Source organism: Gallinula chloropus, assembly GCF_964237585.1.
Source record: "Gallinula chloropus genome assembly, chromosome: 5".
In the NCBI taxonomy this organism is placed as follows: Eukaryota; Metazoa; Chordata; class Aves; order Gruiformes; family Rallidae; genus Gallinula; species Gallinula chloropus.
In genome coordinates, this window is record NC_140090.1 from 60,718,777 (window position 1) to 60,841,456 (window position 122,680).

At 44.2% G+C, this 122,680-nt stretch overlaps 2 protein-coding genes across 2 annotated transcripts; both read left to right on the top strand.

Annotated features, from left to right (window-relative positions):
- The first annotated feature begins 3,498 nt into the window (after positions 1-3,498).
- GBF1 (golgi brefeldin A resistant guanine nucleotide exchange factor 1) lies at positions 3,499-108,325 on the top strand. Its single transcript, XM_084264755.1, has 40 exons — positions 3,499-3,732; positions 9,633-9,738; positions 11,037-11,103; positions 63,686-63,817; positions 67,987-68,105; positions 68,719-68,827; positions 69,188-69,248; positions 70,954-71,008; positions 77,480-77,615; positions 80,353-80,579; positions 81,498-81,666; positions 81,793-82,004; positions 82,683-82,781; positions 83,174-83,368; positions 83,745-83,931; positions 84,368-84,508; positions 85,041-85,129; positions 87,375-87,577; positions 88,048-88,171; positions 88,472-88,597; positions 89,039-89,121; positions 91,360-91,596; positions 92,406-92,499; positions 95,922-96,098; positions 96,988-97,052; positions 97,152-97,275; positions 97,865-97,936; positions 99,303-99,397; positions 99,843-99,996; positions 100,196-100,418; positions 102,074-102,237; positions 102,525-102,771; positions 103,158-103,357; positions 103,803-103,953; positions 104,331-104,461; positions 104,815-104,916; positions 105,504-105,617; positions 105,841-106,018; positions 106,225-106,362; positions 106,714-108,325. The coding sequence occupies exons 1-40, from the start codon at positions 3,725-3,727 to the stop codon at positions 106,998-107,000; spliced, it is 5,601 nt and encodes a 1,866-aa protein (XP_084120881.1). The 5' UTR covers positions 3,499-3,724; the 3' UTR covers positions 107,001-108,325.
- Positions 108,326-112,107: 3,782 nt separating this feature from the next.
- Positions 112,108-120,163, top strand: TMEM150A (transmembrane protein 150A). Its single transcript, XM_084265712.1, has 7 exons — positions 112,108-112,215; positions 114,312-114,359; positions 116,406-116,477; positions 116,638-116,705; positions 116,838-116,965; positions 117,947-118,124; positions 119,895-120,163. The coding sequence occupies exons 1-7, from the start codon at positions 112,136-112,138 to the stop codon at positions 120,137-120,139; spliced, it is 819 nt and encodes a 272-aa protein (XP_084121838.1). The 5' UTR covers positions 112,108-112,135; the 3' UTR covers positions 120,140-120,163.
- Positions 120,164-122,680: the final 2,517 nt, after the last annotated feature.

Genomic DNA, 122,680 nt, shown 5'->3' on the forward strand with positions numbered 1-122,680 from the left:
AGATGCAGCACATCAGTTTTCCTTTGGAAAGCCTTCAGCTGGCTTTGGGCTAACCCCTACCCGAGCTTGCTCTGGAACTGTGCAGCTGCTTACAACCACTGTGTCCAGCATGCAGTAGCTTTTGGGAGATGCTCAGCTCTGGGGAAGAGGATCCTCAAGTAGTTTTTTAACCCTGACAACTGCTTGTATCTCCTGAGTCAACTCTGTTGTTTTGCCCTTTTTCTGGAGACCTTACTAAGCCTCTAAGAAATACAAAAAGCCTCCGAGAGGAGGGGATGGAAGTTCAACCTCTCCCAGAGTATTTAACCTGCTTGAAAAATTCTGCATTGCATGCACCCCGTGGGTCTGATATCTGTGCTGTGCAGATGACTGTGAACTGGTGGGGGCTGTGCAAAGTCAGTCTTGTCCACTGGTGCAGACTGAAGAGGCAGAGGTGGCTGGGATTGTAGGTTTGTGACAGTCTCATCAAAGGCTTGTGGTGAGCATGCTATGACATTGGCAGTCTAGACTGAAACAAAGGCAGTTGGCATGCCCCATGGAGACACTGCTCTTTGAAAGGAGCTGGCTGCTCAGGTGTCTTAGGTGAAGGCAGGTGACCTCACCAGGTAACCGGGCAAGGCCAGAGGGGATGACTGTGGATGAGTTTGTAGCCCCTCCACACGCTCCCTGTGGGCTGAGGAGGAATACTCAAAATGGGAGCCACTGAAAAGCTGTGTCTTCGCAGTGGCGATAAAGCCCAGTTTTCCTGAACAGACTGCCAGGACCTGAGGGCTTTGCACAGACTGTGCTAGTTTGATCTTTGGTCTCACTGCACTGTGTGTAAGAGCTGGTGCGTTATCTCAGGAATACAGAGACCGTCCTGCGTCCCTGCGTCCCAGTCCTACACCTGGATCCTTCGGTGCAAACAGAGTCTTCCAACTTGCCCATACGTGACCTGCACACAGCTGCACGCTGCTCTGGCAAAGTACTGCTGGCTCAGGCAGTGCAGGCAGCCCAGGCTTCCCTGCTGCTGCCGAGCTGGGGGCCTTGGTGCCGCACTGTCACATCAGCAGGATTCTCTGTGCGGCCAGGGCAGTGCTGGGCTGAGGGCTGGCTAACGCAGTGCTGTAGTGCGGGCGAGGGAACTCTCTTCTCCACAGGCAGCGTGGGGCCGTGCCGGATTGTTTTTCTCTCCAGACAATGCAGTGCTGGATTGTAAGTAAAAATGCAAAGCACATTGCAATGTTTGCTCTTTATTAATGCACTAAGATGCATGCGGGTTGAAGCAGAAGGCTCCTAGCTGGCTCGGTTTCAAGCTCCGTGAGAGGCTTCCATAAATAACACCTTAGCAGGGACCAGTTCACCAGATTGGACTGGATGGGAGCCTGAGCTACACAACTGGCATGGGAAGGGGCAAGAAGGAATGGAGAGGGCTCCAGCCCCTTCCCTAGGAGGGCAGGCAGACTGGGCTGATCCGAACTGAGCTGCGGGGCGTGCAATGGCCAAACCAGCACCTGAACTCCCTTTCCTGAGCAGGGAGCAGATGGATAGAGTGAAAATCACAAAACTTCTGAATTTCAAAGTGGCTGGTAGATACCACAGTGTCTGCTGGAACAGAGCAAAAGGGAAGAAGGAAGCACTAGCAACCAATTTATTCCTTCTGCACGCCTTCACTCATTGCTTAGGGGGCTTTTGCAGTCTCTCTGCACTAGGTATTTGACTGCCTGTTTTATAGCTGAGGACCTGAAGCTAAAACCTGCCCATATCATGGCTGCAGCGGAGGCCAGGGTGATGTATTTTAGTTTCGATGCCCATGGTTAGGCCACTGGAACATACAGTTTCTTGTTCCACTTCCGGGGAACAAATGTGGATGCTAAATGCAATTACAGCTTAAATTTCCAATGCAAAAGACTTCCTCCATGTTATCAGGTTAAGTTTAGATGAGAAAGGATCCCAGCCCCCAGCTGTCAGAGCTGGGAGAGACAGTGCTTTCAGTCTCAGATTGACTGATGCTTCATCAGCAGTATTCAGGCAGATATTCGTGTGGAGAGGGAAGGATATGGTGACAACCATTTGCAGAGCGTTCCCATCCCACAACACCCTCTCTGCAGGTTGTTCCCTCCGGAAGGCAACATGATGGTATCTGGCCTGCTTTTAGGGTGGCACTGGAGTTAGCCTCAGATTTGGCTTTGACCAGCCATGGAAGAGTCCTAGTGCGTGTTCCCTTGGGCCTTGGTTTGAGAAGTTCTCTCCTTCAGATACCCTGCAGCATGTGGAAGTTGTGACTATGTCAGTGAATTAGTACTTCTCAACCCTTTCACCCTTCCTTCACCTTCAGTGTGATTTATGTTTTCCATATAGACAGGGCATAAGATCCTGGGGTAGCTGCTGCTTTGCCCACTCTCACACCTGTCACAACAGGTCCCCAGGCTGACCTGGCTGCAGACACTAGTGCTATAAAACTGTTCGCTAACTGCAAGGACCTTCTGTCCTCTGCCCCAGGTTCAACGGGCAGCAGCTTAAACAAGCAGAACAACCTCGGCAAATTGCTGCTCGTAACGCACACTGCACTGACACCGGGGCAACGGCACAAAGAGGCTGAGCAAGCCAGGGCAGCATCAAGAACGCCACAACGCTGTGATTCCTGTGAAGAGCTGCCCGATAAATCGACTTCAAAGCCCGCTCAAACCGCTCCGTGGTCCCTGGCTGCCAGGTGAGCCAGGCTGGACGAACCGAGGCCGAGGCACACGGCCCATAGCCTGGCGGGAGCGCCCGTTGTGCCCGTGTTTGAGGAGAGCTCCCAGGTGAGCGGCAGGGCCGCAGGGGAAGGGAAAGCGGAGCACGCCCCTCCGCAACAGCCGCTCGGCCGGGTCCCGGGGAGCGGTAAGAGCCGCGGCCCGGAGGAGCTGGGAGAAGCTGGAGGAGCGAGGTGGGAAACCCCTCCAAAGCGCGGAGGAGAGGCACCGCCGCAGCCTCACAGCCCCGCGCCCCCCGCATCCCTCGCTCGCCGTCTCTGCCCCAGGGCGGCCGCGGTCCCGCGCCCTGCCCCGATGTCCCGGCAGGCCGCCCGAAAGCCGCGCCGCCCGGCCCGACACACAGACACACGAACAGCCAGGCCCAGGGGCGGTGCGGAGGACCAGCCCGGGCCCGCCCAGCCCCGGGGGCGGCGGCCGGGAGGCTCCACACGCCCCGGGGCGCGGCGCGGACAGCCGGCTCGGCCCACAATGCCTCGCGCGATCAGCCCTTCCTCCGGCTTTCGCTCAACCACCCTTGCTACGCCCGCACAGCGCAGGCCGCGCCCCGTGACTGCCAGACTCCTTCGCGATTGGCCAACGGCTCTGCTAGTTCTACCCTCTCTCCTGCCGTTGGCTCTGTGGCGCTTGTCACCGGAGAATCGGCCTCCTCCGGTTCCAGACCGCGGCCCCATTGGGTAGTGTAGGCGGCTGCCGGTCGCATCGTACGCGGGTTGGCTTTCCGGGCTGTCCGTCGACGCAGTAACCGGGCAGCGGGTTCGGGTGCGCCTGTTTCCACGTCAGTGAGAGTGGTGCGGAGCCGGTTTCGCTTGCCCGTGCCCAGGAGGACCCCGCACTCGGCGGCCTCGCCGGGACCGCCGCCGCCCCCCGCCGCCGGGAGGGAGGAAGGGCGGGCAGAGAGAGGGCTGAGCCCTCCCGGTCGCGGTGACGCCTGCCTGACCGATGTGTGAAGCGGCCGCCGCCGCCGCGGGGAGCAGGCGCCGCCATTTTGGATGCGGGGGTCAGTGCCGGGCGGCGAGTGCCTGTCGCGATACTGTCGCGACGCGGGGGCGGGCGGGAGGGAGCCAGCGGCGGGGGAGCCCCGCGGTGTCGGCGGGGGGCGTGGACGGAGCCGAGGCAGCCCCGGGGGCGGGCAGGGCCCCACGAGCAGGCGGCCCGGGGGGGGGTGCAGCGGCCCTCGGGGGTGCGGGCGCCGCGGCGGGGGTCGGCAGTCGCCCCCTCCGCCCCCTGGCAGTGACGTGACGCGTGTGACGTCCTACCCGGCGTGTCCCACAGAGTGGGGGGCGGCCGGGCCGCGCGGGCCGCCCGGCCCTGGGCAGCGACCGGCCACGGGCTGGAGGCGTAAGAGAAGAGCAGGGTCAGGCCTCGGAGCGGGACTCGTGGCCGCACCGAGCCCCCGGGGGGTAGCCGGCCGGGGATGGAAGTGTCCGGCGTGCGCCGCACCGGCACCCGCTTAACTCCGCGCGGAGTGGGGTTGCTCGGGAACCGGTGGAATGGGCGAGTTTCCCCCGCACACAGCCAGCTGCTTGGCTGCGGGAGAGGGAAGGCTCAGAGCTAACTTAGGGTGTCCGTTGTGAGTTCAGCAGGTACCGTGGTTCTCCATTCCAGTGGTATGAAGCAGTTGGGAAAGAAAATCCCCCGCCCCACGTTTACCTTAGGTTTGATTTTTACTCAGCAGTTCAGACAGGTGAAGGTGAGTTGCCTTCTCTTCGTGAATCCCAGGCGCTATCTCACTGGTGCAGCTGAACGCGGAGAGATGCAGGGAAGCCTGTCCCACCTTCCCTTCTGATGTGCCACCACTGCCATGCTGCTGCTGTTTATCTTTCAAAGGGCGTTCGTAGTTGCCTAGAATTTTGGCATCACTGGACTGCACAGTTCATTGTCATACTTACAAATGAATACTCATCTGCTGTGTTTGTCCAGGTGTTAGGAGCTAGCCTTTGAGAACCTGACTTCTCTGAGCTTTCACTGCCTGTGGTGTTTATTGCAGAGTAGTTATTACATGAAAAGCCTGAGCGAGTTAAATTTCCTGATGGAGATTCAGGTACCTTACACGTGAGGTTTAGAAGGAAGAAAGGAGTTTTTTCATTTTCATCTGGGCTTCTGCGTTGCCTAGCTATCTCTGAGTTAGGCAGGAATTGTTTGTGATTCATGGACCAAAGGGTATTGTGTGTTCTGTTTTGGTAGCCGTGTGTTGTATCAGGACTCAAGTGACCAAATCTAGGTCACAGACTATATGGATTATTAATGCATTATCATAAAAAGTGCAAATTTAGGTCAACAGAGGCTTACTTGGAAATACTACCTTTCTTGCATATGTTGTGATTATGTTGGATTTTGTTATTGCTATTTATTGGAGCAGTTTCACCGGGTTTGAGTCAGTTACCATAGCTGAAGGCTGAAGTTAGTGATAGGAAGAAGTGACTTGATGGAAGTGTGCCAGACTTTTGTCACTTCTGATGCTAATCCTTAGTTGTTTCCAGAAGAGTTGCAGATATTTCCCTGCAGGGGAGGGAGTGTTTCCTAAAAGTGTACCTGAGACTCTCTATAGTAATACCCAGGAAAAATTTGGGTTCCTATGCACCGGGATCTTTTGGAGTGGTGCATTCCAAGGTTGAGCAGCGGAGTGTTCAATGCACGTGTGAAACAAGATTTGCAGATGTAAATCTTCTTGGTGATTTTGTATGAAGATTTCACATTTGATACTATTTCAAAAGTCTCAGAATAATGATCATTTCCATAGAACATTGCTGAAGGCTTTGAGAAGCATATGAATGTTAGATTTTGTTCTTTTATGACATGCTCAGGCATCTACATTTTTTCACTCATAGCATTCCTAACCTTGTTAGCAGCAGGGCTGTGAGTGCTAACAGCTTCCCTATTTCTCCTAGTGGGCTGGTGTGTTGCCTTGGTTTGGAGCTGTCATTTTCACTGTGCTGCCTGACAGATTTCTGTGCAGGAGCAAATCTGAGGACTGATTTGCAGACTTAAGCATGTGCATGAACCCATCGTGAGAAAGAAACAGGAATTTATGCAAGACTAACTGAACAGGAAAAGGTGCTAAAAAGCATTTGAAACTTATTAAGTACCCTTCTTGTTTTTCCTGCCTAACTCAAGACCACAGAACTTAATCCATTTATTTCTGTACTGAGTCCGTTGTCTTGTGTTTGATTAAAGATTGCTTTCAAGAAAGGCATCCAGCTTTGATCTGAAGACATCAAGAGATGTTGGAACTACGTCTTTACTAGGGATGTTGTTTCAACATTTTAGTTATCTTCAGCATTAGTGGATTTGTTAACTTGTCCAGCCAACTGTTACATGCTATCCTGTTCTTCACATCATACCTTTGTAACATTAAGTTTGAACTCCTGTTAGTAACTTTTTTGTACACCTTGAACAAACATTTTGTGGTTTTGCTGGACTGTCACCATGCTCACTGATCATTCAGTGGTGCTCTGGTAAATCTGTGGAACAGGCTGCCCAGGGAGATGGTTAAGTCACCATCCCTGGATGTATTTAAAAGACAGACAGATGAGGTACTTAGAGATATGGTTTAGGACAGGTACAGTTGGACTCAGTGACCTTAAAGGTCTTTTCTAACCTTGTGATTCTGTGATCTTCTAACTTTCTCGCTGCAGTTTCAGAACACTGTTTTCAATCTTAAAACTTACTTCAATATAGTACATCTATATTGAGCTCTAAAGCATAGGCAGTTGGTGCTTGTGATGAAGATACAGTTGAAGCAATGCATTCTGAAATGATGTGCTGGCTTCTGTAAACTCTGCAATTCCCAAAGCCTCCCCCTTTTAAATGATTTCCATTGCTTGAAACAGGCTTCTAAACTTTTACAGGGATGGATGCTGCGTTTAGTGGGTTTATCTTACAGGACACATCTCTGTGAAAACAGTTACCTGTCTCTCCCCCAACCCTGTCATTATTTTCTATTACCTTTTCCAGCGCACTGTTGTAAAAGCCCTTTTCATGAATGTAGTTGGCTGTGGTTTGCTTTGGAGTGTATGTGTGTTGTATTGTGTGGTTAACTGCAAGCTTAAATGTAAAAGTACAGCAGGATTTTCTCATCTTTACCCAGTGTTTGAGGTGAAGTGGGCTGTAAGTGTGATGCTCGGAGATCTGAGAGTGAATTTGTATCTCTAGAGAGAGAGATTATTTCAGTTGTGTTGGACTAGGAAGTTTTGGCACGTGTGGAGTCAGTTTTTGTACTTCTGAATCTAACTATATTCTGTGGAATCTGTACAGGACAGGAGTGCATTCTTAACAAGCCGTCTCAGATAATTAGCAATGAGAGGATGTAACTGGAGAGGGGAATCCCTTAATTTTTATGGGATTTTAATGTGCCAGGAAAGTCCTGCCAAGCAACATGGATTTTTTTGCACTCTTGCTTGGAGAGGTCAGCACGTGAAGTTTCTCAGAGGTTAAAAGGAAGAGGTGTGTGTTGGGTGGTTGTGTCTATCTTTGTATTTTGCTGCTTGGAGATAGCACGAGGTTTGGGAGCAGCTGAGCATTATAAGTCTCCTACATTCAGGAAGGGCTGAATTTAACAACCTGTTCCATCTTGATGCTTTTAGGTTAGAAGTAGAGGAGTTCTACAGGCAGATTCAGTAGCATGCAGAATAGCATTTAGGCTTTGGCATTGTTTTAAATCTTGAGTATCTGTGTATGTGCAAGGCATGTGACACGTGTGTCTGGTATTTCTTTCCATGCTTTTCCAAATTAGGTTGGGGGAGTCTTTGTTTCCGTGTCAGTTAGTTAAATGCCTGGAATGGCATTGCAATGTTTATGTGCTAAACATTGGTTTGTAACAATAAAGACAGAAAAAAATTTAGTTTAGTCAAATTTCAATAGATAAACTATTTTTCCTCAAAAGTACCTCTGTGTACCAGGGTTTTGATCCCGCAAACTGTCTATGTAGAAATACAGAAAATATTTGAATTACTGGAAGAAGAAATAAGTGATGAGTTTTACATGAAGGAGAAAATATGCCATTATTGCCTTGTATTAAAACAAAAAAAGCCATACTGAAGAAGAAAAAGAAATTGTGGTCAAAGTATTTTTACGCAGTGTTTTAATGCAGTCACATAAATAATATGGAATAAGTTACTATTGAGGAAAGGAACATCTCTCAAGCATTAGACACACAAGTAGGAGTAATGTCTATGGCTTTGTTGAGGTCAAATATAAACCTTTGTTCTTCAGGGCACAAGCAAACTACTTGGTAGAATTATTTGTTTATTTTTCTGAATCATCCAGTGGTGAATGAGATAAACTATTGATATGGTCTGTCATGGCAGCTCCTACATTATAAAATGCTCTTGTCTTTGCCCCTAGTTTATTGTGTAACACTGAGGAATACCATTAAGTATAAATTATCTATGAAATAAGAAACAGTTTTTCCATAGGATTATTCATCCTATTACAAACATAAAAAATGTGAAACAACAAATCTGATGCTCTCCCTTGATAAGATATATTTTTATAATGTTTTGCTTTCTTTCCATTATTTACAGAGTCCTAAAACAAATTAGTCTCTTTCACTCAGAGAATATTTGTATATTTGAAGTGTTGCTGATAATTCAGACATGTTAATTAATGTGAAACCTGACAGATCCAGCATGTACGTTCCGAAATTTCTGTCGTGGTGTTTCTGAGGTCTGGAGTAATACACCAAAACTGTTTCCTTCCAGCTTTGCTTTTGCTACACGGGCAAGAATCCTGCTCGTATTCCCTGTATTTTATTACCCTCTGTCCTCCCTCCCCAGTTGAGTCCTTTAAACAATCTTGTCTGATTTGAAGTGTCAGGATCAGTGTTTCATCTGTTTTCAGTCTTTTGCTTCCCTATGGATGGCCTGTTGTGATTTCAAGCTGGATTCCTCATTTTCCTTTCGTACCTTCTGAAGAAGTTTAATTATCTGTCTACCATTTCACTAATTCCTCCTTATTTGTGGACGTGGTATCATCTGACTGGTCTCTTTACACCTGTTTATTCTTTATGAACAGTTTTGTCTGTTCATTCCCCTCCATTCTTATTTCTTTATGATTGACTATACCTGGTCTACAGCTAGTAGTTAGTATAGGTAGAACAGTCCTTTATCGATCCACTCTGTTTCTTTTTCTCAGCCCATTAAAATACTACTTTCTTGTAAATTCCTCCCAGGGTCCCGCTTCCGTGTCTCTCCTTGGGTACATCAGTTTTAAGTTCTGCCCTGTAAAACCTCAGGCTACGTAGGAGTGAAAAAAGCCTTTAGCTTTATCACTTTTTCTCCCTATGTTCCATTTGCTTCAATCTCTAGTTTTGCTCATTTCTTTGTGGGGGTCTTACCCATGACTTTTTTACTGGCTTTCTGGAAAGCTTTTTTCATGAAGCAAGTGTGAAATCAACATCTGTTATAAATTATTTTGTCGAAGTTTAACATCCCAAAGAGTTTTGCTCTGTCCAGCTCATTCAAGTCACCAATGCTTATTTAACAGAGTACAAGATTGGCTTTATGTTCTGTGTAGAGCTGGGGGTCTTTGCGTAAGTGCTGGAGACGTGTGTTACTGCATTGTCATGGATGCGTGTCCTGGTACCCTAACACTTTACCTTTCTGTGAACTTACATAGACTGGGAAAAAAACCTGAATAATATGCCTTGGCAAAGTTGTCTTTTGCTTCACAGATGCCCTGTTAGAACTGTCTGCTCTCATGTCCTTGAAAGTGCACTCTCTGGATAAGCGTCTTCGTTTTGGCAAAATAGCTGTATTTGTCTGCATGCACAAAACAAACATCTGAGAGAGTTTCTTGCATCTCTGCAGGCCTCTTATTTGGGGCTGACTTGGTGTTTCATCTGAGGAAGGGAATCATTCTGAGGTGCTGGAAATTAACTTGGGCCACCTTTATTTTCAGAATTGTCAGGATGGTGGATAAGAACATTTACATTGTACAAGGCGAAATCAATGCAGTGGTGGGAGCCATAAAGCGTAATGCCCGATGGAGCACTCACACACATCTGGTAAGTTACCTTGAATTGTTACTGCCTCTGTGCACTGTGACTACAGTTTTGGAAAAACTCCTCAATTTTTTGGTTTTTTAACACTCATTACTCCAACTTTACTCACAACATTATTTCGCACGGAGCAGTTTTGACTTCTTCTGTGCCAGCAACAGAAGCAAAAGAGATGCAAAGCTGCAGATATTCTACCTGCATGCCCTAGAAACAAATGAAAAGCCCCATGTTGTATTCCACATGGGAATCATCTCATTTAGATTTCTGTTGCCTGGTATGTCAGGGATTTTTAGCATAGGGTGCTATTTTGTTTAGCACAATGTTTTTATATATTTGTGCCCTCTTAAAGAAGACAGTCTTCATCATGAGCCGTGAAATAAAAATGGGGAAAGTAATTGTATCTAGGGTGTGTATATATAGATTTATTTTTTTTTTTAATTTTTCATATGGCATAGTATCATTTTTTTAGGTCCCTTTTGTGACTGCTAACTATGTTCCTGACTGAAACTTTGTCAATAGCTTAAGCCCTGTTTTGGTAAAAGTTATTCATGCAGTGTTTCCAGGTCTAATGACGCATGGTCAGTTTATGGCTTCAGCAGTGTAGATGTCTGTGCCTGGCATTTGGCGTCTGTGATGCACTTCAGAATGTCACATGGATAGCAGATGGCTGTCATCCAGCACAAGTGGTTTCAGTTTGTCAAAGGGCACAGCCCTCTCTCTAACAGGCGTTTCTTCGTTAGAGCTCACCGCCACCCGGTAGGTGTGGCTGTGGATGGACACAGTTTGGAGAAACTGCTGCTCCTCCTTATTTTAAAATCATAAAGATAGACTAAGGCTAACGGATGCAGCTATTCATATAAATTTTGCACTGTGATTCTTTCTTCAAGTTATTTTAATGGCACCAAATGTCATTGTATTTCTGTTCCCATTACAATCTGCATAGATTAACATTATAACAAATCCAGATGAGCCACTTCAATATGGTATGAGGTAGATTTGCTCTGAAATTTATTGAACAGCAGAAGGCTAATCAGCAATACTACTAAGGACAATAAAACCAAACCAGGACGCTCAGTCTTGAACCTATGTGTTGACATTTGAGCTATATGACATTGGGGAGTCCTAGCAAGAAAATAAAATCGATTCTCTTGATTTTGAGGGAATAAATGCACTGACAGTGATAAACTCCACTTGTAGTAGTTCTGTGAATATGAAGTTGAGGTCTTCACAGACCCATTATTAAGGTTTGTCTTTGGGATTATGTTTGCCTCATTAATGACTTCCTTCCTATATATAACATATAGGATGAAGAAAGAGATCCCCTGCTACATAGCTTTAGCGTCTTAAAAGAAGTGCTGAATAATATAACAGGTAAGCTTATACAGAAATCAGCAGGTATGTGTACCTCCTAGGGTGTATGCAAATTAATGTACAGGTGTACTTGTTTGTCTTTCTTAGTATCCAGAGGTCATATATTGAATAACAAGAAAAGAACAAATATGTATATGCTTTTATACAAATAATACCAATGTAAGCTAGTACACAAATACTATCGCTGCCACTATCTGGATATATATATATATATATATGTGTGTGTGTGAATATATATTTGTTTTTACACATTACACAGTTTTAATATAAATATGCATGCTTCTTCAATGTACTGAACCATGTAGTAATGTATGAAATCCGCTGTATTAGTATGCATACCCTTTCTGTGCTTTGTTTATGCTTTCTGATATGTGCATGATGGGAAAAATCTGCTTAGAAACTAGCTTCCTCCTATCTGTTTTCTCCTTGCATTCTTTGGTTTGTTGGTTTTCAGTATTTGTTATTGGTAGTGAGTGAAGCACAGATTTCACTTTCCCTTTGGGTCTCTTGAATCTTGAGGTGAAAGGCTTACTTTGTGACCAGTTGCACTGAAATGAATTGGAAATCTGTATTGATTACAGAAGAAGAACACAAGGCTGTGATGTGTGGTTTGATCAGTTTTGTGTTGTTTTTTTTTTTCTCCCAACCCGTCCCTGTCTTTCTCCCCCTTCTCCCCACATTTTCTGTTTTTGTAGTTTCAGGAGTGATGATTTAAGTGTAGTTTAAGTACATGTTGAGAGTCTGGAAGTGAGTCAGACCCTGAGCTGCATGTGTCATTTTGCTGGTTCTTCCCAGGATTTGTCTTACCGATAGTACTATTTGAGCTTTATTTCTGATCCTTTTGCTACAGTGAGTGTTCACTGCACTCAACCTAAGTTAGACAGGGACTTTTTGCGTTTTTAATTGAAAAGTGCACCCATTCATGTGTCAGCTGAGCCTGGGATCCCCTAAAAACATGTACCCTAAAAGTACAGTAGTGCTGCTTCCGTGAGATGTGCTGAGGACACATGACAATTCTAAGACTTAATTTCTTCCTTTTTTGTGGCGAGTGTAATACTTTATTTTTGCCAGATGAACTTCCCTTGGTGAAGAGTATGACTCTTCTGTCAGGTCATGACATCTCAGGGAACTCCAACACAGCTTGCATTTCTCAATAGTATTTTTGTTCTGGATGTTATGCTTGTACCCAGACTACATGACAGTCTAGATGAATGAGTTTTTGGTAAGCTCATTTGTCTTCTGCAGGATATACATAGTTACCAGAAGTGTTTTGGGAGGAAATTTTCCTTCTCTCCCTTCTATGAGATAAAATTTTCTTTAAAATGAGACTCCTGAAGTTCTTTGTCATTATTGCAAATACCTCTTCTCATCAACAAGAGCAGGGAATGTCAGGATGCTCAAATAAATGCAGTATGAGTAAATGTCAGGGACTGGCCATTTATCTAGAGTAGCTAGATACAACGTGTTTTTGACTACTTGGGGGAAAGAATGCAAGCCTGCTAGCTGCTTGTGCTAGAGAAAGCAAAGTTTAATGTACTGAGAGACTCGGAGACTCCCTGTGAATATTAGTCATCATGTAAGTGTGATTCACACTGAGATAATAATTGGTTATATATGGTGATGATAGCATGTTGGTTTGACTACATGGGGTTCTTTTAAACAGGTAATTTCAGCTTCAGTGACTTGTATTTGCAGGCTAGTGTGTTGAGATAGGACATCATTGCTATGCTCTGTTTTTTCAGTTTTAGACAAGGACTCATTCTCAAGCACTATTTTGGCCAATATAGTCTCCTGTCTCATCTTCAAGGCAATGAAAAGTCCAAGCTTGGGGTTTTTGTGGGTGGCTTTTTTTTCTTTTCTTTTTTTTTTCCCCTAGACCTTCCTTTCATGTCTCTTTCATTAGCTCATGGAAACGCATTGCTTTTATATTTAAATTTATTCAAGCTGTAATCTTTGACATTTGAGTTAGCTTTTAGTACAATTTTGCATTTATAGTAATATATATTATGTATTTTCTCAATCCCCCAAGAACCCATTTTAATCTGTTCCGGATGCAAATTTCAGGCTGCCTTGTCCCATCTCCCCTCTTGCTCTCGCCCTCCCTTCCCCTCCCCCATGGAGCATGTTTGATCAGGTGTGGCAGGAATATCCACTGTCAAGCTGCGCCCTTTATATTAGTCAATATTATCCTTCCTTCCCTCCCACTCCCTTCATTCTCCTCTGGGCTTTACCAGTTGATTTATAATTTTGGAATTCTCATCGGAGTCTGTAATACAGTTTGTTCATTATTTAACCAAAACCTGTTTAATGAGCAAAGAGAGGCAATGTAAATGTTAGGCATGTTGCAGTGGAGTACCTTTTGTTCTCCTCTGAGCTAGTGGGTATTAACTCTGTCATGACTGTGAAAGCTGAAATACCCTGGTCAAGGGTATAAAGATGCACTGTATGCCTCCAGCAGCTAAAGATTCCCACTTCAAAGTACTGCTTCTCAAGAGTAGCTAAATTACATAATGTGTTTTATTTGATTACCAAAATAGTAAATACTTGCCTGCAACTAAATGGTGGTGTCCCATCCCAGTGTAATGTCTAAATGGGCTCTTGAAGGAAGTATCTAGAGAAGATGCTCCTGCTCCACAGAAACAATCCCACGATTCTGGTAAGGGCAACTTGACTTTGACACACCTAGATAAGGGCCTGGGACCTGATTTACGTGGAATGATATTGGCCTCTCAAGTTCTGACAGGGAAACATCATTTCACTGGCAATTTTATGTAGATTTATAAAAGCAGTTTAATAATTTGAAAATTATTAAATTTGAACAGCATGTCTGCTCTAATCCACTGCCATGTGGACTATTGTATGCCATTTTATACTTTTATGGGCTGCATATATTTTGATTACTCTTGATAGTAGTTGCCTGAAAAACAGAAAGGAAAAATAGAGGCTATATCATCTTTGGTGATGCTAAGTTATTCCAAGTTGAATTTAATAACTGAATGCTTGTTGTACTCAGATAAGCATTGTAAGCTGAAGTTTGATGTGGTGTCTAGTATTTCCAGTGCTTAGAAAAAGCAAAAATCTGTGTCTTGAGTTATGACCCTGTGGAAGCAGTGACTATGAAGCTTTGCCCATGCACGCAAAATCGAAATGCAACTACATTTTCAAAGGTTATTTTAACAATGATGGAAGCCTTACTATGGATACGTGTTTTGATCTACAGCCACTGTCATCACAACTTCCGTTTTGCTGCTTTTTAAAGTAAGCTGACTATCTGGAAAATGTTTCTGGATATTGAAATGTGTGCTCATGTCATCATTTTTTGTTAGGTATTTGGGTCAACAGAAGGAAGCTTCTTTTTGATATCTAGTGATAACTGATCATCTTCTTTTTCATGAGTGTTTCAAACATGAAATTGTCTTGAGCTCACTAGGAAGAGGTTTTATAACCACAAATGTCTGGAAATAGGAATCAATTATAAACCTTTTCACAATGTGATGAGGACTGGATTTCCTTAAATCTTGCTGTGGCTGTTGAAGTCTTCAGACCATTTCAGTGTAATGTAGAGGTAAGAGCAGATACTTCTGTGGTCATTCTCATTGCAGAATTTGTGCTTTGCTCTGACTGGGGAGGTGAGTCAGTAACGGGAATTTTTGTGGCTGAAGTACTGCTTACTGGTGTGTAGGATGGCTCTAGGACAGAAAATGACAGAAGACAACTGCCTTGTACAAGTCAGCACTGCAGTGGGAGAAGCAGGTGTTTGTGGAAAGTGTGTGCATCAAGAGTCTATTTAAGTAAGGTTTAAACTAGGTAAACACACCTGTGAAGAGGTGCTTGTGTATATTTTAGGTCCATGAGTGCCAGACTGGATGGTTTGAGTCCTTTTATCCTCTGGTGGTTCAGAGTTAGTGCATTTAAACAGAAGCTGCAAAGTAAGCTGTTAGAAGCACTCTGATTTCATGCACATTCATGACATTTTAAATGAATGCTTGTACAGTGGGTTCAGAAGAATCTTTTCATGGCTTATTTCAGACAAGAAGCTGCTGCAAATCTCCATCTTTAGAGGGTTGGCTGGGGCATTAAGAGCTGGCTAAAGGTCAAATGACTGTAACCATAAGAGAACCTTTGCCCAGTGTACTGACTTAATATACTTGTTACTGTAGCCTTCAGTTTTCTGGTATGTAGATTTGATTGCACACTCATTTTCTCATATCTGAGCCCTGGAAACTCAGTTTTTAGGAAAAATCTGACATTCATATAAAACTGTAACAATACAGGAGTTTCATCCTAATTTTATCCTGATTTGGGATTAATGTCTGGAAAAAAAATCTAGTTTTTTTAAAAAGTGGTAAACTGGAAGCAAAATACAAATGTGTGGCCTGTTCTCAATGCTGTTGTAGTGCTATTAAAGATAATCTGAGTTATTCATTGTGGCCTATTCAAGTTAAGAAATTGAGATTGTCTAAGAAGTGTAGGAATTAGGTTATATGGATGTCTGACGTGTAGTGCTGCAGTACTTGTTCCTTGGCACATACGAGCAGTGCCATGTTCTGCTTATTATTTATATCTTGATTTTCTGCAAGGAGTGCCTGGACTTACTAGTAAATAACAAATAGTGATGAACTGCAAGCTGTGACCCTTCTCTCTCTGTTTGTGTTGAAGAATTGCAATGTTATCTGGAGCAAACATTTACAAACCCCACAAAGCCCGAAGCTTTTTTCTGTTGCATATCACTTTCATATAAAATATCTGGAAGATTCACTGGTCTTCTAGAAGATGTCTATTCCTGTGATAACTAAAAAATACTTTATTGATTTTTTTAGCTAACAGGTATCCATACACGTTAACTTGGTGTTTTGGAAGACCAAGCAACTCGGGCTAATACTTAGTTTTTGTTGCATATTCTATAAAATTGTTAAGAAGAATGGAAAGGATGTAAGAATGGTTAGGAAATTGAGTAGGTTTCCTAACATAACTTTAACTCAGCCTCGCTCTAATTAGCAGATGGCAATGCTATTTTTGTCCATATTGGATGACCTGACACTGTGTATGGAAGTGGTAAATAATTTCTCTTAATATTTTCTGTCACCTTCTTTGTCTAAGAAATAGAGGATTAGGGTGACAACCTGAATTTGATGCTTTACTTTCTGGCTGAATCCCAACTTGATTTTTTTGCAATTTGTGTTCAGGCAATGCAGTAAAAGTTGTCATCTTAAAAGGAACTTCCTAGTCTTTATGAATGCAGGCATCCTTCAAAGGGTGCAGAGAATGTAAACCAATGTCATATTTTTGCTTTGAAGCTGCAGGTAGTTCCAAATACTCTCAGAGAGATTAATCTTTTAAGTCTTATTGTAGCATCAAATTAATCAAATTACAGTCTTATGACTGAGGTCTTTGAATTTCCGTCAGATAATAGGCTTCTATTGGTATTTTTGGCATAGATTATATTACTGGAGAAATAATAAACCAGACTTTTCCCAGGTGGATGCTAATTTTGTGCTTTTCTTTCTAAATTATTTCCTTGGAATTACACTTATGTTCCCTAAGAATGGTATCTGCACTGGAAGATCCAGGATGTGAACTTCTTTAGTCCAAAACCAACAAAAAATTGTCATTATTTCCCTTAAGATTTAGTTTTGCTTTCTTCCATTATAAAGGAAGAAGGAGGAGGAATGTGCTTGCTGAGGAACTCTTATTGTTTGTGACGCTTAGAGATACAGAGACAAGTGCCACAGCCTTTTTCAAGGCTTTGCTGTAGTGTGCAGGACGGCGTTTGTGCAGAGTGTGTGAGGTGTCGGTTATGGGTGGGATCACTCTGAACTCTTACTCTGCTCAATTGTTCACTGAGTCCTTCAACACAGTGTACTGAATGAAACTGGGACTCTTGAGAAGTGGAAGCCTACAATTGAGAGGTGGCGTGTCTAAGATAGAAAGGGCTGAACTATGGTTTTTGTAGCATCCTTCATTTGATAAATTTTTACCTCTTGTGTTAATATTTTTTTTCTTTTTTCTGAGTAGTAAGAAACTTACTGAACAAATTCAAAAGAAGTGGAGTGACTCTGGGAATATCCAGAGCAAAAAAACCCCAACAAAACCAGAAAGAGAGTCTTCACACAAGGTATTTCTGTGTTTCCCCTCAAGTCAGGACACCTGAACTGTCCCTTCGGCAGTCCAGCACCAACTCCCCTGCATCTAAGCATCCTTTTAATACAGCTCTTTGGGTGCAATTTAAGACTAGAGCTTGGAGCTTAACAGTCTTGCATCTGTGCATGGCTAATGACTGGCAGGTACAGGCAGGAGGTGGTGCTGTTGGAAGGAATTGTTTCCTGACCCTTAATCCTTAAGGACCCAAGGATTTAGATGGACAAGCGCTCCTGGCTGTTGCTTGGCAGAGTTCCCACAGTGGGGCTTGTTCTGTAACACCAGCCTTCTGTTACCGCTGCAGGGCTGGGCTCTGAAGAGCTGCCACATGTGCACGGTGTGCAACTGACCCTCTCTTGTTCCACGCTTGTTGAGCAATTACTTTCCCACTTGTTGGGCACTCCATTATTTCCTTCAGTTACTGCTTCTGTGTGAAGTGGAGCCATAAAGGAAATGGCCTAATGTACATACATTAGAGGGCTATAAATTGCAGTTTGATTTGGTAGAAAGGCAGTACCAGATGCTCTGCTGCAGTTAAGGTTCATCTTAAATCATCCATGGAGGCTTTATTCCAGGGTTTTGGGGTGTGGGTTTTTTTTTTTTTTTGGATGATGTCTTTGTTTTGGTCAAGAGTAGTTAAAAGGAATATTGGCCGGTGAAGAGACAGTAAGGCTATTTGCATTATAGTAAAAACCCTATGGAAGTAGGACTGTACATGGAATTGCTGAGTTCCAGTAGAAGTTTATTAAACATCTAGCTCTTCATCTTTTAACTATCTTCTCTGCTTGCTAAACTGCTGCCATCTAACCTGTTGAAAGCAGTATTTCAAAGGTGATTTACTTCAAAGAAGCAATAATTTGTGTCAGAAAGTGCAGGTGCATATTTATATGGTTGCATAATTTGTAATAGGACTGACAAGAAGCATTGGGCATAAATACACCATAATCATACTGAAGCATTCTTCACCTCAAAGACTTCATAGCTCAAGAGGGTGGAAGTAGAGTGGTCGTTAAGTATACAAAGTTGTTAAACACTTGAGGGTTTTTCTTAATGACTGCCTCCATTTGTCCTTCAAATATGCTGGTTGATCCACCGTATGGTTCTTAGCAAGGTGTGAGTTTGAAGGGAAGGTTAGAAAGAAGATTCAATTGGGCAGCGTCCTTTTTTTCAGAAGTAGTGCAGGGATGTGTGGTAAAGTGCCTCTTCTCTTGATAACTTGGTATGGAAGAAAAAAGCCAACAAGAAGAGAGGTGGAACAGGAAGGATTTAAAGGTAAGTGTAAAAGTAGCAGAGTAATGGAGAACATTGTTATTAAAAAACCAAGGAGATTGGTTAGGGACCATTAATAGTGAGGGACATACAGTTGGTGGCTTGCCCTTTTGAGGTAAACTTGCAAGAGCTTTTTCTTTTAAGGGAACGTTTTGGAATAGATAATTCTGAAGATTGGGTTGTTGGGCTGTTTTCTTTTTGCAATCAGGAAACATTCTTCAAGTTTTACAAAAAAATTCAGGTAGATAGTCAAGATCTTGCTTTTGTAATCTTCCTTGAGAAAACGATGCAGAACAGCACATTTGTCCAGAAAGAGCTATAAAACTCACAGCTGCGTGCAGTCCTATGTAAACTCCTGTCATCTTTTACACGACGTGACTTTTAACTCGCTTTACAGCACATCTAAAAGCTACGAAGAAAAAGTAGGATATATATTGCCTGTAATACAGTGGCTTAAAGGTCGGGCCTGAGGTCTTTTGAGATGATGGATTCTGAAGTGAAAGAGATGGAAACGTGCTGAAGTGGATGAGTTTGAACTGTATTCATCCCAGTGTTGGAGGTATCAACAGATACTTTCTGTGGATTTGTTAATAGAGTGAGGAGGGCTACATCGTGAGTTAGATATATGTAAATCTTCTAGGGACAGTACGAGTCATCACAAAATTGTAGGAAATAGATGCTCCTTCTCAAGATAGGTTTTATTTTTGTAGTTATTGTAGAAAACTCTTAGGTCTACATTAGTGTTGTGTGATGTAGAAATGCCATTGGAAGTGTTAAAGCAGCCTGCTCTTGCTTTGAACTCCTAGTTACATTTGGACAATTCTTGTTTAGTTTAAGGGCATGGATAGACACAGACTCCCCATCTCTTGAATTTCTTTAAATGAATGTGTCTGTGCTCTTTGGGTAGTGCAGTTATGAACTTAAAACTTGTCAGTTCAAACTACTTCTGTATTCAAGCATTCTGCAAAAGAAGGTGTATGGTTCCATGATGGTTGAGGAACAGGCCAAGACATCATGACCAAAAAAAAAAAAATCCCCAACCCCCCCCCCCAATGAGAGATGGATAGAAATATAAAAGTAAAACATGTTACATGAGACCTGGCACATAATAATTAAATTAATAAAATAAAATTAAAGTTTGGGGTGATAATTGGCTTTAACTAGCCTGTTAAAATAAATGGATTGATAATATGTTTCCATCGTGGCTTATGCTAATGTGTTTTGCACTGCAATCACGATTACAGAGTTGTAACACTCAAGGGGAGCACTTGATTATGCTTGTTAGTTGCATATGTTAAATTCTTAAGTAATGGTGGTCTTTGATTGCTTGATGCTATATCTATACCCTAATATAAGCACTTCAGAAGTTCTAATTTCCACTTCTGTGCCTGTAGCACTAAGCTGAAACTTATTCCTAACCATAATGAAACAGTACGTTATAAAAGGAGCAGCCTTTCCTAAAGTATCTGCTGCCTTTTCTTGGTTGGAATGCTTTCATGACTGTAAATATTTTTTGACATGTACTCTGTAAATGAGATGAGAGACTTCAAAACAATTCTGTTCACTTTTCATTGTGTTTAACTTAATTTTGGAAGGAATTTTGGTTTTATTAAAATGTGTCTTTGTACCCTGTTACTTTGAAGAAAAATTACAATTTCTTGAATACAGTGATGAAGTCTGTCAAGCAGCTGTTGAATTAGATTCCATTTATCTCTTGATTAACTGCTAAAATAATTTAGGTGGCAAATTCTAATTATGAAGTATTGTTGAAATAAGTCAAGATGTGTTTGTTATCTTAATTGTTGTGTATTGAAGGAGAATGGTCTATTAGATCTGGGTATAGCATAGAGGAGGGGCTTTATTCTAGAAATAAAATGAGTGGCAGTGGTAAAATGTGGTTGCTTATGTAAGCATCCTTAGTAACTGTGCTTAGGAACTTGGATGTTCTTCAAAGCAGGATTAGACAGTTTATAGTGGCCCGTAATAGTTCTGTAATAACTAAGATGGCTGTCATGGCAGCATGGGAGGAGACTTCAGTCTGAGGTTTTCATGTTTGTCATCAGAAATACTGTTTTTCTTTGTATATTCAGCTCTTAGTTAAAGCATTTGAGTTTTCAGTGTCTGAAGTGCAAATATATTGTCACTTATATAGGCACTTATAGGCAATATTGTCACAAATATATAGGCACTTAAAATCTAACAGTTCCTATCAAATTTTACTTTTGTGCTCTCCCCCCACCCCTCAAACACATTCTGCCTCAGCATGAAGGTAGCACTTCAGATGTGATCAGGCTGGTATGGGGAGTGGGGAGAACAGAGTCCTGATATTTGCTTTGGTGGTGGTGTTGATGATGAACGCAAAGATGCCAGAAATGTGTTTGCTCAAATATTTACGGGTCTGTTAAAATATGGTTGGTAGGCAGAGACTCCTTCATATTGTAGGATAATTGGATTTTGGTTTGGCAAGGAGGGAAATTGTAAACAGCAAGTTTTTCTGAAAGCATATGACTTCTTTGTGTGATACAAGAGTCTGAACACTTTATTCATGAGGGGTTCTGCTTCATTAAGAACATAAAGGAAGAAATATCCATGTTTGGGAAATAAAAATGTATTTTTTTTATTGGGGAAAAGGCTTTGCCCAGAACGTTGGAAACATAGGAGAGGAAGAAATGAGAAGACTCAGGCGTTGTAGAAAGCAGCAGAGCAGCTCTAACAAAGTAGGTGAATTCAATAATCCAGTTTGTATTAGTTCAGTAACTGAAAAATATTTTTTTCCTTCAGAGTAAAATAAATTGCGTAGGAAATATTAAATAAGGGGGGACAGATGGATGGACATCATACACATCCAGGATGCTGAATTTAACCGTTACTTGGTAACTGACTTAAAGCTTTGTGTCAGAGACAACATCAACTTAAATTTTGCAGACTTTTCTCCCTTCCACTTTTATTGATAGCCCATTAAAAGTTTGAAAGTGAAGTTCATTCTCATTCAGCTGCCTTTAAAGCTGCCTTCAGTCGCCTTTCTTTGTCGATGGCAGTCCCTAATGCTATTGAGTTTCACAACCCATACTGGTACTTGTTCACATGCACAAGACCCATGTGGAGTAGCGGAAGGTCACACACTCCCTTTCACTCTGCAGGAACAGCAGGTGATGGTACCAGCTGTTCACATCCCCGTATTAGATGCCTGAATTTGAGCAGCTGTATGAGGCTGCTAATAAACTCTAACATGTAATGCAGTTCATATTTTGCCCACATTTCACTTGATCCTACTCAGCACTGGCCAGTATTTTTTTGACGTCTTTCAGTGCTATCCATAAGAGTAATTTTCTTTCTTCTTGTGCTGGTCTTCACTTGTCTCATGTGATGTGCTGGTCAGATGCTTGAAAAGTCTTCCAGTGTTACAGATTTGAAAAGGAAAGGGTGCCAGAAAACATGCAAATGGATGTGGTTTAAGGAAGCAGGAATACTCTTGCTAGCAAAAATGTTTTAAAAATTTTAATTTAATTTACAGTTTTAGTGCTGTACCAAAAATAATCTAGATTGTTCTAAAAGGTGTACTTGTTCTTAATCAAAACTAGTTTTGGTTTTTAATTTGTTTTAGAATGGGTCAAAGGTGCTTTAATTTTGAGGAACCTCTACCTTCTTTCAGGTAGCTGAAGAGGTCTTGTTATGTGAAGTCTGCTATTAAAAGAAGGCTGCAGCGATTTTAATTCCACCTTGAGTAATAAAATTGGCCTGGCCATGAGTTTTGATATATCCACAGTTGATTTCAACTTGTGCTTTTTATTTAAAAAGCTTATTTGTGACCTGTTAGGACCCTCTGTTAAGCCAGTTAAATAAACGGTGGAAAGGTTGAAACTGCCTGTCTGCGCTTTCCAGAAAAGGGGAGGAGGGAGCCAAAGGGAAGATATTTACAATTCTAAACCCTTTCAGCTCTTCTGTTCACGTCTTCCTCTTGCATCACTGATTTAGCTCCCATCTCCTCCTCTGGAAGACTCATAGTACCTAGAACTGAGAAAATACCTTGGTTCCACTGACTTGCCACTGATACAATGACCAAGTGTTCTTGCTAGTAAGATCCTGAGAGGTGACTGATGTTTTGGGTTTGTTTTGGGTTTTGTTTGTAGTTTGTTTCTTTTTTTTCTTTTTTTCTTCACTCATTGCTGTAGTCTCCAAAAATGCACTTTGGAATTGAAGCCATATAGGAGCTGTGAAGAGCACCTTTTAAAAATACGGAGATGGGGAAGAAAGTCTATTTGGTCCTTTGCTCAAAGAATCTCGGGGAACTTAGAAATTCAGCAAGGACCAAGATAATTACTGGAAGTCAGGTGTCAAGTATTTTATGAAACTATGAAAATAAAAGAACCTAGCTGTGCTGTTAGGGTTGGAAGAGAAGATCAGAAGTATGTGGTAAAATATAGGAGGAATATAGCTGTAGTAAAGTGGCTCAGGTCAGAAGAAATAAAGCTAGCTTTTCATCAGATCCTATTCTTACTGCTCCACAACTTAACTTGTTTTAGCTGGTCAGCATTCTTAAATTAAACTATCTGAAGTTTAGAACTGATTTTCCTTGCTTGATCTGTGTTGCTTTTCTCCAGCAAAGATGGCACAATTTATTATTTTCTTTTCTGGGTAAGGAATGGGCTCTCCCATGGCAGATTAGAGCTGTGAGTTCCTTACTTAGCATCTAGCCTTTTTTCAGACTGCCTTAGAATTTCTTTCTAGACACCCAGTATTAATTGGTTGAAACAGAGTTATTTTTAACTGCATGCTTCAGATTTTTATGGGGTGGTTTGTGGGTTTTTTACTGTTCAGGTGTCTGAGACGTAAAGAAAGCAGTTGAAATAAATAGCTGTATCAAGTGAAGTACCTATTGTCCCCAGAACTGCTTCCAAAATAAACTGGGAATAATGCTTTACACATTTTGTCTCTTTTAACTGTAAAGGCAAGCAAGAGAGGAAGCATGGATTAACATCTAGTGTTTTCTAGGAGCTGTTCTCTGCTCAGATTCCTCTGTGCTTGGGCTGACTGACAGGAACATGTGGTTCAAGTGCATCTGGAAATATATCACTGGCAAAATTCAGTTGGGTAAATATAGCAGGAACGGGCTGTCAGGGCAGGAGACAGATTGTTCTGGGAAAGGAAGTGCTGTCTGTCTGTCGTCTGAATAACAATTTCCTCTATTTCTCAGACCTACCTTTTTCTTGCAGTGTATCTAAGGTACCAGCAGTGTTGGGCATGTTTTCTGTGTTCTGTTGTCATATGTTCTTATGGTGGGACTATTACTAGAAATGGTAAAATAATAACAGTAGCTACAGGGAATAGAAACTAAAATATTCCGTGGTGGTTAAATAGTTGTGACACACACTTTGTTCTAGTTTAAGCCCTTTTTGTAAATAGGCAGGGACATTGGATGTGAGAAGTTAACTCCCAGGGTTTCAGGACGTGAAAGTACAGAAGAATCCTGTCTTGTGCAAAATTGCTTGTAGTCTGCATGGTTGCAGAGGCAAAAAAATAAGAGCCCAAACAAAAACACAAACCCGAAACCAACCCAACAACATCAAATCCCCCTTGAAAATGGGCTGAAAGCCCATATGCTAAAATTCTGTTGGGGTTTTTTGTTGTTGGTAGTTGGTATGTAGAAGATGAGCTGGGGTAGAAAAAGCTGGTTTCAAGGCTTTCTTCTAGCAAAAGCTGATGGGGACAGGGATAAAGTTTCTTGAACTATTGTGGTGTTGATTCAGTCTCCAATTGTATTTGTTTGTGGAGGAAATTTGAAACAACAGAGTTAGAGTGGCCTAAGTGTGTAAGCATAGGAGAGTGTAGAAAGGCATAATCATGGGCAGTGACAATTACAATCTTAACAGATGGAAGCAGTTGAAAATGGAATAGTAAATTACAGACTTTTTGAAGTTTATTAAGCGAAGTTGGACATGACTACAGATTGGAGGAAAATACCCACTGTGAACCCTACTTAAACATTAGAGTTAGCTGACTATGCTTCCTCCCTCTCCATCAGGCATTGAATAGTTTCATTTATACCATTTTTGATTCACTAGGGTGGTTTTTCATCTGTTTGCTCAAAAATTTATGGAAGATGGAACCCCTGACAATTTTGTGCATGGTAGCTGCCTGTGGTTAGTTACTGATTCTTCAGCTTGTCCTGAGAGGATGCACACTGCTTCTCACCCTAGTGAGGTCTGTCTGCTGCGCTGTGATGTGGCTGTGTCTGGGGTGGGGTTGGCAACCAACAGGTGCACAGCATTCCACAGGAGTGTGGAGGCAGAGAATTTGTGTCCAAGGGCATTGGGGGTGGTTGTGGTTTAGCCACAGCTGGCAGCTAAACACCCTGTGGCTGCTTGCTCACTCCTCCATCCCTCTCCAGTGGGACAGGGAAGAGATCTGGAAGGAAAAGGTAAAACTTGTGGGTTGGGATAAGGACAGTGTACTGGGACAGCAAAGGAAGATGAAAATAATGACAGTAATATCAATAAAATAACATACAAAGCAGGTGTGCAATTTGCTCACCAGCCAGAACCTGATGCTCAGCCTGTCCTTGAGCAAGGATCCCTCCTCCTCAGCCAGTTCCTCCCTTACAGCATGATGTCATACAGTATGGAATATCCCTCTGGCTGGTTTGGGTCAGCTACACTGGCTGTGTCCCCTCCTAGCTTCTTGTGAAAATTAACTATATCCCAGCTGAAAACTGGGACAGGGTAAAGAGCTGCAGAAAGTTACACAAATACTAACAGTTTCACTGAGCAGTGAGGCTGTTCTAAAATAAGCTTCAATTTTTATCCTCAGAAGTCTGCAGAACTAAACTGATGTTTGTATTTTTCTTCATGTGTAGGTAAACAACAAGTAGTTTGCAGGAGGCTGCAATTAATTCAGACTAGAGGCTATCCAAAAATTTCCTGTAGGCACAAGCAGTAGGTAAGATATGGGATCCTGTGCTTTTTGAGTAAAAGCTGCATGACTAAGTAGAATAAACTGTTTTTTCAGTGTACAGTGTTCTTGAAAAATACTGTAAGCCCTCTGGATTACTTAATGATTTCTTCTGATTGCACCGGGTCCAAATAGTGTGCTGCTTGTCATTACTTACTCAGGGATAAAACCTTGCAGTTTCTCATTCGCAGAGCAGACTCAAGACTTGTTCATCCATTTACTAGCTGTGTTACGTAGCACACTTGACTTGCCTAGGCCTTTTGCATTGTAAACCTCAGCAGAAGGAGTAGTACATTAAATAAAAAAAGTCTCTGCTCATCTTACTGTTGGTCTGTTACCTGCATGCATGCCTCTTATCCCAGGTGTTCCAGCAACTGAGATTTGAAGTTTACCCCTTAGAAGTCTCTGTTTCTCTTCAGACTGTGTAGATGCTGTTCCTCAAAGCCTTTTTAATCTAGTTCTTTAACCCATTTTATTTTTCCTTTGCCTGGCTCATCCTGGAATAAAATTCAAAGGACTGAACTTGATGTTGCAGGTGAAATTTCACATCAAAGGACACCTGTGTTGTCTGATCATTTGGTATAGGTAAACTGTTGGGGTTTTTTTTTGCATCGGCTGTCAGATACCTACTTTTTAATTAGGTTTCTAGCAACAGAAATTAAATCAGGCATAATGTATATTCAGAATATATTATCTTTGCTTATGGGTCTACCGGCATTTCAAGTATTATGTATAGTGAAATATGGAGTAGTATTGGGAGGCATGCAAGAGGCGTGTTAGTTTGCATAAGCTTAAGAAATGAGGTATCGGTGTATTAGTGTTTAAATTTCCCACAAACACTGTTTCTGACCATGAAGAGATGTGAACAGAAAGACAAAGTATTTGTAGTCTATGAAAAGTGATGGGTTTCTTTTACTTGTTAATGGCTGTCTTTAAAGCAGAAGAAAATGTACAGATTTCTGTTGCTTCTTTGTAGTCGTTACACACCTGTTGCATGAAGTGTTCTGCCACATTGTAAGGCAACCGAATGTGGATTAGAAATCAAGGCAGGAAGAATAATAGCAGATAATTTGTGCTAGATGAAGTCGGGAGGAAGAGAGAGGGAGAGGAAGATTCAGTAGTGAGCAGAAAACCAGAAAGAACACGGAGGCTGTAATTCTGTAACAATTATAGAAGATTTTGGATCTGGTACTGTGAGGAAAGTGACTAGAATGATTAGAACTATTAAACAGGAGCTTTTTTCTGCAGGGATTTTTTTTCTGGGACTGATGTTCCATGGTAAGAATGGCTTTGCTCTGGATATGTATGCATGATGATTTATTTAGGATGGCTGTAGAATTACATGTAACTCTGATCTAATTGTATTGATAGGTGTTGTCATGTAAATAGAGAACATTCAGTCTTTCGAAGTATAATGATTTTTGCATTCTACAACAGTTAGTTGCAATTGGCTAGGTAATCCTGAAGGGTTTATGGGTACTGAAGCCTTATTTGCCAGCAGGAAATACAGAATTGGTAATGTGTTCTGATAATCTGCTGTTTAACTGCACGCAGAAGAAACTTGTTTAATTTGAAACCTTTAAACTGTTTTACTGTTTCAGCTAGTTATTCTGTGATAAGAATGGACGTATGATGATGAAAGGAGCAAACAGGGACATGTAGGTATATAGAATAAGTGGGAGCATAATTACTTTGTTCTTGACCTCCTTTGGAACGCCTTCTAGGTGATAAGATGTATGGAAATGGAGGTGCCCATTGCCTTTATGATATACCTTAGTGTCTGGTATTTTCTGAACTGAAATTCCACTTTATGAAAGTCACCTGAAATATTAGCTTAATTTAATCTTATGAGCCCACAAACTCAAACTGCACAGAACTTTTAGCTACAACTGGTTGTTGTAAAATATTTATGCTGCAACCTTGTATTTGGTTTTGGGAGAGGAATCACGTATGGGTAGAGATAGAAACAGCAAAGAAAGCAAATCAAAACTTGGGACGAGGACATAGACTTCTCAAACATACCCCATGCACATATAGCTGAAGTTTTAACTCGGGCAGCTTCTGCAGGTTTTCTTGTGGCACAGAAACAGCACTTATGGCCAATTGTAAATGCCACAGAAGCTACTTTGCAAAAAGAGCATGCTTTTTTAAAACTTCTTTTAGCTTTGTCTTCCATGACTCATGTTCTTTTCTTCTTTTGCTGTTGCTTTCAGTTCATGGGTTGTTTTTTTTTTTCCCCTCTACCCCTCTAAGCCCACTAAGACTAACCTTTCTGTGTCGAACTTACACCTAATGTAACGTTTCAATAGGAAAACCCCAGTATTTGTCTGACACAGTTCTTCTCAATTCACGTTCTTTATGTCCCTTTGCACAGTCAGCATTGAGTTTTTGTTGGGCTTAATATAAAGGGGCTTAGAAAGGCAGGTGCTTCTGGATTTGAATTTATGAGACATGCAGACATGGAGTGTCATATGTGCTTCCCTCCCTCTGGTCTGCTGTAATGCTCTGTAGTCTGTAATAGGTTGAGTTGTAACATTCATTAAACCATTCCTCACATTCCCTGCTTTGAAAGCTTATCAGGACTGCTTTGATTTAGTTATCTGGAACAAAAAAAAAAAAAAAAAAGCTGTTTCTGAAGGTTGGAATGGAGCTCTGGAGCAATAATATAGCAGAGATCAGATTCGGGTCCCAGTTGTATTATTCCTAGGGATTTATTTGCCTGTGTACACACAGGAGCAGAGTTGTGTGTATGGAAGGCTTGCAGGAATGCAAATTGGACACATTTTGTTGGGACCTGTAGGGGATTTTCACTGCTTCATAATTTTTCAAAGGTTTGTTATACATCAGGCAGCCACTGCTTCTTCCTTAAACCTTTAAATCCCCCCTCTTTTTCCTGTTCTAAAGGTCAGATTTTTTGACAACTGTGTGCAGGAACAAGATTTGTTAAATCCCTTCATTTTTATTCATACAAATGTCGGTGTTTAGTGAGCAAGAGTCACCCCAGGATTCAGAAGCACATCAAGCCTGGTAAAAGCCTCCTGAACCTAAATTCAGTTCAGAGATGCATCTCTTCAGCACTGGACCCACCATCTGAATATTAACCCTTTGCACTGCACAGGGAGTGCAGGGTAGAACGTGCATCTCTGTCATTGAGTGTGCTGGGTTTGCAGGTTGGCTGGTGTCCTCGTAGCTGCGGAGCCGTATCTTGAACCTTGTCTGCTTGTACTTCCTGCTTCCTGGGCATAGGGCTCAAGGCTGAAGAGCTGTCACACCTGGACAGACTAAATTTACTCATCTAGCACTAGTTCTCTCTGGTGAGACAGCAAAATACTTCATTCTGAGCTTTTCCTGTTCTGACTGAGTCAATGAAGTAACAGAGTCCCAAGTGTTAAATCCTCTGGAAGCTATTTTTATTTTGCCTTTATACAGTTATATGCAACTCAGCTTTGAAAAAGCTAGGTGATGCACTGCTGATCTTTGGGTTGTGAATGAAGACTAGGTACCCCCTTTCTTTAGGGATGACTGGCAGTGATTTGTTCCCTGGAGGGCTAGTTGTAGACATTGTTCAGTACTGAGCTGACTGTGAAGTCATCATGCTTGCCTTTTGCAGTCTGTGTGAAGGGAAAAGGTTTAGGAGAAGGAAGTTTCTTACCCAGAATAGCTTCCGTTGACTAAGGCAGTTGACAGATGAGATCTGGCAAGTCATGCTGTGGTGTTTTGTACAATGTTGTAAACCATGCTGTTGAACAAAATGCTATGCTGGCAGGGTGGAGTTTTTGTTGTGTAATTACCCATAACAAAGATTTGTGTCAACATAGGGATAATAGTCAGGGGTTGTGCCTTTTTATCATCATCTGGACCTCTTACTGAGGGGGCTGTGGAGTGACCGTATGTTTTCTTTGTTTAAGTCTGCTGTAGGGCTTGATGGTTTTGGAGGGAGGTGGAGCAGACATCTGCAAAGGCTGGGCAGAATCTTGAGTGCTAACTTCATCACAGCAGGATTCTCCAGAGATAATCTGTCTGCTCCTCAAGCTTACCTGTGCTGTTTATGTCTGTCAGCACATCTGTGTTAGTTACGAACAAGAACTGTGTTCCCTCACCACTGTCATTGTGTTTACATAAATTTGATATGGATTGTTAGATGTTCAGGAGTTATTCTGCTTATACAGCATGTTTTGTATAGAGCTCTGTACAAAGCAGTTTTGTTAACTCGCATTATGCTGAATTTTGCCAGTATAACATAGATCTTCAGACAGTGCAAATGTGCAATATATTCAGAACCTGGATCTTACAGTTCCTTTCCATTGCAGCTACCAACACTGTGTAGATAAATCCCACAGGAAAAGCATCCTTGAAGTTCAAAGTAAAGGGCAGGGAGGAGGGTTCTCAGAGCTGTTTTCTTGACGTTGCATGTTTACTGGATTTAACACACATGAGATTCTGGAAATGGTTAGACTGTGATCTGGTGTTAGGAAAAAATAAAGAAAAAATATTAAATGTTATAGCACAGATCACTGTCAGGTTGCTTTAATATTAATGTATTTCTTTGCAGTTGCTAAAAAGAACCCATTTCTCTGGAGATGTTCTGCAGCTAGCCAAGATTTTCTGCACTGGCTTAGATGTAAATTGGCTAAGTAGGTACTTAGCTGCTTGCTTCTTGCAAGGTTCTCAGCCTCATGAAAAGAGTGGCAGATAGTTGTTCTGGAGCCCTAGGGACTGACCTCTGAGGCTGTGCCTGCTTGCTTCCGTTTAGAAAAAGGGCTTGACTGGTCTGAATGCTAGAATACTATTTCGTTCTTAAGCTTAGTGTTTTGAAGCAGAAGGGTAATGGTGCACAGTATTGTAGCATGCTGTCTGCTAGCCAAGTGAGGTCCACTTAGAGGTTGGCTATTGAAGAACTATTCTGGCAGCCACTTACAGTGATGTTTTAACTCATCACCTCTTCTGTGCAAATGGAGTTTGGCTGCAAAGTGAAAAATTGTGGTGGGCAAGGATGACTTCAATTTGACACCAGCAAAAGGATCCATGCTTAGTGACTGTACCACTGTGTTTATACTTGTCAGTCTTGGAGTGGGTAAAGTCTTTGCTGGGTCTAACACAAGACAAGAATGGTTGGGTATGGGGACTGAAGAAAAGACAGTCTGCCTTCTCAAATTAACAAGGCAACTAATACCACCTTGGAAAAAGACCTCCTCTGTGGAGGAAGCGTGTTCAAACAGCATTGCTGGAATAGCTGAATGGACTGTAATGAAATCTGCTGAAGATTAACCTTTGTGCATTATAGATGAGCCAGACCTTCTGAAGGGTTTGACCCAAATAGCAGTTTTGAACACACGGTCGTGGTTAACCAGTCAGAACAAGAGAAAAGGCAAGTGAAGTGCATAACGCTTGTCCTTTGTGGTAACTGCATGAAGAGATTTTGGTATTTCAGAGGCTTATCTTTCTTCTTTTCAATGGTCAACCAATTTCTAGAGCCTCAGAAAACTGGTGGGGAAGGGCATTCAGTGTGTGTTAAGGTAACCGCTAACTAAAAAGGCATGAGTAAAATTAAAGCAAAACAAGAGGTAATTGCCTTTTGTGTAGATAACCTGGCCTGCAGAGTCTTGATTGTGCTAATAATATAGGCCAGATGTGACTTGAAATAAGCCATGAGAGGGATTTCTACACGGATAATAACCTGTCTGAAAGCATGGAGGATTCATCTGTTAATTTGTTAGAAAGTGGGATGCAATTTATTTCAATGAGATGTGTGCTTAATTTATCTCTTTTGAGTAACTTTTTCCTGTTGTCTATGTTGGAAAATATCTGGGATGATACCCCCACCCATTGCCCCTTGAAAGACCAATGGGAAAATTTCCTTTGTGTTTAAATAGTGATAGAGGCTGATGACAGCTGCCTAACCATGCTCATCTCCAGCTTCATCCTGGTTACTCCTCTTACCTGTTTGAAGATGACTTACATCTATTGAAGGAGTTTGAAGGATATCTTGTTATTTTCTCTTCCTTTTTTGGAATTAGTTTCACATTAATGGATCCCTTCTATTGTTAGTAATACATATATGTAAAGAAGAATGTAGTGTTCAGTCACTGTGTAAACTGCTGCTTAAAGGATGTTGTTCCAGGATTCAGAGACTGGTAAATGACCAGGTCTAGAAAGATAGTGGATTTTCTTTTAAAGCCACTTGTGCGATGCTGAAGGCAGCATTTTTAAAGGCTTGGGGTTTGGTTTTGGTGTGTGGGGGTTTTGTTGTTGGTTGTTGATGGGCTTTTTGTTTGGTTTTCTTTTTAGTTTAAGCTTTTTAATATGTGAAAATTTTATTTCTGTGCATAAGTCAAATGATTGGAACGATAGCAAAATTCCTGCTGCTGCTCATATTACCAGAGACAGAGACAAATAGACAATTCTGGTGCCTGTGTGGGCTTTGAAGTGACTTGTGTCTGGGAGCAGAGAAGGTAACCTTTTGGGATGAAATGTTATTATCTGTGTAACCTGGACTGGAAGGAGCAAAAACCTGCAAGTTTCCATGTGACTTGAGGCAAATTGCAGTGATTAATACAAGTCATTCCAGTGGGCTGCCTTGTAGCGGCTGGTTAGGAGCTGTAAATCTGGCCAGCTAATGGCACTTTAAACAGGGAATGACAAGTTTGGCTTATGCCTGTTGTGAAGGAGGGTGCAACTGTTGTCCTGCTTCAGCAGCTTTCAACAATACGCTGGGTGGATGGAGGGTCCCAGACAAATGTAATTAATCAGGTTTGGGGTCTCTGAAGTGTTGACAGAAGCATTGTGTAGGATTCAGAACCAGCCTCTGAATTGCAGCCGCTGTATTGGTGGATTAACTTTGACCAGTAGGGTTTGTGACAGGCTGCTTGGCAACTGGTCCACTGCTTGGGCTTTTGGTGGTAGAATAAATCTGAGTGGAAGCAATTCTGATTGTGGCTGATGATCAGTGGTGAAGCAGGGACTCTGTTCTTCTGTAGCACACTTTAACCTTAGCATGTATACTGTTGGCTACTTCCCTGTATTAGATAGGACGTGTGGCTGTTTGCAGTGTTGTACCCTGGTTATGAGTGGCACCAGTATTACATCTGCAGTTATAGTAAAAATATAGTCCAGCATTTGTAGAAGCCAGTTATTTCTTGGGTAGCTAAATCTGGCTTCATCATTCTTTGTCTTTGGTCACGTTGAGAGTCTTCTCTCAAAATGTTTAGTTTCGTCCCTTGGTTTTAGAAAGGTTGGTGGTATCTGCACAAATGAGTATTTGGAACAGCAAGTATGTATCTGTTGGGCAGATTACTCGGTGGTGGGATTTGGGTTTTTACCTTGATATGGTGATGTTAGACTTGGTGATAAGGAGAAGTGCTCAACCAGCTACCTAGAGAATTATCTTTTTTTACAGAACAGATAATTATAATTCAAAATTTGGCATTTATATTTTTGAAGATTGTGTATGAGCCAACTTGAGGTGAGGGACTTTCATTTCCTCATAGGAGAATCCAATTTAAAGACTAAAATAAGTACTTTTCTAACACAAACTGGTCCTTATTTTATTACCACACCATTGCAAATAAAAATAGATGAAGACTGGTCCGCTAGTGCTGCATTCCCCTTCTATGCTAAATACGTTAGTATGTTATCTTTTTCTGGACAAATACTAGCTTTTGCTTCCAACTTTAGTTTTAAAACAGAAGGGTAGGGTTTAGTTTTTCTTCTGTGCCAAGAAATTCATTAACTCCTCTGTGAATGTGTAGGGTATCAAGTATAGAATGGATTTCTGAGAATTTGTCAATAAGCTGCTTTACATCGAAATTGAAAATGGAGATGTAGGGGTTTTGTCTTGAGCTGAGTTGGGTTTTAATGAACATGACTTTTCCAGACTTGGAATAGAGAATCTAGCTAGCCTAGGCACAAATGGCAAAAGTAAGCTTTAATAAAGAAGCTGTCCTTTAATGACCTGGAATTTCTGCAGCCCAGGGTATGGACAGCGGCAACAGTGGAGGTAGCTGTCACACTTCCTGTGCAAGTGACTTAGATACAGAATTTCAAATTGGTGCAAAGGATTTTGGATACACCTACCAACAAGATGTTTAGGTGAATTGATATTTAGATGAATGGCAAGTGGAAAAATCAGCTTGCTGCTCTGTGTCTTAAATTTCACACTTGAGAAAATTAGGCTAGGGACATCAGATTCAAGGCTGAAAAGTACAGTAATACTGTGTAACTGGTTGTACTTAGTTCTGGGATTTTTGTGAACAGTAAAAATTTCAGAATGTTGCGATATAGTAAATTGTTCTGCTCTTAGCTCTGCCTCTAATTAACCTTTTCTAACCCAGGAAATTATCATAGTATACAGAAGTTGGTTAAACTAACCTTCAGGAACTGCCAATAGCGCAGTCATGTGATGTGGTGAATGGAATGTGGCAAATAGCTGATGGGTTGCTGTGAGGGGCATTGGATATGGGCCCTGTGCCTCCAAAAATTAGACAGCCCTATTAAAACAGTCATGCGTTAAATAACACATCACCAGGGCCCTTTGTGTTTCTTTATTCTCATCAGGTGTCGGAAACCATTAGAATCAAAGTTTTCCTTTTTCAGTTAGATAATAGGCATTATGAGGTGGAGGAGAGAGAGGAGAGGCTGAGGCCAGCAGTCCTGGTACTGAATAAGGGTACCTTCATAATTTTTTAATTTTTTTTTTCCTGTAGGCAGAATCACTGGTTTCTGTCTATGTGCAGCCCAAAGGCAACAGAATTCAGTTTTTGTTCTAGTCTTGTAGTGTCAGTAAGTTGTTTTCTAGCACTGAACATGTATTGGTAGGCAGATTGAGTAAATGGAGGGTAAAGTGTGAGTTGAAGGACAATATGTAAAAGTAAAGATGAGTATGTACTTTTGCCCCCAAATTAGAATTCTACAGGTGTTGCTTTTTCCACTCTTCCTTGAGTTTTTAAAGATTATTGGTAAATTAGATGTTCAAATGCAAGTCATGCAGAGGGTACTACAATAATGTGTTTATTTATGCATGAAAATACCCGGTTTTCTGTTATCTTTGCACTATTGTTGTATTGTGTGCAAGTAATTCCCCCCACCCAAACCCCTTCTGTAAGCAATCACTTTACTGCCTGGTTAAATTTTATCCATACTTTAAATGTTAATTTGTTTTAAAGGAGAAGGTGAATTTAAAGCACAGCAGCTTTTCTGCATAATACCATGTATAGATTACCTTTCTCCTGTTTATCATAGTCCATTTTGAAAGTTAGTATTGAATAATAATGTGTAAACAAAACCCTAATGAATGTCTCATATTTATTCATTAGGTTGTATTCCTTCCTTTCCCTTAGAGAAGAGGTGATGGAGTAGGTATTGGTGGGTCATCAAATTGTATATTAATAGATTCCTCTGATGTCCACTTTGTGAAGAGGACTGAATGCCCTCTGTTCTTGAATATATAGAGGTATTTACCTAGAACTGTGAAACAGATATTCTTCTACTTCTTCCCCGTACATTCAAGCAGTTCTGCTTCTGAATCCTGTAGTAGTATTGCTCTGACATTTAGGAGTAGTTATTACTCAACCATGGTTCAACTGTGTGTTTTCCTAGGCTAATGGGAGCAGACTAATTGGGGACCAGTCTGACGGTTCCTTGTGACTGTTATTGGGGGATATACTACAAAAGTAGTTCCCGTGGAGAGGGTAGGGGATTATTTTTTTCCAAGGTTTTTTTTGCTTCAGTAATTGTGTAAACTGTGAGGCAGTTGTTTTCCTTATGCAAACAGTTATTCCTCCAGAAATAGAACTCCACTGCTTTCACACTGCAAGTTGTCCAGGTCTTTTCCAGGGCTCTGTGAAATCTCATGGATGCTCTTGGAGGGAGGGACTATACAGTAAAGGAGTCCATCTCCTTGGAAGAAGTCTTTACAGGCTGCTCGAGTTATGGAGTTGTGATCAGTCTCCAACATAATGGAGTCCATTTGTTCTCAAACTGTTGATTATAGCACATTGGGAGTCTGCAAAGCTGCAGTTACTGGTTTGCAATGGATGCAGAAAGGTATTCAACATTGATTTCAATTAAAACAATTCACAGGAATTTGGTGACTAACAACTATTGGTTAAATCAATGTGTGAGCTACTGCTTTAAGGTGCTTATTTCTATAATTATTTATACTTTGGTAGTTCTCAGAAACTTTTAAGTATGGTTAAGCTAGTTTTTTTAGGTGTTGAGCATGCATAAATATTTCAGTTAAAAGTGGTACAGAGCAGGAGAGAGGAAGCATTGCTGACACTTTACAGATGGAGAATTGAAGCACAGAATTAACATTCCTGGGTTCCTTAGGAACTCTATTGTATGCTCCCTGAGGAATTGTGTCTGTATTTCTTGTGGATCTAATCTGGTGTCAAACTGCAAAACTTATCTTTTTCAAGTGGCATGTTGAAGTAAACTGAAATGAGAAGGGATTTCTTTATTGGCAGGTTTTGCTTTTCACTGCTTTCCCTGAGATTATAATCTGCTGCTTCTAGAGCAAGGATCTAGAAGACAGTTGTAGGCAGAGGAATTCTCCCAGTGGCGTCAACTCTTGGTGACAGTATGGATTTGCAGTCAGATTTTCCACTTTGATGCTAAAGTATTTCCATTGTACAGAACAGTTATTACTCTGCATGATAACGCGGCAGGCTGCACTGATATTTTTTTTTTTTTTCTGAGCCTTTTGGAACATTAAACATGACTTGGTACAGCTCTGAGAACATGTGCTTTTAGAGAAGCAAGTCTCTAAGGAGTTGTTCTCCTCGGCAGATAAACGGAGGAGTAGCAGTTAGTTCATAAACTTTCTCTGCCTTTGAAATGGAGATGTGAATGGTAGAAATGTGTTTATTATTAACAGGTTTGTGGCACCATTGTTTTTTAGTTATTGGGCATGTTGATCAAAGAAGGAAATGAAGTAGTTCTTGTGGCTGGAAGACGAAGACTGGACTTGGCAACAGCCGTGGCTTCTGGAGCCATTTCCTGCTGTCGGGCTCGTGCTCTGTATTAGAAGATGACAGCACTGGGCAAACTTGACTCATGAGCTAAAAAAATCTAAGGTCATCCTGGTATAGGCTTTTTGCACTTGTGGTGGGAAGAAAAGTTTTGTGGAGGTTTGACATTATTACTGATAAACTTAGTACTGGAATGGCTGGACCCATTTTATTGGGGCCATGTTGCTTGTTTTGCAGTGATGGGTGAGAGCTAGAAATAGCACGGTGCAGTACATCCACACCTGCGTTTGCTCAGTGCTGCCTTGCGGCTGCAGGCTCACCATGTCTTGACAACACTGTTGTGTCTTCTTCCCGCTAGATGAGCATGCTTTATGACTTGTATGGAGCTCTACCTGGCAAAGACAAAAATATCATGCAGCACAAGATGCTGGAATAACCTGAAATTCTGAATATAAATTCTAAATTCCTTTTCATTCATTGACTCGTCTATGGCTGAGGTCAGGGAAGAAGTGGCTAAAAAAAAAAAGATGCACATAAAAGACTTAAATTTCAGGACTACCTTCTGAATCTCCAAAACCACAGGTATAAGTTAAAATTCTTTCTCAGCTGTTCAATCTCTATAAGATGAATGGTATAATTTTGTTTCTGCTGTTGTTTTTCAGTTGATATCTTGCACTTGGGGTAGAAATTAAAATGTGTTTGGAGGGAGACCAGTCTTTTTTCAAGAATGTCTCCTTTCATCATCTCTGGATTTAGTCTTTGTAGTTGGAATTCAAACTCCAAGATGGTCATTCTTTTTCCTTGACTTTTTAAAATTCTTTTGTGAGTCTGCAGAGGACTTTGGATCCTTGGACTGGTCCTTTAGGATTTTTTACCTTCATCGCTTAGACACATGAAAGGAGGAAGGGGTTGGGGTTTTGCAACTATTGCTGCTCGCTCTTGCCAAGAGTCTGCAAAGGTGATGGCAGAAAGCAACCTTACTGTTTATGACAAAGCCGCTAATGTGGGCATGCATTTGTTAGGCTTCAGAGACTGATGCGTAGCTTGGACTCTAATCAAATCTGGTTGTCAAGAGAAAGCTCTATCTGATTTCCACGCCTGATCAGTCACTGACTGATATGACAGCCCATGTGTCCAAAGTGTTGAGCAGCAGGTAAGTGCTGACACTTTGAATGGACGAGCCACAGTTTGGGGATTGACAGCAATGTCTGCAATGACGTTGGAAGAGGAGCCAAGAATTTACTTTCAGTGGACAAATGGAATTAGTTACTATGTTTAGCTGACATTAAGCTATAAATTATCTGAAAGGTGGAAAGAGATTCTGCTCAGAGTTCATGTAGAATTTCCATTTACCAATCTGGTTCCACCGAGTCTGAATGTTTACAAGGATCTTCCTGTACCTTGTTGTATATGTTTTTGATATTAGGGTGTTTTATTTAATTTGTTACACCATTCAAAGAACCCAGCTAGAAATTAGGCCTGGTCATCTCAGGTGCTGTGTAAAGCCATAAATTACAGCCCTGAAGAGCTTACATTATATTCCCTGTGTTCTGAAAGCATTTGGGCATTTGCATGAAATTAGGCTTACAAGTATTTGTATTGAGGGTGATGGAGTTTCCATTTACCAATATTTTAATGTTTAATGGCAGTTTAATTCTTCTGTCTTTGAGGTATTTGCAGCCACACGTTTATTACATTTATTCTTAGGCTCTTTTCAGAAGTGGAAAACAGTCTGCCTTGTTCCACCCTCTATTGAGAAGATGGGTGGCCATTGGCACTGTGTAGGCATCTCTGTGGTTAGAAACCTGCACGTAAGACATTTTCAGCACTATGTCTCTTTATCTGTTAATAGAATTACTCAGCTTGAGGTTTACGGTTGGGTTTTTTTTTTTTTTATTCCTAATATCCAGGTGCCTTCCTCAGTAAAAGTAAGACATTATCTGTTGTTTCAAGATCAAGTATGTAAAGCAAGTATAGCAAAGCTAATATTTTGTAGAAGTCACAAGAGTTGCACTTCAGGGAGATGTTTATCATAATCCTTAGGTGACAAGAACTTACTTTTTCAGATCATAAGTAGACTTCTGTTTCTTAATTCACCTTTATGCAATTCACAAGTGTAGTTTGGTTTTTTAATTGGCTTGGGTTTTTTCCCCCCTTATCTAATAGTTTATATTTTAGTTATTTAAGTGACCTCAGTCAATAAAGTTAGTTGGTATTGCTTTTTAAATTTTAGTGATTTGTCCATAAGTAGGTCTGACAGAAAATACAGAGAAGATATTCCAGTCTCTGACGAATAAGAAGAAAAATATAAAGTAACTGTTATCTTTAATAAAAGAAACTAACTTTTTGTTACTATTTGTCAAACATTTAATTTTATGTGTACATAATGAAGGATGCCCCTTGGTTTGAGTGAGGACTCCTGAGGAGAAAGTTTATGAAAATTTATTTCGGGAAGAGTCTGTTAATGACTTTTATTTTTAAAATTGGCATGTTTCATGGTGCAACAACTGTTATTTCTGGTGTTGGTTACCAGATTTTGTAGACTTTTGTTTAACTGCAGTGTTTAACATTGTTAAACTAATGTGATATGCACAGTACTTCCAGTTGTTGAGAAAGTTGGAATTTTGCATTCAGCTATTTTCAGTTACTGGTTACCTAAACTTTTAGTTATTCTGACAAACGTGATATTAGAAATGACCAGAATGTGTATTCCCTTCCACCTACAGAGAGGTAAAATCTCAGATCCCAGAGCTTGACTTTAAGCATCCCCACAAGTTGAAAGCAGTATTTGCTTTCAAGCCCCAAGTGAAGATTGCCATAAGTAGAGGAGTGGGAGATGTAGTCAGATGTTGACATTATCAGGGAGTTTCAGTACTGTGACCTGGTGACTTTCTGGTTTCTTGAAGCAGACATCATTTTCCACATGAAATGCTGTGAATTACTCTGATTTTTCTTGGCTCCACGTGCAACCTGCTGTCTATCATAATGTGTGCTAACAGTATACTGCAGGCCACTAGCTCTGTGAGTGTTGTAGCTACGTTCCTCTTGCAGTTTGTGGTGTTTGCCTCCTTGATATTGCTATATTTATTTTGCAAAACCAGGAGTGAGGACCCTTCTCTGAGGTAACGTTTCAGCAGGGAGGTGAACCAGACTTTATGTATTTTTTTTTTTTTAAGTTCTAGTGTTTGAGCAATACTGTGCCAGAATAATAATTTATGCAAATGGTCATTTCATGCATGACCACTTAAAAGGACTCTGAAATTCAGACAGTTACAGCTGTAAGGGGCAAATATTTCCACTGGGTCAGCTTTTCTCTGCAAATATTTTTCACTTAGTCTAAGAGTCTTGTGGACTTCAAGGTTGAGGCAGTAGGTGAGACTTAACATGTAAGTGGTAAATTAATGTTCCCTTTTGTCCCACTTTGTGGGGATTGCTTGATTTTTTTCTTTTTTAATTTTTTTTTTTTTTTTAATTGATGTCTTCCTTGTGTGCTTCCAGTTTTGCCCACTACCCTGCACTGGCAGTATATAGCCTGCAAAAAATGTCATTTGCTGGGGGATTGTTTTTCTGTTTATTGGAGGTGACATGAGCAGTGGGGCAGTGGCAAAGAGGCCGTGTTGCCATTGCTAAATATACATCCCTGACAGTCTGATAATAGGTTCCAGGAAGTTCAGTGGAAAATTAAAACAAAGCAACATTTATAGCTGATTGAACTTGAAAAGCAGTTTTCATGTTGAATGGCAAATATGTGGACTTCAGCATTCCAGGAGACTGATGCAGCTCCACTGGATGGGCCTGACCTTGTGTGCAGAATGGACTGTGGACACAGCAGCAGGCAGAATGGCTTCATCTATAGAGGACTTCATGGGGAGGAAAAATTTGCTATCGTGCACAGAAATAGTTCTCACATATGCCTATATTTATACAGTGTCCACAGGTCTGAATAGCATCTTTCGTATGAGGGTTTTGCAGCCGGTTAGCACTACAAGAATGTCTGGTACTGGGACTGTCTTTGTCCCTGCCAAAGTGCTAAAAATACCCTGCCATCTATCCCCCTTTGGAAGCCATAAGCAGAGTTTGCTTTTATTTGCTTTGTAAAATAAGGTGCAAGATACAGATGGTTTCTGGTAGGGGAGTTGGAGTACAGGGGCCTCTATTATCAGTGTCTTGCTTTCTGCGTTTGAAATAATCCACACACACACCCCCACACCCCCAACACTAAAAACCAAGAAACAATTTACCAGGTGATTAATGTGTATTTTGTTATTTCTATTTTTCACTAAAACTCATCTTCTCAAAGTAGATTTGATGAAGACTGCCTTGTTTAAGAGAACCCAGAAATAGAACTTTTAAGTGAGCTACTACATGCAGTTTGAGTGTGTACTTCAGATTGGACTAGAGTAAATGTGAAAAGAAAACTAGTGACTAATGACTCCCATTTGGTCACAAGGGTATAAGGTTTACTACTTTGTTTCTTTTGGCTGGTGCTCTGCTTTGGAGTCTGCACATTCAGTATTAAGGGTGTGCGTCAAGTGCCTGATTCTCTTGGGGCTGTAGAAGTTTGGCGGATGTTACTTTGCTGTTGCACTAACCATGATGGTGTTTGAGGAGAGCTTAGTATGAACCTAAACCCTTCAAACCTGGGGATAGACATTTCATGTTTCTCACACTGTGGGTTTTGTTTGGTTTTGTGTTGTTTTTTTTTTTTTTAAATAATTAATTTTGAATTGTGATACTTAAGGTTTGTGGGGTTTTATCAAACTGAACATATGTCTGTTTTTAAATCAGCCATCCTGGAGTTAAAAGTATTAAACAACAATGTGGCCATACTGTCTGTCTAGTTACTTATCCTGAAAAATACATTAAAGAGTCTGCCTATATCTGAATGTGCGTTTGGACTAAAAAAATGTTCCCTCCATTCCTGAATAGCATGGCCCACTACCTGCAACAAAGTTCTTCCTCAAGCATCTGAAATGGTTTTAACTGCAGGGCCCAGAACATGCCTTCCAGAAGGGACATTGGGAATTCAGCTCTTTGATTGCTAAGAGCTATTGGAGTATGAAACCTGTGTGCATTGCATCCTGCTGAATCTTGACTTTTCCTCATTTGTTTGTTTGTTTTTAAGAAAAGCACAGATGAAAACCCCCAAAACCCCAAACAAAACAAACAACTGTAAGAGTGTGTGCTGTGCCCTTCCTTGCTGCCAGATATTTCTCATGTGAAAGAACAGCAGATTGTTTACAAATACAGAAAATGTCAACTCCGTCTCTGCTCCGTTCTGCCTCTTGAAGGGTTGGACAGTGCGCTTAATGGATCCCTTCCCATCTGCTCAGCTGCATGTGATGCAGTTCCACTTCTGTTTGCTGGGGTTCAGATTAGAAACTTGGATAAACTGGCACCATTCCCTCGCTTCTCTTCCTTGTGTAAAACAGGTTCAGGACATTTTCTCAGTCATACTTAATCCTGGTCCTTTCCTGATCTGTCGGTACCAGCCACTCGCTTCCAAGCGGATGTACAGTATTCAGATCTGCACTGAGTTTTTGAGGCTGCTGTTGTGCCTGGAGTACCTGATGAGCTGTAGTAGCTTGTGACAGGTGTATTCTCCAGTTTAACCTGATCTCTGACTTTTTTTTTGTGAGGGTCTAGAGTTTTTCAGTGAAGGCAGAGAATATTGCTGACTCAACTCCCATTTTTCCATCTAATCTTTTCCCCAGCTAGTCTCCAGGATGCAGCTGTCTGACTTGTGTGGCTTCTGTGGTGCTCTAAATTAACTGTGAGCTGTAAAAGCCTACTCCTTTTTCAGCACTCAACTATGTCTAAATTTGCAGCAGACTGGGATTGACTTCTGGAATTTGTGTGCCGATGATTATGGTCGATACTCTTGTGTATCACTGGAAGCAGTTCCAGGACACTTACTTTTGGGATCTTTGCTGGTGCTGTGATGAAATGCAGGAGACTCTCAGAAAATCAGTTTGTTTAGTTGTATCAGTCCTTTTTTTGGTTTAGTTTAACACGAACTCTGTAGAAAGGTCATTCTCCCCGTTTCTAAGAACTCTTTGCTCATAATGGTCATTCTTGCCAAGAATAAAGCAGGTTAAATCTGTTGAAGTCTGACATCCTTTTTAACCTCAGTGCAATGAGTTACCCTTTCAGATTCCCCTGCTGCTCTCATCCTCTCTGAACACAGCTCATTTTAGCTGTTAGTTCCACAAACGCATTTAAAACGTGTAATTTGTTATGAGTAATGAGGTGTGTGCTTTTATGTGAAAGAAAACAAATGAGCCGCTGTGCAAGCCTTTCAAATTCCTGAGTGTGCTTGGAGGTGTGGGTTACAGGAGAAGCAGATAGTGAGTGAAAACAACTCTGTGCTGGGCTCAGCTGCTCAAAGTATTTGTGGTGTTGTGTGTTTATTTATGAGCTTGTCTTTTCTAGGGATTCGCTGCGCTGTATCCTGGTAGAGGAGACTCATAGGCAGAATGAGGAAACCCTCATTAATCTTCATGCTCTTGTTTAGAATTTCTTGCACTGCCTGCTGTGGCTCCTGTTGGAGCAGGGACTGGCCTCTCGCAGTGAATTGAAATGGCTAAGATTAATATTAATCCCTTTAATACTGCAGCTCATGATATAGTCATTAGGTGACTTGGAACTAATCCTGCCCACCTAACTAGTGTGATTTATTAAATACACATGGAGGATTTAGTGTGAATACAGCTTGGTGGAATAGGCATCAAATAAATACCGCTGTGTATCTGTGTTAATGCTGGCAGATTGGGACACAATTGCAGGACAGGCCAGGAAGAAACAGGAGTGCAAGGGATACTTATCATACGGTTCAATGGAGTTTACCTTTTTTGGATTAGTAGTAATGACTTTTCTAGCTGGACACAGCATGTGCCAAGAGATAACCACAACCTAAATGAGGCTTAAAAAATAGAATTAAGAGATTGGGCAAAGAATGGATACATTTGTACGCTGTGCTCAACAGCAGCAATTGCTCAGCTTCCTTCTTGTACTGTGAGGAGAGAGCAGATCCTCTTAGTTGTCTGTTCTGAACCTCCCCATTCCGTGTGCCAATTAACATCCTGTCTGCAAACATTCAGGCTTTAGAATAGGAAGGCAGTTAATTAGTACTAAGCTAATGAGCATTAACCTACCATTTCAAAATAACAGAGGCTCCTGTTACAACAATAGCTGGCTTTTTTCCTTATGTGCACGATAGAGGTCTCTGTGGAATTGTTTTTGATGGATTATTTACTGCTTTCGATTAAGAAAGGGTTGTTTAAAGAAACTGAGCAGAAAGGAGAGCTCTGGGCAAGGAGTGTCTGTATATGTAGCCCTGAAGAGATGATTCTTTGACCTCAGCCCTGGGACATGCCCATCTTGATGTGTTGGGGAAGAGAGATCAAAGGCAAAGTTGGCCAGTTTTTAGATGCTGGAAGTAGAGGATTGTGAGGGTTTAGGAAATGATCTATGTTCAAGCTGATCAGTGCCTCTTAAAGCTGACAGACTGCAAGATGCTGCATTGTGAGCAGTACAGTTTTCCTTGCTTATCCTGGAAGAAACCTTAGCATGAACTGAAGAGGCCATGCAAAAGCCAGCAAGGGAAGATTAACATCTGTATGCAAAGATCTTAAGCTCTTCACGGCCTGTCGTTTGCATTTTGCACTTAAATCCTTTTAGTAAAAAAGAAAAAGTTTTTCTATAGAGTACTTTTTTTGAGTTTTCAGTAGCCCACTCATGGAGAAAGGATGAAAGTATAGACCCAGCATGGCTGAAACAGTAGCATTTAACAGGGTGTGAAGTAAAATGGGTTGTGGCCAGACTACTTCTTCCCAGAAAATGGTGAAAAGGGTCAGATTTGTTAAACCAGAGCTGGAGGCTGTAGCAGCAGAGCTGTGTGTGAGGTACAGAGCTTGCTGAGCTGTACCTGACGTGAATTCAGAAATTACTTATTAGTAGTTTTATTTTTTACATAACTTCTCAGAAAAAGAAGTGGAGTCCTGTATCTAAAGAGTACTTGAACTGAAAAGGGATTATCTTTGTGGAAGGGGGGCTTGCAGTTTGTCCTACTGATGTCTTTAACATTCATTAATAACAACAGAAAGTTGCAGTTCAAGTTTAAATGCTTACCTGGGCAGAGTTTTAGATGATGTCCATTTAGTATCACAATAGTGTTTAACAGACTAGTCAGCAACTGGAAATATTTTAGTGACCACTTGCTAACTCTGGGCCAGCCTGTTTCTCAAAGCATCAGTTTGATACTTTGGTCATGTTAACCACAGGTTCTTCCAGCAAGACCTTTTTTTTTTTTTTACCCCCTGCCTACTCCTCCCAAGCTTTGTTAACCATACTTCTAACCAGCTACTCTGATTCCACAGCTCCTGTATCTTACTACTGTTTTTTTCTCTGTACTTGGCATTTCTTCTTCAATGACTTGGTTTTGGACTGAATCTTCTGTGAGACCTAATCCAATTCTGACCATACTAAGATCTGTGTTGCTAGGACATCAGGGTTTAAAAGGGAGTGTATGAGACCTCATGGCATTTTTCTTAGATTTTGTCACTTGGGATCAGAGTATGAAGTTGTCTGGCACTTTAAGTGTGATCTGTTTTGTTTTTAACCGTGTAATAGAAAGCCAGAAATCCTTAATTATGATGGCAGCAAATCATTTTTCAGTGAGATGAGTTAAAATGTCTGGCTTGTTTCAAAGAGGGGATGGGACTCTGCTTCCCTGTTCAGTTGTCTTTATCAGTCAATGTGGGAATACAGCTGTGACTTCTCATAAGAGATGCAAGGTCATGCACTAGTTCTTCAGAGACCATATACAATTTCTGATAGAATAAATCTGGTTGTAGTTAAGGAAATTCAAAGTATGCTAAATATGAAGCTTGCTGAAATGTATGGTTTTGTCTTGTACGTTTGGGGTTTTTTTTTTTTTGGTCATTAGTTCTGAAATAACATTGTCTGCTTTAAAATCATAAGATTGTCAAAATATCGCACTGTTAATGACTTATCAAATCAATTTATGTTGGTTTACTTTATGTAAATTCTGGGGGTTACTGTGTAATAGCAATAGGTCCTTGACATTCCTGCTTTTTCCTCTCTGACTCTGAGGTACCTTCTCCCCAGCCTCGCCCCAAGCCCCGTCCCTAGCACTGCTGCTGTCCTTCAGTGGCTAACAGGACAGTGCAAAAGATTTCTTTGGAAGACAGTGAAGTTCCAGTATGTATAGGAGGAACCATGTATCCTCTGAAGTCTTGTGTCTTCTGCATTGCTGAGTTGTTTGAAAACACACTAAAAAGCTTAGAAACTGCTAGGACTTATTCCAGGAAATTAAAGTTTTAATGTGGAGCAGAGAAATATATATATTTGTGGCTTCTAAAAAGCCTAATGACGGGGAAGTTATTTGGTGGGTTTTTTGCTAGCTTACCTGGTGGCTTTCATAGGTTAGTCAAATAATCTCTCACATAGTTGCTTAATTCAGGAAAAAAATACTTTAAATAGGCTGTAGTTGTGATTTCTGTTACTATGTGAAAAGTGGGGTTTTTTTTGGTCCTTGTTGCTTGCTGTCTAGATAGTGCACACTTGGGTATGCCGATGTTTGCTCAGTGGTTACAGGAGCTATTTAGAATATAGAGAAGCAGCAGAATTGACTGTACAATGAGTAACAGCATTGTTTAGTAATTGGTGATCACCAATTAGTACACAGGGTATATGTAACTGCTGAATTCTGTTAGTGTCATCATACATTAATTTATATAGTAACAAGTACAATGTTAGGGTCTGGTATTTCCTAAATGCTCGCCACCATTGAATTCTAAATTTAATAAAAGACTGTAAATTCAGCTAATAAACATTGTATAGCTTTTTGTATAAAAGGACTTAGAATTGAGTCTAAAAATGCAGATTTTGTTTAGTTTTGTTTTAATAGTTTGAAGAATTTTACTTCTTTGTAACCAAGGCAGCTGCTTACACTTCCAAGAGAAGGGGAAAATACCTCATGGGAAGCAGTCCCTCATAGTTATTGAAAAAGGAAATGTTAAGGTGACACAAAAACTAATTTCAAAGTTAACTTTCATCTTCTCCTTTCTGGGAGTTACCTTTAGTGCCTGAAATTCCTGAAATTTCAAAGAACTCCACCTCAATTCAAATGTGCTTTAAGATCTTCCAAGATGGCACAGCTAATAATAAATACCAACATCTTGAATTTTAGGTCAGTTTCTGACCTCTCCTCAAGTCTGTCTTGCTGGGCAGCCATACCAGTCATCATTTGTGCATGTAAGTGCAAGAATAAAGACTGCAGAGTGTGATATGCTGTGAAGTAATTTGCTCCCCCCTCCTTGCACATCATATGAAGTACTTTAAAAAGAACAGCTGAATAAGCTTTCCAGCCTGTTTCTGGTTTTGATGGCCTCAAGCACTGGAAGCCATGAGTGAAACCTTTAAGTCATGAGATCTTTGATAATTCATTTTAGAGTTATTTGAAATAGTTTCAGCTTTGCATCACTGAGGTTTCATTTTTTTCAAATGCCCCTCTGTAAATCTAAAGGATGGAGATCCTTAGCAGAAAACTAAGCCCCTGGTAATGGCAGGGTTCTCTTGGAGCTGAGCCTTTATGAAACATTTTCAGCAGCATAGCTGTCAAGGTAGAATGGTAAGAATTGCAGAATGTCTGAGGTTGAAGAAATTTCCTTGATTGGCACTTAGAGGTCTTTTAAGGGCTTTGTTTTTCACTCTGTGTGAAAACTTTTTTTTTTAAATAAATCCTTTTCTTGGTTTTTTAACTAGTGTGTAGCAACATCCATTACAGAACAATGACAGATTCTAGGTGGTCCTTCTCTCTGAGACAGAGAAAAATGTCTCATTAGGGTCTGTAACTAATTACAGTTCTGCAGTCTTTGAAATTCAAAGATTAGGTGCAAGTCTATCCTGCTTCTGTGAGCACTGTGGTACATATTTGGGACAAGAAATACAAGTCACTGTCAGTATATGTAAAATAATATAAATGAACACCTGATGGCAATTCACTGGATGAAAATAAACTTATAAAGTACTTTCACTTTGGTGTGAAACGACTTGGGGATGAGTCATGTCTGTTTTACCTGGAGTCTTGCGTAGCTTCATTGGAAGAGGATGCTGGGGAAGGAGGAATGTTGTGTTTGGTTTCAGTTTTGTTTTTAAAGTTGGTGTGTCCATTAATGAAGAGAATTTGAAGTGTGAAAGTAGGTACTTAAGGTCAGCTGGGAGGTCTGTGAGGTAGCTATAAGGAGAGCAAGTGATTAATACCTTGTTTGAGGCCCTTTTGTAGCCTTTCAAGTTAGTTTATGTAGTGAAATGGGTAGTGAAAACTGAAGCAGTGATTTACACTAATCTGTTCACCCTGCACCTCCTAGTTCCTGTTAAGGAGGCATGGATAGAAAATGGCCCTTATGTGCATGAACAGAACTTTGTGGGCATTTGGGAAATACAGGCAATAAAACAGATTGCCTGAAACTGTAAGAATTAATGAGGGTCTTCCCCACCTACCTTCTTTTAAAATATGGACACATAATAATCCCCCTTTAAAAAGGGCAGAGCAGAAGTTCTCCATCCCTACCTGGCACAGTGTTGGGCATCCTGGAGATGACAGTCATTGCATGCCTGCTTTTACTTAGGTATTCAGTCTATGAGCTTTTCTCTTCTCCCTGTGTAGTTTGGTGAAAGATGCTCTGAGAAGTGTTACAGTATCTTTCATCTACTGTTATTTACTGATTGTCTAGGAAAGATAACTATAAATTCTAGCCTCTCTGCTGGTCCTTTGGCATTGACAACCCCTCTTGATCTCTCCTTTCAGTGAAGTTGTATCTTCTTATCTTTTTTCTTTTTCCCTTTTCTAAATGGTTTCCTGCCATCCTGTAGCAGAACAGTGTTTGGTTAGAGTAAAAATCCCTGTTACAAGTACAAATATTGTTGACTTTGTCTATGCAGTCTCACAGACTTTCTCCAGACATGGAAGTATTCCCTAAAACTGATCTGGCTCTCCAGTAGAGTAGTTCTCAGTTTCCTAGTCTTGATACCGATGTGGATGAAAACCGTATGCCATTTCCTCCCCCATCTTTCTTTATGAAGAAGCAGACTAGATCATGGCCTGTCACTTCTGAAGCTTAAGGAGTGGCTTTCTAACCGTTCTGTGCTCAACCAGTTAAAATGTTTGTGAGTGTCATTCATGTCATGAAATACCATATTCTTTCAACTGTTGGCTCCACAGGATCGCAGTGTGTTTTGCTTGTTCCTTTGCAGTTCACTACTTTCAAACACTTTGTTGCACAGCCCCATAGCAGTAGTCTTCTCAAAATACGTAGGTTTATTAAGCCTGGGAAAGGCTGAGGGAGCCTAACTGCACTCTTCCACTACATAAAGGAGGATGGCTGAAAAGATGGAGCCGCTTCTCAGAGGGTTCAAGACCTCCATAGTCACAAATTTTTAACAGGAAAAATTCCATTTGGGCAAACAAGGAAATTCTTTCTAGAGACAATTAAACACTGGGACATGGGAAGAGAGAATGGAATCTCTATCTATGGAGATTGTTTGACTGAACAAGGTTTTGAGTAAATTGATAAGACTCCAGAGCAGTCCCTTGCATGAGCAGGAGGTTGGAGTAAGTGACCTCCAGAGACCGTTTCCAATCCAGACCTTTCTGTGGTTCTTTGCTGGTTGATCTTGGTAATTCTTAGTCTCTACTGTGTAGATATCTCTGACCAGCTAGGTGCTGCCTGTTTGAGTCATAATCACTTTATCATTACAATCCACATGTGTGAGCATGCACATGCTCTTCCCTGTTAACTCTTCCTGTGTACTGAGGTGTTGCAGATATCTTCATTGTCAGGTGACTTCTGTGCTGACACATCTAGTCTTAAACAGTGGAATCAGCCTTGCCAGACCATAGGCTTGGCTTTCCAGTATGTTGCAAAAAAATATTGGGAGTTGGGAAGGGAAGGACTACTTCCATTCCACACACATGCCCCTTGGCACCTCATCTCTGCTTGAAACGTGAAGTGAATCTGAAGGATTCTGCTGTTCCCTAGAGCATGTCATTATCCATTTGAAGGAACCTAGCAGGTGAAGATAGTATATAAGGAACACTTCTTTTTCTCTGACTCTCTCAAATGCGCACAGTTGTGGATGTTTGTACTCAACAGAACCAGTGTGAAATTTAGTCACAGCCACAGCATGTGTTCCAATTTTCCAGGGAAACTTTCTCCCAGCTGTGGCTTAACCCTTTCTCCACTCTTCTTTCTGCTTCTCCAGCATTTTGGGAAATTTTAGTGAGCTGTTTCTGTGGCCAAGGAAGCCTTGAGACCTGGAAAGAGAATTAGATTTCAGTGGTCATGTTGGTGAAAGGAATAGGATTAAGTAAGGTAGGGTGTTGATGGGATGTATGTATGAGATTTATTCTTTTGTTTGTTTCTCAAGAACAATTGAGGTACTTGCATTTTGGCAAACTTGTTACACAACCCCTGTTCCCCTCCATTTTTGCCTTATGCTAAGTGACAAATCTAAACAGAAGTTAAACTGCTGCCAGAAGACTGTAGGTGCAGTATACCCACCGTGAGCACTGCCATACTGCTGCAAAGGTTCTCACCCCAGTGAAGCTGCGTTCATCTTAGGAGTTTGCCATTCAAAGCCCTAGGCTTAAATTACATTCTTAAGGGAGATAGTGCTGATTTCTGTAGTACTGGCTAGGACTAAAGTGTGTGTGGGGGGGAGGTGTTTGTGTTTGTTTAGGATGGTTTCTGTTTGTTTAAAATCAAACACACTGTTGTGGTAAGAGTTTCTTTCCTGGTTGTGGAAGCAGTCTGCTTGTAGGTATATTCTTGTTTCAATTTTTCAGTCACTTGGTAAAAGACCTATTATAATGAGGAATAAATGTGTTTGACTTAATTTCTCTGTGGGTCTCGAATTACATTTTTGAGTTATCAGTGTGTCTTCATGTAAAAGCAGGAAAACTCCAGTCAGTGTGCTGGTATAAAATGAACCTGGTGACCTTTCTCTCAAGAGGGAATGTATTTTGAATTTCTAGGTTTAGAATCCTGATGTTATGTGGTAAACAACCCTAGTCTATATAATGTGTAGTAATAAAGTGATTCCAAATCACACAACTGTGATGAGTCATACTTTACACCATTCTTTGAAAGAGCATTGCCACAAATGTGGACAATAACGCATACTCAGCACTGCCCATAATCATCATCATCAGACAAAGAATGAGTAAGATACACAATTGTAGAGGGAACTTGGTACTTTGTAGCACCCGGTCTTCAACTGCTCTTTCTCTTTGTCCGTATGAAGTTATGTAGTGGCTTCCTTTTGCCTGCTGCTGCTCTTTTCACTCATTACTCTATTTAGAATCTTCTTGTACTGTGATTCAGTTCTCTGCAGAGCAGGAAAATGACATCTTCAGACTGTCTGCTGCCAGATCATACATAGCTGTTTCAATTGGAAACTTTAAAGCTGAAGCAGGTGCTGGAAACCCTATTCTCCCTTTGGTCTGATTCATTGAGTGCCAGCCTTCAGCTGAGGAATGGGGAGGGGAAGAGAAGTGATTTTTGTGACTAAAATCTTGAACTGATTAATATTTGTAGTGCATCAAACAGTAGTGTGAAGGCTCCATAAAGTCACTTTGAACTTAGTGGAATCTGAGGCAGTTGCAATGTGACTGAGGGAATTGTTCTAGTTCTGAAGTTGTGACTTGAGACCAAGGTGCTTTTTGTTTGGTGACCTTAATATCTACAGCAGATCCCATATCTGCAGCAGCTGGTTCAATGGCTGATGTAAAAATCTCGAATGTTTTCTAGGGGTAGCTCTGGAATGAACTCCTGCTTTGTATTTAATTATTGCTGCTACTAGGCAGTAGGTCTGGGAAGATCCGGAAGAGGAACTCTTCACTGGGTGAAAGTTAGAGTGGCTACATTTGTCATGTAGAGTGTCAGAGGGGGTTTTTTTGTTTGTTTCTGGTAAGCACAAGTCAGAATTGGAATAATCTAGGTAGGGAGAGCTCTGGAGGTCATCTTCTCTGATCCCCTGCTGAGAGCAGGACCAGCTTGGAACTGAGATTGTTTTCGGGGTTAGAGCCAGATATTCAGAACTTCCCTGGGCAAACTGTCTGGTGTTTGACCACCCTTGTTTAGAAAATGTCTTTCACAATATCTAATTGGCATTTCCTTCGTTGCAGTTTATGTCCACTGCATCTTGTACTCTTCTGCTTTCTTCCATCGCTTTATTCCTATTCAAAGAGACTCTTTTATCCACAAAGTGTATGGTAATATGAAAATGAAGAGATGTTTGGACTAGAGTAGAGACTTTTTCATGTGCTGTTTGGGAGAAAAGGCACAACGAATGCTTCTGCTGTGAGCTTTTTCAAGGGCTAGCGTAATGGCCCTGTAAGCTCTGGGGTTTCATGACAACGGTAACAGTTGTGGTTTAACTGCAAGCACTGAGTCTTGAATAAGATTATCAGTTGAATTTGGATGTTTGGTTCTAAACATTGGTGTAGAAATCGCAGTAGTCTTTGAGTGTAGGGCATTTACTTCTCTGGTTTATCACTCAGCACTGGCAGATGGAAGCAGTGCTAGGAGGAGAAAACCCCACAGCTGATTAAGGGGTGTCAGAGGAATGATTTTTGTAATGCTGAATGGGCATGAGAGATTAAAGTGTTTTAAAAGGTTTATCTTCAGACAGCAGACAGTGTGTAGTTGTTATCCTTAGCTTTTTAGAAATGTAATTGAGACTTTATGGACCAAAACATTTTTGTAGAAGCCTTATATTGTCATGTCTCAATAGTCTGGACCAGGACTTGTGTAGTGTGTTCAGAGCAACTACTAGCTTACGCATAATTTATACCTATTATTGGAGAGCAGAGAAAGAGTTAATGTGAAACATCAGATTTTTTTTAACCACTCTTAACAGAAATAACTTTTGCTTCACTGATCCTCTTGTCTATTACTTTTTCTTTCTTTTTTTTTTGTTAAAAACATTCTTTTTAATTTAGTGTGATAAAACATCCGTTATTTGTAAGTTGATTGAGCATAAAGTATTTCATTATAAAATGGTCATCCATCACTGGAGGCTGGGGGCTGCAAAAAACATTAACTGTGCACTTTTGGCTGGAATGCAGCTTCTCCAGAATAATGCAGCTTCTGTGTAAAGTATGCAGCATAAAAAAAAAAAAATCTACTGTTCAGGAAAACAGGTGCTTGCCTTGCTCTCCCAGAGCTTTGGGATTTCATCCCAAGTTTTTGGAAGCGCCCTCGAAGTCCTTCTGTTACCTAGAGTCACTTTCCGGTTTTGAGCACTGCCCTCAAAGCTGCACAAAATGCTGCTCTGTGTCAAGTTGTTTCATTCTGGCAAGAGTGTGAGAATTTACTAGCTGTTTAACTGTTGATTTTTAGAAAATGCTATTTTCTTCCCCTCGTTCGTTAGATACTCAGAAAATCAGGTTGCTTTTCTTAAAAGTAAAGTTCATTAACAGTGACACCCCAAAAGTAAGTGGCCAAGCAGTTGGACTGCCAATTTGTTACTAGATGTGACTCCAGTATGTCCCTCTTAATTTCCTTGATGCAAACGGAATTACTGGTTTTCTGTGTAATAATAAAGATGACTTTGATTTTAATTTGTGTTGTGCAGTGCTTGTCATATTTCCCTAACTTAAATATGAACTTGAAAAATTAACAGCCTTTACCAAGAGACTCTGTTAACTTTTGGTTTTGGGGAAACATGGGATGATAGGGCTGGAAACTGTGTTTGGCTGCTGCTAACTGTGAGCTACTTTTTTGAGATTATTTCTAGCTAAGACAATGGCACAGCACTTTAAAAGGGGGCACATTTGGCTTTTCTTACGTGAGGAATTGGAGCAGAGATTAAGTGACTCGCCCAGGAGCATGAAGGGGAGACAAGTGGCAGAGGCTGAGAGCAGACTGATTTACCTACCTGTGATCAAGGAGATTGCTACCATCTGATGCTCAGTTTATTTACATATGTGCTTATATCCTGTCAGAGCCAATTCTATAGGTCAAAGCTTGAAAATCAAAAGGAAATTCTTCTGGGTTTTGCCTTTTTACCAAGTCTTGGGAAGAAATGCTGTTGAAATATAATGGCTCCATCCCAGAGGTCATGGTAGAAGAAAAGGCCAGGGGCAAGAGGTTAAAGCAAAGTTGTGTCCACTGACCTGTTCAGTGTGTGTTGTGTGTATCAGTTGGAGAGCTGGGCTGCATTATGCCCTAAGGGAAGGAGAGAGGGATTGAAAAAGCCTACATAAGTGTGTGAACTGGGGGCTGGCTTGAACAAACAGTCCTGTTTGTGTGAGTTGAAGTTCTGTGCTGTGCTGTCACTTTTAGATCGCTCTTGCTGGACACGATGTAGTTCATTATACCTTCATGAAGTTAGCACAGGATCGCTCCATTGAACTTGTGAAGCACTCTAGGGGTTTCTTCTGTCATGGGCATGTGCTAGGTAAAAAACATTAGCAATAGGCAGAAATAGATCTGTTTGGCACTTTCTTAGTCATTTGTTCTCAAAGGTATAGTGCTGGTGGCCTGTATACCAAGGTGTTAATCATACTCCTTATCAATCCTGCAGCTCAGGATACTGGTTATTTGTGAAATAATCATTCCAAACTGCCTGTACTTCTTTTTTTTTTTTCTGCTGAAGGCATATAATTTAACTAAGGTTATAGATTTTCTGAGTCTGGAGGACCAGGCAGAATAGGAATCAAAAAGTACTTTCCACATCTCACCTGTTACTAAACTTTGTTCTGTCCTATGAGATGGTATTTTGACCTAGTAATTAATAAGGTTAATGGAGGTTGAATTACTGTCTTCATGTTCAGATATGGTGAAGTGCTTAGTGCTTAGGCTCCCAACTGGTAGAGAAAGTAACAGCTTTTATATTCCTCTGTCCAGGCTGCAGTAAGGGCAACTAACTTTTTATGAATGTGTGGAGTCCCTTCATTTGTTCACATAGATTTTTAGGTAATTCTGTTCCTTCACAGAATTCACAGACATTGTTTTACATCTGATGCATGATTCCAAGACATGCAAAAAATTATTTAATGGAGTTGTGGACTGATGTAATATTGTTTCCATGATGCCTGCCTTCAGTGACCACCAAATACGCTGTATCTTAGGTCAAATTGTGTTTTCAGATCTCTTCAGTTCCAGAAACTGTAAATGAATGTTAAATCTCAGACATCTGCTTCATTTCATGTATCATCAGCACCTTGTGATCACTCTAGCACACAGCAGTATGCAGAAATTAATTTTGTTCCCCGCTCCATTCTCAAGAACATAATATTCACTTGTTTTCACCATTCTAGGAATCAAGATGACTTTCAATGGATGCACTCCGAATTTCTGCTTGTGTACATGTACATGGATTACTGATTGCTTCAGTTATTGCTGGGGGGGGGGGGAAAGTTGCTTAATGTTTTTATTGTTGCAGTGTCTTAAGGCAATAGTTGGATTGACTGCTACCAGGCCAGCTTCTTCTCCCGTTTGCTTCTGTTCTCTTTCCACTCCTGTAAGTTTGAAACTAATATTCCCGTGATATTTCACATCCTGCTCTCCCTGAGGCTCCCATTTTGCATCTGTGGTAACTTAGTGTGTTGGTTCTTGAGCTCTGGGCAGTTGTGTTTTGCCATTAGTGCTTGGGGATTTTTGCTTTCTGGTAATAACATGGCAAAGCACAATGTCTCTTAGATTAGTTCAGGTTGGATGTAAGAATTTGTGTAAATCATAACAGCAAGGTACATTAAAACCTTTGAGAGATTTTTGTCATTAAAAGATTCTCTTTCCTCTTGGGCCATCAGGCTTTTCTTCATTTCATTCTTCAGATTTTGACTGTCTCACTGATGCTTTTTAGTTTCTCTGGCAACACAAGGTATGTCTTGGATTGTTTGGGATTTGTTGTTCTTCAATTTCCTTTTAATTTTTCCCCTTGGCACTCATGAGGTTCCCTTGAGGAAAGGCTAAACAGAAAGGGGTAACATCCAGCCAGCTAATTGATGATAAAACTGTAATCTTTTTCTCCAGCTTCTTAGAAAAAAGTGAAGCTTTCCTTTTCACAACATGGTGAATTTGCAATGAGAGCTGTTTGTAGTGTGGAGAATTACTGTGCTTTAAAATAGTGGGAAAGAAGTTTTAATTTCTCCAGGGCTTTTAAATAGTCTGCTTAGTTTGGACCTGGTACCACGCCAGACGTGTAAAATATCATAGCAGAGCAAGCCCAGTGACTGAATAGGGTTCTGTAGAGTGTCACAACCTAATTGCTCTTTCTTCGACATGTGCCAATTTCTTTCAGAGCAGAAAAACAGTGCTTAAACTTGACACACATCAAACTTGTGCTGTCAGTAAGACGAACGGATCAGTCCATCCTCTGGACTCGGCTGTGTGCAATGCAATTCCCTATAGGTTTCATTTAGCACAGTCGACCTTGTTAGAGTGGCCATGCTCTTTTTCTTGTATTAGGAGGGAACCTTGGGAAACCTGACCCTAATTCACAACAGCAGCAAGATCAATAACTATCAACGTTTGGTCAAGGGCAGATGAATTTGTCATGGGATGACTGCTTTTTGGTTTGGTTTAGTTTGGTTTAGTAATTTCATTTAGAGGTGAATGTTATTGGATCAGAGGAGTGCCCGTGGGTTCTGAAGTTCAGAGCTGGTGCAGGTCCATCACAAAAACTGGTTTTTGAATCAATTTCATCTGGTTCTAAACAGAGACAAAAGGTGAAGCTTATGTGCATTTCACCCACCCCGGTGTTATGATATGGGGGTGAGGGGTGGTTTTAAAGAATAGATGTTAAATGTCTAGTCACCTGTGAAACTCATTGTGATTTAGTTTATTGAAGGACTTTTTACCTTGTAGGTGTATGGGATGGGAAGGTTTATTTCTCTTCCCTGGAAGTTGTTCAAAGTTTCATGTTGAGTAACTGCCACCTATGGGAGAAAAATAACCCAACTGTCAGAGAGGGTTAGGACCATAGTTCAGTTTTTGTAGAGCTATTGAGGAGTTCGGTTTTCTGGAATAGAATTAAGTGGCATTACAATTGGCACCAATAATTTAGAGCTTCAATCTGTCTGAATAATCCACAAAGGTAGACATATATTCCAGAACCTGTTGGATGCTCAGGGCAGCTGTATCCCTTCATGTCCTTTCCCTGAGAGCAATCAGCTTCTCTGTGACAAAGATCAAGATTTATTTAAGTAATTCTGAATTTGCATATGCATGGACCTAGATCTAATCCTTCTCTGGAATTTGCTAGTGTAATCAGGTGTTGTGCTAGTTTTCATCCTCTAGTATGACATAGGAGGAAGGGTTTCTGGAAAGCAGGGATGGATTAGCATTGGAATTATACTTAAAAGTAGGTGTATGTGACTGTTCACACTGGCAAAAAATGAACTTGTGGGAGACCAATTTGGGAACAGTAGTCTTTTACTGTGTAAAGGTAATTGATTTGTTGCCTTTCATCAGACTAGTCATGGTCCTTTTAGAGGTATTCAGGTCACAGGGTGGGAGGAAATACCTTACAATTCGTAGCAAGGTCTTCCTCTTGTGACCTTCAACCTTGCTATGCCAAATTACTCCTCAGTTCACTTAAAGAGCTAGTCTTGTTTTGAGGCAGAGCCTTTTGAATATAACCTGTGACTAATATGTATCAACCGTAGCTCAGAAAACAGTTTGTCAAGATGCATTTATTTCAATCTCTGCTGTCTCCTCAGTGCCAAAAAGGCAGAATTAAACAACTTTAACTTCTGAAATAGGCTGCTATCCCAACAACTTCAGTTTTTTTTTCTGCACTCAGCAATCTGTATGGCATTAAAAACGGAAGAAGTGAGTAGTGTGTCTGTTTTTTGAGTCCATCTGTATAGAAACCATGAAAGCTTGCACTTTGTGTAGCTCCAGACTTTCTGTTGATGGAGTTTTTCCTTCCTTGTGAATGAAGTGAGTATCTGCTCATAGTATCTCCCCCTCTGGAACTGAACACCACGGCTGGGTAAAAGCATTTGGAGTAACAGTGGAGACACAGTTGGAATTCTCAGCATAATTTTGGCTGAAGATACTCTAGCAAGTACCTGTTTAGGAAAAAATGTCCAGGGATTTTTAATGGGCAGAATTTGAGGCATGACATCAGATGGCAACCTGTGATAACTAATGTGTAACACTGGTGGGACAGTCAGGGCTCTTGCTTTGCTGGTAAATGTAAACAATTCCTGTAGGAGACAATATGTCAGTTGAGTTTAAGCTACTCTGATCAGACAATCTCAAGAGTCAAATGCGCAGTGTTGCATTCTGTCATCCTTCCCCAAAATGAAAATCTCAATTCTGAGGGATGCTTGAGTTCCTGGCACTGTGGAACAATCGTTTGTTAAAGTCATGTTTAATGAAAGAGAGATAAACACATGAAGCTGGAGTGTGACAAATGAAAGCATTTGTGCCATTGTAATGAAATTAGGCAAACAGAACAGGCTTGACAGCTCTGGGTTCCCCCTGTCAAACTGCATTTGTAATTCTAGCCTTGCATTCATGTGCGGCTGTGAATGGCACACTTTCCCTCTTGATATGGTGGGCCTGGCACCCTGAATAACCACTTCAATTCACAGGGAATTAGCTTTGAAGAGTATATTTTACAGGCATACTGGAAAGGATTTCAGTTAATTCTCACTTCTTCATTGGCTTGGATACCCTTAATTTTGGTCCTGTGTTTATTTAAAGTTTTTGGTAACACTATAGTGAAGTACTGATTTCAGAAATGCACAGTTTACTTCTGCACAGCCTGTGGTGAGCCTGTATTGTGCAATTCCTGTCCTGGAATCTAGGATGTAGGCTCCTGGCTCCTTAGCTTCTCCCTGGCTGTCAGAATCTTTATCTGTTAAGAGCTTAGTTTGGGATAAGACAACAGTATTTGGGGGAACCTGTAGGAGATGTCAGGTGGCTACTCTGTTTTTTGGCTTCTTACTTATCAAGTGAAGCACATTGCCATCATTGTTCTTTAGAAAGCAAGACTGTTTCTCTGATCACATTAGCCTCTAGGTCATTCTGTGTAAGTGGCAGTCTGTTCTCATTTGAGATAAGAATTGCACCGTGATGCAATTGCACCATGAGGCTGGTCTAGACCTTGCAAGAAAAACAAGACCAAAAAAAGAACACATGAACCCTAGTGGGATGAGGTGGCAGGGATTCTCTTCACTTGAAACCTTGACTATGCCAGGACTCTGCAGAGAGGAACATACATTCAGGAACAGATGAATGCAGATCATCTACCTTAGCTGTTTTATACTTGTTACCCTACATTAATTGGCTGTTAGTGATCTGAAGTTAATGTTGGACTAAACTTCCTAGCTAGAAGTCAGGACATGTCTTTCATTGCAGGTGCAGGGTGGCATGTGTTCCAGTCAGTCTGGAGAATTTGTTTTTGGAGTGGTGAAACATGTGCTGCCTCTGCTCATCAGCTGTAGAGCTGCTGAAATTGTAATTCTGCCAAGGGGCCTAGAACCAATTCGCATATACTCTTCTGTAGCTGTTACCTCACTGATTCTGTGCAAAGCAAATTCAAGTTCTGCAGATGTTTAGGGGAACTAAAACCTGGTACTGTAGTTCTGTTTGTTAGATTTGTTAATCTCTAAGTTAACCAACAAATAATCACTGGACTAACTCAAAGGAATTTCCCTTTTCCCTGTGATGCAGCATTTTGATCCGAGTGATATTAAGCCTGTGCTTAGCCCAGCAGCTGTAAGACTTCAGAAATATTTTCTGAAAGTCTGAAGAGTATGGCTACTCACAAGTACAATTTTGACCTTTTTCCTTGCAGCTTTTCTTCTCTCTAACTTGGTGAGAGTTACAGAGAGGGTCTTCTCACCCTTGGGTGAAAATACAAACTGTTTGGTGGGTGAACCGAGTGTGAAGCGCATATGAAGTCACATAGGTGAGAAAGGCAGTGATTGCAGAAAGTATTTTGGAGGGTTGAGCCAAGGACCACTTGATGGTACCTGGGTTTTCTGTTGCATAAACTCATTAAGCTCAGAGGCAGGAGTCCTGCAGAGCTAGAGTACTGCTCTGTTGTGATGTTACCTTTTGTCTTTTCTCACCTTCAGAAGAAAAGAGAATCCGGCAGGGAACGTAATAGCACATGCTGAAGCATTGCTCTTGTCTGAGCTCCTCTGCCTCCGAGGTGCGTGGGATACAACTGAGACAGCCTTTCTGAAGGCTGGGCGTCAAAGGCCAACAGCTGCTGCATAAGAGGAGTCCAGGTCATGTGGTTTGGGTTGCAGTTGCCTGTCCTGGGGACAAATGATGTTGAAATAACTTGTCATAAACAATTTTTTCTCGTTCATTTACTCTGATTCGGAACGCATAGCCGATCCTGATAAGAGTCATTCAGGAGTGAAGAGTTGAACTGCCAGAGAAAGCAGCTTATGTGAGCGTTTTAGATCAGGAATGTGCCAACAGTGTGCTAACAATAAGAAACCTCTTCCGAGGGGGACCTGCTTCTGTACTTCAGGAGAAAGGGAACGCCAGAGGTCTGATGCAGCTTGTTTGCTGAAGTGCCAGAACGGCTGGATGGGATTGCTGAAATGGGAGTTAGGTGCTTAAACATGAATTAGTTGTTTAAATATCTTTATAGACATGTGTGTCTAAGCGCAAATAATCCATAGGATGAATGAAGGAAAGCACTGTGGTCTCAAAGGAATTCCATCCTCATATTAAAATTGCCAGCCTGAAGAGTTGGCATTCTGATACGCTATTTAAGATATTCTTTCCTTTCTTCTCAATCTCCATGCACTGCTTTGGGCTAGCTGAGGATTTTTGGGTGTCTCTGCTTCTCTGAAGTTTTGATGAAGGGACCTGGTCCCCAAAGCAACCCAGGCTCTTCACATATGATTATATCATGTTTTAATATAATTTTCCCTATCTTTGAGTAGATTGAAAAGGAAGGCTCTTTGTAGGAGCCCCTGGTGATATTTTTGTCCCCTTCTGGACGCCTTTTCAGTTTTTCCTTTTGTAACACCTGATGCTGAGGTCATGCTTGCAGAGATGGTGGGTTTTGAGGTGGGGTGGGTTGGTTGTTTTTTTCCCCAGAGCTGAAAGTAGTTACCTAAGCAAAGAATCATCCAGTGTTTTCTGGTTCAAACACAGAGAAAAATGTCTACTGCTAGGAAAAATGTGTCTGAGCTATTCTCAAGTCTCTCTCTGGTTATGGTTTCCTTGTCGTGCCTGAATCTGGCAAAGCAAGAACCAGAGAGTTGAAAAATGAGAGCTGCTTTTTTTGGAAAGCTTTTTCTAAAAGTTCAAGTATGTACTTCCATTCAATATTTGCTTTATATAGCCTTTGTTTTGGCAAAGGAGTTGTTAAAGGTATAATTGATTTTACTGCCCTTTCTGAGGTTCTTCAGTCTATTTTAGGGCAGCATAGCATTGCTTTTACAGTTGGGATGCCAAGAAAGATCAAGACCTTATGTAGTGTCCCTTTGAGTTTTAACTTGCTAGGCTGAACAATTCCCTTTAAAGACAATGGTCCTATGTTACAAAAGCATTGTGAAAATAACCTTATTTTCACAGTTCCTACTGTTCTGTGCTCTGGAATAAACTTGAGCTGTGGTAGTAAAAGCTAGAACAGAGCGCACCTTGCAGTTACAGTAAGTGATCTGAAGGGGTGGTTCTGGACACTGCCATGTTCACTGTAGAAGGCTATGAAAACCTTTCAAGGAGAGAGCCTCCACATTAACTTCACTGAACTCAACAGGATTGAGTTAAAAGAATTGATCTTTGACTTATTGACTTGTTTGCAAAATTTTTACTTGGTTAAAAACTTCCAAGTAGCTTTAGTGCCACTTTCAGATGCTGAACTGATACTTCAGCCAATGAGAATAATCAGTCTCACGATGGGGTATAGCAAGAATAGCTACAGTGTGAGTGGGTTTCTGTGCTCCCCAGCTTCCTACTGAAGTAAGAGCCATTACCACGAGTGAGTTCCCCTTTCAAAAGAGAGCTGGTGACCCCTGTTAGTCCTTAATGCCTGCAAATGTGTCTGGTAAGAAGAGCTCATTGTAGTAATCAAGTGAATACTCCTCATATGCAAACAATTAGCAGTGTGACTGGTGTTTCACTGAAATTTAGGTCTTTCAGACAGTAGTCCTTTAGTGGGTAAATCCTGCACTAAAAATACTTTCTTTAGTATATTTTCAATATCTTTTCCAATAACAGCACCGTCTAGTCTGAAACATTTTTTTTACAGTGTACACAATCAGTTTCATGAAGTGTACTGTAAAATGCTGTGTTACCATAAAAGCTAGAGTCTCTGAATGTCTGGGTAGCTGGCCATAGCTGCTGTGTAATCAACAGTAGGTGCATAAGTTACATCCTAATTACGACAAGCCATTCTGCCATCTTCATGTAAATTAGGAATTTCAGTTAGACTGCAGGGAAATCCAGTCAGGATTTGCAACTTTAATTGAATGGAAAAAAAAAAAGTAAAAAAAAAAAAAAGTCCCCCCCACTCTTGTATCTATTTGTTGTCCCAAAAATGAATTAATGGAGAGTGTGATATCCTGTGTGTCTTCTTCTAGCAAGCTCGTCATCTTCATCTCATTCCACTAGTGCAACTGCCAAGGTCCTGTTTTTCTTACTACTCAAGGTGCAGGTCTTCCATCCCCTGGAAGGAGGCTGGAGGAATTGACAGGATTATGATGGATTTATTAGGTGCTGACTGTTCTACAGAAAGGATCAGTTTGGGGGAAGAAGAGTGTGAGTGTTGATCGCTAGTAGTCTTACTATATTTAATGTTCTCCAAGTGCTTGTAACTAGACGATTGCTCTATGAAGTATGCTTAAATAAACATTGATGAAAGCATGTCTTACGATCCTCTGCATTTCCATGAGCTATTGAGAGGTGACACAATTGTAATGTCACACCAGGATATTATCTGACAAGTTGGGGGAGTTGTTCTTAAGCCAAAAAGATTGAATGATCACGTTCCTTTTAACCTCTCACAAGTTAGTGGTCTTAGCCTGATTTGAACTGGTGGCTGAAAGGTAAGAGGCTGCACAATGATTTCCAAAGTTCCTTCTTTTACATCGCAAGTTTTGTTTTAATTAACAGCAAAATTATTGCACTTGTTCTCTGTGGCCCTAACTATTTAAAACAAACCCCCCTGCATTATTTTTCCTTCTTTGATTCCTTACTATAGTTTGTCACAGTTATGTCAACATGCTTACTGAAAGGCTTTTTATTTTGATGCTTAAGACTTTGCAGTAAGAACTGTGATAAGATGGAATTTCACTTATCTTAGAATCAAGAGAGTTTGGATTTTTTTTTTAAAAGTAAAATAATTGAGTTATGTTGGTAGAAAGCAGAAGCTTGTCTAAGGATTCAGGTATTACAGGCTTTTAGTTTTCCTCCGCTGCCTTAAAGAAGCTCATCTGACAGATAAGTGCAGTATTGAATCCTCAAGAATATAAATGCCAGTGTTCCTGTGACACTATTAAATTTTATTAACTTTTATTAAGAATAAAATACAGGTTCCAGCAAGTTGAGCCAAGTGTTTCACTTAAATATTTCTGATCTCAGGATTATCTAAGCTATTTTTAATGTACTCTTCCTTACTTGGGTACTGGCTGTATTGTGGTTGCTTTCACCCACTTTTTAATGCTTTTTCTCCTAAATCCTCCTCAGAACTCCTCACCTTGATTCCTCGTGTTGAGTGTTTTTATCATTGTTTTGTTTGGCACTTTCCTTAGTTCTGGCTACTTTTTTCAGTATTTATTTTTCATTCCTAAAGATTGATCATCCTGAAAGTTTAGGAAGCTTGTTACTTGTTCTTTCTCCAGCTCAACAGCTCAGTGCATCTGCCGCCTTGCCAGCTTTAGAGAGAATCCTTGTTCTCCAAAGCAGCAAGTAGAGAAGACTGCTCTTTTTACTTCTTTGGTTGAGAGGTTTATATAAGTATTCTGAGAACAAGACAGAAGAGTTTTTAAATATGTTTTTCTTGTGGGTTTTTTCCTGTCTTTGCCAAGTGAATTTCACAAACCATTGCTTTAAAAAAATGCATGTGTGTACATATATATATATATTTACAAAGCAACCCTGACTTTCTTACCAATCTCCTGAAACTAAGCTATTGCAGGCTTCTTTCCTCTGAGATTAAACTTGCTGTAGATGATTAAAGAGAAAATCAATTAATCCTAATAATCAAGTCTAATTTAATGTCTCACATCATTTTTATTTTAACAGAGCTATCTGAAATTGAACCCAACGTCTTTCTTCGGCCTTTCCTGGAAGTAATCCGTTCTGAAGACACTACAGGCCCCATAACTGGATTGGCCCTCACCTCTGTGAATAAGTTCCTCTCATATGCACTGATAGGTATGTTATGTGGCTTTCTGGGATTTACCACAATGCCAGCCAAACACATCTCGTCAATACGTGTCTGTGGCCAGGATATGTGCTCTGGAGTTAGCACAAGAGGAGTTAGGAAAAAGAAGGGGCTTGAAGATCTATGTAGATGCAGACCACTTCTGTGGGAAAGACACAAAATTAAAATGAGGAAGAATGGAGATGTGCAGAAAACACTTTTTTTAAGAGTTTGATGGAAACTTAATGTGTCCAGCCATCAGTTAGTGGCTACTGTGTAATTAAGTGGCATAAAATGACTAAAACAATGCAGTGTTAATAAGTAAGCCTGTCCCTCCAAAGGAGTAAACAATAATGCAAATATGTTAGTTTCATCATAGAAGAATGTGTATCCCTCATCCTGGGCTATTGAGTGTGGGATCAGAACATCAGGCTGGTATCACATATGCAGGCAAATGTCTGCACAGGCAGCTGTCTACAGATGCTTGATTTGGGGCACAAACAGGGAGAAATAAGTGGTTAAGAACTTGTAGCCTATCTCTTGCTACTCCTTTAAAATATTAATTAGGTCACTCCAGCAAAGGTACATCCCTGTAACTGTTGGCAAATACATGTTTTTGAGGTAGACAGTGGGAAAGACCCTCTGCCTGGCTTTGTTATGGAGCAGAACCTGTAATCCAAGACCTCTGTTGCTGCTTCAGGTGACATTCACAGCGGCCTTGTCCTTTGTGCTGCTCCAGATACCAGTGAGGCTGGGATTAGTGGTGCTGACTGAACATCTGGCTATGGTCATGTTGTTAAATTAAAGCTTTTTGGTCTTATGTTTCTCTTTGTAATATAAGACTAAAGATAGTCCAGAGATTGTTTGCCTAAGGAAAAGCTTAAAACCGTCCTTAATATATGAACCTGTTTCAAACTGTACGAAACAAGGAAGGACGGACTCCAGCATAACCTCAGTGGGCAAAATGCAGTGTGGCTGATTAGTTGTGGTGTGTTTTGGGGCTGCATAGCTGCCAGGTGAAACCAGGGTTTTTTCAGAAGCATAAGCTGTGTCTGTTCTGTGAGTGGGTAGCTTTTGCTGTACATACTGGGTTGAAAACCAGTGGTCAGTGAAAGGGACAAACGCCTCTGATAATTATCTTTGTTTAGAACTGCTTTCTTTTCCTAGTTCCAAAGCATTTCATTGCTAATCCTCGTGCTGTCTCACTGTTTTTCTTATTCTGTCACACGTCAGCAGGTAGTTATCAGTCCGCTGTTTGGGCCAGTATTGCTGAGGGGTGTGTTTTAAAGCCAGCTAGAAAAGAATAATTCTTGAGTAGCCTTTGGGAGTTGTGATCTGAATTGGAAAGACCTGTTGTGAGATTGTTGGATGCAGCAGTTCAATGATGGTATAGCATACAATCACAGCTCAGTTATTTTATCTAAATTGATATCCATTATGTGTGGTAGGAATAGTTAACCTTACAGAGATTATCCTCTGCTCTGAGGTACTACTATTTCAAGATTTGCAGTTGATAAATTACATAGTAATTTTTAAAGCACAGGAAAACTCTGTAATAGTACTAAACTGCCATTGATTTTTATCCCTCAGATTAGTTATTTCCTTACTCAGCAGTTTTGCCCTCACTAGCTAGCTGTCAGCCTTTTTGATGAGCTCAGAACTTAGCTATAGGAAGACTAGTGGCTCAATTTCAGCATTATTTGTTTTATTTTCTTCAGAAAAGGTACGTGCTCTTTTTGGTATCATAGTCTGTCCACAGCAGCTTCTGGCTCCATTTCTAAAATTAACTTTCCTAAGTGTACCTGCAAACTGCCTATCTGTGAGTGAGCAGCCATTGCTCAGCTTCCAGCAAGAGGACTTGCTGTTTAAAGTTTATTCTTCCCCTCTACCTCCTCCGTCTCCTTGGTGATTTTAGTTCCATCTAAGGTGTTGCTGAGCAGGCTTCTGGCTTTCTTGAATTTCCCTGATGGTTGAGAGCCTGGATTTTCTGCTTTTTGCTTGTTCTTTTGCCTGCCTGTTGTGAGGTCTCTGAGGTGAGGTCTCTGGATCTTTGCATTGTAGGTGGCAATCTTCAAATTGATATTTTGCTTCATACAATCTTATTTAAGTCAGTGATTCTGAGCAGGCTTTGACACATCTTTACATCCTGTGTTCTCACAAGGGAATAAAAAGTGGGCTGATCTTCACTGTGTCTTGTTTCTGCAAAGTAGAAGTATCTCTGCTTTTAATTGAACTCAAGAGGCTTTATAAATTGACCTGAATTTTTAGATCCATTCAATGGAGCCAGGACTGAAGTAGTCAGGCATGATGTGTGTTGGAAGAGAGGTGTGTTTGTTAGTGTTGAAGGTAGGGGCTAGAACAGTGAAGCAATAGTCACGATCTATTGAAGAAGCATATGTGCAACTTGTTTGCATTTCTATTTGTCCATAACTATGACTAAATGTGTCCCTAATCGTACAGCAGCTCACATCTACTGGAAGAGGTGAGAGAGAAGTTAATCTGCAAGGTCTGCCTGTGGGAGCCTTTTCTGCAGAAAGTGCTTTTTTCCTTTTGATGCCTGCTTAGCTGCTTTCTGCTGTAGTTGTTGACGTTGGTTGAAAGTAGTGCTAACATAGGTGCTGGCATTGTTACACCACCAGTCTACCTGACCTAATTGAGGCAATTCAGAGTGATTGTACATCACTGCTGATGGTTTAAGCTGTTCTTGTGAATAAGAGTGCACAGGGTCCCAACATGAGGTGATTTTACTACCTCTGGCAGAAGCGTGGTAACTTCTAACTGGATTTTAAGCCATTATTGGAGGTACACAGAGAACTGCCTTTGACAGCCAGGCCTTTTATCTAATGCTTCCCAGTATCCGTTTGGCATCCTGTTGAGTGCTGCTGCTGAAACAAGTAAAAACATGACTGATTGATCTGAAAAAGACTCCTTGATAGCTCAGTGAGGTTGGACCAGCAAACCATGAGATGAACTCACTCAAAACTCAGATTTCTTCTGTGTGTGTATGTCTGTATCAGAAGTAGGCAAGCTCTGCTCTCAATAGGGCTGTGTAAGAAGTGGCAAAGGAGAAGTGCTGTTCCTGTGCAGATTTGTGGGATTCTAAGGTATATTGACACCATTTCAGTTTCGTGCAGCTATGAGAAGCTTCTTATCCTGTGGCCCCTCAGTACTCCCACAGCCTGGTGGAGGCTGCTGTCTTTGGAGTACAGTAAGGGTGGCTGTCTTTAATGCCTAGGACTTAGCCCCTCCTAGGTGTGAACACAACTGGAGTCAGACTCCTACGCAAGTGTAGGAGGTCTTAGTTGGTCAGCTTATTGCTGGAGTTGGAGGGCTCATTGCCAATTAATGAGGTATTAACTAGTGTTTAGGTTGTCTTACTTCTTTCCTAATGACTGTTTAGGTAGGGAGGTAACAAGATTCTTGTCCAGTGCCACATTGTTTAAATGAGAATGAAATCAAAGCCGGAGGCAGCTTTTCTGAAGCCACTGTAATGTGGCACAAGATACGGTTACTAGCAACAATCTCATCCTAAACATTCTCTCAGCTGCACCATTGTTTGTAGCTACAGAAGAGTGAAACACAGAGAAGGAGCCTTGATGAATGATTGAAGCGGGAGGCCTGCAACTCTGATATCTAAACTGTGATCGTGTCTGTCTGCTGTTGTCTCTGGGGGAAGCTACTGGTCCATTCCTTCCCCAGCTCTTATTCCTTGGGAGGGATGTAGAACAAGAGACAATTTTTCCTTCTCAATCTAGTGGAACCTCTTTGGTATTTTCTCCTCTTGGGAATAAATTTGAGGTTCCCTACACTTAAGAGCTGTTTTCCCTTCATTCCCAAGAAGGAACTGAATGCATTTACCAGCTGATTGCTCTCCAGGACGTAGTTGTACAGATTAACATCTAAAAATATATGGAGCCAGTAATAACTGAATGGTAATTATTCTTTAAGTTACATGTTTTCGCAAATGTAAATAGCCTCTTAATAAAGTCTTCCTGAAAGTTCCCAGTTTTAAACACTGTTACTGGGAGGCTAGTTTTGCTCTTGTAGGGTCCACTCGCTCCCAGGCAGGCAAATTAGGGAAGCAGATGGCAATGGAGTATCTCTGTGTAGATGTCTCCCCGCAGAGGTGGTAGCCTGTAGGTGGCGATTCCCCATCACGTATTTTTATTCTGTTACTCAGATCCCAGCCATGAGGGCACAGCAGAGGGGATGGAGAACATGGCAGATGCTGTCACTCATGCCAGATTTGTGGGCACAGATCATGCGAGCGATGAGGTTGTCTTGATGAAAATCCTACAGGTAAGTGGAGAGAAATGGTAATTACCATAATGGTTGCTGCCCGTTGTGGAACATATCCTGTTACATGGAGATGGAGAGGAGGGAGCAATGTTTTGACTCTGTAGGAGCTTAGTGACAGACTTTATTTTTAAACAGATGGCTCATATACCTGTGGTAAAAGCTTTTCCAAATGAAAATAATTAAAAGCTTAAATGAAATGATTTTTAAATTAAGGGCTTGATAATGTGGCAGTGTTGATAATCCTGCCTTGTGCACAGTCTATTTAGTGAGGGGTAAATTAAACATATGGAGCTCTTAAACTTATTTTTGTGAAAAAGTCTTTGTAGAATCAAACCTATAAAGCTATACACCTCTCTCTACTTTTAAGCAGACAGGCAGTTACTGAATTGAAATATTGAGTAGTATGCAGCATATCAGGCCTCTTTTAGAAGTGGGTTGGGAGATCATTTTTGTCTCCTAATCTTCTGTTTCTTCAGCACAGCAATCGTTCCGTTTGAAACGACTCCCAGAAAACCTGCAGGCTTTCTGCTTGTGGCAGAGGAAGCCAACCTTCTCTTGGAAACACGTGCAGTTGGCGTTGGCCGATGGGACATGTGTGTGCTGTTCTTTACAGGTTTTGAGGACCTTGCTGCTCACTCCAGTGGGAGCCCACCTCACCAACGAATCCGTGTGTGAGATCATGCAGTCCTGTTTCCGCATATGCTTTGAAATGAGGCTTAGTGGTAGGTTTGTTCATACTTCTGCAGGTCAGAAACGATCGGGTTTCCTCAGCATTAACTAATTCTGTCATAGGCCATGCAGCTGTGGAAAGCTGCTGAGCTTTATATTACTGTATCTTTCTGTAACTTCATGGGAAATTTGTTGGAGTTCACGGTGCAACTTTTGAGTGTGCTTTTTCCCCAGCTTTGTGGCGCCACCTTGTGATTTCGTGCCCATTTGCAGTAATGCGGCCTTGGAGCTGGTTTTAATAAATTTGCCGTAATCTCTGTAAACAAGGCTCGGAGGGGAGTCTGCTTGAAGAAGCCTCCTGATAATATCACACTGAGTAATGACACCTGTGTTATTTGTTTTTGTCTTCACAGAGTTATTGAGAAAATCTGCAGAGCACACTCTGGTCGACATGGTGCAGCTGCTCTTCACAAGGTAAACCTGCTTGTGTTTGCCTCAGCATTGCTGAGATGGCCCTCTAAGGACAGTAAGATTCCACACTTCCACTTAAGGGCCCTCAGAAAAATCATCCAAAATGGTCATTATTTAGAGGTGGAAGGGGATGAAGGATTTGGCACTTTTCTCTTGGGCTGACCCTGTCAGACTGCAGGGACACAAAGGTAGGGAAGGTTGCCTGGTTTAAGGTGTCCTTTGAGGAGAGATGGACAGCCAAGTAATGAAGAGCTTTAGGATAGGGAACCAGTTTGAGGACAGAGAACGCAAACTTCGCTCCAAAAAAAAAGACAAAGGAAGAAAAAAGTGCTCTTAAAAATACAGCTCTCTTCTGGAGACAGAATAGAAATGGTGAGTTGAATAGTCGCACGTTGATTTCATGCTGAGAGCTTTGACCTTGCTTATGAAAGAGAATTTTAAACTCTTGAGATCATGTGTCTTGTGCAAATATTCTGCCCCTTTCAGCACCATTCAGGTAAATAAGATTACTTTTAAACTCAAGTTATTTAACGTAAAAGTTATTTCTTTAGATAGTAAAGCAATCATAGACTTTCTGTGGGTATTGTAAAAAGGAAATGTGGAGATAAATACTTCTAGTAGGAAAGCACTGTAGTAAAACTGACAGCTTGTGAAACAGCTCATAATTACTTCCCCTCCACCCACTGTCACATTTAGTTACAGTGGGTCTATGTTTTCTTCCCTCTGTGCACCCTGTGTTGTGTGGTACACTGGATGCATGGGGGGCAGAGTTAGAATCAATCTCTACAAAGAGGAGAGACCACTTTTTTTCTCCAAATACATATGTGAATTTTACTTAGTGCTTATTTATGACTTATTATGTATGCTCTCCTCTGTCCTGGCTAAGGCTTTGGGACACCACACTATCATTAGTTCCTGTGGACACTGGGATATAGAAACAAGGCAAACACAGCAGCTGCAGGAACGGTTTGGCCATCTTGCTCTCCAGAAAAAGAAACAGCCAAGGCAATGCTGCAAGGCTTTATCCCTTCAGCAAGCAAAGGTAAAAGTGTAGTAAAGGTACAGAAGGGAGAGCAGTGTCTTTTGCAGAGCTGTATGCATTTGTCATCTGGTAGCACAGGTGAGAGCTGTCTACCTCCTTTATTTTTGAGACAGCGACTGCTTAGCTCAAAGCATTCAGCTTAAACTTAGATCCAGTGTGCACTATAACTGTGTTCTTAGGACGCAGCATAGAGGAAAAGTACTGGAGTTTCCACCAAGTTAATGAAAAGAATTGCCATGAGTAGCAGTAACGCGTGTGCCGCAGGAGTCCTGGTGTGGATGACTGGCTCACAGGCTGGTTTTAGCAGCACCAGAGAAACTTGTTTTGAACAAATCTAATTAGTCCAATGCTGAAAACATAACGCTAAAGGAAAAATAAACTGTACTTAAATGACCATTAACAATGGAAATCAATATAGCAAAACTGCTGTTAGTATTAATAGCATGCAAAGCACCTCTCATCTATACTTTTTTTTTCTTAGCAGATTTTCACAGGAAAAGAGACTAAGATCATGTCTCTCTTTTGTGAAAGAAAAAAAAAAAACCAAGCAAAACACTAATTTTGGCTTTCTAGTATTTGTAGCATGAGTGGAAAACACCAGTCTATTTTTTCCCCTTTTGTTAACCCAGGAAAGCTTATTTTTTTGGTTTATTCTTTCTCTTTCAGGTTGCCTCAGTTTAAAGAAGAGCCTAAAAGCTACATGGGGACGAATATGAAGAAGGTAAGACCCACCACTGTGTTGGCTGTTCTGTTTTTCTCTTGGGTTTGCATTCATCTCTGTATTATTTGTTTTCACACTTGTGTTTCTTCATTCCTGCAAGTCCCTAGTTTGCTGAAAGAGCATGTTTAACTGCATAAATGGACATAGCTTCATTAATTCAGTGGGATTAAGCCCACATAGTCCAGTAGTGAATCTTTTTTAATGATTGTCACTGCTTCCTAAGTGAATCAGTCTAGATTCTGGGAACAGCCATCCACTGTGGTGGACTATAAAACCCCAGCAAGTAGTGGGACCTGATAGTGCTGTCTTCTGATCATTTGCAGTCTTCTGCTCTCTCTCCAGCTTCTTTCTCATTGTTCTTTATTCACTACAGGTCTAATACTGAGCTCTTGGGATGTATTTGTCCAGTTCTTACTATGTAGAAAGGAAACTTTTTGAGGCTGGTGAAACAGCATGGAAGCATGAAATTGAGCTATTGTAGAAAAAGCTTTGGTGGGTTTTGGAAGGGTCAACATTCTGTAGCAAAAACCTTAGTTCACATGGGCAATGCCATCTCTATTAGCAGCCACATCAAAGTAGACTGTTTTTTCTCCCTTTCCCTAAATGCTTAATGTTCTGAGGGTAGAAGGTCCAGGTTTGTTCAACATCATCTCCCTCTGTACAGTGAGGAGTTTAGCAGCATGATTCAGTATGGCAAATACCCTTAAGTACTTCTTAAGTAGAGGGACGTCCACTTGAAGGACTCTATTTATACTTTATATGGAGTATAGGTTTTATATATATATAAAGAATGTCAGTAAACATACAGGATTCTTCTGTTGAAAGCAACAGGAAAGGAAGAAGAGTGCTAGAGAAGAAATAACTGACTTCGAGCTTAGGCTGCATGTACTGTTTGTAACATTGGAATTTCCACTTTGGTTTTATTATTAATGAGTTCAGAAAGTGGCAGCATTAGGTTAATGTACATTTCAGGGCAAGTACAGCAGTGTTTTGCGAGACTGAATGCTTACTTGTAGGAATCTGAAAACAGCTTGGGGTTTTAATTCTTGTGTAGTAGCCTATTGATTGCTTGTTTCCCTTGCCATGGGAGGAAAGTGGCCAGATTTGTGATGATGGTATGTTGGCCTGAGGAAAGCTAATGTACTGCAGGTACCAGGATTTGTCATGGTCTGTGTAGAGAAAGTGACAAATTCACAAGAAGGTGAATTTGAATTTAGGAGGACTACCCTTATCAAGTGATGGCTGCTCCCAGCTCAGCTAAGTGATGCTGTGTCTTATGTCTTGATCTGTGCAGTTACCTTGTACTGTCTCTTGCTGTGCATGCCAGGAGTCTGCCCTGCAGCCTTGCGCTCTGCCAGGTTATTCTTCTCTTTGGGTTTATTTTGCTTTGTTTAAACCATGCATTTGCCTATCTTTCACAGATCTCTTCATGTCTCCTGAACAAACTGGAGCTAAGTAGTGGGGAACAGCCCAAAGCCCTGAACCAATTAGAGAGGGTATTGCTCTTTAAGAACCTGAAGGTCTCTCTCTCCCTTTTCCCTTCTTCCTTTACTCCCCTCTTCCTTCTCTTGTAAACACCACCTGAGAGATAGTTCTGTTGTGTGCAGAGAACCTCCCTCCGCTCACTTGACACAGCATGGCTTTGAGGGACAACGCATGCAGCGGTTGCTTTGCAGTGTTGTGGCTGCAGCTGGGGCAGGCTTGGGAGGGAGAGACCCTTGGTTTACTGCAGCATTCTGTGTCTTGGTGAGTGCCACCCAAGACACTATCATGGCCTCCGAAGGAAGGGAGTAGGAGGTTGTGGGTAAGATTTGAGTGCTCTATGACAGTGGCAAAACTGAAGAAAAGAAACATCAAAAATGTAGATCGCTCTCTGAAGGCTGAAGTGTTGTGGGTAGTTGTTGACCTTTGTGTAGTGGTACACCTGAGGAGTCTCTTGACCCAGCATGCTTTAGACAGTTTTATTCAAGGTGAATCTCTGAGCTTTGTTACTTGATACAGGACCATGGAGTTCAACTCTCTCTCCTAAGCTTTTTTGAGGGAGGCTGCTGTACATTTTCAACATAGTCTCTAGCCGTATTTCTTCAGAAATTAAATATGGTTCCCAGCACAGTATTTGCTAAAGCAGGATGTGTGGGGACAAACTGAACTATGAAATGTGTTAGTCCCTGTTAGTTCCCCTAGAAAATACTCGTGAAGAAATATTGTAGGCCTGCAGATTGTTGTTTTCAGACCGATCATACAAACCCTGAGAAAGTAGCTTAGATGGGACTCTTCTCAGTTTTCCATGTTGGTTCATAAACTTAATGTAGCTTTTGTTCTTTTCTGCCCTTTAATGCCATTTGATGCAAAAGGAGCTGAACAAAATATTTAGACTTGTATGTGACATTCCTTTGTCCTGTGTCTGAGGTCAGCTTGGAAAGACAGTGGCTGGAGGCTTGTAGATTTATGCAGGGTTGCATAGAAGCAAAGGCCAAGAAACGTTCCCCTTTGCAGCAGAAAATGTTGTAGCTGAACACTGGGTTCTGTGCTGGGAATCAGGAGGAACCCAAGCCTGGGTTTTCACAGATTTTGGGGATGGATTATATTCATAGTTGCCTAAGAGGCATAAATATCTTTCACCACACGAACTTCATTAGCTGTTGCAGTGCAGGCAGGCAGGTAGGTGAGATGATTGGACTGTGTCAGTGTCTCCAGGACATGGATCGTGGACTGCGTTCTCTCTGCATGCTTTTGTGTCTTGAACGCTACTTGGTGTGCTGACCAGTTCCATGCTGCATCTAGAATGAGCTCATGTTTTAGTATAATCACTTTAGTTACTAATCATTGGCCCCTGCCCTTTTCTCTTGAGGCTTACAGTATCTTATGGAAAAACAAACGAGTGCAGGTAAGGTGGCTTGTAGAAAAATGAGATCTCACAGACCCTTTAAAAAGAATTTTGTAGTATTACATTTTTCTTCCCCTCCCTAGACCTTAGATGGAGTTTTATTGTTAAAATCTCATCTATCAAAGGAAGCATTTGGAGTCTTATAACTTTTTTCTACAATTTTGTGTACATGTTTCTTTATGCAAAGGTAACTCAGATACATGGGATGAAGTCTGTACTGAGTTCTAGAATGAATGAGCAGTAGCTCTGAGCTCCCTCTCTACTCTGATTTCTTAAGAATCATTTTTAAATACCAACTTGAGTTGTGTTATACTGTGGAAATACAAGCTTAATCTGTTCTGAAGGACATTGATCATTAAAAAAAATAATGCAACTATAACATTGGAGAATGAAGAAGAGTTTTAGGTGATGATTAAAATTCAGGATATTTTAATGATCTTTTAAATGTGCTTTACCTGCAGCATTTAGTCAAGAAGGCAACCTTAGGTTTAAAATCTCAGCCTGTTAACATGCAACCAAGCTTCCTAGCATAATTGGGAAATGCCTTGGTATTGGAGGTAAAATCAAGTATTAGGAATAGTTCCTTTAGTCTAGGATAAACTATGTTAAGGTGGGTTGTTTTTTTTGTTTTTATGCTAAAATAAAAAAGCAAGTAGTCATGGGATTGTTGTATTTTAATTCAATACAAAATACTGAATGAAAGATGTTACTGTGCTCTCCTTTGATAGATATATGGTTTTAGAATTCTCAAAATCAGAGTTGCTTAAAACAGCATATAGCCCCTTGGCAGTGGTGAAATGCTTCTGTTTGCTTCTGCAGTTTTTTTGTTGTTGTAGTTTTGATATCTCTTGTTAGTTGGAGATAGCAAATAGAAGAAGAAAAAGAATCAGAGGAATGATATGGAATGTAGTCCTAGGTAATCGATACCTGTTTGCATAGACTGTGAAATACTGGATGGTATGAGATAATCTCATAATGAGATTCTCTCACTTGTCTGTTAAATGAACAAAAAAAACCCCAACCCAATACCTAATTATGCCCCACACACCCAAAACCCCAAATGAACTTAGATTGTTGTCTGAATGCTTTATACGCTTGATACTAAATATTAGGGATTCTTTAAAAATAAACTGCTTTTTTTGCTTCCCTAAATGTTTTCCCATCCATATGAGGTAGTTGTGACCCAGCCTCTGAATCATAGCAGGGTCATCAGATGAGGTTATGAACCTCAGGAGAAGAAAGCTAGCTTGGAGTTAATACAGAGCACAGGACAATCACTAAAAATGGGTATTGTGTTTGAAGAAAAATGCTTTTTCAAAAGGACTGATGTATTTAGTGGTGTGTGAAAAGCAGAGATCAGAAACAGTAATTGTCAGCCTTGAACCTTCTGATGGGATGGTTCAAAAGTTACCTGTTTCTGAGGAGCAGGACTGAAGGTGAAAGGACCCTCAATAGACCTGTGGGACCAACATGTTCAATCCAAGCAATATTTTGTCTCTGTTATGCTGGTTCAATTCCCTGACACCCTTCCTCATGCCCCCTATCTCACCCCAGTTTTTATTAGCAAGTAACTCTTTACCTGGCAAATCATGACAGCAGGATGTAGTAGCTAGAAGCAAAGTCTGTTACTTCAAAATTAGTGAAACAGTTAGGTTTTTTTGCTTTAAACACATAATGCATCCAGGTTTCCATCCTACATGGTTTGGTACAATGAACTGTAAGTCTTCAGATTTTATTTTATAAGTTACTGAAAAGGGAGAAAAAATAAAGATGGTGATTTCTGTAACAGTTGATAGGTAAATTAAAACTACCCTGTCTAATTAGAAGTTTAAGCAAGGGAAACAAAGATGAAACATTGGTAGGAATGAAAGACAGTACATTTTATATAGCCCTATGAAGCAGTGAATGGGAAAGGTGAGAGAGCTTAGCATTTTTTACATGAAAGGATTGTGATCCATAAGCATTAGAAACAGTTTTGAAATAAAATTTTGGGTTTAGCTGTGTGATTGTCACAGAAGTGTTTGTCAGAAGCAATGATATAGAAGTAAGCTCTTGCTGCAAAATTTGGAAGAGTAAAGTATTTCTTAGTGTTGTTAATTAACAAGCTCAAGGAAACTGTAGCATAGCTAAAACTTGGGGATTAGTCATCAAACAAATAGAATTTGTGGTGCAAAGGAAAGTTACACAAATGGTTTACTGCACTGGGACATAACATTTTCACAAGCTTTGTTTAAAGGAGAAAAATTACCAATCATGCACAGTGAGTTAGAATTGTAGTTGGAAGGGGGAAAGAGATGGAAAAACAGTAGCAGAACCTAGAAGGTTTATTGGCATTTAAGAAGAGTAGTTGCTGGAAGGAGGCAAGTTGCATAAAAAACAAGAGACTAAAGAATATAACTGTTTTCTAGAGGATTTAAAACTGGTGCTAGGTATATAAGAAATAAGGACTGTTAGAGCCTAGAAGATAATTTAAGTGTGATAAATTTACAAAGAAGAATGCTGAGTAGGGACTGGTACTGAGACTTGCTGAACGGTTTCCACTACGTGCAAGGTACTTGTTCAGGGGGTTTCTGAAAGCACCAGAAAAGTTGACTGCAGCTACCAAACCCAGGAGTAAGTGCAATCCTGCACTTGGCTTCCTTCCAAAGCAAGGTCCTCTCTTTTCAGTCCTGTTGTTGCCAGTGTCAATGTGACTAAAAATCATATTGTTGTTAGAAAGTTCTGAGCCATCTGTGTGTGCTCACAATAACAGCACACTGCAGCAAGTTCCACGCCAGTCTGCATGATGTTGTTTGCCTGATCAAAGATCTGTGTAAGAACTAGGAGTAGGATCCTGGTGAAGAAGCATGTCAAGGGTGAGGTTAGATTGAGATGTGAGGAGGAGTAATACCAGAAGACAGGTGAAAGCAGAACATGGTTTGTTCGAAGCCACTAGGGTGGTATTTGCAGTGTGTTGTGCACCAGGATGAGTGGAGTGCTAGAGAAACACTTGTTAATGGTGAGAGATACTGGAGGAAAGTGAACGTGGCATCGCTACGAAGATGAAGAGTGGATTGAGGCAAAAGATAAGTGACAGAGCTGCAGACGGTGCAGTGTGGGACTCAGTGCTCAAACTTCATTCTCAGCCTTTTTGTATAGATGGTGAAATTTCAATTGAACATTCAGCCTAATTAGTACTTGCTTATGTACTTTAATTGATGCCCTGTAGATGTCTGGAAACATTGACAAAAGCAGACATTTGATGTGTGCTTGTATGTCTAAGAATTCTTTATCCTAGTGCAAAGCTAGGAGGTATTGATGGAGAAGTGGGAGTGCTGTGATAATTGAACTATTAAGTATTATAGCAGAGTAACTGCTGTAAAGTGTCCCTTGATTCAAGCATGGAGTGCTGGCTAATATGTGGGTAATGGGAAGTCAGGGTCTGGTTTGCATGATTTTGATGTGCTGATTAATTTGTGTGATATATTTATGTGCTGTTGCCTGACTTTGAGGGTTTTGAGACAGCCTTTATGGGTTGGCTTGTGTAATCCCTTGTACTCTGTGGTTTTGCTCTACTGATATTCTTAATGACTTGTGGTTTTCAGTTGAAAATGAGAGCTGGAGGAATGAGCGAATCGTCAAAATGGAAAAAGCAGAAGAGATCACCAAGGCCTCCTCGCCATGTCACTAAAGTCTCTCCTGGGGCAGAGCAACCAGCAACCAATGCTAGTAACATCACAGGTAAACTGGAATCTGTTTCCAGAGACCAACAGTATCTATTCTAGAGACTTTTTTTTATATCTTTTTATTGCATTGCATTAGATTTATTTTTTTAATGTTCTCACTGACTACAATGGTAAAACGTACCATAGCTTTTCAGGTCTGGGAGAAGGAGTTTGAAGGAGATGGAATACATTTTGATGAAGAAAAGCATGGTCTTGTGGCTAACATTATAGCTTTTCTCTGCATTCACCATGCCCTGCCGTGGTAGTTTGTATAGAAGGGAATGGGAACCTGTAGAGGCGGCTGAGGTTATAGGTCATATGGTATGGAGGAGTTGGAGGGTGCAGTAGCTGCATGGTGAAGCTTGAGAACAAGAACACTATCAGGGGAGTGAGCAAAGGGGAACAGTGTTGGGGAGGTTTCCTGCAACAGGAAATTGATGACTTAAGTGACATGCTTTTTCCTGTGTTCCCGAAGGGTATGGTGGTCATGAGGGAAGAGCACAATGTAACTGGGGAAAATATACAGGTAGTACTGAGGGATGTACAGAAACACAGGGATAGATGGATGGATGAACAGATCACTCACAATTGGAAGTGTGCAGCCACATTTCATGCAATTTGAATAAAAGGCTACCATCATTAAAGGACAGGGAAATATGGGGTGCACTTATGACTGTTCTGTGAAGAATAGAGGCCATGATATGGAAAGAAGGCATGAAGAGTTATGTAGGTAAAAGTAGAAGGAGCAGTAAAGGTACCTGAAAGGGGATTGTGTGCAAGAAATTAATGGGTGTATGCATGAATCATTTTTTCACAAGCTTTGAGTCAGCCAGCAGAAGTGATAAAAGTATGTAACTAGTGCTACGAGCTCAAGAATATAATGTTGGGGGACCTCCACATCCTATTGTTGCATAAGAGTAGACTAAATAGTTTTAACTGGTTTTAGCCTCTCCTCTGGATAAATGAGTCCCTCTGGCTGCAAAGTACTCTGTCTCTTGTGCGCTCTACAATTTGACGGCTCAGACATAAACATTAACATTGAAAGGAAGCAGACATGAAAATTGAAACAATAGCTGTGTAAAATACCTCATTCTGACACTTACACTGTCATAGGAAACTATTCAGTGTAGTACAAACTACTCCAAGTGTTTCTCCTTAGTTTTGCCAGTCATGTTGTTGTGTAGAAACTAAATGCGATCAAATTGCATGTAGCTCAAAAGATACATCCAGATGAGAACTTCTCCCTACGTAAATTGTCATTATATTTAAGTTTCCAAATAGATATTAAAATCCATTAAACAGTATGATAAATCCTCTAACATTTTAGAGAGAAAGTTGAATTGTATTGTAAGGAAAGTAATTTTACTCTGACCTTGTAGTGCTAGGTAATGGATTAATTATGCTTTTTAGTCTAGAATCATTGCTTAGCAGGTGAAGAAGAAAGGACTGCAAAATTGTTTGTGTATTCCATTTAATTTCTTAAAAATCAACTAATGTCTTGCTACTGAAAGACATTTCCAAAAATCAAGTCAGCAAGAAAATACCACTGTGAAAATCATACACATTTCACATGTAAAATCATAATATAATTCTGGTTTGTGTCTTTATTTTATTACTATGTCTTGCAATATATCTTTCTTTTTTTTAAATACTGTTTTACGTTTTTAAGTATCCTCGAAGCCATAAAGGCTGCAAATATGTGGGTTTCTTTTCAAGGAAGATTTAGATCCTTGGAGCACTACCTCATACTGAGAAAAAGTAAAAATACCTCATGGCTCCATTTCAGACCCATTTGAATTCTTTTGTATTTCCATTTGTTTTAAAATTGAAGACATCGTTCTTTCCTTCCAATCAAGTGAAAAGATCTCACTTTGAAGGAATGACTAATCCTTGATGCAAGTCTTAAATGTGGATGTGCCATTATATCAAAGACTAAAGTACACCTTTTGAATTATTTTCATATTTCTTCGTAATTATAGAAACCCTTTGCAACCTTTATCTAACTACAATATCTTACTTGCTGAGTCTGTTAGATTCCAACTACTGCATTTCAATTTTGAGAATCATACAATCATAGAATGGGCTGAGTTAGAAGGGACCCCAAGGATCACAGAGCTCTAACCCCTTGCCACAGGCAGGGACACCAACCTCCAGGCCTGGATCTACACAAGGCTGCCCAGGGCCCCATCCAACCTGGCCTTGAACACTTCCAGGGACGGTGCATCCACCACGTCTCTGAGCAGCCTGTTACAGCACCTCGCCACTCTCTCTGTAAAAAACTTCCCCCTAATATCTAATCTTAACCTTCCTTCCTTTAGCTTTAATCCATTCCCCCTTGTCCTGCCATTGTCTACCCTTTTAAAGTTGAATCCGCTCCTGTTTATATGCTCCCTTCAGGTACTGGGAGGCTGCAATGAGGTCCCACCACAGCCTTCTCTTCTTTAGGTTGAACAAGCCCAGCTCCCTCAGCCTCTCTTCGTAGGGGAGGTGTTCCAGCCCTCTGATCATCTTTGTGGCCCTCCTCTGAACCCTCTCCAACAGTTCTACATCATGCTAGTATCTCACCTGTTCATCTATTTAATGTATTGGCAGAAAGAGAGCTTAATTTATCTAATTCTCTACATTACTGCATAACGATGTGAGATCATTTGTAGTAATCAAAGAGAGTTTTGTTGTTGTTGTTGTATTCAATGTAGGAACTTGTGGTTGAGGAGCAGAAATACACTGATCTTTTTGCTTCTATTTCTCATCAGCAAGCGGAGTTACGCTCATAGATGCTCCTCCCAGCTCCTCTGGGAGCTCAGAAAACGTTTCATCTGTGGTCAGTCCTGCTACAGACAGTGGTTTGGAGTTGTCCTCACAGACTACCTCCAAGGAAGACCTGACAGACTTGGACCAAGTTAATTCTTTGGGACTTAATGCAGGAGTGGCTTCAAATGAGGCCAAAGTCACTGAAAATCAAAATCAGTCTGAACTCCAGGTACATTAATATAATTTATAAAGAAAAGTTCCAACTCCCAGTGTAATCTCTTGTTTATTTAACACTCTTACACTCTCTCTCTCTCTCTCCCTTTTTTGGTCATAGTATTTATATTCTGTTTCAGTGCTTAGGGACATTCACTGAAAGTGCTTTGTAAATTCAAAAACATTCATTCTTTTTCTTCTCTTGAGATTATCCCCATTGCCTCAGAAATTACAACTCTGCAGTCCAGCAATGTATCTACATAGCTACTTGTATTCCTGCCAATACCATCAACCTTAATTAAAACAGAAAGTGTTAGAGGGAAACATAGAGGAAATCTGCAGGAGAACTCATTCTGCTATATTAGTGAAAACATTTTCTTGAGTTTGTAGAAATTCAGCTGTGGGTGTTGGTGCATGTGCTTTGCTGTTGCTGTTAAATATAACCTGAACCAAGGCTTTTGCCAGTAAGATTTTTCCTGTGTGCTAACTCCACATTTCCTGCAACAGTAATACTGTTGAGAGGATGGATTTAGACCTGTAGGGAACCTTTCAGAGCTGCAGATGTTTTGAATGGTAAAAATGCTAAGGAGGCATAGATAGAAGCATGCTCAATTTATGTAGCATTTGAAACATACAAGCTAAATCCTAACCTCAGGGGCAGTAAGAACTGATGTATTACAGGGGTATCCTTACAACCTTGAGTGATGTACAATAGATAAGAACTAGATGGAATTGAAAGGGCAGAGGGCGATAAAGATTATCTGGAGGTGGAGTTCCTTTCTTACATTTTATTTTCCTGCTCCTCTTCCGTGAGTGCCCTGTGTAGTTTGAATAGTTCTGAATAGACCATGAACAAATAAGCCTTTCTTTTAGGGTGTCTAGTACATGTTAATTGTTTTGTTTTTTCAATCTCCAATGACTGATGTCAATGAAGAATGAAGGTCTGAGGGAGGAGAAGGTCCAGTCAGCTTCTGTTGAGTCTATCCCTGAGGTCCTAGAGGAGTGCACATCTGTAGCAGAACATTCTGACTCTGCCTCAGTTCATGATATGGACTATGTAAATCCCCGAGGAGTACGTTTTACTCAGTCTTCCCAAAAAGAAGGTGAGAGGTGTGCTAAGAGGGTTATACGCTCCTGTTCCTCAGCTGGCCTGTAGTAATTTCATTTGTAACTGTTGTTAGGCACCTGCATAAGCAAAGTTAAGCACTAATCTGTGATTTTCCTTGTAGGAGCAACACTGGTTCCATATGGACTACCATGTATTAGAGAACTGTTCCGCTTTCTTATCTCGCTCACCAATCCTCATGACCGCCACAACTCTGAGGTGATGATCCACATGGGGCTGCAGCTGCTAACTGTTGCCCTTGAGTCAGCACCCATTGCAAACTGCCAGTCTCTCTTGGGACTTGTGAAAGAGGAGTTGTGCCGGCACCTATTTCAAGTGAGTCTGCCTTGTGCATTCATGGCATGTGGCACTGGGGAGTCAGGTACTAATTTGCATCAACGAGTCTATTAGAATTTATTATTCTGAGGTTTGGCAGATCTCAGTCTTCAAATAAGCTCTCTGCTGCATTGCAGTGAGAGTTCTGAAATGCTAGTGAGTTCTGAACTGGTGAAATGGTGCTGTTGCAAAGCCAGAGGTGGTTGTCTGCTGTTTTATTCACACCAGGGCCAAGAGGGTTGAAGGTGATTTGAATGAACTGTTTTACTGTGGGATAACACTGTTCTGATATAGTTGGTTTTGAGGTAATCATGGATGCAAGTTATTAGTGTAGTAGTAGGCAATAACTTTGAAGTACCAAGCTGTTAGTCATGCAAGGGCCATCTCAGACGCGGGTCTTCTCTCAGGTTCCTTCTCCATTAAGAGGACCTGTGGACCAGGCAAAGGAACAGAGTTGTATTAGGAAAACAGCTACCACAAGCAGAAGGGAATTAAGTGTATTAAACCTCACGGGAAAAAAGTGAGACCAGGAGGTTGAATAAGGAAGGGATTGCTTTTTGAAATACCATTGCTATGGGAGGCCAAATGTGGATCTCAAGGCTATTGCAGGTGATGCCTGCAGTGCCACAGTACTGCACATAATGACTAGTGTTTCTAACTTTCCTGTTTCTTGTTCAGCTACTGAGTGTTGAACGGCTCAATCTGTATGCAACCTCCCTCAGGGTGTGCGTTCTTCTCTTTGAGAGCATGAGAGAGCATCTGAAATTCCAGCTGGAGGTGAGTTTTTTGAGTATCACTGGATGCCTAGTAATAGTTTCATGGTCTTCCATTAAATGCATATAGCTAGGCAGTAAGATGCAGTCTAAAAATCAATTTACCTTCGTATCAGTGACTCGAGGGGCTACAGGTAAGCTGTGTAGGCCTCTTGTTGGATAACAAAATGTCTTTGAGATTGGTGTACTGCACTGCCTGCCTTCATACCGTTTATTTAGAACGGTAAGTCCACATGCACTGAATGGTAGAACTATTTGAAACCTTTCTACAAGCTCCTTCATAACAAGCCATCATTAAAGATGGAGCTTAAATCTATTTCTGTAGTCCTCAAAGCTATTCACTGTCCTGCTTTCTTTTTTCTTTCCTTAAACTGAGCTGCCCTGTGTTTCTGCCAGATGTATGTCAAGAAGCTTATGGAAATAATCACTGTGGAAAACCCAAAGATGCCCTATGAAATGAAGGAGATGGCCTTGGAAGCCATTGTTCAGCTGTGGAGGATTCCCAGTTTTGTGACCGAGCTCTACATTAACTATGACTGTGACTACTACTGTGCCAACCTCTTCGAGGAGCTCACCAAGCTGCTCTCCAAGGTGCTGAACCGCGGGCCGGGGGCTGCTGGCCTCAGCTGTCTGGAGGGGAGGGAGCATCCAGTCGCTGAAGGGGTCGCCAGTAACTCAGGGCGAGGGTTGGTTAGCTCAAGGTAGAACTCAGAAATGGGTGTGTTCATTTGTAGAGATGAAGGGTGACTGTTAAGCATTTGGAAGCAGAAGAGAAAAGAATAGTCGTGTTGCTTTAATAATCTCAGAGCAGATAAACTATTAAGCGTATGCTAGAAAGCTTTGTGTGACAAGTTTAGGGTGTTCTGTTGTATGCTTTAGGCTTCCCCAACCTGAGGGGGAAACTTCCTTCTCCCATTATGGTGAGAGGGGCATCAAAGTTGATGAATGCTTGTATTTTATTTCCCAGAATGCCTTCCCAGTTTCTGGACAGCTGTATACTGTCCATCTGCTGTCTCTGGAAGCATTGCTGACAGTGATAGATAGCACTGAGGCACACTGCCAGGCCAAAGTGCTGAGTAACATACATCAACAAGAGAAAGAAGTTGTCAAATCCAGCCCAGAAACTATGAACAGCACCAAAGAAACAAGCAATAGTAAGACCCCTTTCTTTACTCTTTTGATATTAAGCTTAGTCTTCTGCTAAACTTGCAGATTTCATTTTGGTAGCTGAGTACTAAGTTCGTTATATGTTTCCAGTCCTCCTGTTGCATGACTCCACACTGATGCTAATAACCTTGCTATATGTAAAACTTACAGATATTATTATGTGCCCCTCATGAAGCGCTACATAAAGGCAATTTCAAGACTGGCAGTCACAACAGAAGGGAGAAAATGCCATGGGATTCATGTAGACAAAATACTGAGGACACTGAGGAGTCACAGTTACTGGGGGGGAACTCCTTTGAATAAGCTCACATTCAGTTCAGAGTGTTCAGTTCATTATTTCTGAATTTCTAGCTTTTTCCTTGCCTTATGAGTTTGTTTATATGTTGGTTTTATTGTTTGGGCTTTTTTTAAAAACTTCTACAGATAACGAGAGAGTACCCAGTGAAGGAAAATCTTCCAGTGCAGTCTCAGAGCCAGCTGGGGTATGTCCTCCCACCAGCGGATGCCTTATGGCTGACCAAATGAAAGAGGGCTGCATGGAACTGGAAGGAGGAAGTGAGCCAGGTAATAGTCTCTGTGGCACCCTGATGCTCTGTGTGTGTATAGGTGGAGAACAGTCCTGACCCTCACTGGTCCTGCTGAGCTATAGACCACTGTAGCTATTGTGTGTCCAAAATATGAAAGAGATATGAGGTGAATATTTGCTTATAATATGTGTGCTATATATACCTACTAACTATTGCATTTCTTCTGGGAGGGAATTAGATCTGGTGGATCACCTTGGGGCAAAAGCATGTGAAAATCATGCCAGTGCTCAGTATTCTTAAGGTAGTCAGCAGCTCTCTAGGGGAGCAGTAATGTAGGTAGTCAGAATAGCCATAAAATCAAAACTCCTGGATGACAAATTGTTTAGGACAAGGAGGTATTAAGCAATTATGCTAAAGAAGATCAGGGTGGGAGGAATGTAGTAATTGGTGTGTGAGTGCCATTTGCAGGAGAGCATATTGCACCAAGACTCCGTGACTGAAAGTTATGATGGGGACACTGAGTGCTACTCTGGGGCCAAGTTTGACTGTATGATGCTTTGTCCTTCTAGCTGAGAAGAGCTTTCCTAGGAAGCCTACTCGATTTTCTTGTGTCCTTCCAAGTCCTCAGGAACTTATGCAGATTAAGAACAAAAAGAAGGTATGATTTGCAATATAGTGCAAATGGATGTTTGAGTGGTGTTGTTTCCCACCCCATGTGGACTTTGGTTAACTGGCCATATTTCAGAAGTTTTGAGTTCTAGTCTCTGCTGATAAGAAGAATTAAATAATCAGTCACTGAAAATGATGATGAACTGCAGAGACAGCAGCATTTCTTGTCTGTTCTGGTTTAGTTGTGCTAAAAGTTGCAAGAAGCATTTAGGAAATTTTGTGGCTAAAAATTTGTAAGCTAGGTCCATCTGAAGTCTGAATGGAAAAGTTGCTGGATCTAGTTTGCATTATATGGAGATAATCAGGTACTTTTATCAGAAAGTGCAGTTTCCCTACTTTGATCAAACCTGGACATGGGGAGCATATCAGAAGGCCCATAGTAGAAATTAATAGTCTAGCCTGCTATCATGATTTGTTTATTCCCATGTTTGCTTTATCAGAAGGATGACTGAAACTGTTTAATTTGTAACCCTTTGCTCTGCATTAAATCTAGCTTTCATGGCAGCTTTGTTGATGGACTTCGTGTGAATGTCCGTTGTTGAGAAGGGAGCTTGCATAGTGCTTCCACTGTTCTAACTGAAAACCTCTGACAATACTCTAGCTTTACTGTGCTGGAAAACAAGGTTAGAAGAAATCAAGAGCATTGCCAGTGACTGAGAGTTCCTTGGTGACAGTTCCATCTAGTCCTAGAAAAAGGGCAGTACCTTACACTATAGCAGAGGGAAAAAAAATCTTCATAAATGCCTGTTAGTTTGCCCTGGGAAAATCCTTTCCTGACCCTAAATCTGTTAATGGTTTCACCCCGAGCACATAAACAGGGCACACAAAATATTTAGCTTAAGTAATATTAGTGCTGACATGGCACCAGCATGTTCTGCTTCCTTTAACCTCCGAATGCCAAGCATTACCACAGCTGGAAGCAGGGAAAAAAACTAAATAAAAAGGAGAAAACAAATTCTGCATCAAATGGAAAGTTTTCTTTGATGCTTCCAAAGGCGATGAGCAGAAGCTCAGAAGCGTAGGACAGACATGATTATAAATGGAATGCAAACTGCCAGCAGTCTGGTCTTCTTTCAGGTGGTCTTAAGTATAACTTGTCTATAGAATACCCTGGGGCTTGGGTTACAGGATTTACAGCTGAACAGAAATGTGCTAGCATCAGTCATCCAGTCCCTTCAGGCATGTTATATTGGGGCAGCACATGGTGGTTATGTTGTTATGCCCTCACTGGGTCCTTGTGTGTTCCATGCTATTTCAGGGTCTGTGTTTCACAGCAATTTGAGGAAGTTCACACAGGCTGGGGAAGCAGAGAACAGAGAGCCTAGTGGCTTCTGAGGTACTGAGAAACCCAGGGGAGCTAGTAATCATGATGGTCACGAATTTAGTTCACTAGGTCATCACTAGCAGTTTGATCGTGATAGGAGCTAACAGGGAACTGACATTTATTCTGGTGCCTTAGTAAAGTTCATAGAATTGTTTGTGCTTTTGGTTTTTCTGAACAGCACCAGGAACGTTCAGTTAACCCTTTCTTAGTCAGGTGTTTTATTACACTGTGACAGGGGTACACTCTAGTTTCCTAAAGCAAGTATCAAACGGGTTACAGCAGTTGACTTCCTTTCAAAACCAAAAATGCACCTGCTTTTGCCAGCCTACAGATAGCTTTGTCCTGCTGGAATAGCAGATGTTCCTGGGACTATGTCTCACCAACAGAATGTTTTCTGGTTCTTAGTTTTAGCTTCTGCAGCCTTTCCTCCTTGCACCTTCTGAACAAGTGCCAAGGATTCTTGCTGCATGTCGGCTGGCAGTGAGGTAGGGTACAGGAGCCTGGAGCCAAAGGGGACAGCAGAGGGCATGGAGCAGTGCTCTTGTTTGTAACTGAGTAGCGTCGATCTTGCCACATGTCTGGGGTTCATTGGAGACCTTCCTCTGCTCTGTTTACACCCTAGAGCAGGTGAGGCATTTGGGGTAGCACAGCTAATTGCTCGGTGAAATGTCAAAGCTTTTCAAAGACGTCAGCTCATGCTTGCTCTGTCCAGTATTATTTGATAGTGTATCCTCATGATGAAAGCAGGTTTTCTGGCTGTGGCTAGCCCTCTTGCTGGATTACAAAGTACAGTAAACCTGATCGTGCTGAGGTTGATCTGTTTTCTACTTAAATTGCTCTTGGCATTTGAACCAAAAGCAAAAGTAAGAAATGCACTTCAAGCTTGTCATTTTCTGGATGTCTTCTTCAGCTCCTGATAACTGGCACAGAGCAATTCAACCAAAAGCCAAAGAAGGGGATACAGTTTCTCCAGGAGAAGAACCTTCTTGCCACCCCCATCAATAACAATGAGGTGGCCAGGTGGCTGCGGGAGAATCCTCGACTGGACAAAAAGATGATTGGGGAATTTGTGAGTGACCGTAAGAACATAGACCTGCTGGAAAGCTTTGTTGGGTGAGTATCTTTCTGTATCTCTTTAATCAAAAAGAGGTGAAAGTTAAGAGTTCAGTGATTAAAAAAAAAAACCCAAAACCCACAACCCAAACAGTAGAATAGTAGATCCTGGAGACATTGGGTTTGCATTGCTTGTTTCTCACTGTAGCATTAATACTGTGCATCTCTTGCAAATAGTGACACTTCAGAAACATGTAGCAGTTTGGTACTTTAACTCCTTTAAGTAGGGCCAGTCTCTGTGAAGGCTGGAGAGAGATAATTACATACCTAATCACTTCTTTTTTCCTCCTCTTTTTTTCTGTCTCTTTTCTTTTTTCTGATATATTTCTTCACTCCTTGCCCTCCCCTCTTTACTGTCCTCCAGGAAATCTGGTATTCTGATACTGAAACAAACAAATTTGTAGTCACTGAGTTTATCCTACCTTTCCCAGCCTGTTTCAATTTATCATTGCATCTCATTTTTCTTGCAGCACTTTCAGCTTCCAAGGTTTAAGGCTGGATGAAGCTCTACGACTTTATCTCGAGGCATTCAGATTACCAGGAGAGGCACCTGTAATCCAGAGGCTGTTGGAAGCCTTCACAGAACATTGGAGGGTGTGTACTTGATGGGTAGAAAGCTCAAAACTGCATTCTTTCTTGTGCATCTTGCTTGCCATGATGAGCATGTAAGATTGAATTGCCTATATAAACTTACTGTGCCCTGCAGGCAGCAGTTGCTTTGTAGATGGTGGTGGCACATAGCTTTCTGGGGTGCTTTCTGGAAGCCGTAGCCAGACCCTGGGATTTTTGTTTGTCCCAGAGATGGTTCGGTACTGTGGGTAGGAAAACAGTTGTCTTGGGTCACTGATAGGGCTGTTCCAGTAGAACTAACTCGTGCATACATTTGCCTTTCAGAAATCAAATGGATCCCCATTTGCTAATAGCGATGCCTGCTTTGCCCTGGCCTATGCAGTTATTATGCTGAACACTGATCAGCACAACCATAATGTTCGCAAGCAGAACGTCCCAATGACCTTGGAGGTGGGTGTTAACCAGTGTAGGAACCTGTCTTCTCTGGCTTTGTAGGACCTCTTTTTAATCTCAGTGGCAACTTGTCAAGTTCAAGAAGGTGTGTGCGTGTGCAATCCTAAAATGTAGTAAGAATATGAAGATTGTCAAACTGCTGTGGGCTTCTAGAGAGTTAGTCCTGTGGGTATCAATGCAGTGGTACAGACATTTTCTGATGTGCAGCCTCAGGTAAGCGTGTGTCATGTTGTGCCTCTGTGCCTTCCTTGTGAGCAGAGACAGGGGTTGCTGCACACTACTGCCACTAAGAATAGTGTTTAACTTTTGAACTTTGAGGCTGTGTGTTGAACAACACAGGAAAATCTCCTGGTCCCATGAAAAACAAGTGGAGCACTGACCCTAGCCAAGCAGGAAAAGCTGTGTATTAGGAATTAATATTGGTGTAATCTTTTTCAGGAGTTTCGGAAGAACTTGAAAGGTGTGAATGGAGGCAAAGACTTTGAACAGGACATATTGGAAGACATGTATCATGCCATCAAGTAAGAATGAACCTCTCATTTCCTTGTATGTGGAGACTAAACTGGAGTTGTTTGGTCTGTGAGATCTCTGGAGAGTATGGAGAGAGGCTCACCAAGCCATCCATGTGCCTATTTGCCTCAGACCAAATTCCAGCTCCATGTGGGGCCTGTTGCAGTAATTGCACAGGATTTGTATTGCTGGATTCTTGATGCAGTGTTTTAATCCACGGAGCTTATGCTAAAATGAAAAAATGCATTACTTCTGTCATCATGCAAAAGAATGGCTGAGCAAGATGAGCACATGCGAAATGCTGTATCTAAGAAAGCTCTATTCTGTAGACCAGGTCTTTAGAACTTTTTATGTAGTGCTACAGAAACTGTCGCATTCCCAGGACAGCACTGGTGCCCTGTCCAGTTCCATATGTTCTGCCTTTGAGCTCTTCGTTTGAGGCTGCTGTCTGCATCAGTCTCTTTAGCCGCTCCTGAAGCCCTTGACACACTGACCAGTATTTGGTGAAAATTCCTGGTGGCTGAGGCCCTTTTGTGTGCAGAATAGCTCTGGGCAGGGAGCTTAAATAGGTCAGAAATGTAGCCTGTCAGTGAATCCATGCCCAGACAATTTGAAGCTGAGAGGATTACATCTCTGAGGAGACAGGATGCGACTGACTCTCAACTGGTTTCAGTCTGCAGTGGCTCTGGCTGGAAGCAAGGAAGTGTGATTAGGCTGACCACCCTCCCTTTTGAGCTTTCTTCAGGAAGGTGGAGATGCTGCCTGTACTGAAAGTCTAGCAGCTCTTCAAGAGGTAACTGTCTTTCAAATAGAGCTCTAGCTTTGATTGGCCTCTCTCCCCTGAGGGGGTTCTTAATTCTGTGGATAGTACCCTGAGAATATCCTCCTATCTGTTCAGTCATCTAATGCCTCTGTCCCATTCAATTCCCCTTTATCCTCCCTTCAGCTTTTCCAGTATATACTATCTGGTGAACTATGGCTAAAACAACTGATGTATTGTTTCAGTATTGCTCCATCTATGACAGATTTCCCCAGTGTCATAGGTGAGATTGAGGAACTGCTTGTTTTCTTTGTATAATTGAGGGAGGAGTGGGGAATCAGATGGTGTTCTGTACAGAGCGGTGCATGATCTCTTCAGGATCTCAGCATTTCACTTTTGAGCACAATTTCATTTCCTGAGACTTTCCAAGTAAACCATTCACTTGCTTCTGTTAATATTAAGCAAATATGGGTTCTTAGAAAAAATACATTATTGACTGCAAACATATTTTCCCGTATAATCTCAGTGTGATTGCTCTTTTCAAAATATGCAGGCAGCTGAAACGAAGAGCTTATTTCTTATGCATAAATCAAGAGGGGTTTTTATAGTTGTTGTTAGCATGTGAAAATTGCTTCTTTGGCAACTGAAGCATGTTATTTTTTTTTTTTTGATTGTGGCAGAAAGACCTCTACTTTTCACATTGGCTACGATCTACTGCTATCAGTAAATTTGAGACTTTTGTTCAATTAGTTGGTCATTTGCAGAGGGTTATCTCTTATGCAATGTTACCCAAGTCTGGGAAGTATCTATTTAGGCTTGATATGATTTAACCTGGGAGTGCAAGTACTACCTGGCATTAATCATAATTGCTCTATTATTGTATAGCTTTAATCCATTTAGAGTAAGGAACTGTGGTATCCTGGTTATGAATCACCCATCATGCATTTGGTCTCTTGTTTCAGCTTTAGTTTTGTACTACTTGTCTTTCTAATACTTGAATTTTGGCAGAATATGAATGTTTACATTATTCTTCTACAAAGGTACCCATGCCTACTGTTGCCTGCAGTGGTGCAACAATTTTTTATTTTTTTTTTTTTTCCCTCTTGGAGTAATGAGATGTACAGAGCACTCTGATAGGGGGAGAGTTGGAAAAGGGCAGTAAAGCTATGCCTGTATGCTATCTAAAATATCTCATAACTTAATTACAGTGCATTTTGCACTTCTAGTGTTAAGTAGCTGCTGCTTCAATTACTGTCCTTATGTGGTTACTGCTGGGTGCTGCTGAGACCCACCAGACTTCACATCCAGGATCACAAAGAGGAGCAGGAGAAGCAGGCAGGTCTAGGAAAATAGAACGTTTCAAGAACTGGCAAAATCACTCCAGAGTAGATACCACTCAGCTTTGGGACCATGTAATGAAAGGCACTGTGTAAATGTTAGATTTGGCTCAAAATGAAAAATTCAACCTTTCTGCCTTCCTCCCTTGTAGAAATGATGAGATAGTGATGCCAGAAGAACAGACGGGCCTCGTGAAGGAAAACTATATCTGGAATGTCTTGCTGCATCGTGGTGCCACTGATGAGGGAATATTTCTTCATGTGCCTCCTGGAAGCTATGACCATGATCTCTTCACCATGACATGGGGACCAACCATTGCAGCACTTTCTTATGTTTTTGACAAGAGCTTAGAAGAAACAATCATCCAGAAGGCTATCTCTGGTTTCAGGTAACTCTTGCATTCATGAAGACCCAAAAGAGTTAAAGTGTGGCCATTGTCTCCTAGTGACTTGCTAGAGACATCACAGTAAAAATCAACTGTTCCTTTTCCTAGCAATTGAAGGGTATTTATTGTGCCCTACAGTCCTCTATTTTTGTTATCATTTGTATTGATGCATCCCATCTTGGCCTCTCTTGGTTGGCACTCACCGTTTGGCTTGGCTGCTCAATTGTAATAAATCAAAGTGCCTGGTATGTATTTTTAAAAGATCTGCTGACGTAGCTGTGCTGCTTAGAAGTGAGAGAAAGAAGTCACTCTTAACTTGCACAGTGATGCTGGCAAAATCCCTGTTGCACAGGAGGCCTTAGCTGTGCCTGAATAGGATGGGGGTTTCTTTCCTTTGGTCAAGCTTAAATCCAGACTAATGATGCCTTAAGCATAGTTTTAAAGCTCTGTTAGTATACTGCTGTAGCTATGATCTCTTGGAAAGTACCTTCAACACTACCCCCGATCTCAGCAATGCTCTCATGTCAAGACAGGAGATGAGGTATATTGGCTCAGGTGCACGCAGTCTGTCTGTTTAGAGTCAACTCTTAAAAGTGATCCTTGCATCAGCAGAGACAAATATCAGGATCTATGGATGAGGACTGAGATTATTTAAGGGATAATAGTAGACTTCTGTACATCAGCATTTATTGTGAGTGGGTGGAGAGGAAGTTCTAAAATGTCAACAGAGAGGCTCTCTGATTTGCTGTGCTGTCGACAGCCTTGTCTGTGCTGGCTTACTACATGATTTTCCGCTTTTTGTCTTTCCCCAGGAAATGTGCAATGATTTCTGCTCACTATGGCCTTAGTGATGTGTTTGACAATCTCATCATCTCTCTCTGCAAGTTTACAGCCCTCAGCAGTGAGGTAAGTTCGAAAGGAGGGGAAAGAGGCATGGCTCTTAGTATATCAGAGCCCTCTTCGTATGTTAAGCAGTGATAATTGCTTATTTTAGTTATCATGATATCTGTAGACATCTATCAGCCCAGCCCAGAGTTTTCTGGGGGAGCAATGAAAAGCAAAACAGAACTTTGTAGGCCAGGTTCAAATATGCATGTTCCCTTCTGCTCACCCACAAGCAGCAGTTGGTGCAGAGTGGAATGCTGGGAAGTGAAGTGTTTATTCTGCCTACTTGATCTGAGGAGACTGAGATCTCCCTGAAATCAGGACAGTGATCATCCAGGATCCCAAGCGAGTTTATGCATTTCAGCTTTTGAATGCTTAGTTACAGGGCTCACACGGTGCCAGGATGGACTGTTTTGTGAGCTGTTCTTCCAAAGTGCAAGGGCTGTGCATCCACCCAGCAGAAAGGGGTTAGAAGAATAAACACTTTGAATTTGTTGGTTAATGTTGGGAGTCTGGTAATAAGATCAGTTGTTAGCCCCACTTAGGCAAGCCCTAAAAGTCATTTCTTTGGATTGTACTGTGAGAATAAATTCAAGGATCAGTTGTTGGTGTCAGGTTTTTTTTCTCCACACCACCCCCCTCCCATCTCTTTGTTCCAGCATCAGCCTGTTTTTACACAAGGTTTGATAGTGTGTGGCAGACCATGCTTTGGTCTAAGATGATGACAGCAACTCCTTTAAAGGGTCAGAACTCACAAAGAATCTCACAGCATTGCTCTGAGAACCAGTGCAAGACCCACAGTCAGCAGAAGAAATTTGCCATGCATGCAAAAAAGGGAAACAAGATCATTCAGTACTGGAAGCATGCAAGTAAAAAGGCCATTACAGGTGACTGGGTTTTTAAATCCCTTGAAGGGATAGCAGAAAGGAAGCAGTCCTGCAAAGTATCCAGCTAATGGAATTAGGCTGTAGGGAAATGGAATTGTTTATATCACTTGCATTCTGGCATTGGTAGCAGTGAAAAAGTACCATTTTGACTATTAAAAGACATCCCAAGCAGTGGAGTTGCTTTAGATTCCCTCTTCCTCCACAGCTCCCAAGAGTAAAGATGAAATACTTGATCCTCTCCAGGCATACCAGACCTCAAAACTACCAATAGATAACACAAGCAGAGGAATGTCTGCCATGGAACAACTGTTTGACACAGGTTTACACAGTTTAAGCAAGTAGACTAAGCCCTCAGAGGCTCCAGCTATTGCCAGCTGCATCCCATCTAGTTGTGAGATTGGAATCTGGAGCAGTTTGAGGTCTGTGTAAATTAAGCAAGAATGTCTTTTGATCATGATATAGAATCAGGGACTTCTGGATTTGAAGAAAGCTATGAGTTCCTATCTTTGGCCAGACTCCAAATGCACCAATTACTTTCTGCTGTCCTCAATTCCTGTAAGGCTTGGAGACAGAGTGACAACTGAACAAATATTTGAGTCACAATCTAGAGAAAGGGGAAAAGGCAGGGCTGTCTTTGGGGGCTGAGGAGACAGAGCAACTGTTAGAAAGCAAGGGAAGAACATGAAGTGTCACTTGGTTGCTAGTCACTTCCCAGTTCAGATCATCCTGGTGGTGAGGCATCCTCTCCAAGCACTGCATCTGCTATACGCAGCCACACTGGTTGAGAGAAGAGGAATGGAAAGGGGGATTAAGCAGTTTAAGAAGAGTGAGTGCCATGTTTCTAGATCTGTAGTTAGACACTGACTCAGTGCATAAGTAGTAGCAAAACCCCTGTGTGTTTTAATTTGGTGGTTGTGGCTTGTTGCCACAGTGTGAAACCAGCCGTGTTGCTGTTTGCACTCTGAGACTCGGGTGATCATAGAATCATAGAATGGCCTGGGTTGGAAGGGACCCCAAGGATCATAGAGTTCCAACCCCCCTGCCACAGGCAGGGACACCAACCTCCAGGCTTGGATCTACACAAGGTTGCCCAGGATCTCATCCAACCTGGCCCTGAACACCTCCAGGGACGGGGCATCCACCACCTCTCTGGGCAGCCCGTTCCAGCACCTCACCACTCTCTTCCCCCTGATACCTAATTTAAACCTTCCTTCCTTTAGCTTTAATCCATTCCCCCTTGTCTTGCCATTGTCTACCCTTTTAAAAAGTTGATTCACCTCCTGTTTGCATGCTCCCTTCAGGGACTGGGAGGCTGCAACGAGGTCCCCCTGCAACCTTCTCTTCTCCAGGCTGAACAAGCCCAGCTCTCCCAGCCTCTCTTCGTAGGGGCGGTGCTCCAGTCCTCTAATCATCTTCGTGGCCTCCTCTGAACCCTCTCCAACACTTCCACATCTTTCTTATATTGGGGGCCCTGGATCTGGACACAGGACTCCAGATGGGGGCCTCATGAGGGCAGAGTAGAGAGGGACAATCACCTCCCAGTTCCTGTTGGCCACCCCTCTTCTGATGGAGCCCAGGATACCATTGGCCTTCCGGATGATGTGTGTATTCTTGTGGTTTCCCCATAGCAACAATGGAAAAAACAAATTGGTTGTTGCATCTCTGCCAGCCCGGCACTTCTACTGGAGCTCATGTCCAGATCAAAGACCAGTTTTGGTAATAATTTTTCCAGCAGTCTGGCTGAAGCAAAAGCCAGTTTTTCTGAAGTTCAGGTCTGAGAATGGAAGAGGCACATTTTCAATCCATTCCATCTCCTGTCTTTTCTCTCCTTTCTTGATGAAGTAGTAAGTGTGGGTTTTGTTCACATAAGCAAGGGAATGGCAAAGGCCATCTCTTGTCAACAGGGACATTGCGATGAGCTTGAGTAACTGCAGAAGCATGGAGCATGTTACTGTGTCTTGCTCATGTGATTGCTCTTTTCCTTTTCTTGTTTTGACAGCCTGTACTTGGTTAGTTTAAATGACAGTATGCTTTTTTATTTTGAAAAGTTGTGAGTGCATTGAACAGTTAATGAGGAATTGTGATCCAGCAGTTGTTGGCAGAGACTGTAAGTCAGGGTTTATCACTCTTCCTTTGAATCTTGCTGTTAAGTAGAGGAAGGAATATCTTTGCTTTTGGCCACAGTTTCCCTCTCCAACAGAGTGCAGTAATCACTGCTTCCAGAGAAGATGTGGTACTTTTTGGGGAAGGCTTTGATTCTGGCATGAGTTCCCATAGCAGAATAAATTAGTGAGTTTTCAGCAGGCGCTTTCAGAATACTCTGTATTGTCATTCTTGGAGAGCTTATGTCTGGGCGGTTCGGTGATTCGGCTTGTATCAGGTAAACCATCTTGTCCTTGTTTTTGTGCAAAGTGAATATGAGCTGAGGAGTTACCCAAGCAGTGCACACAGAATTGTTGTCTTTCCTGTAACCAGTTCTGAACAGTCTGCCCTAATTTGTATTGAAAAGAAAACATCTCTTGCTGACTGATTGCCACCCCCTCTTCTTTCCTGCAGTCTATTGAGAACCTGCCCACTGTTTTTGGAAGTAATCCCAAGGCCCACATTGCAGCAAAGACTGTGTTTCACTTGGCCCATCGCCACGGTGACATTCTGCGGGAGGGCTGGAAAAACATCATGGAGGCCATGCTACAGCTTTTCCGAGCGGAGCTGCTGCCCAAGGCCATGGTGGAGGTAATGACAGCCAGCCCACGGGTAACCGAACAGCGGGGCAGCGGGAAGCTGGGTTTTCATAGAACCAGTTCAAAGAGGAGAAGAGCTCTCTTGCAAAAGGCCTGGCCTTGGTAAACTATGTGCAGAGCTAGAAAGCCTGCAAAGTGTGTAGTGTTCAAGTTCTGTGCAGGCTCCAGCTTCTTTCATGGGATTTCATTTTGTGGTGGCTCAGCCCCAAATGGCAGCTGAGCACTGCGTGCCACTCGCTCCCAGAGGAGAAACAGACAGAGCCCCTGTGGGTTGGGATACAGACAGTTTACTGCTAAAAGCACCGTGAAAGGGGAACAGTAACAGCCCAATGCAAATTTCACTTACACCAGGTGATAACACCGAGTACCTTACCCCAACAGTAACAGAGTACTGCACTACATGAGGACTGACCTGCTGCCCTACTGCACTCAGGCTGCCCTGGATGCACCCAGGAGAACCCCTCCCCAGCCAGTTTCTTTTGTTGGGGCATGATGTCAGGTGGTGTAGAAACAGCCTAGGCTAACTCAGCTCACCTGTGCTAACTCAGCTCACCTGTGCTGACTGCTTGGGGAGGTTAACTCTGACCTGGACAGAACCCGGACACATTTTTTTCTCATCTTTTTGTTGGATTTGAGAAATTCCAGCATTCATTTAACTTGAACAGATTTTGAATATTGTGCAGAAGATGGATGTGCTTATAGGCATGAAGCCTTGGAGCACAGCATTGGTATTTCTAGGGGTGAAGACCTGGGGTTGCCCACCTACACGTGGGTGGTGGGGCATAGTGTTTTACTGCTAAGTGAAACATTGGAGGGTTGTGGGGAGAAGGCTACAAAGCAGCAGACTATTGATCATATATATGTTCTGGTTTGCCTTTCAGGTCGAAGACTTTGTGGATCCTAATGGCAAAATCTATCTGCAACGTGAGGAGACGCCATCTAACCGGTGAGTGATGTCAGTGCCCTAGAGTCCTTTTTGTACCAAAGCTGGAGAAAAACAAGATTTCTTGTTTCCTCCCTAATGCTGGTGTCTTCTGACTTGCAGTGGTGAATCTACAGTGCTGAGTTTTGTTAGCTGGCTCACCCTCAGTGGGACAGAACAATCTGGAATGAGAGGGCCATCCACAGAGACACAGGAGGCAAAGCGAGCAGCTCTGGAATGCATAAAGGTAATACACAGGCTGTAAGAGAAAATGCTTTTGTTTGTGGTGACAGTACTGTGTGGATAATAGGCAGCAGAAGCTTAAATATGCATGCTGGTAGGTAGTATTGCAGGTTCCAGAGGACTTGGAAATGGTAAGTTACTACAGAGGAGTGTTACCTGTATTGACAGCTAAAGGGTCTTATGTGCTGTTACACACAAATGTAGTGATGCATGAAGACAGGAACAAGTTCCCTCAAGAGGCTGGGATCTGCCCATGATGTCACAGTCCTAAAATTGAACACAGATTAATAAATTGACAAAATTCTAATCTTTTCCAATATGGTGTTAAGGCATATGGTGCAAAAAAAATTTGAACCTAGGGTTTTATCAGTGTGTGGACAAAGAAGTCACCTGTTAAAATCTGACTAGCCCAGATCAGGTCTGTTAAGGGTAACTGATACTAAAGGAGTGAACCAGCTGGCAGTTTTCCTCTAGGTAGTTGTGTTAAAGCCACTATTGGTATCTTGCCTGGGAACAAGCTGTGTTTCTGGTGGATCTGTTTGTATGCCTTCCCCATCCCTGAGATACACAGTCCTCTTTTCTATCTTTTGCAGCAATGTGATCCTGAGAAGTTGATCACAGAAAGCAAATTCCTCCAACTTGAATCCCTCCAGGAGCTCATGAAGGTGAGAGAAATAGTGGGCAAGGAATTGGACTGGTCGTGGAACAAGTATGCTATACACAGCCGTGGATATGTGCTGTGTACTTGCCTAACTGCTCGGTCCCCAAAGGAGGTCTTGGACCTATTTGGGATATGAAACAAGTCATTAGTTCAGCTGTTACATGTAACTTCTGTGCTGGCAGTGACAATTGCTTTAGTAGTACAGGAAGATATGATATTTATGGAATGCATTCTAAAAGCCTTGAGGAAGGCATGGTAAGATTTTGAAAATATGTGTAGCTGTGTGTAGGAGCTTATGGTTATGCTTTTTCATCCTTCTGGTGTGCCCTGTGCCTAATGAGAGCATTCTAAAAGACCATTTTAGAGACAAGAGTTGCACAGAAATATTTGATGCTGTGCTCCTAGATAGTGTGCTACCTGGCTGCTGTGGGAGATGTCATGTGGCTGGGCTTGCTAGCCTTTGGGCTAGAGAGGCTCATCTCCCTAGGGGAGACTAGTTAGTTAACGTGGTTCTGGTGATGGCTTCTCAGACTAATTGAGGAGTGTGAGACCACTCCAGGATGAGGAGCAAATCTGGCTGCTGCTCACCATTTACAAAAGCAAATAGTGTAGTGGAACCCTTGCAGGGATGCTGCATGGGCTAGCAGTATGTGTTGCCTAATTCTGTGGCTCCTTAAAGTGCAAGTGCCTTTCCCTTCAGGCTGCTGCCATTGCAGTTCACTGGCTTGTTCAACAGGGCACGTGATGGTATTGAGACTTGTGCTAAAAGGAAGAGTTTATCCAGGCTTGCTGCAGAGGTTCAGAAGAATAGCAGTTGAGTTTCAAAATAAAGATAACCCCAAAGAGCAATAGGTGAAACAGCTAAAGCAGAACTTGCTGTTTGGATCACTCAAAGACCACGATGTTGCTAACCACATGGGGAAGTGGTGACTCAGTTTTTGTGTGCCATCTCAGTTCCAGGATAACATCTTGCTCTTACCCCTATTGTGTCAGAAATTCTCCCTTCTTATGCAAGCTGATGGCTTGAGAGGAATAGTTCCAGTATTTGTAGTCATTCCTAGGCATGTCTGCCTTTTCTGTGCTTTGTATATTCTTAGCAAGAAGCTGACGGCTTTCAGAATTCCTCTCCAACAGACTTGGTCAGTTTAACATCTTTTAAGTTCATGTTACATCTTTCATAATTAAAATAGTAATAATTTTCTATATATTTAGCTTGACCTCTACCCAGTGTGCTTTTGATACACTATCTGTGACCTCACCAGACAGCGGAGTGCAGGTTTTGCCAGACTCAAAGCATTCTGTTAGTCCTCACTTGTTGGTCCCCCAGTTTTGAGGGCTTGTGATTTACAAATGTTTCTTGGCTTTTCCAGGCTCTAATCTCTGTGACTCCTGATGAGGAGACATATGATGAAGAGGATGCTGCCTTCTGCTTGGAGATGCTTCTGAGGATTGTGCTAGAAAATAGGTATGGCCTTGAAATACATGCAGATTCAATGTAAATGTCCCTGCGTTACTGCAGCTGCTGCCTGGGCCCAGGGAATGAGTTCCTTATGTGCTTGATTTGCCAGCTGAAGCAGCATGTGGCTGTAATTTCAGGGCTTAGCAATTCCACTCTAGCATGTGCAAGAGGGGCTATTCGCCCATGAAATATTGCTTGATATCCTGAGATTTGGGGAACATAAACTAAACTCTGGAGGGAGAATTCTTCCACCTGATTGCTTTGCAAGTAATGAAGTAAATAAGAAATTCAACGGCTTTGTTATTTCTATGTGTCTGTTCTATCTCCTGGCTGGAGTGTTTCATTGAAATGAAGAAATACCAGCTTGTCTGGAGTTCTGGGAGAGGCAGCCAGATCCTTCTTGTCTCATCTCCTTTCATCCTACCCTTTCCCTCCTCCTTGTTGCGGCTAGGGATCGTGTGACCTGTGTATGGCAAACTGTCCGAGACCACCTCTATCATCTCTGTGTCCATGCCATGGAGTTCTGCTTCTTGGTGGAGAGGGCGGTGGTGGGGCTGCTGAGACTGGCAATTCGGCTCCTTCGTCGGGAGGAAATCAGCGTGCAGGTAATGGATTTTTTAAAGTCATTTACTGGGGTCTTGCGGGGCCTTTACCTGGCCACCTGGGAAAGCAGCTTCTGTGGGATGGACCCACATTAAACCTGTCTGTGCAGCAGTTATAAGTAGCCCTAAGTAAATGAAGGGGGACTTTGCTGAAGACTGGAATGTCAGTAATAGGGTCTGTTATGTCTCCTCCCCTGGCCAGGTTCTCCTCTCGTTACGTATCCTGCTCATGATGAAGCCGAATGTGCTGTCCAGAGTTAGCCATGAGGTTGCTTACGGCCTCCATGAACTCCTGAAGACCAACGCTGCCAACATTCACTCTGGGGATGACTGGTACACGCTCTTCACTCTCCTGGAGTGTATTGGGTCTGGGGTGAAGCCGCCTGCAGCCCTGCAGGTTACAGCAAGGGCAGATAACGACACAGGTAAGACAGGCGAGCTTTTGCTAGGAAATCTGATGCCTGCCTGCCAGATAAGCAGCTGCTTCCTCAGGCTTTTCAATTAGCAAAGGGGACTGCAAGAAAACAAAGCTGATATTAAACTACATTAGCAAGATTAAAGACCAGCACCTGCTGTTCACTCCTACCCCATGGTCTGTCCCTGCCTCTACTATGCCATCTCTTCCTACTCTGTGAGCAGCAGTCCAGGTGCTAGTCCCTGGGGGAGCAGTGGGAGGAAAACTGATATCAGTTGTAGCAGCTGTAGAAGGTCTTTGCTCTACCCAAGGAACATTTTCTGTTGGTTGTGGTCTGGTGCCTTGGGTAATAGAGCCTTAATCCCTCATCTGGGTGCATAATGTAAACTCAGCTGTTGTTTCTGTCATCCTTGCCTCTGTGGAGGGGCTGACTCCTTTCTGTCCTCATTTTAAGAATCTTGAAAAGGGAGTTGTTCTCTAAAATTCTACTTCCAAATCCTTTTGTGTTCAGAGTGCCTGAACCATTCCCACAAGAGCAACCCACCATTTCCCACTTTTCTTCACTGTGTGAGAAAGACGGTCTTTTCAGGGAACTGTTCCTGCTTCCCTTCAGTCAGCTGGCAAGGTATTTGAGGCTGACAGCTTCAGACTTCCACTTGCTTCACTTCAGCGAGTGGCAAGAAAAGACTTTTCCTTCATTTTCCTCTGTGCTTTTCTTAGAACTTCCTTGTTAGGTCCTGATGCTTTCTGCTAGACAGATGGGAAAAACCCGATTTTGCAAAACCCCTGTGGCATTTGCCTTTGGGGCTAATGCTGTGATGTCTTCTTCCCCTTTTTTATTTATTTTATTTTTAATGTCTCTGTGTTTGCTGATTGAGAAAACTGTTTTTGACTGTGGCACCTTGCATATCAGAACAGTAGTTCTCTTTACCTACTGAAAGTGTTTGGTGCACTTGTGTTCACAGCAAGCCTGCTTCTCTGCTGATGAGTTTCTAAATAGCATTAAATGATGGAGAGAATGAGTTTTTGCTTCTAAATAACATAATAACCGTAACTTGGATTTGTCTTGTGAAGATTTCTGTGCTTGGAACATGCACGTGTGAAATTTAAGGTTATCCTGAAGGTCAGGGAAAGTAGGTCTGACAGGTTTGCAACATGGTATTGTAGATTATTTTTACATTATTAGTGTGGAACTGAGTGACCCTAGAGGCCCTCTGTGAATCATGTCATTCTCTGTTGTGCTTTTGGAGTCATCTTGGCTCAACCCAGCATCTCTGGTAGTTCTTAAAGTGTGTGGTATCTCTGATTCTTCCCCCAGGGTCACACCATTGGACTTTATGCCCTTTTTAAATCCACATTCAGGCTGACAAGTGACATAGTAGAGGATGGGAAGTCCCTTCAATCTGAAGGTGAAAGCCAGACATACCTACAGGGGAGAAACAGTGTCAAAGATCTGTGTTTCCTGCTCTCGCATGTGCATGCTCCTGTCACTGTTCCTCCTCTCACAGGAGGAGAAACCTGGCCCAGTTTCTTTCAGGTGGTTCCACTGGTAGTTCCTAGCTGATGCTGACCTGACTAACCTGAATTGCTTCTCCTTTATCCACAGCTGCTCTTCCAAGGTCTTGATTCAGCTTTGATCTAAACCCCATGCTTTTTGTCTTGAAGGTGCCCAGTCAGACAGTGAGGTCTCTTCCTCCTATCACCCCAGTGACATGAGCCTGGACCGTGGCTACACCTCTGATTCAGAGGTGTACACAGACCATGGGAAGCCAGGCAAGATGCATCGCTCAGTGACAGATGTGGATGTCATGAACAGTGGCTGGCTAGTGGTGAGTAGCCAATGGGTTTCTGGTGCCTGAAGAAGACTACTCCTGGCATGGTTGTGGGCAGAGGGTGTGGTTGGGAGAGAAAGAAGGAGACAGTAGAAAAGAGAGTTCAGGTGAGCTGACAATGTAAAGGATGTTGGGGAGAGAGATGCATATGGAAAGAAGAAAGCTTGGAGGCAAATGGAGAAGAAAGGGAAATGGTAACATTTCTGTAGTATCCTGTTGGCTTCAGAAGAAAGGCCCTTTTGAGTGTGTGCATTGTTAAGCTACCCTCTAACTCTGCCTTGCAGGTGGGGAAAGATGACATCGACACCTCCAGATCCACTGCTGGGGTCGGCAGGCTGGGGCCATCTCCTCTTGTCAACCAGTACAGCCTGACTGTGGGGCTAGATTTGGGCCCACATGACACAAAGTCTCTCATGAAGTGTGTAGAGTCACTCTCCTTTATCGTGCGAGATGCTGCCCACGTCACACCTGAGAACTTCGAGCTCTGTGTCAAAACCATACGCATCTTTGTGGAGGCGAGCTTGAATGGGGGTAAGATGGCCCTTGGCTTGCAGGGCTGGGCTTGGGACTGCTGGTGAGCATGATGTGTGCAGTGTACTGTCAAGGGAACAAGTGCCCAACCCCCAGGAAGTGGACTGGTGTGAAAAAAGCATCCTGGCTCTTGCTGGCAGCAGGGGCAATATTCTTTTCCCTATCTCTGGGATGGACGGGAGGTCTGGAACTAGTGTGGAGATAGCAGCATCAGCTGTTTCTGAAGGCTGTTCCTGAGGGGTGCTGTTATCTCCTTAAGCAGGTAGTTGTCATTTCATGGGACAGGGTCCTCTGCTGGGGTATCAAAAGGTGACTGCTGAGCGTGTTGAAAGGCAGAAAATTCTGTGGTGTATATATGTGGTATGTTGCCACCTTTCACTTTCTAGGCTACAAGTCCCAGGAGAAGAGGGGGAAGAGCCACAGGTATGACAGTAAATCCAGTCGGTTAAAAAAGAAGCCAAAGGAGAGCTCCACACGGCGATCACGGGTCTTGAGCCAGCACCAGGCACACACACACAGTGATGAGGATGAGGATGAGAACATCCCTGCCAGCTACCACACTGTGTCTTTACAGGTTAGTCAGGACGTAAGTATAGCAAGGATTTCCTCCTCTCCTTCCCACGCTAGGGAGTCACCAGGATTCTTCATGGGGCAAGGTGGGGAGCTGGATCCTGGGTCAGTGGGCAGTGGATGGCATCCCTGGACAGCATAGCTAAATCACTGGGTGTCTTCCTCTCCCTAGGAGAGTCAATGCTCTGTGCCAGGAAAGGGTTCATTCTTTCTTCTGCCAGGATTGGGTTGCTGTTTCTTGAAGATGGGATTGATATGGCTACTAAACGAATCTTGCTGAAGGTGCTCGGCACTTGACCACTGAGGCAGGGCACACACAGCAGGGCCTGACACCATCTCCATAGGTGTACCTGGCTGTGTACAGCAGGCTTGAATAGCATTGTTTTGGGGAAGAGCAGAGACCAGAGTTACTTCAAAAGTTTAATTCCTGTGTGTTGCTGAATGTAATGCTTGACTTGCAGCTCTTGGACCTCATGCACACCTTGCACACACGAGCGGCTTCCATCTACAGCTCCTGGGCAGAGGAGCAACGCCATCTAGAGACAGCAGGGAGGAAAATCGAAGCAGATTCCCGAACACTGTGGTCCAACTGCTGGTGTCCTTTGCTACAGGGTAAAGCCATCCCCTTGTGATGAGAGTGAGCAGAGACACAAAATAATGGCAGAGCTCAGGAAAGTTGAGAAGCCAGGGACTAACTGCTGAAAGCAGGCGGAGGTTCTTTTTAGGGTCTGCTGTAATTGAAAAAGAACTTGGATCTAATGCAGAAAGGTGTCTTTAGTATGAGTTAGCTGCCAACTTGCTTCTGGACCTGACAATAGATGCCCAGTCTGTGGCCTAGAACAAGTATAATCCTTTTTCTTTCCACATCCCCTCCACCTGCCTCCCCTCCCCAAGAGTCTTTGGTCATCATTAGACTTTTCACCCTTGACTGGGGAAGTAGGGATACAATGCTTTCCCTGTGGGCTTTGCCCTGAATTCTTCTCTTGCAGGTATTGCCTGGCTGTGCTGCGATGCCCGACGCCAGGTACGGATGCAGGCACTCACTTACTTGCAGCGCGCCCTCCTGGTACATGACTTGCAAGCCCTTGATGCCCTGGAATGGGAGTCTTGCTTCAACAAGGTAACCTCCTGGCTGGGCTGGGCATGTAGGCAGGGCAGCATTGTTCTGAAGATCAAAGTTGTGTGCAGGATTGGCAGAATGGTGTCCAGCACCATCTTCTTAAGCAGCTTGTTCACAACAGGCAAGGCATTTCCTACTCTGATCCTGTGAAAAGTTCCTCTCTGCTTAGGCTTCTGGCAGAGTATCTTGGAGTATTGAAATGAATCCACTCGTTTCCACTTCCCATTACTCCTTCCATGCTCTCTGCCTAGAAGGCACCAGTCCCAAAAGCCAGCACCTTCCTCTAAGGCTGTCTATGCAAATCGCATCAGTTGCTTTTCAGATCTGAAATGTCGATGTGTCTGATGCAACAGGTGCTGTTCCCTTTGCTAACCAAGCTACTTGAGAACATCAGCCCAGCTGATGTTGGTGGGATGGAAGAAACCAGGATGAGAGCCTCAACGCTACTCTCCAAGGTGAGCATGCTTCTGCTGCCTGAAAGCTCAGTGGAAACCATGTGCCTCAAGAAAACCAAACTGCTGTATTAGCTTCTCAGCATCTCAAATTTGGATCAGTGTCAGTTTGCTAGTTTGACTGTCTTCAGTGCTGGGCTTCTCCACCACCTTCTGCTGTTGGGGTATGCCTTCTTTCCAGAACTGTCTCGATGATCCTGGCCTTTGGAAAAGTTGTCAGGAAGGAGTTTGTGACTTCACGAAAGAGAGAGAAATAGTTCACCTGACATCCATTACAGGCAGTCTGTTCTAGTGCTGAAGTGATGCATGTCACGAGCTGATAGTACTGACCTGAGGCAGAGAGGCTGGAAGGGCTGGAAAACATGGTGATGCAGACTGCGATGGCCTCCTGCAAAGGAGATGAGATCCACTCCTCTAGATGTGCAGCTCCGGAGAGCAGAGGCCTCTGGCGTTCTCGGGCTGGCCCTGTGCATGCCCCGAGCCTGCCACAAGGAGGGGGAATTCCTGATTTGCAAGGCTGGTTTGTCAAGCTATGAGCAGCAGCCCTGACACTACTACTTGTTGACAGTAGGTTTGCTTTTGTTTTTTAGGTGTTCCTACAGCATCTCTCCCCACTCCTCTCACTGACCACCTTTGCTGCCCTGTGGCTGACAATCCTGGACTTCATGGACAAATACATGCATGCTGGCTCCAGTGACTTACTGGTAAGGTTCTGGAAGTGGCGCTGCGGTGTTTTGAGCCACCTTTCATGGGTTTTAACCTTCCAGGCTTGAACAGTGATGTGGTTTGAGGTGTTTTAACCTTCTAATCCTTCCAAACCCCTTGTGTCGCATGGGCTTTCCCTTTGACGCCTGTTTCCAAGTTTTGAGCTTTTGTTCATTGCTGTGTGTTTGTTCCCTGTGTCCTGAGGAGTGTCTCTGATTACAGCTGGAGGCCATCCCAGAGTCTCTGAAAAATATGCTGCTTGTAATGGATACGGCTGGAATATTCCACAGTGCTGACTCACGGACGGGATACTCGGATCTCTGGGAGATCACCTGGGAGCGAATTGACTGTTTCTTACCTAGGCTGCGGGATGAGCTCTTCAAACAGACTGTCATCCAAGGTACAGAGGCTGACAAACCTTAGGAAAACCAGTCTTGGACCCAGTGCTTGCACGTTGTCCAATATCCAGCTGCCGTAGTGCTTGGATGCTGATGAAATGATGGTTGCAGGAGGCTGTGGAGCTTGGCACAAGGAGAGAAAGCTGAGGGTGGGCAAAAGGAATGAGCAAACCAGTGTGTAGGCTCACTGCTTGTCTTGTTTTCCTAGATCCTGTCCCCAGCATACCAACAGAGCAGCAGCATCAGAAATCGATAGTGTCGGCCCTTCCCCCTCCTCCTGCAGGGGATGTGAGACCAGCCACCCACCTGGCTCCTTCGGAGAAGCCCTCTGAAGTGGGTGCCAGTGGTGAGTCCCGTTTTCTCCTTTCTGGAATAGTCTTCCTAGCATGGTGCTCTGGATCTGCTTTCCCTTGGTTTAGCATGTTTTACAGTGACCAGGCCTCTGGTGTTGTGAGCTGTTGTGCTTCCAGATTGATTTCTCATGGCCTTTTTGCCACAGTTATTCGGGTGGGCAGAGGTTGGGGCAGAATGCCTGTGATTTGACGCCTGCTCCTCAGGGCCTTGTAAAACGTTGTGTGGAAAAGGCAAGTCTGATAAGGCCCCCTGAGATCATTTTCATCCCTGCTAAGCTTTGAGCCAAAAGGTGACTCTGTCGTCACCTTGTGTAAGGATGAGTTCTGTCTCTTCCTTTTTCCAGAGTCTGAGAGAGCTGCCGCACCTGCCTCACCTGGTACCAGCACCTCTGCCTCTCCTCCTTTCCCAGCACCAGCTCCAACGAAGACAAGCCCAGTTACAGACATACCTCCTACGACAGCACAGCCGCCACTCATCCTGCAGCCTCTTGCCTCTCCCCTGCAGGTTGGGGTGCCACCCATGACTCTGCCAATCATTCTCAACCCAGCCCTAATTGAAGCCACCTCTCCTGTTCCCCTCCTAGCAACTCCACGGCCCACTGACCCCATGACAACCTCTGAAGTCAATTAGTTTGAGGGTGTCCAAGAACTGTCTGCTGAGGAAGCTCTGTGAGTGAAGGATGCTGGCCAAATGTTCTCTGGTAGCGGGCTTGTTTGTTTTAGAAGATGATGCTAACCCAAGCAGAAGGGCTGCTGTCACCATTTCCCTGGAGCACATCACATTTTGCTCCCTTCTTGTGGCAGCCACCTAGAAATCCCTGTCATCTTGAAGGGCTGCCCAGTTCTACTGAGGAGTCTCCTTCCTGCCTTCACAGTCTCAGGGGCCAGGCAACACCTGCACCCAGCAGCCTGGGACCAAACTGCCTCCAGATGATCTGGTGAAGAGGGAGATCTCTTTGATGCCATGGCAGAGAAGGGCTGCAGTACAGGACTGCCTCTCGGATTATTCAGTCCAGTCCCTGCTCAATTCCCCAGCCTTTCCTTAGCTTTCCTGCCTGTGCTTCTGGTTGCGCTGCTTTGTTTGGGCTCTGGGCATGCCTGGGTTCAGCAGGTTGAGAAATTTATGTAGAAATGTGGGTTTCTTACAGCACAGCTCCCAGCTTGCTCCACATGGCTTCTTGTCTGCTGTAGCCACGTGCTTTCACATGGATCACAGCAATCCCCATGCCAGGTAGGGAGCAGGGGAGCCTGGTAAAGACAGCACTGCTTTTCCCCTCCCTCCTGTAATGTAATTGGGCTTTTGGTTGGAGAGAGCAAATCCAGAAGGCTGAGCAGATGAGAAGGAAGTATGGAGTCTCATGGGCTGCGAGCAAAGCCCACAGCCATCTCCCAAATGGGGCTTGGGGTGCCCCTCCCCAGGGGTGCACAGCAGCGCTGGTTTGTCCACCACTTGCTATGCTGGCCTCTTAGTGTCCAGCCCCATTCCTTAGGAGAACATCCCCTTCAGCTACAGATGCCTAGTGAGTCTGCTGTGTTTTCTCTTGGAAGCTCTGCAGAGACTGAAGCCTTCTGCATCTTCTAATTGTTGGGAGCCCACCTCCTTCACCTAGAACACCCCTGCAGCTGTGGCCCTGGTAGTCATTCTTGTGCTTCTGCCTTGCAGCAAGGATGCCCTACTCTTCCACCCTGCCATGCCCAGAGCAGAGCTGCTGCCTGGCAAACACCACATCTCCGTTCTTCCTCCTCTCTCGATTAATTGGCTAAATTCTCAATAATACCAATCCTGGAAATCCCACTGGTGGCTGGGAGGGGTATGGGCAGGACTCCAACCCAGTGTGTACTGTGCTGAGAGGAACCTGTGGTTGGGGTGGGAGTACAACCCATGTAAATACAGAGTAAATGGCTACAAATCCAATGGACTTTTTACAGTGTAATAAATAACATCCTGTAAATGAATGCTCCAGTGTTGCACTCCGTATCTGTTGTGGTTCTGTGGCTCAGAGCTTTGGGAGGAGTAGAGTTTAGTTGTCAAGTTTTGCCTAGCTGCCAGCTCCCTGGTTCTGTATACCAGGATCCTCCATCAGCATGCTCTGTCTGTGGGGAGCATGGAGGGATCTGCCCTAACAGATGGCCAGCTCACAAAGGGCTGCAGTGGAGGCTGGCTGTCAGGGGACTAAGCAGAACTGGTTCCCAGCATGGGCAAAGCGCAGCGGTGGTAGCCAGAGCGCTCTTGCTTCTGGCAGTGGTTGGGTGTCAGGTATAAAATCCCTGGTGTTAGGTTGGTGTGTGCTCATGCACCGCCAGGACTCTGGGCAGAGACAAGGGGTACGATGCTGGTGCCCTACTGCATCTCGGCACGCAGCCAGAACATAGACCTTGGTGACAACCTGGCTGGCTTTGGAGGAAGGAACATTTTCTGTCTGATGAGGGAGAAATCCTCATTTCTGCTGACAGGACTTGGAGAGGGCTCTTCCAGGGCTAGTGCTTGCCTTGGGATACAGATAACCACGCATACCTCCCTCCTGAAATTTTCTACTTTGGCCTGCGCAAGATCTACACGGTGCCACAGTGTCCTTAGAGCTGCATGAGGCACCAGTGCCTTCCCTGTCACAAGGATTCCAAGAGATTCCTCCGGGCTTGATAAGGGGTTTAAAAACTTGGAGTTTGTTTGAGTTGCATGAGCAAAGGTCTGACTGTTGCGTAATGGAAGAGCAGTGCACGCGCTAGGAAAGTCCCGCTAATAAACACTGGTTCCCTTACCCCGTTTCCACCATTCCCAGAATATTTTCGGGGGTGCAGCCTTCTCTTCCTCGCCCTTCACTGCTCCCAAATCCTATCTTTCCAGACCTTACATGTTTTCATTCACTTATTTGGATCCTCGTGCTGCCCATGGCCCTTCTGTGTCCAGCCAGCCTCTGTTTTGTATTTCTGAGCCTTCACTTCTATTTACAGCTCCGTTTTCCTGAGTTGTCTTCTAAATGCTCACTGAAGCCCTTAGATGATTAACTCTTTGCAAGCCATTGCTCAATTGTCAAGTGGCTTGATGTCAGCACTGCTGCCCTCTGATCCCCAGCTGGTCCCTTGACTTCTTGGAGTGATGTCAGGTAAGGCCAAAGCCCATTTTTTCCTGCTGCCCTCAAACAGTTGTTTGGAGCATGCTATGTTTTAAACTGTGTTTGCAAAGCAGGTTTCTACTGAGAGCTTAACATCTTAATTCAGACAATTGTGGTGCAAAGCAAAAGCCACCCAAGGAAACCACAGGAAGCAGGGCTGGAATGGAAAGAATGTTGACTGGAAAGACAGGCAGAATTGCACTTTAAACAAGTTTTCACTAGGCTGTAAATATGAATGGGCTGGAAAACCAGAAACAATTCTTTGAATGTTGTTTCAGTTTTGCAATTACAAGGTTGTGTGTGGTACAGGGAAAATGTTTGAACCAAAAGATGATCTGCATCAACTGACAGGTACTGTGTGCTGTAGTACGTATCTTGATTAAGTCTCTTGAGCTCTGTAACTTAAATTGTGCAACAGACAGTCGTACTGTCAGCAGCTGTTGGTGAGGAACATGTTCACAAGACTGGCCTTCAGGTATGTCCCAGCACAGACTTTTTCTACTCTTGGGACTTTTTTCTCATTTTTATGGGTCTGACTCACTGTTTTCCAGGGGAGGCTGGACAGGTATCATCATAGTTGGATTTGTGAACCTCCTCTGTTCCTATTTACAATTAAGAACTCCCACCACTGGAACAGAAGAGAAAGAAGTATCGGCAGTTAGCGTGTGGTGTGTCTGTAGGATGGGTGCTGTGGAGCTGGTCTTTTCCTCGTTGATGTGAAGCTTCCTCATGCAACCAAGTCCCCTTGAAAGATAATCCCTGGCTGTGAAAGATAAATTCAGCACGGAAGCCTGTGAAACTGAAGCAATGCTGCTTTTAGACTCAGTTTACAAACTGAATCTGAGCATACTCAGATGACCTGGTCTGTAGGAAACATTTCCATGAAGTATCTCCCAACCGTGAGCTGGCTTTGGGAGGTTATCCTCACTCCTCGAGACGCTGGCTATTGAACTTTGGAACAATCTGCACCTGTTACAGAGCTGAAAGCATCCTGTGCCCCGCTCCGTCACCCCACCAGGGCGGAAGGCAGCCCAGCAGGGTTTGTACCACTTGCTCCGTGGCCTGGGAGCAATCTGAACCCTGCCAAGGCTGCTGGAGGCGGCAGCAGCTGCGCTGCTGGCCCGCTGCCCTGGATGGCATTGTTCCCCTGTCGCGTGTCCGCACGGCCGTAAGGGCTGCTGGGAGAGGGAGGGCCAGGCCTGCTGTCTGCCAGCAGACAGAAATTCAGGGGGCAGCTTTGGGAGCACGACTGGCGTGGGAGCAAAGTTCTCAAGTGCACTTCTGCAGCAAAAAGTTGGGAAACTGTCCTGTTGAGCATCCGCAAGGGACCCAGGGCCTGCAAGGAGGCTGCCTGGAGTGTGATTCAATGTGTAGTAAGATGAGATCCCTGAGACTACAACTCCCAGTATGCATTACTAGTTCTCCAGTTGCATAACCTGCACCCTGTCCTGGCACGGTGGTAGGTAGCTGGAGTTCCTCTCCCATGCAGCCCGGGGCAGGTGCTGTTCTTGGGCACCTTCTGGCTCTGGAAGGCACAGGGAAACTGCAGGCCCTCAGTGCAAACTGCTCCGGGCCCTGAGGGGTGCATGTATACTGGATGTTTTGGGACTTGCAAACACATGCCCGCAAGCAGCAGCAGTGTGGGAGGGTGGGTTATTGCTGAGATAGTGATAGGGAAATGGGCTGCTGTGGCTTTGCCACAGCCTGGCTCCCCTACCAGGGGAAGTTGTGCTTCCTCTTCTTTTTTTAGTTTTCCACAAAAGGAAAACGGTCATTTCTTTGGGCTGCAGGGTTGGTAGGTGCCTGATAAACTTAATCCTCAAAGGAGAGGTCAGGATAACCAGTTCTGGATGGTGTGTGAGCAGGGGCTTGCAGTGTGTGATGCAGCAGCGTGTTGTTAACCAGCTACTGAGTGCAAGATCAGTCAACGGGGGCAGAGGCTGGGCCTTGTCTTCAGGAGGAAAGCGGAGCCCATGTTAACCCTCTTCCTATGAGGAGTAAGGTGGTTTCGAGTGAGGTCTTCCAGGGCTGTAGCTCCTGCCTTACCCCTTCACTGAGACACCCACTTGCCTTTGCACCCCACTTGCTGGAGGAGCCCATAGCCTCAGGGACAGGGGCACAGGGATGGCGTGTGGGTCCGAGAGCATCACCTGGGGCTGGGGTCGGTGAGTCCCCTGCAGCCTGCAGCCAGCCTTGGCAAAGGCTCTGAGGCTGCAGCTCCAGGGACGGGTCCGAGCGGGAGGGAGCCCGTCCCTCCACCCTGGCTGTGCCCCGCAGAGGACCAGGCACACCACCGGGCCGCGCTCACGGGGATGCTCCGGCCGCAGCCTCCCTGCCCTCCGCAGCTCTGCCAGCCGCGTCCCCCCGGGCCGGCAGCGCGACCGCCACGTGGCGCCCGGGGCCGCGCCGTCCCCGCTCCCCGCCGGACGGGGCGGGCCCTGCCCGCCGAGCGGGACCCGCGCTGCCCGCGGGGCGGAGCCGGGCTGGGCCGTCCCGGTACGGCTCGGCTCCGCACGGTCGGACCTCGCTCCGCCCGCCCGGCCGCGGCCCCTGCCCGGCCGCCCATGGGGAGTGCGGCCCGGCGGCGGCCCGGCAGCAGGAGGCGGCGGGGAGGCTCCCCCGGCGGCCCCGCTCGCCCGTAGCCCGGCGGGGCATGCCCGGCGCCAGGATGCCGGCCTGGGGGATCCTGCCCGTCACGCTGCCTGCCTTCACCATCACCGGCATGTGGATCGTGTGAGTGCCGCGGGGCCGCCAGCCGCCCACCCCCGGCCGCGGGGACGGGGCCGCCGAGGGTGCGGGTCGGGATGCTGTGGGGCGGGGGGGCTGGAGGATGCTGCGGGGCAGGGGGTTGCAGGGTACGGCCTGGCCCGTGTCGTGTTTGGGTACTTCTGCATTCTCGGTCACTTCTACAGCTCCGCTCCCCCCATAGCCACCCTGCTGCTCCCTGCGTCCCCTGCAGCAGTGTCGGCGTGTGTCTTCCTGGCCTTGCACCCCTGGCACCCTGTGGGATCGGATGCCCTGTCCAGGCATGAGCATGGGTGATGCTTAGGTGGCACGGGAATGGCCGTGGGAGCAATGCCACCAGCCCGGGTCCTGTAGTGCCAGGGCTGTAAGCAGCACCTGCGCTGGCCCTGGGTGCAATGGACAGGAGGGACAGGGGACATTTGTGCTTCGTGCTGGGGACAGAGGCGTGTCACCTGAATGAGCAGCTCTAGCCCACCCTGCCACTCCCTTCCCCCGGCCCTGGGATCTCAGCTGGTCACATTGGGCTGCGCAGCTCCAGCCGATCAGCTTCCCCCATGCCACTGCTGCAGGAGTGGTAGGCACTGGATGAAGGACTCTTCCCAAAGGCACAGGGAGCCCTAGCATAGCTGATGGGACTTTCTGGGGTGTGGGATGGAGCAAATGCACCCCTTATCACACAGGCCCCTCTGAGAGCTTTCCCCTGTCCTCCTTCACAACAAAGCAGAATACTGACCCTGGTGCGGGGAACTTGTGCTCCAAGTTATTCCTGTGGACATCTCATGAAGCCCTGGACACTTCCCATGGGTGACCATGAGGGGCAATGTCCCTCCAGCCTTGGAACAGTACGAATGGATGGGAGGTGCTGTTTGTGTTCCTCACAGCCAGAGCTTCCCTGGGAAGAGGGGGTCGTCATGCCCTTTTTCTGGCCCCAGACATGACCTGCAGCCACCCATGGGACTCTGTGTCCCTCTTCAGCACAGTGGCAAGGTGAGGCTGGCTAGTGGCATGGGTCCTGATGGCCATGGCTGGGATGCAGAGCTGTGAGGGGAAATTGGGCAGGTATGACACATCCCACTGGGGGACGTCAGTGCTGTTTGTGACTCTGTTGGCTTATTCCCCCCTCTCAGGAGGGCATAGAGGCCTGGGATGAGAACTGGGTGCTTGGGGGAGACCTGTGGACGTGGCTGGTCTGCAGGGAGGTAACGCTTTTGATGGACAGCCCTTCGGGTGGGCAGTACTGCCCCTTGTTCCCCCCCAGCCATCCCATTCTTTGCCCCAGCACAGGGGTTCTGGGCTTATCCTTTTTGCAGCCTGGCTGTTACGTGGCTGGCTCAGGCAGGAGAGGTGTTTTCTTACCGGCGTCGGGGCCTATTTTTAACCGGAGCTGTTTATGGCGCTGGCAGCGGTGATTTGAACAGCGGGGCTGCCCTGCTGGGGCTGTTGGGTTCCTCGCTGGTGGGGGGGACACAGGGCCGAGGTCCCCCCCTGTAGCGGAGCAGGATGCATGTCATGAGCCCCCTGGTAGCTGACCAAGGTGCAGGGATGATTCTGCAGTGAAATGCTTGATAGAGCTGGTAGCTGAAACTGTCCTACCAACACACCGATGACTTTTCCAGGCTTCTTTTAGCTCCAGGTGCTGGCCGGCCAGGGGCTGGGGGAAGGACGACAGAGCCATCAGGTGACACCCTGCATGGCTGTGGGCTGGTGGAGAGCCTCAGTACCAGGATGAGGGGGCTCTGCTGCAGAGCAGCCCCCCAGAGCCTGAGGAGCACAGCAGCACAATGGGGAGGATGCCACACAGAACTGGAGCCAGAGGTGGCTCTCGGTGAGGATGAGGGTACCGAGCAGAGGGAATCGGTTCTGGCAACAGAAGCTCCTCAGACGCTAGGCTGGGCTCACGTGCTTCCTTTTCTTTTTCCTGCTTTGTAAAGCTGAGAGGTGCCCCAGGGTGAGTGCTGGTCCCTGGCAGGCAGCAAAGGCTTGTGCCCCCTCACTCCTGGGGCTGGCCCTGCGTGCCGGCTGGGAGCAGGGATGCAGGGGTACAGGGAGGCAGGCGCTAATCCCTATTGTTGTCTCCTCCCCAGATACGCCATGGCGCTCTCCAACAACCACATCTGCCCTGTCCACAACTGGTAAGGCCCAAGGGGGGAAGCAGGGGTCCTTTGTCAAGGACTGGCTCAGTTAGAGAGCCTGGTATAATGCCAGGTCCCCCTACAGACCTGTCTTGCTTGAACTGTGCTGTACTGTGCCGGACCATGGGGAAGCTCAGGCTCCCCTGCACCATCACCATGCTGAAAGGGAGGCCGGGGCCAGGCTGGCCTGGGGACAGGGCTGGAGACGTGGGACCATGAGGTTGGGCACAGACCCACCTTCTCCCTCAGGAGTTATGGTGGTGACAGTGATGGGGCACAGTCGTCCCAGGGCATGTGTCTCCTGTCCAGCCCATGAGTGGCTTTTGGGAGGAGAGCCGCTTGGAGATGAGCTGCTGGCAGGGTTACAAAGCAGTCAGGATGCCAGGGCAGAGCAGGGCTATCGAAAGCCACCCTCCCTCCCCTGCCCAGGCTCGCCCGCGGTTACTGTTGCTCCAGTGAACGGTCCAACCCCGCTGCAGACCAGGACGGGAGAAGGAGGCCATTGAGAAAACACAGCATGGAGAAAGTATGAAAATAAATGGTCAGGGAATTACAGAGGGCCGTGTGTATCCATGGAGAAGGGTGAAGCTTGCTTGCTTGAGGCTAAATCTGGCAGTGCCAGGGGGTGAGGACAGCCCCGCGGTGCCCAGCCACCCCATGGGCTGAGCTGCCTGCAGCACCCTGGGATGGGGGGACAAGGCGTGGGAGAGGAAAGGGCTGGGAAAAAACAACCCTGTTTGCTCTCTTGGCAACTTCTTCTGCAGGGTTCTTGGCTTCTTGTTGTCTTAAAAATCTGCCCAGAAAAATCTGTGTTAGTTTAATTCTTGCTGAAGTGTTTGAAGGAGAAGGGGAAAAAAAAAACCCACTGCCATTTCCTGCCTGATGGCTGATTCTGCCCCGGGAAGAATGTGTGTCGGTTGTCTCGGCCACACAGCCAGCCCTTAATGATGAATAATGCTTCCCAGCCTCAGGCTGCTCACTTTAAACAAAATAATAATAAAAAAAACCCCTCCCAAACCAAACACAGCCCCAAGAGCAGCCCTTGAGGAGGCCGTGGGGCTCCACGCCTTGCTGGGGTTTTGCAGTTGAAAACAAAGCCACCAGTAAACGAGGAGACTGAAAAAACACCAGAGCCCAGCCCTTTCCAAAAAGGCCGTTTTAACCGTGTGCTCGCTGGGCAGCTGGAGGCAGCCGATGCTCTGCCTGGGCTGTCCTGTGGCTCCTGTCCCCGCTGGGCTGGGCGTGTCTGAGGGGGCCCTTTCAGGCACAACGCTTTGGGCTCCCTGCCTGCAGGGTGCCAGAGGTGTGTGGTGCCTGAGTGATGCTGCAGCAAAGGGGCACCCAAAAACCTGCTGCAAGTGTGTGCCAGCTAGTGGCAGAGCCAGGAGGGTGAGGTGGCTTGTACCCCTGCGGGGTGGGGGGAGGGTATTCAGTTAGAGTTGCAGACAGGCAGCAGCTGTGGTACAGGAAGGTGTCTCGGGCTGATAGGAGCTCTGGGTCCCCGGGCTCCCGGGGTTTGTGGCTGCAGGAGGCACTTCTCAGAGCCCTGCCCCAGCCCGGCAGCGCTGGGGACTGCTAAGAGCCCCCCCCGGGGGATGCCCCGCTGCTGTGCTGGGCTCCTCAGGGCAGCCTAGGGGCTTGCTCCTCTTGTGTCCCCACTCTGGCAGCTCCCACCAGAGACCATGCCCGCCATCCCCTCCCGGGCAGAGTGGGACTGCTCTGGGTGCTCACACCCCTCTCGGCTTCGTGTTCCCGCCTGTCCTGTACAAGCCCGGAGCTGTTGGTGGCTGCGTGCCTGGCTCCACCTGTGCTCCCACCCCAGGGCTGTGTGTGCCACCCCAGGGCTATGTGTGCCACCCCAGGGCTGTGTGTGCCACTCCAGGGCTGTGTGTGCCACCCCGGGGCTGTGTGTGCCAGGGCCGGCATGTGGGTGCTCCTGCTCAGGGCACCATGCTGCAAGGGAAACACAGCCCTTACAGGGGCTGTGGGCAGCAGGATTCTGAGCACCAGTGTGGCTCTCCCAGCCCATGTTTTTGTTCCCCACAGGAATTATAACCAATCGTGTGGCATGGATGGTCCTGGCTCCTGCTGCACGCTGGACCACATCCCTCTTGTCAGGTGAGCAGCCGTGGGGGGGGAGTGCAGGGCCAGTCAGGGGTCAGAGCCCCACCAAGAGCCCCTTGGGGTAAACCAGGAGCGTGTCCTCTGGAGAGGGGCAAGCATTGCACCTCAGTGACCCCTGGCTGAGGTCTCCCCGGGCCTTGACTTGTCTCCACAGCAAGTGTGGCACCCTGCCTCCTGAGAGCTGCTTCTTCAGCCTCATCTGCAGCCTGGGCTCCTTCATGGGTAAGTGGCTGATGCTGGGGCAACGGGCCAGGAGCAGGGTGCCCTGTGGACCTCACCTGGCTGGGGGAGTGGCAATGGGAGGACTGGGGGGTGCAGGTGGCAGCATGCAATGGGGCTGTGTCTCTCCTGCAGTCATCCTGGTGGGGCTGCTGCGATACGCCCACCTCCTGGAGCGCCTCGGGCCGTCCCTCCTCAACACCCTGGGCCTGGCCACCGGCTGGGTCTGTGCTGCTGGCCTCACCATGGTCGGCAATTTCCAGGTAAGCTGTCTCCTCAGGATGGTCAAGGGGGTCAGGGGAGGTAGGAGAGGGCCTTGTCCAGTGGCAGTGCTTGTCAGCGTAGGATTTGGGGGGGTGGTTTTGGTTTGATCTCCCATCTTTGTGCATTCCTCCACCTCTGCCAGCTGGTATGGTTCCCCACACACTGGGACTCCTCTTTCTTTGTGGACTCTCAGTTACAAGTCCAGATTAAGCTACCAGTTGGATTTAACCCTTGTCTGAGCTGCTCTGCATGGTCTGCCCCCACCTCCATGGGCACACGACCCTGTGCAGACAGGGATGTGCCATCCAGGCAGAGGAGACCCAGCCAAGCTGCCAGTGCTCCTGCTGCCCAGCGTCCCTCCGTGGATGTTTGCTGCTTGGGGGGCAATGCCAAGAAACGTGTCTGGGCAGAGTCTGCATTCACAGGGTCCGGAGCGGGCCAGGGCTTGGCGGCAGCCGGCAGCCCTCACCCCCACGCCTGTGCTGCCAGGCACCAGGCTCCTGGCAGCTGCCTGTCCTCTGCCTGCAGCAGCCGGTCCCTTCCGCTTGGCAGGAGGCTGCTGCCTGCACCACCTCCTCCTGGGAAAAGCTCTGCTGGCCCCAGTCCCACTTGTGCCCCAGCCGTGGCTCAGCGGCTCTGCTGAAGGCAGGGCTGTCACCCCCAGGGAGGGTTTGGGTAGCCCCGGTGATGCTCAGGGGCAGAGGGTAGCCCCTGTTCCGTGCTCTCGGGCATGGCAGGGCTGTTGGCCCAAGGGGCTCAGGACCTGCAGCCCCATGTGTGAAGGAAAGAGAAGCACTTTGAGATGCCAGCAGTAGCTGGTGAGTCCAGATTCGCTCTCTAGCTGGGAGTTGAGCACAGGGCGAGCTGCCTGGACCTGCTTCTGTCACTGTCTGTCCCCCTGTGTGGGCATGAGCCCACCCTGCTGGAGCAGGGCTGTGCTGGGGGAGCATCCTGGGGTGCAAACAGTCTCTCCTCTGCAGGTGGATCATGCCAAGGTGCTTCACTACATTGGGGCAGGGGTGGCCTTTCCCACTAGCATGCTGTTCCTGCTCCTGCAGTCCGTCCTAACCTACCGTATGGCCAAAACCCGTGGGCAGTACTGGACCGGCCACTTACGTAGCATCCTCACCACTGTGGCCTTCATCACCCTTGTCTTCAGTATCCTTTGGGGAGAAGATCCGGGACAGGCTGGGAAAGGATGGTCCTTCCTGGGATGGGATATGTGCCTTATGTCCTCCATCCTTTGGTGCCAGGAGAGGAGCTGGGCAGGGGACTGAGGCCAGGTAGCTCACTGCAGGCGTGGACTGGGGCAGCAGCAGTATCAGGGTCATACCGGGCAGCTGAAGATGCGGGGGCTGCATGGGGATACTGGTAAACATCTCTTGGTGCACTGGTGTGCCCCAAACCACCCCTGCCCTAGCTGCTGCAGCCCAGCCACTGCTGCAGCCTCCAGCCCCACACTCTGTAGACTTGAAGGGCTGGTTAAATGCTTGGGGTTTTTTAGTGAGACAAAGGTATGTCGAGCCCTCGGTAGTGCAAAGTCCACCTGAGTTACCTATATGACTAAAGCTGAGTACAAAAGTGCTCTGTGCAGGTGCCAGGCATGTGGCAGCACCTCTGCCAGCCAGGGCTCACCCGCACCACCAGCCAACCTGCCCGTGGGGCAAGGGAGGGCTGGTGAGCACACTCGGGCCTGCAAACACCGTGCTGGGAAAGGAGGGCACAGCAGCAGGCAGAGCAGGGCTGAAAGAATGGTCCTGAGTGTGTGGCCGGGGAGCCAGGGGCTTATTTGGGACTGAGGTTAGGGTTAAATTGGGAAACAAGGTGGTGGTTGTTGGGCAGGAAGGGGAGAAAGCATGTGGTGTCCGTGGGTCCTAAAGAGGCTTGCTGGTGTCTGGCTGGGGTGAGCAGCATGGGAGGAGCTTTTGGAGAGTGCTGGTGGGTGTCAGGGTCCCGCTCTGTCACCACAGCAAGCAGGCTGGGAGCTCAGATGGGCAGGAGTGTCATGGGGCTTTGCCAGCTGGGAGGGACAGGCAGGGCTCCAGCGCAGCGTGTAAGGATGAGGAAGACAGAACTGGTGCCTGCCTGTGGTGGCTGTGCTGCTCTGTAAGCACTGGGGGCTGGAAGTGGGAAAGCAGTGAGCTGTGGTGAGGACAGTGTGGGGAAAGGACTGGGATCTCTCCTGGTGGGATGGAGGGAGTGAGCAGAGGGCTCTGCCCTGTACAGGTCAGGTCCCTGCCTCTCCAGCTCTCCAAGATCTTAGTCTCACTGACAGAAGGCAGATACTGCTGGAGGTTTCACATGGAGTGCTGGGGGATGCACCTGCCTTCTCCCTTCACCTGCAGTGGTTCTAGCAGTATGTTTCCCTCGAGATTCCCCAGTGGGGATGAGAGAAGTGTAAAGAAGTGGTAGGACGTGGAGGAGACGGAGCAGGACCCCTCTCCAGGGTGACTCAGATGGCCACATGCAGGGACAGAGGGTGCTGTGAGCCTGGGACACAGCAGCCCAAACCCCCTTACTGAGGGGATGGAGGGCTGATGAGTTTTATGGACTTTGACTGTATCCCACAGGAGGATGGGGATTATCAGCATTATTTGAGGAAGAGGTGAGGGGTGTGGGGAGGGTGAGGCAGCCAGGCACCCGGCTTGCCCTGAGGACTGCAGCCTGAGTTCCCCCTGCCTCTTCAGAAAATCCCAGGCTGGCATTGGTCCCATGATTTGCTGAAGCTGTTTTGGGCATGTGTGCCACTGCCTCACCCATGCCAGGGCCCTTCTGGTACCAGGGGAAGCATGTGGTTTTAGGGGTGGCACTGTGTTTCCTGTGGAGGGAGCTGCCCACAGCTGCCCCAGCATATAATGGTAGTGGGATGTGTTCCTTTGTGAGGCTGCTGGGGTCCAGCTGTGTTTTCCTTGACGGAGACACCCTCAGGCGGTGTGTTCTTCATCCAGGAGAGCTTTGTGCTGCAGCATGTGGCAGCCCTGTGTGAGTGGATGTTCATCATTGACGTCCTGGTCTTCTATGGCACCTTCACCTTTGAGTTTGGGGCCATCTCCACAGACACCTTCCTGGTCCTGCTGAAAGCCAGCAGGGCCCCAAAAAGTTACAAAGGCGAGAGTGGTGTTTCCAGCACAGCCCACATCCACAGCCGTGCGGAGGGCCTGGCCATGGCCTAACCCCCATGGGGGCGCGAACTCAAGGCTCACAGCAGGGACCCCCAAATTGGGCTCTGTGGGTGACTCCCTCATCCTGAATGTCTCCGAGATCCTGGCTGCCTCTGGGTGCGTGTGTGTGCGCACAAGTGGGCACACGGTGCCCTCCCCTCCTGGTGCAAGCTGTGGCCAGGCCTCCTTCAGCAGCTGGTGTCCCCTGTAGAAGCTGTCCCCCTGCTGTCTGCAGGGTTTGGGGTCACTGCTGGGGTGCAGGGGATACCAGCCTGGTACTGGTATTGGCAGAGCTGGGATCTGCCCTGAACCTCTGGGGTTGCCCTGTCCAAGCCAGGGGTTGTCGCAGGCAATCATGCAGAGGCCCCTTTCTCTAAGGGATGTAGGAGGCAGGGAGCTCACCTTCCCCTCATCACGAATACTTGGTGTGCTGGGGAGGGGGGTATCACTGTTCCTCCCTTCTCCAGAGCCTTGGGGGCAAGGGCAGGCACGGTAAGCCTTACAGCCAGCACTCTTGTCAGAGCAGCCAAAAACCCAGAGTGCCTTTTCCCTTCCTCGGCAGGTGATGGCAGTGCCGGTCTGTGTACCCCCAGTGAGGATGGCAGCGGGGGTCCCTCCCCGCCTGCATGCCGGGGTGGGGGTAGTGCCTTACGCTGCTGCAGGATAGCACCAGCAGCCGGGGGGAACCGTGCTGGCCTCTCCCAGCCAGGGCTCTTCTTGCTCAGGGCCTTCCATCCATGCCTCCAGTCAACCGTTTTCCCGCCCTTGCTCAGCTTGGAGAACTGCAGAGGCAGGTTTCACCTCCTTGGCCATGATGGTCCCATGTTCCCTGGCGATCAGTGAGGTTAGGAAATGGGTCTCCACAGTTACTGTCACACCGGAGATGTCCTGCCAGCACAGTGCCTGCAGAGCAGGAGGTTTCCCACTCCGCAGTGCTGCCAGCCCAAGCTGTCCCACCAGGGAACCCGCACACGTCAGCCCCTGTCTCCCGGCCCTCCCACCCGCGGAGGACAGGCACAGAAAGGGGAAGCACTGCCTGCAGGAGCAGAGGAAGCCCCTGCGCCTGTATCTGTCACGCTGTGCCTTCCCCAGCGCCTGCCCAGCGAGAGCCCGTCCCGCCCAGCCCCAGCCCCTCCAGCTGAGCCCCAGCCTGGCACAGCACGGGCAGGGGCTGCGGTGGCTGAGGCTGCGGGTAGCGGGGATGAGCGTGTGCGTGTATCTATAGATCTGCATATATATACACACATTTATAAACTTTCCCGTGCCCCTGCAGAGGGGCATTTGCTGCTGCTGTGCACACTGATCAGGTTGGGCTTCCTGGTTTGCCCACCTTTTCGAACTCAGCCTAAAGTTCACCAGTATATGTAGTTTGAAGAGGAGCATTTCTGACTTTTATATCTAATATATGTTTAAAAATATATAAAGAGAGAGCAGTGAATTTACAATAATAAAAGTTAAAATCCGCCAAGGGCAAAGCAGACTGTCCTCCCTCGCAGTGCAGGACTGGGGCGGCGTCCGGCTCCGGGGCCAGGGTCCCAAGGGCCGGGGGGCGGCCGTGAGCCCGGCTCCCTACCCCGGCTATCAGGCTGGCGGGGGAGGAGCGCTTTCACTTGGGATGCAGCACGTCCCGTCCCGTTGGGGGGACCCCCGGCTCCCCCTGCCGCAGTCCCCACCGGGGCGGAGCCGTGCCCGGGAAGCCCCGGGAGGAGGAGCCGTGCCGGGACTTTCCCGGGGCCGCTGCCGGGGCGAGACGGCCGCGCTGGGGCCGGGGCTGAAGGTAAGCGACCGGGCCGGGCGGGCTGCCAGGCAGGGGGGCAGCCCAGGGTGGGGGCCGCAGCTCCGCGCCGAGACCGAGCCTGCCGGGCGGCGGGCAGCGCTCCTTGCGTCAGCGGAGAGAGCAGCTCAGCCGGGAGCATCTCTGTGCCCCTGGCCCGGGGGGATGCGGTGCGCCCCGGGGCTGCCGAGCCGGGCTGCCCACCGTGCCCAGCAGCCTCCCGCGCTCTGCCCGAGCCGAGCCCCTCGGCTCTCGCGCCGTGCACGCTGGGGTGGTGGGTGCAGCTGTGTCCCGATTCCCGGTGGAAAGGGAGCTGAACTGCTTGAGAGGTTTGAAGTTCAGTGCCAGAGCTGCCCGCCGCTGCTGGGGGGCTTGCAGTGGCCGGCCCTCCACAGATCCTGGGCTCCTGCTCGCCACGGCCACTGTGCCGGTCCTTGGCTGCCTCTCGGCCAGATCTGGGGCTGGCCTGCAGAGAACGTGGTGGGAAAATACAGGCTGGGGAGAGATCTGTCTGAGCGTGAAGAGGAGAAAGCCAAGTCCCAGCACTGGTGCTGGGACTTGTTTCCCTGCCAGTGGGGAAGTTACTTACTGTAATGTTTCTGTGCTGCTGGACAGAGAAGGCTGCCCCATCCTGCAGCTCTCCCTCTGCACGCTGACCCCTGCCTGGGCCCTCAGCCGGGCAGGCTGCCTGCATGGAGGGGAGGAGGTCTGTACCCTCAGACTCAACTAGCTCTACCCCCAAAAGGAGCCCTGAACGCCAACACAGTAGTGATACTGTG

What these genes read in the sequence shown, in the direction of transcription:
- GBF1 (XM_084264755.1), top strand. An exon ending in CCTCTCATATGCACTGATAG is followed by an intron (nt 63,818 to 67,986) that starts GTATGTTATGTG and finishes TCTGTTACTCAG; the next exon opens with ATCCCAGCCATGAGGGCACA. An exon ending in CTTTACAGGTTAGTCAGGAC is followed by an intron (nt 103,358 to 103,802) that starts GTAAGTATAGCA and finishes CTTGACTTGCAG; the next exon opens with CTCTTGGACCTCATGCACAC.
- TMEM150A (XM_084265712.1), top strand. Translation starts at nt 112,136, where the DNA reads ATGCCCGGCGCCAGGATGCCGGCCTGGGGGATCCTGCCCGTCACGCTG. An exon ending in ATCACCGGCATGTGGATCGT is followed by an intron (nt 112,216 to 114,311) that starts GTGAGTGCCGCG and finishes TCTCCTCCCCAG; the next exon opens with ATACGCCATGGCGCTCTCCA. An exon ending in GACCACATCCCTCTTGTCAG is followed by an intron (nt 116,478 to 116,637) that starts GTGAGCAGCCGT and finishes TTGTCTCCACAG; the next exon opens with CAAGTGTGGCACCCTGCCTC.